Source organism: Mobula hypostoma, chromosome 9 (assembly GCF_963921235.1).
Source record: "Mobula hypostoma chromosome 9, sMobHyp1.1, whole genome shotgun sequence".
Classification (NCBI taxonomy): Eukaryota; Metazoa; Chordata; class Chondrichthyes; order Myliobatiformes; family Myliobatidae; genus Mobula; species Mobula hypostoma.
In genome coordinates, this window is record NC_086105.1 from 145,125,814 (window position 1) to 145,269,992 (window position 144,179).

The following is a 144,179-nucleotide window of genomic DNA, read 5'->3' on the forward strand; positions in this document are numbered from 1 at the left end:
GAGAGAGGGAGTGCGGAGTTAGACATAGAGAGAGAGAGGGAGAGAGGGAGTGCGGAGTTAGACATGAGAAAACAGTGATAGAGAGAGAGAGAGTGAGGGAGTAAGTGTGTGAGAGAGAGTGTGTGAGATTGGAAAGAAGGAAGAAAGACAGGGAGTGAGAGAAGGAATGAGAGAGAGGGGGAGTGAGAGAAGGAATGAGAGAGAGAGGAAGTGAGAGAAGGAATGAGAGAGGGGGGAGTGAGAGAAGGAATGAGAGAGGGAGTGAGAGAAGGAATGAGAGGGGGAGTGAGAGAAGGAATGAGAGAGAGAGGAAGTGAGAGAAGGAATGAGAGCGAGGGAGTGAGAGAAGGAATGAGAGAGAGGAAGTGAGAGAAGGAATGAGAGGGGGAGTGAGAGAAGGAATAAGAGAGAGAGGGAGTGAGAGAAGGAATGAGGGGGGGAGTGAGAGAAGGAATGAGAGAGAGGAAGTGAGAGAAGGAATGAGAGGGGGGAGTGAGAGAAGGAATGAGAGAGAAAGGGAGTGAGAGAAGGAATGAGAGAGAGGGAGGGTGAGAGAAGGAATAAGAGAGAGGGGGAGTGAGAGAAGGAATGAGAGGGGGGGAGTGAGAGAAGGAATGAGAGAGAAAAGGAGTGAGAGAAGGAATGAGAGAGAGGGAGGGTGAGAGAAGGAATAAGAGAGAGGGGGAGTGAGAGAAGGAATGAGAGGGAGGGGGAGTGAGAGAAGGAATGAGAGAGAGAGGGAGTGAGAGAAGGAATAAGAGAGAGGGGGAGTGAGAGAAGGAATGAGAGAGAGAGAGAGGGAGTGAGAGAAGGAATGAGAGAGAGGGGGAGTGAGAGAAGGAATGAGAGAGAGAGTGAGGGAGTGAGAGAAGGAATGGGGGGGAGTGAGAGAAGGAATGAGAGAGAGGAAGTGAGAGAAGGAATGAGGGGGGAGTGAGAGAAGGAATGAGAGAGAGGGGGAGTGAGAGAAGGAATGAGAGGGGGGAGTGAGAGAAGGAATGAGAGAGAAAGGGAGTGAGAGAAGGAATGAGAGAGAGGGAGGGTGAGAGAAGGAATAAGAGAGAGGGGGAGTGAGAGAAGGAATGAGAGGGGGGAGTGAGAGAAGGAATGAGAGAGAAAGGGAGTGAGAGAAGGAATGAGAGAGAGAGAGGGTGAGAGAAGGAATAAGAGAGAGGGGGAGTGAGAGAAGGAATGAGAGGGAGGGGGAGTGAGAGAAGGAATGAGAGAGAGAGGGAGTGAGAGAAGGAATAAGAGAGAGGGGGAGTGAGAGAAGGAATGAGAGAGAGAGAGAGGGAGTGAGAGAAGGAATGAGAGAGAGAGATGGAGTGAGAGAAGGAATGAGAGAGAGAGGGAGTGAGAGAAGGAATGAGAGAGAGAGGGAGTGAGAGAAGGAATAAGAGAGAGGGGGAGTGAGAGAAGGAATGAGAGAGAGAGAGAGGGAGTGAGAGAAGGAATGAGAGAGAGAGTGAGGGAGTGAGAGAAGGAATGAGAGGGAGGGGGAGTGAGAGAAGGAATGAGAGAGAGGGAGGGTGAGAGAGAGTAGCAAGGCAGTGGGAGGCTGGTGTTGGAGTTACTTAGTGAAGGGGTGTGGGAGAAATGGTGGAAGGGAGGGAGAGAAAAGGGGAGAAGAGAGCATGTGGAGGAGAGAGAGAGGCAGAGAGAGCGAGAGAGAGAGAGAGGGGGGTAATGGGTAATGGAGGGAGAGAGATGAAGGGGAATGACAGACAGGAAGATGCACTGAGAGAAAGCGAGAGAGGAAAAGGAGTGAGAGAGAGCCTGCTCGGAGATGAGTCAGGGTGATGAGGCGATGATTGGAGGGAACGGAGGAAGATCGAGTACGATGGGGAGAGAGTGAGGGGTAGAAAAAAAGCAAGCAAACATTTTAGAATGTCAGAGGAATCTAACCACATGCTGTGATTTCTATTTCCACTCTGTTTGATCTTAACAAAGCAGGTTTCCTTTCTTCCCCCCTTAGCAGACAAATACTGTGTGACCTTTGAACACAGACCATTCTAATTTTGACTAATTCAAAGTCCATTAGGAGTGGACAGCTTCCTCCAGCTCTGAAGGTGTTGTTGCACCAGGAGGGAGACAGGGTTCTGGAACACACTTGCTTAATGAGGCACAAAATGAAATATCAGATGATTTGTTTTCGGCACAGCAGAAGACTCTTAAACAAGAACCATGGCTGGTGAAAGTGCACCATAAATCCTGCTGCCTAGACAACACATCTATTGACTTTGCTAATCACAATTGATTACAATATGAGAAAAAAAGATTCTGGCTTCCTATTTTTTGCAGAATCCCAAAGTTAATTGCCATTTGCTTCTTATTTCCCGGTCATTTTCAACGTGAAAATGATTACTAATCTCTAATGATGTGATCCAATTTAATTAGGAAAAGCTATCTGTCTTTTTGTTCAAAAGAGACACTTGCATTTTTACATCCTTTAGCAGGCTCCTACTCCAGGAAACAGAAGACTCGGGATTTTATTTATTTGTTTGGACATATAGTGCAAAACAGGGCCTTCCAGCCCAATGAGCTCCAGTAGCCTGATCATGGAGTTATAGAAAAGTACAGCACACAAACAGGCCCTTCAGCCCATCTAGTCAGTTCTGAGCCGTTTAATCTGCCTACTCCCATCGACCTGCTAGTCAGTGTCAAACTCAATGTAAGACTGCCTTAGCAACTCCAGCTCTGGATTTTTCCCTCGGGGTTTACTCCCGAAGTCTTCCCCGTGACTGGGTATAGCTGTAAGGCAGTGGAAGATTGAGGTCAGAGGTTTCCTTCTCTTAGCTGAACCGCCAACCACAGCTGACAAGCGCCATCTGCCCGAAGCGATTGGTTTTAAGACGCCAGTGGCCCACCGTTGCCTCTTCTCCTGTCAGGTTCTGCTGGGCTGAGTGGCTAAGCCACGTGTGAAGGCCAGGAGCTGGACCTGGTTGTCAAAGACAAAATAATTTTGTATACTTCTATTAAATCTTCCTTCAATCTTCGATGTTGAAGTCCTAATCTATTCAATTTTTCCTTATAACTCTGGTCCCCCAGACCTGGTAACGTCCTTGTAAATTTTCTCTGTTCTCTTTCCTGCAGGTAGCCTACCAACACTGCACACAACAACCATGGGGCAATTTACAATGACCTATTAACCCCTTGTTCACATCTCTTAATGGGTTTGCCTGGGGGAACAAAGTCCTTGGATGTTCATTACTCCAATCAGAAAGTCTGGAATTCTCAACCCGAGAAGCGAGACCACTGGGGATAATTGGCATTGGTTAATTATTGTCACATGTACCAAGACACAGCACTGTGCAAAAGTCTTAGGCACACTGGATGCTCTCAGATGGTATGGTCTCCACAGAGCCCTGATCTCAACATCATCGAGGCTGTCTGGGATTTCCTGGAGAGACAGAAGCAAGTGAGACAGCTGAGGTCTGCAGAAGAACTGTAGCAAGTTCTCCAAGGTTGGGGCAACCTACCAGCAGATTTTCTAATACTGCACGACAATGTACTCAAGAGAATTGATGCAGTTTTAAAGGCAAAGGGCGGTCACACCAAATATTGATTTGACTTAGTTTTTACTATGTACTGCTCCTTATAGTCAATTCTTTGATATTTAAAACTTTTCACTTCATTATTTTGAAAACATCTTCACTTTACAGAGAACACACATCAAAGTTGCTGGTGAACGCAGCAGGTCAGTATATCACCCCAGCCGACTCACAGGTGAAGTCGGCTGGGGTGATATACTGCGTCCGGTGCTCCCGATGTTGCCTTCTATATATTGGCGAGACCCGACGCAGACTGGGAGATCGTTTTGCTGAACACCTACGCTCTGTCTGCCAGAGAAAGCAGGATCTCCCAGTGACCACACATTTTAATTCCACATCCCATTCCCATTCTGACATGTCTATCCACGGCCTCCTTTACTGTAAAGATGAAGCCACACTCAGGCTGGAGGAACAACACCTTATATTCCCTCTGGGTAGCCTCCAACCTGATGGCATGAACATTGACTTCCCTAACTTCCCCTAATGCCCCACCTCCCCCTCATACCCCATCTGTTATTTATTTTTATACACACATTCTTTCTCTCACTCTTCTTTTTCTCCCTCTGTCCCTCTCACTATACCCCTTGCCCACCCTCTGGGTTTTCCCCCCCTCCCCCTTTCCCTTCTCCCTGGGCCTCCTGTCCCATGATCCTCTCATATCCCTTTTGCCAATCACCTGTCCAGCTCTTGGCTCCATCCCTCCCCCTCCTGTCTTCTCCTATCATTTTGGATCTCCCCCTCCCCCTCCCACTTTCAAATCTCTTACTAGCTCTTCTTTTAGTTAGTCCTGACGAAGGGTCTTGGCTCGAAACGTCAACTGTACCTCTTCCTAGAGATGCTGCCTGGCCTGCTGCGTTCACCAGCAACTTTGATGTGTGTTGCTTGAATTTCCAGCATCTGCAGAATTCCTCGTGTTCACTTTACAGATTTTTTTTTACAGGCACCTAAGACTTCTGTGCAGTGAAGAGCCTTTATTAGTCTGTCAAGCAGACAGAGCACTTTGTTATGCCATGAGATCAGGGTACCGAAGAGCAAAATAGAGTAAACACAAGAGATTCTGCAGGTCGGGCAGCATCTATGGAGAGGAGTGGACAGTAAGAGAATAATGCAGTAGTGAGGTAGTGTTCATGGGTTTAATGTCCATTTAGGAATCAGACGGCAGAAGGGAAGAAGGGGTTCTGGAATCGCTGAGTGAGTGCCTTCAGGTTTCTGTACCTCCTTCCTGATGGTGGCAATGAGAAGATGATGTGTCCTGGGTGGTGGCCGTTCTTAGTGATGGATGCTGCCTCCTTGAGGTATCACTCCTTGATGGTGCCCTGGGTGCCGGAGAGGCTAATGCCTGTGATGGGGCTGGCAGAGTTTGCAACTTCCTGCAGCTGTTTTCAATCCTGTGTGGTGCCCACCCTCCTCCATACCAGACAGAGAGGCACCCAGTTAGAACGCCCTCGAGGGTACATCTGTAGAAATTTGCAAGTGTCTTTGGTAACATACCACATCTTGTTACAGTTACAGAGAAAGTGCAGTGTCGGCTGACAGATAAAGCGCCAGGGCACACCACAGAGTAAACCGCGATTTAGTTGATCTTTTAACGTATGGAGGGTGTCCGATATGCAGATGATAACAGCGGGATAGAAGATGTTTGGTGGTTTACTCTTTCCGGCTTTTGCAACTTCTGCCTCGTGGTGAATCTGTGGAATATGTTGCCACGGAAGGCTGTGGAGCCCAAGTCATTGTGTGTACTTAGGGAGAAGATTGACAGGTTGTTGATTGATGAAGGGGGGTTAAGGGTTATGGAGAGAAGGCAAGAGAATAGGATTTGTAAAAAAAAAATCAGGTATGATTGAATGGCAGAACAGATTTGATGGGCCCAATTGGCCTAATTCTACTCTATACCTGACGGCCCACTGGGCCTGTGCCATCAAGCAACCATTTTTACACATTAGTCCAATCGCATTAAAGTCATAGAGTACCACAGAACAGAAACACACCCTTCAGCCCATCGAGTCCATGCTGAGCTGGTCTCCTGCCTAATCTCATCTACCTGCATCCAGACCACATCTCTCCATACACGTCCCATCCATTTACCTAGTCAAACTTCTCTTAAATTTTGCAGTCAAACCTGCATCCACCACTTCCATTGGTAGCTCGTTCCACACTTCAATTCAATTCAATTCAAGTTTAACTACCATTCAAACATACATGAATACCCATGAATGCACCCAACCAGAGCAACGCAACTCCAGGCCCAAGGTGAAAAAGGCAACACCAACAGTAATACACAGCACAAATCACACATAGCGCTCGTACATCCCTCTGAGTGAAAGTTCCCCCTCAAGTTCCCCATTAAATATTTCACCCAAAATATTCTCCCGTACATCCACCAACGCAGAAGGGGAAATTAACCTACCAACCCAATATCTTTGGGAGGAAGTCGGAACACCGGGGAAAACAAAATCACGTCATTAACGGGAGGGAAGTGCAAACTCCACACAGACAGTACCAGAGATCAGGATGGAAATCCGGCCAATTTGGCATGAGATCAAATAATGCCCCCTTCCCCTGAAAGAATTCATAAAATCATCAGACTTTTGAACTCCTGCAGGCAACATCCAGGTAGTAGAAAGGACAATTTTAAGAAGATTATTGTTGAGTCTGGTGATCCTGTCATGAACACTGCAATTTTTCTCCATTCTTCTGCACAAAACTGCCCAAGCTCTGTCAGATTGCAAGGGGATTGTGAGTGAACAGCCCTTTTCAAGTCCACCCACAAATTCTCAGTTGGATTGAGGTCTGCTCTCTGACTTGGGCACTCCAGGACATTAACTTTGTTGTTCTTAAGCCATTCCTCTGTAGCTTTGGCTTTATGCTTGGAGTCATTGTCTTGCTGGAAAACAAATCTCCTCCCAAGTCGCAGTCCTCTTGCAGTCTGCATCAGGTTTTCCTCCAGGATTTCCCTGTATTTTGCTGCATTTGTTTTACTCTCTACTTAAAGAAGCCTTCCAGGGCCTGGTGCAGTGAAGCATCCCCACAGCATGATGCAGCCACCACCATGCTTCATGGTAGGGATGGTGCGTTTTTGATGATGTGCGGGATTTGACTTACACCAAACATAGCGTTTAGTCTGATGGCCAAGATGCTTAATTTTGGTTTCATCAGACCACAGAACCTTCTTCCAGCTGACTTCAGGGTCTCCCACATGCCTTCTGGCAAACTCTAGTGGAGATTTCATGTGAGTTTTTTTCAACAGTGACTTTCTCTTTGCCAGTTTCCCATAAAGCTGCGACTGGTGAAACACCCGGGCAACAGTGGTTATATGCACAGTCTCTCCCATCTCAGCCACTGAAGCTTGTAACTCCTCCAGAGTTGTCATAGGTCTCTTGGTGGCCTCCCTCACTAGTCCCCTTCTTGCACGGTCACTCAGTTTTTGAGGACGGCCCATTCTAGGCAGATTTACAGCTATGATATATTCTTTCCATTTCTTGATGATTGACTTAACTGTACTCCGAAGGATATTCAGTGACTTGGAAATTTTCTTGTATCCATCTCCTGACTTGTGCTTTTCAATAACCTTTTTGCAGAGTTGCTTAGAGTGTTCTTTTGTCTTCCTGGTGTAGTTTTTGCCAGGATACTGACTCACCAGCAGCTGGACCTTCCAGATACAGGTGTCTTATTACTACAATCATTTGAAACACCTTGACTGCACACAGGTCTCGAAAAACAGATCCCCATTTAACTAATTTTGTGACTTCTAAAGCCGAATCCCTGCACCAGTGATGATTTGGTGTGTCATAATAGGAGACGTGAGTACTTACGCAATCAATTATTTTATATTTGTAATTAACTTAGATCAGTTTGCAGAGATCTGTTTTCACCTTGACAGAAAAGAGTCTTTTTCTGTTGATTAGTGTTTAAAAAAAGCCAAATTAAATCCACCATGATTCAATGTTGTAAAACAGTATAACATGAAAACTTCCAAGTGGGGGTGGGGCTGAATACTTTTTATAGGCAATGTATATATAGGCCTAAGACCTTTGCACAGAACTGTATGTATGTCAGGTAGGCTGCTGCCAGTGATGCAATGCGCAGTTTTGATACGCACTAAATACTAAATAAGTAAATGACTTTAATAAATACTAAATACATACTTTGACTAAATATTTATTTGCTTAATCAGTCACTACGTTGGAGGAGGAGGTTTGCACAACCCCTCCAAGCACTACAGAACACAGCAACACTCATTGCCCAACACACACAAAATGCTCAGCAGGCCAGGCAGCGACCATGGAGATTCTGAGCCAGGACCCTTCATCAGGGCTGGTAAGGAAAGGGGGAAAAAGACAGAATCAGAAGGAGGTGGGAGAGGAAATTGTACAAACTGGTAGGTGAGACGAGGTGAGGTGAGGTGAGGTGAGGGGGAGGTGGGGTTGGGTATCGGGTTGAAGTAAGAAGCTGGGAGATGAGGTGGGGGGGTGAAATAAGAACACAAGATACTCTGCAGATGCTGGGGTCAAAGCAACACGCACAACACGCTGGAGGAACTCAGCAGGTCGGGCAGCATCCGTGGAAATGAACAGTCAACGTTTCAGGCCGAGATCCTTCGTCAGGACGAAGGGCCTCGGCCCGAAACGTTGGGTGAAATAAGAAGCTGAGAGATGATAGGTGAGATGAGGTAGGGGTGGTGGGTGGGGGGAGAGGACTGGTAAGAAGCTGGGAGATGATAGGTGAGATGAGATGGGTGGTGGGTGGGGAATGAAATAAGAAGTTGGGAGATGATAGGTGAGATGAGGTGGGTGGTGGGTAGGGGGGAATGTGCAATGAAATGTGCTAGATATGCCCTAGGTATTCATTAATTGACTGGGTCAAGGACACAGAAAATATACAAGACTTTCTTACAGACAAAACTGTTGATAGATTGCATAGAAGGTTGGGATTATGGTGGACTTTGGCTCTAAATCAGAATAAGAATCAGGTTTATATTGTTGACATACAGTATGCTATGAAATTTGTTAGTTGTGACAGCAGCACAGTGAAAGACATAAAATGTTATTAAAAGACAATAAACAAACAAGCAAGTAAATAAACAACTAGATGAATGAAAAGATGGATAGATAGATAGATATGGATGAATAAGTTGGTTCATTCGTGATGTGTCATATAAAAATTTTTCTACAGAAGTGGTTTGCCATTGCCTTCTTCTGGGCAGTGTCTTTACAAGACGGGTGATCCCAGCCATTATCAATACTCCTCAGAGATTGTCTGCCTGGTGTCAGTGTCACATAACCAGGACTTGCGATATGCACCAGCCGCTCATACGACCATCCACCGCCTGCTCCCATGGTTTCATGTGTTTCTGATCGGGAAGAGGAGGTGCTAAGCAGGTGCTACAGCTTGCCCAAGGGTGACCTGCAGGCTAGTGGACAGGAGGAGCACTGTACAGCTACTTTGGTAAAGACATATCTCCAACCCACCACCCAGAGGTAGATGGTAGATACAGTAAACAGATAGATAGACAGACAGAAAGATAAATAATAGATAGATAGAGTAAAAATAGTGAGGTATTGTCCATGGATTCATGAACCATTCAGAAATCTGATGACAGTGCAACAGCTGCTGCTAAATCTTGACTGTGTCTTCAGGCTCCTGTACCTCCTCGCTGACGATAGTAATGGCAAGAGGGTATGTCCCCAGGTCAGTTGGTACATTGCATATTTCACTTCCATGCTTTCTTTCCTGCAATGATATATTTATTTTGCTTACACACTTCCTTAACATACTTTGAAGTGTCATGTCTGTTGTCACCTAAGAAATACTGCAGTGTATGCGTACGCAGCAAGACATTGACTGAGAAAATCTCCTTCCTTTGAAATACTGGCCAGAGCATTTGCTTTAATTGTGAAGGTTGTGCAGATAAATGTTGGCCAGAACCCCGGGGAGAAGTTCCTCGCTCAGAGTCAGAATCAGAGTCAGCTTTACTGTCACTGACTTAGGTCATGAAACGTGCTGTTTTGTAGCAGCGGTACAGTGCAATACATAAAAAGTTACTATAAATTACAACGATAAATAAACAGACTGACGGACAGATGGATAGATGCCATTGGAAGGAGAAGTGCTTTGTGCAGATGAATGGCTCTGAGGAGGAGAGCCAGTACTCCTGAGAGAAAGAGCCAATTTGCATGAGATGGTCCTCAAGGGCAGTTTGAAAATGTGCTTGGTGTTTTCACTCAGTCCAGCACGTGAGTAACAGATACACCCCTGAGTACTCCGGTATGAGCTCCAATGGTTATGTGCATATTGGACTGATTTAACTGTAATAGTCCCTTTTCTTTTCTTTTTTCTAATAACTGTTTGATAAAGTTGAAATTGGTGAATATACTTTCATAATAATTTTGCCGACCGATAATTAAGCATGGGCAGTATTTACACAGCATTTGCTCAAATCGGGATTTCTTTAATTGGAACATCATGATGTTCCTGTTTGGTTGAACCCCAAATCACACCGATCCCGGACATATATTGCTTGTGAAAGATGGCCTTTTCACCGCTGAGTCGCGTGGCAGTCAGAGGAACTGGCTAACGAGCTCAGTTTGTGTACGAGCCCTGGTGAGAGGGTTACATTGTCTTTTGCACATTTGTTGTTTGTCCATCCTGTTGGGTGCAGTCTTTCATTGACTCTGTTGTGTTTCTTGGATTTATTGAGCATGCCAGCAAGAAAACAAACCTCAGGGCTGTATATGGTGACAAATATGTACTTCAGTAATAAATTTATTTTGAATGTTGAAAATTTTAACTGTCAATGTTTTGAGGTGAGACCATTACGGAAAATTGTTTATTTCCCTCTATAGATGCTGCCTGACTTGCTTAGTTCTTCCAAAATGTTGTGTGTATTGAATACTGTGTATGGTAGGCAAACAGTGCAGCTGAAGAGAAGTAGGGCACCTTTAGAACGCAATGACAAATGAGGATGGCAAGTGGCCTTTAAACAACAAACACCTGGAAATGTCAGCCTGCTGTTTTGTAGCAAGAGCTTCACCATCACTTCAGGCGGTCTGGGTGGTCAGCAGGGATGGAGGTGCACTTCATATTTAACAGGTCTGACCCTCCACTAACCAAAAATGTCTCTTGCACATTGTTTGTCCATCCTTTTGGAGAGGTCTTTCATTGATTCTATTGTGTTTCTTCGATTTACTGTATAAGTCCGCAAGCAAATGAATCTGAGGGTTGTATATGCAACAAATATATACTTTGATAATAAATTTACTTTGAACTTTGAACTTTGATTTTCAAAAGGCAATGCCTCCTAAAGGCTGCATTCATCATTAAGGACCCCCCCCCCCACCGCTGTCTTCCAGGATATGCCCTCTTCTTACATAGGAAGGGAGCAGGAAGCACCAGAGAGACATTCTAAAATCATCAATAAAGCAATTGTTTGGATTCAAATGGTCTTGCCTGGTGTCTCAGGGCTGGGTGTGTCTGCACCCACATCACCCCCGCCCCGGCACTCTTACCTGTCTCACACCCACCCTCATCATACCCAACATCCTTTGCTCCTGCCAAATTTACTCTCTCTCCACTCCACGTTGACAAATACAGTACAGCTCAGAAGTCTTAGCCACCCTAGCTATATCTGTGTGCCTAAGACTTTTGCACAGTACTGTATACATATAAATATTGTAATTTATAGTTTTTTATTATTATGTATTGCAGTGTACTGCTGCCACAAAACAAGAAATTTCATGGCATATGTCAGTGATAGTTAACCTGATTCTGATTCTGATTCAGAGATTGATAGGTAAATAGTTCAAAAAGGGAATAGTGAGCTGGGGTTTGTGAGCCTTTCAGAAGTATGACGTCAGAGGTCCAGTCCTGTGATGGACAAGTCCTGCGGACAATAGTCAAGGGTCAACGAAGTCCAAAGGTCAAAGATGGAGGTTGAAGTACAGGAATCGGCGAGTCCGGAGGTTGAAGGCCCCGGCTCGCTGTGTCCAGAGTCCGAGGTCCAATGTCCGGAAATTTGCAGCCTGCCCTGGGGTTGGTGGCCAGCCAGCCCGAGTGTGTGAGTGGGTGGGGATGGAGCTTGCTGTCCTATTGTGGTTGTTACTGTGTTGTTCTGCTGAACACGGTGGGCGTGTTATGCCGATGCCGGAATGTGTGGCAACACCTGTGGGCTGCCTCGGGACACCCTTAGGTTGTGTTGCTTGATTACACAAGTGATGCATTTCACTCTACGTTTTCAGGTACACGTGATAAATAAATGAATCTGAATCTGTATCTAAAATGTCTCTGAAATACTACGATTGTATCTGGTTCCAGCACCTCCTCTGGCAGCCCCTCCAGATATCAACCAACTCTCTGTGTAAAAATCTTACCCCTCAGATCCTCTTTCAATCTCCTTCCCTCTTACTTTAAAGATAAGCTTTATTTGTCCAGTTTCAGCCCAGCTATAAATATGTGCCTAAGACGTCTGCACAGTACCGTGCGTCAAAACATCAAAACCTACAGTAAAATCCGTCATTTGTGTCAATGACCAACACAGTCCAAGGGTGTTCTGGCGTCAGACCTTAAGTTGCGGGTATACTATGTTGGCCTCCGACACCAACGTAGCATGCCCACAGCTCACTAACCTTTACTAACTCGTACATCTTCGAAATGAGGGAGGAAACCAGAGCACCTGTAGGAATCCCACGCAGTCACAGGGAAACATACAAACTGCTTGCAGACACTGGCAGCAACTGAACCCGGATCACTGGTGTTATAAAGTGTTGCATCAATCGCTAAGCTAATATACCCCAACCATGAGGAAAATATTTTGACTAAACCTTTTAGACTTCTCAAAATCTGATATACTGCTGTACATGTGCTCAAAAAAAAGAGCTTAAAATTGTGAGAGTAACAGACAAAATGCTGGAGGAACTCAGCAGGACAGGCTGTGTCTATGGAGGGAAATACATAGTTAATGTTTCTGGCTGAGACTTTTCACCAAACGGCAACTGTTTATTCCTCCCCATAGATGCTGCCTGACCTGCTGAGTTCCTCCAGCATTTTGTGTGTGTTGCTCTGGATTTCCAGCATCTGCAGAATCTGTTTGTGTTTAAATAAATCGTTGATTGTTTGAAAGCTTTTGGTCCTGGTGAGGTCAGGTCACATCCTCCAAAATCCCTCAGCCTGCTTCACCACGGAATCCTGTGGTGAAGAGTTTGTGTAAGCGTGTTTTTGTACCCATCAGCTGATCTATTTTTGTACAGGTACATATATAAAAAATATTTATAGAATCTTACAATTTGCAGAGTCTCTGCTTTTATGCTGGGGGGGACTTTGCTGTCATTGATGTGTGGTGCCTTCAGTATAAACACAAGACCTTTCCACTGTTGACAAGACACACTGGGAATAGTGTGATGTACACTCCACACTATTCTCAATGATGAGTGCAACTCCAACAAGATTAGGAAGGTCGACACCAGCCAGTAAAAAGCAGCCCCCCCTTCGAAACACACCCCTCCCAATCCACCACCCTAAACAACTCCTCCCTCCATAACTAGCTGGCCGTAACTGTAGTGTGCACCACCTATAAAATACTCCTTCCTCAGGAGGCTACTGTAGTTCAGCATGTCTCCTTTGACCCTCACCAAATTTTATAGGTCCATCACAGAATGCATCAGGATTGGTACGGCAATTGCCCTGCCTGACACCGCAAGAAACTGCGGAGAGTTGTGGACACAGCTCAACACATCACGGGAACCTACCACCCCACCATGGACTCTGTCTACACTTCTCACTACCTCAGCAAAGCAGACTGCATAATTAAAGACCCCACCCACCCCATTGATTCTTTCCTCCCTTCTCCCATTCGGGCAGAAGATACAAAAGCCTGAAGGAATATATCACAATGCTCAAGGGGAGCTTCTATCCTGTTTGGATTTAGAACAGAGATGATGAGGCCAGAGAGTTATGAATTTGTAGAATTCCTTACCACAGGCAGCAGTGGAGGCCTAGTCACTGGGTATGTTTAAGACAGAGGTTGGTAAGCTTTTGATTGGTCAGGGCATGAAGGGTTGTGGGGAGGAGACAGGAGATTGGGGCTGAGAGGGAAAATGATCAGCCATGATGAAATGGTGGAGCAGACTTGATGGGCCAAATGGCCTAATTCTGCTCCTATATTTTATGGTCTTATGGTCTGTTATAAGATCCTTGTACAGTAAAATGGACCCTCAATCTCATAATCTACACCATCATTACCCTGCACTGTACTGTCTACCATGCTTCTTCTGTAACTGTGACTCTTTATTCTGTATTCTGTTACTGTTCTCCCTTGTTCTACCTCAATGTATTGATGTGATGAAATGATCTGTATGGATTGCATGCAAAACAAAGATTCTCACTGTACTTCAAAGTTCAAGGTGAATTTATCATAAAAGTACACAAATGTCATCATATACAACAGTGGGATTCATTTTCTTGTGGACAAGATCAATAAATATAGAATATTAACCAGAACAGAATCAGTGACAGACTGCACCAGCTCGGACATTCAACCCGTGTGCAAAAGACAACACACTGTGCAAATACAAAAGAAGAAATAATAATAATAATAAATTTGTAATAAATATCGAGAACATGAGATGAAGAGTCCTTGAAAGTGAGTTGTGGGAATATTTCAATGATGGGGCGTGAAGTTATCCTCTTTGGATTAAGAGCCAGATGATTGAGGGGATATAACTGTTCCTGAACCTGGTGGTGTGAGTCCTGAGGCTCCTGTACCTTCTTCCTGATGGCAGCAGTGAGAAGAGAGCACATAATATAGTATTAAATATAGTATGAATAAGTATTAAAGGATGTATGAAGGGTGGTTGATAAGTGCGTGGCCTGAGGTAGAAGGAGTCAATTTTAGAAAACCTAGCACATTTATTTTTCAACATAGTCCCCTCCTGCATTTACCCACTTAGTCCAGCGGTCGTGGAGCATACGGATCCCTTCTTTGTTGAAGTCGGCATCTTGGACCTCCAGGTGGTCCACAGCAGGGGAGGTTGATACCCAGATCTGGGCTGTACCCTCCAAATATCCGGACCTGCCTCTCGGTTTTTTTGCACTACCTTACTTCCCATTTTTCTATTTTCTATTTATGATTTATAATTTAAATCTGTAATATTTACTAATTTTAACTATTTTTAATATCTTTAATATTTAATATTTGTAATCCAGGGAGTGTGAAGCGCAGAATCAAATATCGCTGTGATGATTGTATGTTCTAGTACCAATTGTTTGGCAACAATAAAGTACAAAAGTATAAAAGTATAAAGTATTCGTGGCCTAAGGTAGAAGGAGATGAGTTAGACAGCTCTCGTTACATGCACATGCAGTTCAACTCTTTGAGCGATTATGCAGAAAGTTTGAAGTTAATAAGAGAGGGATTTGTACCTCACTTCCTTTCCAGTCCTGATAAAGGGTCTCGGCCCAAAATGTCAACTGTTAATTCCTTCTCCATAGATGCTGCCTGAGCTGCTGAGCTCCTCCAGCGTTTTGTGTGTGTTTAGAATGATTAAGATCCAGCATAAATACTAATTCTAAATAGTGGTGCTTCAGGAACTGGAAGGCTCCTTGATGTACAGATCGTTGATACCACTAATTGGGGTTAGTTGGCCTCATTTACATCAAGAGTTTAAGTCAAGTTTAATTAGGTTTGAACTCCTTTAACAAAGAGTTGCTTTTGAAGATCATTTTGACGTTGGGTGACAGTTCTTTTGTGCCTCACTTCTCCCCTGAAATGAACCAAATTGAATTATCCTGGCTTCAAAGATCAGCAGCTGACACTTGTTTCCGATGAGTCTGCAGTATCTTAATCCCTGCTAAACCATGCATTTCACTTGGTCTCCTTTCTAGCAACACCCACCACCTCGCAACTCGAGCCTGTGTTGTGCGTGCCAAGTTCATCAAAAGGCATTATTGCAAAGCTCATGCCAGAGGGCTACGCAGGATCAGAGAGCACAGCCTCAGGACAGAAGGACGTCCCTTTAGAACAGAGATGAGGAGGAATTTCTTCAGCTGAGTAGTGGTGAATCTGTGGAATTCATTGCCTCAGATGGCAACGCAGGCCAAGTTATTGAGCATATCTAAAGCGGAAGTTGACAAATTCTTCATTAGTAAGGGTGTCAAAGATTACAGGGAGAAGGCAGGAGAATGAGGCTGAGTCGGATAATATATCAGCCATGTTGGAATGAAGGAGAAGGTTCAATGGGCCAAATGGCCTAATTTTGCTCCTATGTCTTATGGTCTTATGGAATTATTTTGGCTTTTGGAAAAAGTAGAGGTGGTAGTGAGCTTTTTTGGCAGCTGCATCAATGTGACTGGACCAGGAGAAATTGTTGGTGATGTTTACACAAAGAAGTTGAAGATCTGAACCAGCTGTCACATGGCTGCCAATGGCTTCTTGGGCACTGGCTGAGAGCTGAACTACAAAGGTTAGGAAATCACATTGTAGCTGGATAAAACAAGGATGTCTGAGTGTCAGAAAAGTCTTCTTTTCTTCAGTGTCCATTCTGAAAGTTAGGACCATAAGATATAGGAGCAGAATTTGGTTGATTTATAAATCACTACTGGTTTCCTCCAGGTGCTCTGGTTTCCTCACACAGTCCAAAGGTATACCAATTAGTAGGTTTATTTGTCACCTGTGGGATGCCCCCAGCAGGTCCTTGGATGTGTTGATTATCAATGCAAATGACACATTTCACTTTATGATGATGTACATTTGCACATATAATAACAAATCTGAAATATGAAGTAACATTTAACACTTTATATCTTATTCTAAAGCTTGTCAATGTATATTCTACTGAGTTCCCAAACTATCTATACTACTCAGGATGGAGTGCCCAGTTCAGAATTCCTTAATTGAAACCTATTGAATAGTGAAAGACCTTGATACGGTGGATGTGGAGAGAATGTTTCCTATAGTGGAAGTGTCTAAACCAGAGGGCACAGCCTCAAAATAGTGGGGCATCCTTTTAGAACGAAGATGAGGTGGAACTTCTTTAGCCAAAGAGTGGTGAATCTGTGGAATTTGTTACCATAGGCAACTGTGGAGGCCAAGTTGTTAAGTATATTTAAGCCAGACCTTGATAGATTCTTGATTGGTCAGGGCATGAAGCGATACAAGGAGAAGGCAACATATTGGGCTGTGAGGAAAAATGGATCAGCCATGATGAAATGGTGGAGCAGACTCAATGGATCAAATACCCTAATTCTGCTCCTACGTCTTATGGTCTTATAGTCATGTGAGGAGTGTTTGATGGCTCTGGGCCTCTACTCACTGGAATTTAGAAGAAGGGTGACCTCTGTCATTGTGTGAATGAAGTCACTGGAGAAAAGTACTGGTAGCTCTGAACCAACCTCTGTTTGGTGAAACAAATACAGCAGGTATCATATTGAGACGCTTTCTGGAAAAGGCCTGGCTGGCCCAACGCTACCTGACACTTTATGTGCTAACCAGCAAAAGGCAATTCCATATTTACAATGCATCCACAAAGCTTTCTTTGAAACTACACACAAACTTCACACCTTCCGATTTGCACACTCATCACAGACATCTAAATTAATTTTAATCAGCATTGTCTGGTCTGTGATTCAAGGCTTTAGGGAACCTTTTGTTCAAAGCTGCATATTAAATGTAATCTACAATCTATATTCAGATTTGAAGATTGATGGCTGAAGTTATTTACTCTATGTGCTAACCCAAAAACCACTCTAACAGTCCCCCATCTAGCCCGCTTGGACAAAATTAAATTTGTACCGGGAAAGGCCAACTTTAAGGAGGATCTACTCAAATAAGGCAACAGAAATGCCCTGCCTCGGAATTAGCCCCCAGTTATTTTATGCGCATCTACATCTACCCCATCATCCCTAATCGTTACCCACAAAATGCTAAGCAGAAAAATTCTTCCATTAAGTTTGAACAAAAGTCTTTAGAAATGCGGCTTTGCTTGTATTCCTGTTGGATCTTTCCCTTCTGGCTGATTACAACTTAATCACATTCCTTGTCTTCACCCCTTCATTCTCTAGTAGCTAAAACTCTTTTTCCAGCAAGCTAATACATCAGGCACACAGGCCCTCTCACCGACGTATATTTCAATCACTGGCCCCGACTACTGAAAGGACCCAGCTCACTTGTATTCAGTCTCCATTCAGGCTGGGGGTGACTCCTTTCAGATGCCGTGTGCAATCTTTCTCAGTCTGAAATGCCAATGAAGTTGTGGAACCTGCTGTCTCTGTTTTAACTTAAACTCCTCCCAATTTATTTTCCCCAATAGCTTTTCTATCCTATACTATTCAACTTCAGCAAACAGCCTTCATTACAGAGGACCATTACCATTACACTTTAGCATGCTATTCACGGATTTCTGCCCCACTGTCAGTGTTTTCTGCCTTCACGTTTGCTGTGGGTGTGTTTCCATCAACCGTGGTCAGGTCTGGTGTGGCCGGTTGGTAGTCACCTCTTAGGTTCTCTGTAATTACACAGCTAGAACATAGAACATAGAAATCTACAGCACGTTACAGGCCCTTTGGCCCGCAATGTTGTGCCACCCATGTTACCCACTCTAGAAACTGCCTGGAATTTCTCTACTACATAGCCCTCTATTTTTCTAAGCTCCATGCACCTATCTAAGGGGCTCTTAAAGACCCTATTGTACGCTCTCCAATCCAGGAAACATCCTTATAACTCTCCTCTGCACTCTTTCTACAGTATCTACATCTTCCCTGTAGTGAGGTGATCAGAACAGAACACAGTATTCCAAGTGGGGTCTAACTAAGGTCTTGTATAGCTGGAACATTACCTCAAGGCTCTTGAACTCAATTCCGCGGCTGATGAAGGCCAACACACCATACACCTTCTTAACAACACTGTCAACCTGCACAGCAGCTTTGAGTGTCCTATGTTCACAGACCCCAAGATCTCGCTGATCCTCCACACTGCCAAGAGTCTTACTATTAATATTATATTCTGTCTTCAAATTTGACCTACTGAATTGACACTTCACACTTATCTGGGCTGAACTCCATCTGCCACTCCTCAGCCCAGTTCTGCATCCTATCAATGTCCCGCTGTAACCTCTGACAGCCCCCCAGACTATCCACAGCACCCCAACCTTTGTGATATCAGCAAATTTACTAATCCACCCTTCTACTTCTTCATCCAGGTTATCTATAAAATTCACAAAGAGGAGGGGTCCCAGAACAGATCCTTGTGGAACACCACTGGTTGCTGACCTCCCTGCAGAATATCTACAACGACACTTTGCCTTCTGTGGGCAAGCCAGTTCTGGATCCACGAAGTAAGGTCTCCTTGGATCCTAAACCTCATTACTTTCTGGATGAGCCTGGCATGAGGAACCTTATCCTTGGGGAAGGGTTAGATTGATCTCAGAGTAGATTAAAAGATTGGTACATCAACTTGGGCTGAAGGGCCTGTACTGTCCCATGTTCTATTTTCTATGTTAATTTTTTTTTTAAATAGCTTAACGGAATCATGACACACACAAAGTGCTAGAGGAACTTAGCAGGTCAGGCAGCATCTCTGGAAAGGAATAAAGAGTCGACGTTTTGGGCTGAGACCCTTCATCAGATCGCTCCCTTGCAGCGATCCCCTCTCCACCTGCACGCATGCAGACTGGTAATGTGTCAGGTTCAAAGCTGTTTCAGCAGACCTGCAACAAGAGGCACTGGGAAATTGCTGCAGCTTGGTGCTTCAATGCCCCTGTTGCGGAGCACGGACACAGATTCCCCGGTACATTATGGTGGGATTGTGTAGGTGAAAGAATGGTGCACCAATGCAGCACACCTCCACTACGTCCTGCTGCATTGGTGCACAATTGCCAACTTGGTGGGACGTGCCTCTGTAGGTTTCTCCACTGCAGTGCAGTAGAACGGGAGGACCTCTCATAGAGATATACAAAGCTATCAGGTGTACAGACAGGGTGAATGCAAGCAGGTTATTCCTCCTCAGGTTGGCTGAGACTAGAACTAGAGGCCAGAGGGTGAAAGGTGAAAAATTTAAGGGGAACCTGAACTTCTAAAAGAGTGGAGTGACATTTGCAATTTTCCAATCCATTCCAGAACCGCATGATTCTTGAAAGATCATTACTAATACCTCCACAATCTCTTCTGAACCCTCTGGTGTAGTCCATCTGGTCCAGGTGACTTATCTACCTTCAGGCTTTTCAACCTCCCAAGCGCCTTCTCCTTAATAATGGCAACAACACTCACTTCTGCCCCTGATGTTCTCGTATTTCTGACCTTTTTTCAAGATTCAAAAAACTTTATTGTCATTCTAACCGTACATCAGCTCTGCAGGGCAGAATGAGACAGCGTTTCTCAGGAGCAGTGCAATCATAACATAACAAACGCAACACTAAATAATAAACATAACAATAAATAGTAAAACACAACAGCCACACGTCAGTTAAAATCAGGTTATAAGTGTCCAAAGCAGAGTCAGGTAGAGCAGCTATTTAGCAGTCTGACTGCCTGTGGGAGGAAGCTGTTTAGTAGCCTTGTGGTTTTAGTTTTGATGCTCCTGTAACGTTTGCCTGATGGCAGAAGAACAAACAGTTCATGGAGAGGGTGTGAGGGGTCTTTAATGATGTACCGCATCTTCTGGAGGCATCGACTCTGAAAGAGGTCTTGGACAGAAGGTAGGGAGACCCCAATAACCTTCTCTGCTCCCCTAACCACCCTCTGCAAGGCTTTTGCTTGCTAGTGTCTTCTACAGTGGAGCCTGACACAAAATACCGATTAAGTTTGTCTGCATTTCTTTGCCCCCCATTACTACCTCTCCAGTGTAATTTTCCAGCAATCCGGTATTCACTCTTGTCTCTCTTTTACTCTTTATATATCTGAAAGCAAGTTCACGAGAATGATCCCAGGAATTAAATGGGATAATTTATGAAAAGCGTTTGACGGCTTTCGGCCTGTACTCGCTGGAGTTTAGAAGAATGACTGGGGCGGTGGGGGGCAGAGAATATCACTTAAACCTATTGAATATTGAAAGGCTTAGATAGAATGGATGTGGCGAGGATAGTTCCTATAGGGGGGAAGTCTAGACCAGAGAGTAGTGAATCTGTGGAATGCACTGCCACAGGCTGCAGTGGAGACCAAGTCCATGGGTGTATTTAAGGTGGAAGTTTATAGTTTCCTGATTGGTCAGAACACAAAAGATATGGAGAGAAGGCAGGTGTATGGGGTTGAGAGGAATCCGGGATCAGCCATGATGGAATTTGGAGCAGACTCAATGGGCTGAATGGCCTAATTCTGCTCCTATATCTTATGGTCCTATGGTCTTATGGGCCCAAAGAGCTATGTTGGCTGGAGTCAGGGCTTTTTGCTTTGGCTCTTGGTAGGGTCACCCATGCCAAACAGGTCAAAGGGTAGAGGCCAGACTAAGAGTGGTCCATTGGTCTTCCAGGTTTGGGGGTTCAGCTCAGGGCTAACAACCCTGACTGGTCAGACAAAACTGCTACGGAAACAGAAATGAAGAATCCTTCTACATCTGAGTGTGATGGTATTCCTGAGTCTCCACCTGGGATGTGCACGTCAGACAGTAGTGAAAACGGAGAGGAAGCTACTGACACGATGAAGGAAGCCCTGAACACCACCAGAGATGGAGGACCTTCATTGCTGCCCTAAATGCCAGTGGTGCAATGGGCAAAAGAGAAGAGAGATTTAAACCAAGTAACAAAGGGCAGTGATGGTTAGCGCAATGCTTTATAGTGCCAGCTGTAAGATCAGGGATAAAATCCCGCTACTGTCCATGAAGAGTTCTCCCCGTAACCCCCTGGATTTCCTCTGGGTGCTCCAGTTTCGTCCCACATTCCAACAATGTTTCCATTAGGATTGGTAAATTTTGGGCATGCTACATTGGCCCCAGAAGCATGACGATACTTATGGGCCGGCCCCAGCACATACTCAGACTGGGTTGGTTGTTGATACAAATGATGCGTTTCACTGCATGTTTTTACTGTTCGGTGTACAAGTGACAAATAAAGATAATCTTTAATCTTTCTTTAATGCTTAATATTTATGAAGGAACTAATGCAATGCAAAGCAGCATTTCTGACAGTATGTGGTCTACCAAATTACTGTCCGTCGGCAGACACTTCCTGGAATCTTCTACCTCAAACATCATAGCAATGCTTACAATGAGGCAATAGATCAAACACTTTAGTTCTCAAAGTTCGTAATATCAGCAAGATGTTACACCTCCACCCGCTGTTGGTCCATTTTTCAGAAATCATCCCGCAAACTCGTTGGGAATGGAGCGTTGGCAGGGAAATGGTTGCAACACCCCATTTTGCACAATTCACTGTGGGCATTACTGTTATTTACTGCCCCTCCCTATATGAGTTTGAGAAGATGTGTGCTGAATCACATCCTAAGGATTGTTTTAAAGATTAGCTTTATTCGTCACATGTGCATCAAAACATTGAAGAGTGCAATGAAATGCAGCACCTCTGTCGATGACCCACGTAGTCAGACCAGTCCGAGGATGTGCTGGGGGCAGCCCACAAGGGTTCCCACACTTCTGGCACCAACATGGCATGCCCCTAACTTTCAATCCAAAATCTGTACATCTTTGGAATGTGAGAGGAAGCTGGAGCACCCAGGAAATTATAGACCAGTGGTGAGAAAGTTGTTGGGGAAGATCCTGAAAGGCAAGATTAATGAGCATTTGGAGAGACATAATCTAATCAGGGACAGTCAGCATGGCTTTGTCAAGGGCAGTTCCTGCTTTATGAGCCTGACTGAATTCCTCGAGGAGGTAATAAAATCCACTGATGAGGGTAGAGCAGTAGATACAGTGTATATTGATTTCAGTAAGGCATTTGATAAGGTTCCCAAGACTCTCTTAAATGTCTCTAATGTATCTGCCTGTACTGCCAACCTCATGTAAAAACTTAGCTCTGACAACCCCCTATACTTTCCTCCAGTCGCCTTAAAAGTACTTCCTCCCATATTATCCATTGTCACCATGGGTAAAAGGCACTGTCTGTCCACTCTACCTATGCCTCTTATTATCTTGTACACCTCCATCAAGTCTCCTCTCATCCTCCTCTCCAAAGAAAAAAGCTCCAGCTTGCTCAACCTAACCTCCGAAGAAGGGCTTTTTAATCCGGACAGCATCCTGCTAAATCTCCTCAGAGCTGAGTGTGATCTAACCAGAGTTTTAACACTCCATAAACACAAGAGATTCTGCAGATACTGGAAATCCAGAGGACACACACAGAATGCAAGGCTTATTGAGAAAGTAAGGAGGCATGGGATCCAAGGGGACATTGCTTTGTGGAACCAGAATTGGCTTGCTCACAGAAGGCAAAGAGTGGTTCTAGACGGGTCATGTTTTGCATGAAGTTCGGTCACCAGTGGTGTGCCTCAAGGATCTGTTCTGGGACCCCTTCTCTTCGTGATTTTTATAAATGACCTGGATGAGGAAGTGTAGGGATGGGTTAGCAAATTTGCTGATCACACAGAGGTTGGGGGTGTTGTGGATAGTGTGGAGGGCTGTCAGAGGTTACAGCGGGACATCGATAGGATGCAAAACTGGGCTGAGAAGTGGCAGCTGGAGTTTAACCCAGATAAGTGTGAGGTAGTTCATTTTGGTAGGTCAAATATGATGGCAGAATATAGTATTAATGGTAAGACTCTAGGCAGTGTGGAGGATCAGAGGGATCTTGGAGTCTGAGTTCATAGGACACTTAAAGCTGCTGTGCAGGTTGACTCTGTGGTTAAGAAGGCATACGGTGCATTGTCCTTCAACAACCATGGGATTGAGTTTAGAAACTGAGAGGTAATGTTACAGCTATATAGGACCCTGGTCAGACCCCACTTGGAGTACTGTGCTCAGTTCTGGTCACCTCACTACAGGAAGGATGTGGAAACTATAGAAAGGGTGGAGAGGAGATTTACAAGGATGTTGCCTGGATTAGGGAGCATGCCTTATGAGAATATTGAGTGAACTTGGCCTTTTCTTCTTGGAGTGACAGAGGATGAGAGGTGACCTGATAGAGGTGTATAAGATGATGAGAGGCATTGATTGTGTGGATAGTCAGAGGCTTTTTCCCAGGGCTGAAATGCCTAGCACGAGAGGGCATAGTTTTAAGGCGCTTGGAAGTAGGTACAGAGGAGATGTCAGGGGTAAGTTTTTTACGCAGAGAGTGGTGAGTGGGTGGAATGGGCTGCCGGCGATGGTGGTGGAGGCGGATACAATAGGGTCTTTTAAGAGACTCCTGGATAGATAGAAACATAGAAACATAGAAAATAGGTGCAGGAGTAGGCCATTTGGCCCCTCGAGCCTGCACCGCCATTCAGTATGATCATGGCTGATCATCCAACTCAGAACCCTGTACCAGCCTTCCCTCCATACCCTCTGATCCCTTTAGCCACAAGGGCCATATCTAACTCCCTCTTAAATATAGCCAATGAACTGGCCTCAACTGTTTCCTGTGGCAGAGAATTCCACAGATTCACCACTCTCTGTGTGAAGAAGTTTTTCCTAATCTTGGTCCTAAAAGGCTTCCCCTTTATCTTCAAACTGTGACCCCTCGTTCTGGACTTCCCCAACATCGGGAACAATCTTCCTGCATCTAGCCTGTCCAATCCCTTTAGGATCTTATACGTTTCAATCAGATCCTCCCTCAATCTTCTAAATTCCAATGAGTATAAGCCTAGTTCATCCAGTCTTTCATCATATGTAAGACCTGCCATCCCAGGAATCAATCTGGTGAACCTTCTTTGTACTCCCTCTATGGCAAGGATGTCTTTCCTCAGATTAGGGGACCAAAACTGCACACAATACTCCAGGTGTGGTCTCACCAAGGCCTTGTACAACTGCAGTAGTACCTCCCTGCTCCTGTACTCGAATCCTCTCTCTATAAATGCCAGCATACCATTCGCCTTTTTCACCGCCTGCTGTACCTGCATGCCCACTTTCAATGACTGGTGTATAATGACACCCAGGTCTCGTTGCACCTCCCCTTTTCCTAATCGGCCACTATTCAGATAATAATCTCTTTTCCTGTTTTTGCCACCAAAGTGGATAACTTCACATTTATCCACATTAAATTGCATCTGCCATGAATTTGCCCACTCACCTAACCTATCCAAGTCACCCTGCATCCTCTTAGCATCCTCCTCACAGCTAACACTGCCGCCCAGCTTCATGTCATCCGCAAACTTGGAGATGATGCATTTAATTCCCTTACCCAAGTCATTAATATATATTGTAAACAACTGGGGTCCCAGCACTGAGCCTTGCGGTACCCCACTAGTCACTGCCTGCCATTCTGAAAAGGTCCCGTTTATTCCCACTCTTTGCTTCCTGTCTGCTAACCAATTCTCTATCCACATCAATACCTTACCCCCAATACCGTGTGCTTTAAGTTTGCACACTAATCTCCTGTGTGGGACCTTGTCAAAAGCCTTTTGAAAATCCAAATATACCACATCCACTGGTTCTCCCCTATCCACTCTACTAGTTACATCCTCAAAAAATTCTATGAGATTCGTCAGACATGATCTTCCTTTCACAAATCCATGCTGACTTTGTCCGAAGATTTCACTGCTTTCCAAATGTGCTGTTATCACATCTTTGATAACTGACTCTAGCAGTTTCCCCACCACCGATGTCAGGCTAACTGGTCTATCATTCCCTAGTTTCTCTCTCCCTCCTGTTTTAAAAAGTGAGGTTACATTAGCCACCCTCCAATCCTCAGGCCAGAATTCAGATACATGGAGCTTCGAAAAATAGAGGGCTATGGGGCAATCCTAGGTAATTTCTAAAGTAAGTACATGTTTGGCACAGCATTGTGAGCTGAAGGCCCTGTATTGTGCTGTAGGTTTTCTATGTTTCTATGTTTCTAATGCTGGAGGAACTCAGCAGGTCAGGCAGCATCTATGGAGGGAAATAAACAGTCAGCGTTTTGGGCCGAGACCTTTCATCAAGTCTTTACAATCTAACTGAGCTCAGAGAATTTATTATTCTACTCAATAACATCTTTAAAAAGTGGATTGAAAGTGTGTTTAAAAAAAAAATCCAATATTCCAGAAAATCTGCTGGACCAGTACCACCAAAGCCTGACTGTGCTGGATTATTGGAAATTTTCAAATACCTTTGTGACTTGCTTCTAATGGAAGTGACAACTCTAAGGGGAATCCCAGAGTTTTCTGTTTTCTGCTGTTCCGGAGTGCCACGGGCACCTTGCATTTTCATTTTGGGGTGACAAGGTAGCGTAACGGTTAGCACAGTGCCATTACAACACCAGTGACCCAGGTTCAATTCCTGCCACTGTCTGTAAGTGGTCATGTGGGTTTCCTCTGGGTGCCCCTGTTTTCTCCCACATTCAAAAGACGTACTGGTTAGTAGATTAATTGGTAACATGGGTGTATCTGGGCAGTGGGGTCTCCTTCTGAGACAGAAGGACCTTTTACAATGCTGTACCTCGGAATAAGTTTCAGAGACATTCCAGAGGCATCCTTGTGGGGCAGACTTGATGGGCCAAATGGCCTAGTTCTACTCCTATGTCTTATGATCTTATTTTCCTCTGAATCACTGAATTCCTATTCGTCTTTCTGATTCCCGAACGCCCAGCAGGTGCCTCAGTAATGACCAAGCTGTGGGTTCTGAGGCTGCATTTGCTGAGTAGATGAATCACCAGCAGTGTTTATGTGGGAGTGCATGGCTTCGGGTTTATTACATTTAAAGTTTCCCTGTGCTATTAAAACCTTCATGAAGGTGACTGCAAATAAAGAGAGTAAATTTAATCCACCTCCACTATAAAGTTTTGTGTGATCCAAGTAACATTAACACAGAGGGCCACTCTGTGAGCTTTGGAAACTTGCCAATGTCCAACTCATTGGTAACTGGAAGCTTCCTGTCTCCCACAAGGTTAGGCATCCTGCTTAATTTATGAGGACAGAGAACACAAAGGATCAGTGTAAGAGGCCTGCAGTAAAAGTTGAACAATATTCTTGGACTTGATGAGTGATGGGTACTGTTCACACAAAACAAGAGACTGTCCAGATGCAGGCCATCTGCAAGAAAAGTCTCAACCTGAAATGTCAACTGTCTGTTTCCTCCACAGATGCTGCCTGGCCCACTGAGTTCCTCCAGCAATTTGTGTGTGATTCTTCACACGTGCACGCACACACATACACCCCCTAGACTTTTTTTTAAGCAACACACATCAAAGTTGCTGGTAAGCAGCATCTATAGGAAGAGGCGCAGTCGACGTTTCAGGCCGAGACCCTTCGTCAGGACTGACCCTGACGAAGGGTCTCGGCCTGAAACGTCGACTGCGCCTCTTCCTATAGATGCTGCTTGGCCTGCTGCGTTCACCAGCAACTTTGATGTGTGTTGCTTGAATTTCCAGCATCTGCAGAATTCCTGTTGTTAGACTTTTTTTTAATATGGTTTTGGATGGTATGGCATCTCCAGAACCTTGATCTCAACATCATCGAGGCTGTCTGGGATTAGCTGGAGAGACAGAAGCAAGCAAGACAGCCAAATGTCTGCAGAAGAACTGTGGCAAATTCTCCAAGATGCTTGGAACAACCTACCAGTTGATTTTCTTATAAAACTGCATGACAGTGTACCTAAGAGAAATGACAAACAAGCAAAAATCTGCAGACGTATGTTGCTAAGAGAATTGATGCAGATTTAAAGGCAAAGAGTGGTCACACCAAATATTCATAAAAGTTGCTGGTGAACGCAGCAGGCCAGGCAGCATCTGTAGGAAGAGGTGCAGTCGACGTTTCAGGCCGAGATCCTTCGTCAGGACCCTGCTGCGTTCACCAGCAACTTTGATGTGTGTTGCTTGAATTTCCAGCATCTGCAGAATTCCTGTTCACACCAAATATTGATTTGATTTTGTTTATTTTACTGTTTACTGCACCTTTTTTTTGATATTTAGAAAATTTTCATTTCATTATCTTTGAAAGCATCTTTGCTCTATGGAATCTTTTTACATGTGCCTAAGACTTTTGTGCAGTACTGTACACACACACACACACACACACACACACACACACACAGCAATGTACCAACAGCCATTTAACCTACCCACCAACATGTCTGTGCAGTCCTGGTGTTCTTACTGATGGGTCAGAGGTGGGGAGAGTAAGCAGCTTCAAACCCCTGTGTGTTAACATCTTGGATGAATTATCCCGGGCTGGAACATCAACACTATCATGCAGAAGACGCATCAATGCCTCTACTTTTTGAGAAGCTGAAGAGAATTGTCACGTCACCAAATACTCTTTAAGTTTGGCAGAATCAGATTCAGAATCAGGTTTAATATCACTGGCATATGTTGTTTTGAGGCAGCAGAACATTGCAATACATAATAAAAAAGCAATAAATTACTATAAGAAATATATAAACCCACTGGAATAAAGGAGGATGGGGACTTGGAGGTTTCAAGAAGAAATGCGAAACATCCATGAGTATGTCAGGAAGATGGCCCCTAAGGACAACCTGATAGGAGAATACCTCAGGCAGCAGGCATCGGATATGGAAATGGAAGTGGATGTAGCAAAGCTAGAGGACCAGAGGCCATGGCAGGACAAGCTACTGCACGAGATGTACCATCACCAGATATCAGAGGTGGCTGATGTAAGAAAGTCCTACCAATGGCTGGAAATGGCATGGGTGAGGGACAGCACAGAGGTACTGCTCATGGCTACACAAGAACAGGCGCTGAGCACAAGAATAGTAGAAGCAGGGAACTATCACATCAGACAAGACCCAAGAAGCTGACTGTGCAAGGAATCCACTGAAACCATCCAGCACATGGTAGCAGGGTGCAAAATGCAGGCAGGGACAGCATGCACTGAACAGCACAAACAAATTGCAGGAATTGTGTACAGGGACATCTACGCTGTGTATGGATTGGACACTCAGAAAGGAAGTGGGGAATGACAGAGCTAAGGTCCTGTGGGACTTGCAGATACAGACTGATAAGCAGGTACTAGCCAACCAACCAGACAAAGTAATACTGGACAAGGAACAGGAGAAAGCAATAGTAAGAGATCTGGCAATCCTGAATGGCAGTGACATCAGGAACAAAGTATATGAGGAGCTGGAGAAATACCAGGGCTTGAAAGAGCAGATCGAAAGGATGTGGAAGGTTAAAGCCAGAGTAATCGTGGTGGTGATAGGAGCACTTGGAGCCGTGACACCTGGACTGGGAGAGTGGCTCCAACAAATCCTGGGAACAACATCTGAGATCTCGGTCCAGAAGGGTGCACTGCAAGGAAAAGCAAGGATAATGCATTAAACCCTCAAGCTCCCAGGCCTCTGGTAAAGGACCTGAGATTGAGGGAAAATACATAAACACACCATCCATAAGGAGTGAGAAAAAAAGTAATGAAACAAGTAGTGCCAAAAATAAAGCAAAACAAAAATACTGAGGTTGTGTACATAGGTTTTACCACGTGCTCCAGTTTCCTCCCACACTCCAAAGGTGTACGGGTTAATTGGTTCATTGGTCACATGAATCTAATACCTCATATCTATATATACCTACACTGATACAGTCACTGTCCTCCTGTGTTTCCATAAGCCCTGCTGCTACCTAGAAGAGTGCCTCTTGCCAAGAGTCACTTTGTTACTTTATCGTTTTCCATCAGAGTCACATTATGTACAGATCCTCCTGCATTTAGTGTTACTTTATGCACATACAATCAGTCTATGTGTATAAGATAATCTTATGTGTATATATTTAGCACTCACTTTATTAGCTACACTGGTACACCTGCTCATTAATGCAAGTATCAAATCAGCCAATCATGTTGCAGCAACTCAATGCATAAAAGCATGCAGACATGGTCAAGAGGCTCAGTTGCTGTTCAAACCAAACATCAGAATGGGGAGGAAATTTGATCTAAGTGACTTTGACCGTGGAATAATTGTTGGTGCCAGATGGGGTGGTTTGAGTATCTCAGAAACTGCTGATCTGAGATTTTTACACTCAGCATTCTCTAGAGTTTTAGATTAGATTAGATTATGAGGACACACAGTCCTCTTTTATTGTCATTTAGTAATGCATGCATTAAGAAATGATACGATGTTCCTCCGGTGTGATATCACAGAAACACAAGACAGACCAAGACTGAAAAACTGACAAAAAACACATAATTATAACATATAGTTACAACAGTGCAAGCAATACCGTAACTTGATGAAGAACAGGCCATGGGCACGGTAAAAAAAGTTCAAAGTTTCTCGAAAGTCCCATCATCTCACGCAGACGGTAGAAGGAAGAAAACTCTCCCTGCCATGAGCTTCCAGCGCCGCAAACTTGCCGATGCAGCATCCTGGAAGCACCCGACCACAGTCTGACTCTGAGTCTGTCTGAAAATTTTGAGCCTCCGGCCAGCCCTCCGACATCGAGCACTGAGCACCATCTCTGCCGAGCACTTTGACTCCAGCCCCGGCCGCCAGCAGCAGGCAAAGCCGAGGATTTTGGGCCTTCCCTCTGGAGATTCTCGATCGCACAATAGCAGCGGCAGCAAACCGAGCATTTCAGAAGTTTCTCCAAATGTTCCTCCGTGCTTCTCACGTCTGTCTCCATCAAATCAGAATTGTGCACGGCCTCAATTTAGCAAATACGATATCATTTCATCGGAGAGGCCGCACGCGCTGCGTCACGTCGCCATCTTCTCCTCCCGCCCAATTTACAGAGAATGTGGCAAAAAAACAAAACAAAAACAAAATTCTTTAAGCGACAGTTCTGTGGGTGAGCATGCCTTGTTAATGAAAGAGGCCAATCTGGTTCAGGCTGACAAGAAGGCACAATAGTCAAGTAACCACACGTTAAAACAGTGGTGTGCAGAAGAGCATCTCAGAACATGCAACATGTTAAATCTTGAAGTTGATGGGCTACAGCAGCAGAATCATACACTCAGTGCCCTCTTTGTTAGATACAAGAAGAACCTAATTAAGGGGCCACTAAGTATAGGTTACCATATACTACCTTGAGATTAATTTGCTTATAGGTATTTACATTATTAAAGAAATGCAGTATAATTTACAAAAGACTATACATAAACAAAGACTGACAGATAATCATTCTGCAAAAGAAGGCAAATTTTGCAAATAAAATAAAAATAAATGCTGAAGACTTGAGTTGTAGAGTCCTTGAAAGTGAGTCTCTGGTTGTGGAATCAGTTCCGAGTTGAGGTGAGTGAGGTGATCCACACTGGTTCAGGAACCTGATGGGTGTCGGGGCACCACAACAGCATCTCGGTTAGTGCGATGGTGTTACAGCTCGGAGCATCAGAGTTGCTTATTATTAGTATTTATTTCTTTTTGTATTTGCACAGTTTGTGTCTTTTTCACACTGGTTGCACGCCCAAATTGCGTTGGTCTTTTATTGATTGTATTTATTGAGTATACCCACAAGAAAATGAATCTCAGATCTGTAGTTCAATAATAAATTCACTTCTGAACTTTATTTGTCACATCTACATTGAAACATCAAAACATTCAGTGAACTGGGCTGTTTACATCAGTGACTGAGACAGTCTGAGGATGTGCTAGATGCAGCCACGAGTGTCGTCTGGCACCGACATTATACGACCACAACTTACTAACTCTTACCCACAGGTCTTTTGAATGTGGGGGGAAACCAGAGCACTCAGAGGAAACCCACGTGGTCTCAGATAGAGCGGACAAACTCCTTACGGACAGTGGCTGGAATTGAACCCCGATCTTACAGCTGGTGCTATTAAGCGTTACGCTGACCGCTATGCCACTCTGCCATCTCTGCCTATTCACATGTTCATTGGTGCCAGAGTAGTGTAGCGGTTTGTGTGGCACTATTGCAGCTCGGGGAGTTTCAGAGCTCAGAGTTCAATACCAGTGCCATTCTGAAAGGAGTTTCCGTATGCCCTCCCTGTGGTTTCCCCCACGTGCCCCAGTTTCCTCCCACAAAGACGTACCGGGTAGATTTATTGGCCATTGTAAATTGTCCCATGATTAGCTTAGGGTAAATCTGGTTCGTTGGGTTTTGCTAGGGCCACGTAGCTCGAAGGGCTGGAAGGGCCTACTCCCCACTGCAGTAATAAATAGAAAATAAATAATAAAAGTTGGTATCATATCTGCTTCCATCATCTCCTCTTGCAGCATTTTCCACAAACTTACTACTGTGTAAAACAAAATTTGCCTCAGAAGTCTCTTTTAAACTTTCACCCTCTCACCTTACTCAAGTACTTGATATTTCCATCCTGAGAAAAAATTCAAAGTTCAAAGTAAGCTTATTATCAATTACATATATGTCACCATATACAACCCTGAGATTCATTTTCTTGTGGGCATACACAGTAAATACAAGAAACACAATCAAATCAATGAAGGACCGCACCCACAGGACTGACAAACGACCAATGAGCAAAAGACAACAAAATGTGAAAATGCAAAAGAAAAGAAAGAAAATAAAGAAATAATCAATAAATATCAAGAAGATGTAATGAACTGTCCTTAAAAGTGAGTCCATAAATTGTGGGAATAGTTCACTATTCGGATTAAATTAATCTTGGACTAGGTTAAAAGGTCAGCACAACATCATGGGCCAAAGTTCAAAGTTCAGAGTTCTCCATATACAACCCTGAGAATCGTTTTCTTGTAGGCATACACAGTAAGTCCAAGAAACACAATAGAATCAATGAAAGACTGCACCCAACAAGACGGACAACAACCAATGTGCAAGGCAACACACTGTGCAAATACAAAACAAAAAAAAAAGCAATAAATATGAGGAACATGAGATGAAGGGTCCTTGAACTTGAGTCCATTGGTTGTGGGAAGAGTTCAGTGGGAAGTTGATTGGTGAAAGAGATAAAGGGCTGGAGAAGGGGGAATCTGATAGGAGAGGGCAGAAGGCCATGGAAAAAAGGGAAGGGGGAGGAACACCAGAGGGAGGTGATGGATAGGTAGGAAGATAGGTGAGACAGGGGAATTGGAATGGAGGAATGGTGAAGAAGTGTGGGCAATTACCTGAAGTTCGAGAAATCAATATTCATGCCATCGGGCTTGAGGCTACCCAGACAGAATACAAGGTGTTGCTCCTCCAACCTGAGTGTGGTCTCATCATGGCAATAGAGGAAGCCATGGATTGACATGTCGGAATGGGAATGGAAAGTAGAATTGAAACGTGGGGCCACCAGGAGATCCTGGTTCTTTTTTGGCAGATGGAGCATGGGTGCTCAGCAAAGCGGTCTCCCAATCTATGTTGGGTCTCTCCGATATACAGGTGGCCACACCGGGAGCACCAAGTACAGTATATGACCCCACCAGACTCATAGGTGAAGTGTTACCTCACATGGAAGTACTGTTTGGGGCCCTGAATGGTCGTGAGGGAGAAGATATAGGGGCAGGTGTGGCACTTGTTCCACTTGCAAGGATAAGTGCCTGGAGGGAGATCAGTGGGGAGGGATGAATAGACAAGGGAGTCATGTAGGAAGCCGTCCCTGCAGAAAGCAGAAAGTGGGGAGGAGGGACAGGTGTGCATGGTGGTGGGATCCCATTGGAAATGGTGGAAGTTCCGGAGAATGATGTGCTGGACGCGAAGGCATGGTTGGTGAGGACAAGAGAAACCCTATCCCTGGTGGGGTGGCGGGAGGACGAAGTGAGTGCAGATGTGTGTGAAATTGAAGAGATGCAGGTGAGGGCAGCATTGTTGGCGGAGGAAGGGAAGCCCCCTTTCTTTGAAGAAGGAAGACATTTCATTTGTTCTGAAATGAAAAACCTCATCCTGAGAGCAGATGCAGCGGAGAGAGAGGAATTGAGAGAGTGGGATGACGTTTTTACCAGTAACAGGGTGTGAAGAGGTATAGTCCAGGTAGCTGTGGGAATCAGTGGGTTTATAGTAGGCATTAGGTAAACTGTCTCCAGAGAGAGAGAGAGAGAGGGGGCGAGTTTGAGAGAGGGGAGGGAGGTGTCAGAAATAGATCAGGTAAATTTGAGGGCAGGGTGAAAGTTGGAGGCAAAGTGGATGAATTTGATGAGTTCAACACAGGTGCAAGTGCAGTCGTCGATGTAGCGTAGAAAAACTCGGGGAGTGATACTGGTGTTAGCTCAGAGCATAGACTTTTCCACATAGCCGACAAAAAGGCAGGCATAGCTGGGACCCATGGGAGTGCCCATGGCTACACATTTTGTTTTAAGGAAGTGGGAGGAGTCAAAGGAGAAATTATTGAGAGTGAGGATGTTGGTAGAGGGGAACATGTTGGGTCTGTTGTCTAGAGAGAAGCTGAGGGCTTTAAGGCCCTCTTGTTGGGGAAGGAGGTGTATAGGGACAGGACATCCATAGTGAAAATGAGACGATGGGGGTCAGGGAATATGAAGTCATTGAAAGGACCCAGAGTGTGTCAAGTGTCACGGAAGTAGGTAGGAAGGAATTGAACAAGGGGGATAAAACAGAGTCGAGTGGGGCAATAACAAGCAGAAGCAATGTGTCACCCCCTCCTGGTTTCACCTATCACCTATCACCTTGTACTTCTTCCTCTCCTCACCTCACCTTTCTGCTCTGACTTCTCATCCTTATTCCAGTTCCGATAAAGGGTCTTGGCCCAAAATGTCGACTGTTCACTCATTTCCAGGGTTGTATGTGGTGACATATATGTACTTTGATGATAAAGTTAGTTTGAACTTTGAACTTTGGCCCACGATGTTGTGCTGACCTTTAAACTACTCCAAGATCAATCTAACCCTTCCCTTCCTCCATTTTCCTACCATCCCTGTGCTGATCTAGGAGTCTCTTAAAAGTCCCTAATGTATCTGCCTCGACCACCACCCACTGCAGCCAGTTCCACGTACTCACCAATCCGATCTACCTCTGACATGCCCCTCAGAGCCTTCATTAGGACTGGAAAGAAAGGGGGCAGATGATGAAACAATTTTGAATTATTATTTTGAATTTTATTTTATTTTTATTTTAGATATTTCAGGGTAACAAAGCCTTCAGGCCCAACGAGCCACGCCATCCAATCACAATTGACCTACAAACCCGTACCTCTCTGGGATGTGGCAGAAAAACAACATGGCCACAGGGTGAGCGTACAAACTTGTTACAGAGTTGCTGGCGCTGTAAAGGGTTACGCTAACCGCTACATTACTATGCCATCCCTGGGCCCTTCTGTCACTTGTCAGAGCAGGCAGGAACAGGGTACTGACTGTGGATGATCAGCCATGATCACAGTGAATGGCGGTGCTGGCTCGAAGGGCCGAATGGCCTACTCCTGCACCTACTGTCTATTGTTATCAGTTGTAACAGATGTTGACCATTTGGCTCCTCCTGCCCGACCTGTCCTTTGTACACTGACGTTTGACTTCAACCTAAGAGTCCTGCCTGATTTGAATTCCTCCATCTTGCAAATGTCATGTTATTCTGTCTTGCTCTTGACGATACTGAATGAGTATTCACACCTCATTTTAGTCTCAAACGGGTGGCCTCCCTATCCCTGCGGCTGCTGTGGAAGGAACCCTACAGGCCCATTGCATCATACACCACTTTTTTAAAGATGCATCGATCACCAACTCGGGTCAACAACGTGCTGAGCACATTCCTTAAGTGTTGCCATGCTTCCAGCACCAACATAGCATGTCCACAATTTACTAACCCTAAGCTGTACTTCTTTGGAATATGGGAGGAAACCAGAGCACCCGGAGGAAACCCACACAATCACTGGTAGAACATACAGACTCCTCATAGACAGCAATAGGAATTTAACCTGCATGGCTGGTCATGGTCATACTTTATTGATCCCGGGGGAAATTGATTTTCATTACAGTTGCACCATAAATAATTAAATAGTAATAAAACCATAAATAATTAAATAGTAATATGTAAATTATGCCAGGAAATAAGTCCAGGACCAGCCTATTGGCTCAGGGTGTCTGACCCTCCAAGGGAGGAGTTGTAAAGTTTGATGGCCACAGGCAGGAATGACTTCCTATGAGTCTCTGGCTGAATGTACTCCTGTACCCAACCAGTACATTATGTAGTGGATGGGAGACATTGTCCAAGATGGTGTTGTAATAACATTACATAATCACTATATTATCATGCTGTCCAGAATTATTATTATTCTGAATTAATAGCTTATTCTAATGAATTATTCTCGCCTGTAGCGGTGACTGTTTATTTATTTCCATAGATGCTGCCTGAGCTCCTCCAGCATTTTGTGTGTGTTACTCCTGAGTAGTTCCATTATTCTGACTCGTGGAATATAGAACACTGCATCACAGTATGTTGTCCTGACATTTTAACCTACTCTAAGATCAATCAATCTAACTCTTCCCTCTAACATAACACTCCATTTTTTCTGTCATCCATGTGCCTATCCGATAGACCCCAGTCTATCACCACTCCTGGCAGAGTGTTCCACACATCCTCCACCCTCTGTGCAAAGAACCTGCCTCTGACATTCCCAACGTGCGCCATTGAGAGTCTTGGCACTACTTCAGTGACCAGCTGGCAAAGAAGAAAGCAGATGGGCTGAAGGGCCTGTTTCCTTGACTTTTCGGCAGGCTTTCTATCTGACCACCTCCACCCACAGGCTGAGCCTGTCTGTACTTATTTATTGAGATACCGAGCAAAACAGGCCCCTCGAGCAATTCCAGCCTTGCAGCCCCTGACTTAACCCTAGCCTAATCATGAGACAATTTGCAGTGATCAATTAACCGGCTAACCGGTACATCTTCGGACTGTGGGAGGAAACCAGAGCACCCGGAGGAAACCCACGCATTCCATGGGGAAGACGTACAGACTCCTTACAGATAATGTTGGAATTGGACTCCTAACTCTGACGCCCCAAGCAGCAATAGCATTGTGCTGACCAATAGACTACCACGGCACATTTAGCTTCCTAGTAACCAGTGAACTTTGCTCTGTGCATCAGACGAGCGCCGTGGACGCGTATGTAATGTGAGGAGTTACTGTTATCAGTACAGACTCTTTGGCTTATCACTTATCAGCCTATATGGTTTAAGTCTTTGTGATTTTGTTCTGTTTCTTGCAATTTCATATTAAAAAACATTCCTGCCGTGTGAGAGGCTCCCTGCAGGGGATGCCAGCGTTAACCCGTATATGCCTTTAGACGGTAACAAACACACAGAGTTCACAGAGACATGGGAAACAGCCGATGCTCAAATAAGGCCATAGGTCAAGAAGACACAGGAGCAGAATTAGGCCATTCAGCCCGAGTCTTCTCTGTTATTCCATCATGTCTGATTTATTGTCCTACCCAACCCCATTCTCCTGCCTTCTCCCCATAACCTTTGACACCCTGATTAATCAAGAACCTATCAACCTCTCTTTAAATATACCCAATGATATAGCATCCATAGCCGTCCATGGCAATGAATTCTGCGGATTCAACACCCTCAGGCTAAAGAAACTCCTCCTCATCTTATAGAGGAGTATCTTTTAGAAGATGATCTTATGGAGGCTAAGTAAATTATGAGCTGCATAGACAGGGTGAACATATATGTTCTTTTCCTCGGAAAGGGCAACCTAAAACAGAAATACTTGGATAAGTATATGAGGGCTTAAAGGGTTATGGGCCGTGGCATGGATGGATTCGGCTGAAGAAGCTGCTGAATGAATCTACACTCAGTGGCCACTTAATTAGGCAGACCTGTATATCTGCTTGTTTTTTTTTTCCTTTTCAAATCTTTTTATTGTTATCTGCTTGTTAATACAGCTGTCTAATCAGACAGTCACGTGGCTGCAAATCAATGCATAAAAGCATGCAGGCACGGTCAGGAGGTTCAGTTGTTGGTGCCAGATGGGGTGGTTGGTGTACCTCAGACACTGCTGATCTTTTGGGACTATGATGCATAACACTCTCTAGAGATTACAAAGAATGATGTGAAAAACAAAAAGAAACATCCAGCGAGCAGCAGTTCTGCGGGTGAAAGTGCCTCGTTAATGAGAGAGGTCAGAGGGGAATGGCCAGTCTGCTTCCAGCTGACAGGAAGGCGATAGTAACAACTGTGGCGTGCAGAAGAGCGTCTCTGAACATACAGCACATCGAGCTTTGCAGTGGACGGGCTACAGCAGCAGAAGACCACAGACGTACGCTCAGTGGCCACTTTGCTACATACGGGAGGTACTGAATAAAGGGGCCGGTGAGGGTATGAGTCCAACTCACTCCGCGGATCAGGCTCTCTATCTCATCTTCCAGCATGTAGATCACCAGGGGCTACCGACCACACACGTTCTTCCACTTCAATCCCACTGGTCACCAGGGGCACGGCTATAATGGATCATCACTCTGCGTGAGCCATGATGCTACAGTTGCTGGGCACGGGCAGCTCACAGGACTTTGGACCAGTCTACAAGTCCACCACAAGGCACACCTCTCACATCTGTTGTTGTGTCTCACTGATTCGGTTAAATATTGCACGTCCCATCCACACTCCCTGCCAAATCTTAGCCCTGAAGCTGATGCAATTAGTTACCATTACTGAAACATTTCACATTGCGATTTAGGCGGGGCGTAATCATCTCATTACGAACTTGATTTAAGTCACGGAGAAATATAAACTGGATTTGCATTCTGCTACTTTTTCTGTAGCTGGGAAGTAAATGAATGCCTCTCAGGTACCAGAACATAGATCAGTACTGCACAGCACAGCCCCTTTGATCAGAATGCTATGCCATCCCTGTAATCTACTCCAAGATCAATCTAACTCTTCTCTCCCACATCTCTCCCCATTTTTTCTCTCATCCCTGTGCCTATCTAAGAGTATCTTAAATATCCCTAATGTTTCTGCCACCACCCTCTGTGTTAAAAAACTATCTCGGACATCTGACATTCTTTTCTCCAGTCACTTTGAAATCATGCCTTCTCGTATTCGCCAGTTCCATCCTGGGAAAATGTCTTTGGCCGTCAAAATCAAAATCAAAATAAATTTATTACCAAAGTATGTATATGTCACCATATACTACCAGGAGACTTATTTTCTTGCAATAATATACTCTATGAATGCCTTTTATCATCTTAAATATACTCTATCTAATCATCTTTTACACCTCTGGCAAGTCACCTCTCATCCTTCTTCACTCCAAAGAGAAAAGGCCTAGCTCACTCAACCTATCCTCATAAGATATTCTCTTTAATCCAGACAGCGTCCTGGTAAATCTTCTCTGCATCCTCTCTAAAGCTTCCAGATTCTTCCTACTATAAAGCGACCAGAACTAAACACTTCTATCAAGTCACCTCTCATCCTCCTTCACTTCAAAGAGAAAAGCCCTCACTCACTTAATCTGTCATCATAAAGATTTTCCCTCCAATCCAGGCAGCATCCTGGTAAATCTCTTCTGCGTCCTCTCTAAAGCTTCCACATCCTTGTGCAGCATCACCACAGACACGTAACATCATATAAGTAGCATTTACGGTTCAAAGGTTCATTTATTATCAAAGTATACAACTCTGAAATTTTTCTTCTCCAGATAGCCACAAAACCAAGAAATAAAAAAAATGACAGACGATCATCATCCCCCAAATCCCTCCTCTCCGCACAAGAAAAAGAATGGGCAGGCACATCAATGTCCAAATCCCCTCCCCTGTACACACAAAAAAACATGATTGGATGAACAACACAGAATATAAAAAACTATAAGTCTGAAAAAAAATCTAAAGTTCAAGTCCGTATCCAAAACGCAGAAAACCTGGGTAACATCCCCTGGGCACAGCAGCAGGTCTTTCCCTCTCTGTAGCAGAGTGATCGCACCAGCAATCAAAAGACAATCTCCTCTCTTCGGCGGCAGAGCGATCTCACTGGCGATCAAAAGGCAGGCTCCCTTCTCCGGCAGAAGAGCAATCCCACCAGCGATCAAAAGGCCGTCTCACCTCTCCGTAGCTGAGTGATGCCACCAGTGATGGAAAGGCAGTCTCCTCTCTCCAGCAGCAGAGCAATCTCACCAGCAATCGAAAGGCAGGCAGCTAGCACTCACCTTCCACATTTGCCTTGATGTTTCAATCTCCCTCGTCGCTTTAACAGGTGAACAATGGAAGATTTAAGCAGCGAAATGAAGTGGAACTTTGACTTGCAGCCTTCTCAACAGGAGGTTTGTGCACACTGCCTCTGCCTCCCGGAATCCCCTCGGAGACTGCACAGTGCTGGAACACCCGAATGATCTCCAAACTGCAAATCACATGCCCCAGTGGTTCCAGAATTACAATCAAGATGAAAAACAAACGGAGAAGACAAAAAAGAAGTGGAATGTCTGCTTTCATGATCTTTCCAGGAGATGTCGACCAACACAGGCGCCATCTCAATCTGTTTACAAGTACAACATTAATTATTGTGCATAAGTTATATATAATTTATAAGAAACAGCACAATTAGAACCCTAGGAAACAAAAGTCCAGTTTAAAGCAAAGTAGTCAAAGTGGTCACAAAGTTTCATTATTAAGGTAATGATTAGGGTTGTTCCAGCCGGTTCAAGAACAGAATCCATCATCAGGGACCACCACCACTCAGGTCATACTCCCTTCTCACTACCGCCATCAGGAAGAAGCTACAAGAGCCACAGGACTCACGCCACATGCTTCAGGAACACGTATTACCTCTCACCCATCAGGCTTTTGAACCAGAGGAGATAACTTCACTCAACCTAACTTGTCCAAGCACTGTCTCACACCTATAGACTCAGTTTCCAGGACTCTTCATCTCATAGAAACATAGAAACATAGAAAATAGGTGCAGGAGTAGGCCATTCGGCCCTTCGAGCCTGCACTGCCATTTATTATGATCATGGCTGATCATCCAACTCAGAACCCAGCCTTCCCTCCATACCCCCTGACCCCTGTAGCCACAAGGGCCATATCTAACTTCCTTTTAAACATAGCTAATGAACTGGCCTCAACAGTTTGCTGTGGCAGAGAATTCCACAGATTCACCACTCTCTGTGTGAAGAAGTTTTTCCTAACCTCGGTCCTAAAAGGCTTCCCCTCTATCCTCAAACTGTGACCCCTCGTTCTAGACCTCCCCAACATCGGGAACAATCTTCCTGCATCTAGCCTGTCCAATCCCTTTAGGATCTTATACGTTTCAATCAGATCCCCCCTCAATCTTCTAAATTCCAACGAGTACAAGCCCAGTTCATCCAGTCTTTCTTCATATGAAAGACCTGCCATCCCAGGAATCAATCTGGTGAACCTTCTTTGTACTCCCTCTATGGCAAAGATGTCTTTCCTCAGATTAGGGGACCAAAACTGCACACAATACTCCAGGTGTGGTCTCACCAAGGCCTTGTACAACTGCAGTAGTACCTCCCTGCTCCTGTACTCGAATCCTCTCGCTATAAATGCCAGCATACCGTTCGCCTTTTTCACCGCCTGCTGTACCTGCATGCCCACTTTCAATGACTGGTGTATAATGACACCCAGGTCTCGTTGCACCTCCCCTTTTCCTAATCGGCCACCATTCAGATAATAATCTGTTTTCCTATTTTTGCCACCAAAGTGGATAACTTCACATTTATCCACATTAAATTGCATCTGCCATGAGTTTGCCCACTCACCTAACCTATCCAAGTCACCCTGCATCCTCTTAGCATCCTCCTCACTGCTATTGTTATCTCATGTTATTGCTTGCTTGCTTTTTATTTATTTATTTGTTTGTTTGTTTGTTTGTTTGTTTATTTATTCTTTCTTTCTTTTTTAGTATTTGCACAGTCTGTTGTCTTCTGCACTCTGTTTTAACACCCAAGTTGGTGCGGTCTTTCATTGATTCTGTTGTGGTTATTATTCTATGGATTTATTGAGTATGCCCACAAGAAAATGAATCTCAGGGTTGTATATGGTGACATATACAGTACTGTGCAAAAGTCTTAGGCATATATATACAGCTATAGTGGCTAAGACTTTTGCACGATACTGTAGTAATTTTATGTATTGCACTGTACTGCTGCCACAAAAAAACTAATGACATATGTGAGTGATGATAAACCTGATTCTGATAGGGGTCTCCATTGTGGAGTGAGAGTGGGAAGGGGGCAGGAAGAGGGGAATCATGGTTGGGAAAAGGGGAAGGGAGAGAGGAGGGAGCAGGGTGGACCAGACACACGTTCTGTAATGATCAATAAACCAATTGTTTGGAATCAAATGACCTTGCCTGGTGTCTCAGACCAGCGTACATCTTCATTTGTGCCACCCCCCAACCCCTAGCACTCCTTCTCTGCCACCTATCCCCCACCCCTCTCATGGCACTCCACCCTCACCATTCCCAACATCCTTTGCTCTCACCAGATTTATAAACTCGCTCTCCACTTCACGGTGACAGATACAGTTTTAGCTATCTCTATGTGCATAAGACTTTTGCACTGTACTCTAATTACTTTGATAATAAATTGACTTTGATATTTGAACTTTGAACTTTGAATGGTTGAAGGGAAGTAGCGGTTTCTGGACCCAGCTGTGTAAGACTTCAGGATTCTGTATCTCCTGCCCGATAATATCTGCTTGTGCTCCTTCCCCTCTCCCCCACCTTCTTATTCTGGCTTCTTCCCCCTTCCTTTCCAGTCCTGATGAAGGGTCTCAGCCCGAAATATTAACAGGTCATTCCTCTCCATGGATGCTGTCTCGTCTGCTGAGTACTTCCAGCATTTTATGTGTGTTTCACTACATCTGAATGAGCATTTCATGTTTTTAATTGTGTTCATTCACAATTCATGATAATCACTGACATAGTTACAGATATCCCAGGCTACGGAAGGGATTCCTTTTTTACTGATATTGCCAATGACTCAGAAAGTACACAAAAATCTCTCACCATGGTAAATCAACCATTGCAATATTGTAACGGGTTGGATTAAAGGCTGATAAGACTGATGAGAAGGAACAATTACAAGTGGAGAGAGGGAGAGAGAAAACTACCTTTGTCATTTGTAGGAACGAACATGTGGCCACTTTATTAGGTGCATCTGTACACCTGGTCATTAATGCAAATATCTAATCAACCAATCACATGGCAGCAACTCAATGAGTAAGAGCATGCAGACATGGTCAGGAGGTTCAGTTGTTGTCCAGACCAAACATTCGAATGAGGAAGGAATGTGATCTAAGTGACTTTGACCATGGAATGAATGTTGCTGTCAGATGAGATGGTTTGAGTATCTCAGGAACTGCTGATCTCCTGGGATTTTCATGCACAACAGTCTCTAGATTCCACAGAGAATGGTGTAAAAAAAAAACAAAAAGCATCCAGTGAGCAGCAGTTCTGTGGGTGAAAACACCTTGTCAATGAGAGAGGTCGGGGAGAGAATGGCCAGACTGGTTCAAGCTGACAGGAAGGTGACAGTAACTCAAATAACCACGCGTTACAACACTGGTGTGCAGAAGAGCATCTCTGAATGCACAACATTGAAGTGGATGGGCTGCAGCAACAGAAGACCAGGAGTTACCTGATAAAGTTGCTGCTGTGTGCACGTGTGTACATCTGTCTTCTGAATTTAATAATATTATGGGCGCTTCTTCACATATAGGAGTGTCCATTTGTCACCCACAAACTTTCTGTATCATTCTGCAGAGATGTTGACGGGGTCATTACAGTCCATAGATGTTGCCTGACCTGCTAAGTTCCTCCAGCATTTTGTGTGTGTTATTCAATAGTTCCAGCATCTGTAGAATTTCTTCTGTTTTACAGATGGTGATGGGTTGTCTTTGTAAACCACCAGACAGGGTAAAAATTAAATATTTAACACAGCATCCAGAGCAGTGCACGTTAATCCAGTAAAGCAACTTCATATCCCAGGTGTTCATCAGATTCAGGAACAGTTATTACCCAACAACCATCAGGCTCCTGAACCAGCATAGATAACTTCACTCACCCCAACACTACAATGATTTTGCACCTCCTCCCTTCCCTGACCGTTTACATCTTCTCACCTGCCTATTACTTCACCCGGGTCTCCTCCTCTTTCCCCTTCTCCTATTGTCCACCCTCCTCTCCTATCAGATTCTTTCTTCTCCAGCCCTTGACCTTTCCCACCCACCTGACTTCATCTATCACCGTCCAGATAGGCTCTTTTCCCTCCCTCAAACTTTTAATTCTGATGTCTTCCTCCTTCTTTCTCAGTCCTGAAGAAGGGTCTCAGCTCGAAATGTCAACCCTCTATTCACTTTCATAGTTCCTGTCTGACCTGCCGAGTTCCTCCAGCATTTCGTGTGTGTTGCTTTGGATTTCTAGCACCTACAGGCTTTCTCAAGTTTTCAATAACTCGTGTTCATATTATTTATTTATTATTTCAAAATTTAGGTGATTTGTCTTTATTTACATATTGGTTGTTCGTCAGTCTTTGTTTATGATAGATGGTATAAATTCCTTATATATTTCTTTATTTTCCTGTAAATACTTGCAAGGTATGCATTAATGAATCCCAAGGTAGTATACGGTGACATATACATACTTTGATAATAAATCTACTTTGACTTTGAGGTATTGACCTTAATTTCAAATATCAAATAATAGGGAATTTAAATAAGGTGGCATCTATATAGAGAAGCTGCAGTTTTGTTGTTTAAAATCCCATTAGTTCACTGGCATACTTCAGATCAATGAACCCAGAGTAGATGCAATGTGACCCAATGTACCAAAATGTCCTGTGACACACGTAAGGAATGTGTCACCAGTGGGCAGTGTGACAGTGTCCACCTCTTGAGGGAAATGAAAGTCGATTACGTTGGTATGGGAGGTGATTTACGTTTCAGATCGATGGCCTGAGGATGACTGGCCTTCCTCCCCCGAGTGTCTGTGAATCATACAGGTAGTTTTATCTTTGCAATCATCTCTTTATGTTTCATTTACTGATAGCAAACAGCTGCCAAAAAGCATACCCTCCCAATGAGCACATCTTTCTGTAGCCATCCCACCCCCCTCAGACTTCCATAGAGATTCTTCTCTACATGACTCCCTTCTCCACCCATCCCTCTCCAGTGATCGCCCGCCCAGCACTTCAAAGTCCAAAGTAAATTTATTATCAAAGTAGAGTACTGAGCAAAAGTATCGGGCACATATAAATAGCTAGAGTCCCTAGGACTTGTGCACAGTACTGTATTTGTCAACGGGGAGCAAAGAGCGAGTTTGTAAATCTGGTGGGAGCAAAGGACATTGGGAATAGTGAGGGTGGAGTGCCATGGGAGGGATGTGGGACAGGTGGCAGAGAAGGAGTGCCAAGCACTGGGGTGGCACAGGTGCAGACAAACCCAGCCCTCAGATACCAGACAAGGTCACTTGATTCCAAACAATTGGTTTATTGATCATTACAGAATGTCTCTCTGGTGCTTCCCATTCCCTCCCCTCCTCCTGCCCCCTTTCCACTTACAGTCCACAATAGTGTCTTCACTGTGGAAGACACTGGCAGTATGCTGGAAGTTTGAGAGTGTCAGGAGTCAGAAGTGTCTGACCTAAGTAGTTGCGGAGATGTTGGAGGATGTGGTTTTGGGGTACTTGGAGGCACAAGGTAAAATAGGCCATAGTCAGCAAGGTTTCCTCAAGGGAAAAACTTGCCTGACAAATCTGTTGGAATTTATTGAAGAAATAACAAGCAAGATTAACAAAGGAGAATTGGTGGATGCTGCACACTGATTTTCAGAAGGCCTTTGACAAGGTGCCATTCATGAGGCTAGTTAACAAGTTAAGAGCCCATGGTATAACAGGGAAGATACCAGCATGGATTGGCAGGAGGCAAAGAGTGGGAATGAAGGGAGCCTTCTCTGGTTGGCTGCTGGTGACTACCGCTGTTCCACATGGGTCTATGTTTGGACGACTTCTTTTTATGTTATATGTCAATGATTTAGATGATGGATTTGATGGCTTTGTTGCAAAGCTTGCAGGTGATATGAAGATAGGTGGAGGGGCAGGTAGTTTTCAGGAAGTAGAGAGGCTATAAATGATTTAGACAGATTAAGAGAATGTGCAAAGAAAGGGCAGATGGAATACAATGTCAGGAAGTGTATGGCCATGCACTTCGGTAGAAGAAATGAAAGGGTTAACTATTTTCTAAACGGAGAGAAAATACAAAGAGACCTGGGAGTCCTTGTGTAGGATTCCCTAAAGTTTAATTTGCAAGTTGAGCAGGTGGTGAGGAAGGTAAATGCAATGTTAGCATTCATTTTCAAGAGGACTGAAATATAAAAGCAAGGATGTAATGCTGAGGCTTTATAAAGCACTAGTGAGACCTCAGTTGGAGTAATGTGAGCAGTGTTGGGCTCCTTATCATAGAAAGGATGTGCTGACGCTGGAGAGGGTTCAAAGGAGGTTGACGAAAACGATTCCAGGATTGAACAGCTTGTCACTTGAAGAGTGTTTGATTGCTCTGGACCTACGTAAATTCACTAGAATTCAGCAGAAAGTGGGTTGACCTCATTGAAACCTATGACGAAAAGCTTTGATAGAGTGATGTGGAGAGGATCTTCCCTGTACTGGGGGAGTCTAAGACCAGAGGACACAGCCTCAGAATAGAGGGATGTCCTTTTATAATGTAGATGAGAAGCAATTTCTTTATCCAGAGAGTGATGAATCTGTTTTGCCACATGCTGTTATGGAAGCCAAGTCTTTATGTATATTTAAGGCAGAGGTTAATAGATTCTTGATTGGTCAGGGCATGAAAGGATATGGGGAAGAAGACAAGAGATTGGGACTGAGAGGGGATTGAATGAGCCATGATGAAATGGTGGAGCAGACTCAATGGGCCAAATAGCCTAATTCTGCTCCTATATGTTGTGGTCTTAGGGCCTATGAGATACCAGAACAGAACTAGATACCAGAACTATAACAGAATCAGGTTTATCATCGTGCTCATATGTTATCTAGGTCTAGTCCAGTGTAGTTTTTGTGTTGTTTTACGTAGACTAGTGTCGCCTTGTGTTGTCTCACTTAGCCTAGTGTAGTTTTGTGTTGTTTCATGTAGCACCATGGTCCTGGAGGAACATTGTTTCATTTTTACTGTGTACTGTACCAGCAGTTATGGTTGAAATGACAATAAAGAGTTGACTTGACTTGACTTATGAAATTTGTGTTTTTTTGCGGCAGCAGCACAGTGCAATACATAGAATTACTACAGTACTGTGCAAAAGTCTGAAGCATCTCAGCTCTATATATGCACCAAAGGCTTTTGAACAGTACTGTGTATGTACGTCACCGTATACTACATTGAAATTTATGGCATTCGCAGTAAATACAAAGAAGCACAATAGAATCAATGAAAAATTGCTTCCAAAGATGGGCAAAAAAAAAACAATGTGCAAAATACAACAAATTATGCAAATACAAAAAAGAAAAAAAATCATAATAAATAAATAACAAGTATTGAGAATACGAGTTGTAGAGCCCTTGAAAGTGAGCCCATAGGTTCTGGAATCAGTTCAGAGCACGGGTAGTTATCCCTTCTGGCTCAGGAGCCTGATGGTTGAGGGGTAATAACTTAGATTAGATTATATGGACATGTAGTCCTCTTTTATTGTCATTTAGTAATGCATGCATTAAGAAATGATACAATATACATTTAGTAATGCATGCATTAAGAAATGATACAATAACTGTTCCTGAACCTGATGGTGCAGGTCCTGGGTCTCCTGTACCACCTTTCCGATGGTAACAGTGAGAAGAGAACATGGCCTGGGTGGTTGGGGTTCTTGATGGATGTTGTTTTCCTGTGACAGTGCTCATGGTAGATGGGCTCAATGGTGGGAAGGGCTTTACCTATGATGGAATGGGCTGCGTCCGCTACTTATTGTTGGCTTTTCCATTCAACGGCTTTGGTGCTTCCATGCCAGGCCATGATGCAAACAATGTACTCTCCACCGCCTATCTACAGAAGTTCATCAAAGTTTTAGATGACATTTTAGATCTTCACAAACCTGGCAAGGGAGACACGTGCTACTTTTGCCCCAACACCTCCTCCCTCACTACCATTCAGGGCCCCAAACAGTCCTTCCAGGTGAGGCGACGCTTCACCTGCAAGTCTATCAGGGTCACCTACTGTATCTGATGCACCCCAGTGTAGTCTCCTCTACATCGGTGAGAACTGATAGAAATTGGGAGACTGCTTCATCAAGCAGCTTTGTTCTGTCTGTGACAAAAGGCAGGATATCCTGCTGGCCACCAGTTTCAATCTGACTTCCCATATAACCATATAGCACAGAAACAGGCCATCTCGGCCCTTCTAGTCCGTGCCGAACTCTTACTCTCATCTAGTCCCACCGACCTGCACTCAGCCCATAACCCTCCATTCCTTTCCTGTCCATATATCTATCCAATTTAACTTTAAACGACAACATCGAACCTGCCTCAACCACTTCTGCTGGAAACTCGTTCCGCACAGCTACCACTCTCTGAGTAAAGAAGTTCCCCCTCATGTTACCCCTAAACTTTTGCCCTTTAACTCTCAACTCATGTCCTCTTGTTTGAATCTACCCCACTCTCAATGGAAAAAGCCTATCCATGTCAACTCTATCTATCCCTCTCATAATTTTAAATACTTCTATCAAGCCCCCATCAACCTTCTACGTTCCAAAGAATAAAGACCCAACTTGTTCAACCTTTCCCTGTAACTTAGGTGATGAAACCCAGGTAATATTCTAGTAAACCTTCTCTATACTCTCTCTATTTTGTTGACATGTTTCCTATAATTTGACCAAAACTGTACACAATAATTTTTGTTTTTGCAAAAATGGTCAAAAAAAACTTAGCATGTGCAAGACCTTGCATGTCATACTTAGCCATTTCCCATTCCCATTCTGACATGTCTGCACATGGCCTCCTCTACTGGCACAATGAGGCCAATTTAGGTTGGAGGAGCAACACCTTATATTCCATTTGGGTAGTCTCCAACCTCATGCAGTGAACTTTGGTTTCTCTAACCTCCGTTCCCCATTCTGGTTCCCCTTTCACCTCTTCTCTTCACCTACACATCACCTCTTTCAGGTTCCCCTCCTCATTCCCTTTCTTCTCCTATCAGATTCCTTCTTCTTCAGACCTTCACTTCTTCCACCTATCACCTCCCAGCTTCTTACTTCATCCTCCCTCCCCCCACCTCCTCCCACCTTCCCCCCTCACCTGACTTTACATATCACCTGCCAGCTTTCTAAAGCCTCAGCATTACATCCTTGCTTGTATTGCTAACTCACCAACTGCAGTCTCTCTCTAAACTATAGCCCGTCAAGTCCTTCCTGGTACCACCATTCATTGAGTTGCTTGTTGACGCAATCAACATCATTATTTCATTATTTTTTGAAGTTAGTACATTAAACACACAATTTGAATACAAGGTCTCAATGCCCCTACAAACACATGGGTTTCAGACACACCTTAAAAGAAGTTAGTTTGCTTGTAATTGCTTTGACTTAATTGATGACTGGCTGATGAAATGGTTGGCAGCAGTAAGGTTTAAATTTGGGTTACACTGTATTTATCTACAGACCATAAATGCTGATCTGTGACTATCTTGACAAATGAAATATGTTCCCTCCTGGGACACAGATCTTACTGGGATCAATCCAACAGTGAACTCTCTCCATTGACCTCAAATGTTTATTCTGTTTTCCCTCTCTTTCTTTCTTTCTATCTCTTCTTTTCCCTCTTTGTCTCTCCCTCTCTCTGCCTCTCACTCTCTATCTGTCTCTCTCACCCATCCTCTCTGTCTCTCTCTTTCTCTCCCTCCCTCTTTCACTATTTCTCTCTCTCTGTCCCCTTCATCCTTTCTCTTCCTCTCTTTCCTTCTCTCCTTCCTTTTCCTTTCTCCCTCTTTTTCTTTTCCTCCTGTTTCATTCTCTCTTTCCCTCCCAGAGACTCAGAATACAAGGAAGTCCCTTTAGAATGAAAATGAGAAGAATTTCTTTTTAACCAGAGGATGGTCAATCTGTGGAATTTGTTGCCACAGACAGCTGTGGGGGCCAAATCATTGGGTATATTTAAAGCAGAGGTTGATACGTTCTTGATTAGTAAGGGCATCACAGTTTTTGGAGAGAAGGCAGGAGAATCGGGTTGAAAGGAATAATAAATCAGCCATGATTCAACAGTGGAACAGACTCAATGGGCTGAACAGCCTAATTCTGCTCTTATGTCTTGTGATCCTCCCCTCTCTTTCTTTCTCTTCCCCTCTCTTTCTGCCTCCAGCTTTCTATCACCCCTCCCTATTGCCCTCTCTCCATCCCTCTCAATGTCTCTCCCTCTCTCTCTCTTGCTTTCAATAGGATGAGTGGGTGGGCGTTAAATGGAGTTTAATTTTGGGAAGCGTGAGGTTACTCACTTCAGCAAGTGACATCAAGAGTCAGATTATTATCTACAGGCAGTGAAACCGTAGGTGAGTACAGCACAAGAAAGAACGAGATGTTCCAGTGTCTCAGTCTTTGGAGCTGTGTGGGTGTTTCTGTAGCACTGTTTTTCCATGGAATAGGTTTGTTAGCCCCATGCCCAACCCACCTCCTTTCACAGCCGGGATTGGGACCATCCATGATGGAGTTACAGTAACACTGGAGACAGTGAAAATGCAAGAAAACGTATCTCAGAGTTGTATATATTGACATTTATGTACTTTGTTAACAAATTTACTTTGAACTTGGAACTTCATATTTAAAGCAAAGATTGATAGGTTGTTGATTAGTTGGGGCGTCAAAGATTACAGGGAGGAGACAGGAGAAAGAGGTTGAGAGGGATAATAAATCTACTAATAACGGAATTGGTGCTGTTCCATGTTAGAATGGTGGAGCAGACTTGATGGGCCAAATTATATTAAATAGAAGGACAGGTTTGAGAGGCATGGTGATGGCCTTCTTCTGCTCCTGTCTTGTGTTCTTTTGATAATTGACAGCACTAAAAATCAGAAATGGAGGACAGAGGAGATTCACCAGGCCAGGACAATAGATTTAGGAGCAGAATTAGGCCATTTGGCCCATTGAGTCTGCTAATCCCGGGGATGAGAGGGTTGTCCTAACAAGAGTGATGAAATAGTTTGGGTGTGTCCTTGGAGTTTAGAACTACGAGGGTGACTTCATTCAAACATAGACGTTCCTAACTGGGCTTTACTGAGAAGCTGTTGATATGTTCTCACTTGTGGGAAAGTTTTGAGGGGACATAACTACAAGGTTTATTTTTATTTTTTATTTTATTTAGAAATACAGCATGGAGCAGACTCTTTTGGCCCAACAAGTCACATCATCCAGCAACCCACCTTAATCACAGGGCAATTTACAATGACCAATTAACCTACTAGTCCATAAGTCTTTGGACTGTGGGAGGAAACCCACGAATTCACAAGAAGGATGTACAAATTCCTTTCAGACAGAGCTGGTATTGAACTCCGAACTCTGGAACACCCCAACCTGCAATGCCATCATGATAACCTCTATCAGGCCATCATGCCCTTACAAGGTAAGAGAATGGTCATTTAAAACTGAGGTAATTCCTTCTCACAGAGGGAGGTAAGTCTTTGTAATTCTCTGCCACATTGGGTGGCAGAAGCTAGATTTAAAGTGGAGTCGGATAAATGTTTGATCATTATTATCATTTGTGCAGTGACATATGACGTAGGCAATCATAGTCTTCTGACCATGATTGTTCTTGACACAGGAGTAGTTCACCATTGCCTTCTTCTGGGCAGTGTCTTTACAAGATGAGTAACCTCAGCCATTATCAATACTCTTCAGAGATTGTCTGCCCAGCGTACTGGTCACATAACCAGGACTTGTGATATGCACCAGCTGCTCCCATGGCTTCACGTGACCCTTATTTGGTGGGGCGGGGGGGGGGGGGTAGGCTAAGCAGGTGCTACACCTTGCCCAAGGGTGACCTGCAGGTTCCTGGAGGGAAGGAGCACCTTACACCTCCTTTGATAGAAATCACCCAAAAATAGTTGATAGATCACGGAATAGAGGATTATGGAGAACTGGCACTCAGGAGCACAATGGCCGTAGAACAGCTGTGATCATATCAAAAGGCGGGACAGGCTAGAGGAATTGAGTGGCCTCCTCCTGCTCAGTTTGCTAATGTTTTTGCATCATAGAGTCATACAGCACAGAACCAGGCCCTCCAGCCCATGATCTCCATGCTGGCCATTGTCCTCATCTTTCTTACCCATATTTGAATTGTAGCTATCCATATCTTAGCAACTTAGGTGCTTCCTTAATCATCATCTGAGTGTTTGTCTCCCCCACCTCCTCCTGTCCCAGATTGTAACCAGCCTCTGCACAAAAATATTCCCCTTCATTAAACAAAAGATAAAAAAGAAAGAGGAAGAAAGATTAGCTTCACACACAAGATACTGGAGAAACTCAGGAGGTCAGGTAGTGTCTATGGAAATGAATAAACAGTCGACGTTTCGGGCAGAGACCCTTCATCAGGACTGCAAGTGCAGGGGGGGGGAGATGCCTGAATTAAGAGGTTGGTAGAGGGGAAGAGGCTAGCTGGAAGGTGATAGGTGAAGCCAGGTGGATGGGAAAGGTCGAGGGCTGGAGAAGAAAGAATCAGATGGGAGAGGAGAGTGGACAATAGGAGAAAGGGAAGCGGGTGAGGACCCAGGGGAAGTAATAGGCAGGTGAGAAGAATTAAAAGGTCTGGGGGGGGGGAATCGCGAAGGAGGGGGGTGGAATTTTGTTCAACAGAAAGAGAAATCGATATTCGTGCCATCAGCTTGAAGGGTACCCAGACGAAATATAAGGTGTTGCTTGTTGGTTGGTTTTATTTGTCACATGTACATTGAAACATACAGTGTAATGCATTGTTTTGTGTCAAATCAAATCTGTGACTACTGTGCTATCACCTTCTACCTCTCTTCTTAAACCTGAGCTTATTTGTCTTAGACATCCCCACCATGGGGAAAATAAAAATCGCCTTACCTGACTTTCATATGATTTTATTGATGTCCATCAGCTCAGCCTCTGCATCCTCCACTCCAAGGAAAACAAGCTCAATCCTCCTCAATCTTCCCTTACATCTGAGACATTCCAAATCTGCTTCCATTACACTGTTGCCAGACACTGAAACGGACCCCTTTTACCATAAAGTGCACTCTTGACCTCATCCTCGTACCTCTCCAAATTTCTAGAAACACAGTAAACCTGCAACACAATACAGGCCCTTTGGCCCACAGAGCTGTGCCGAACATGACCTTACATTAGAGGTTACCTAGGCACGTGGCCAAGTGGTTAAGGCATTCGACTAATGATCTGAAAGTCGTGAGTTCGAGCCCCAGCTGAGGCAGCGTGTTGTGTCCTTGAGCAAGACACTTAATCACACATTGCTCTGCGACGGCACTGGTGCCAAGCTGTATCGGCTCTTGCCCTTCCCTTGGACAACATTGGTGTCGTGGAGAGACTTGCAGCATGGGCAACTGCTGGTCTTCCATACAACCCTGCCCAGGCCTGCGCCCTGGAGAGTGAAGACGTTCCAGGCGCAGATCCATAGTCTCGCAAGACTAACGGATGCCTTCACCTGGGCTTAACTATAGCCCTCTATTTTGCTAAGCTCCATGTACCCATCCAGGAGTCTCTTAAAAGACCCTATGGTTTCCGCCTCCACCAGCGCCGCCGCCCATTCCACGCACTCACCACTCTCTGCGTAAAAGAAACTTACCCCAGACATCTCCTCTGTACCTACTTCCAAGCACCTTGAAACTGTGCCCTCTCATGCTAGCCATTTCAGCCCTGGGAAAAAGCCTCTGACTATCCACACGATCAATGCCTCTCATCATCTTGCACACCTCTATCAGGTCACCTCTCATCTTCTGTCGCTCCAAGGAGAAAAGGCCAAGTTCACTCAAGCTATTCTCATAAGGCATGCTCCCCAATCCAGGCAACATCCTTGTAAATCTCCTCTGCACCCTTTCTATGGTTTCCACAGTCTTCCTGTAGTGAAGTGACCAGAATTGAGCACAGTACTCCAAGTGGGGTCTGACTAGGGTCCTATATAGCTGCAACATTACCTCTCAGCTATTAAACTCAATCCCACGATTGATGAAGGCCAATGCACCATATGCCTTCTTAATCACACAGTCAAACTTGCATAGCAGCTTTGAGTGTCCTGTGGACTCTGACCCCAAGATCCCTCTGATCCTCCACATTGCCAAGAGTCTTACCATTAATACTATATCCTGCCATCATATTTGACCTACCAAAATGAACCACCTCACACTTATCTGGGTTGAACTGCATCTGCAACTTCTCAGCCCAGTCTTGCATCCTATCAATGTCTCACTGTAACCTCTGACAGCCCCCCACACTTCTCTTAGATGTTGAAATGGAACCCACATCCATCACTTCCACCGGCAGCTCATTCCACACACACAACACCCCTCTGAGTGAAGAAGATACCCCTGAGGTTACTCTTAAATACTTCACCTTTCACCCTTAACCTATGACCTCTAGCTCTTGCCTCATCCAACCTCAGTGGGTGGAGGGGGGAGCCTGCTTGCATTTACCCTATCTACAACCCTCATAATTTTGTATTGTTTGTTCATTAATTATGTGCCATGTCGTATGACACAGGTGATCATGGTCTCATGATCATGATTGTTCTTGGAAAATTTTTCTGCTGAGATGGTTTGCCATTGCCTTCTTCTGGGCAGTGACTTTACAAGACCGGTGACCCCTGTCATTATCAATACTCTTCAGAGATTGTCTACCTGGCATCAGTGGTCGCATAACTAAGACTTGTGATATGTACCAGCTGCTCATACGACCGTCCTCCACCTCCTCCCGTGGCTTCGTGTGACCCTGATGGGGGGGCTCAGCAGGTGCTACACCTTGCCCAAGGGTGACCTGCAGGCTAGCGGAGGGAAGGAGTGCCTTACACCTCCTTCGGTAGAGACATTTTTCACTGTATCTCGGTACGTGACAATAATAAACGAGTTCCAAACCGACACTACGCAAAATCCAGAATCACCTCTGCAGTCTCTCCAACAACATCACATCCTTGAAATGTCAATATGTACCTAAACTAATAATCTCCCTTTAAGAACTCTTTATCTCATGTTCTTGTTATTTATTGCTATTTATTTATATTTGCACAGTCTGTTATTTTCTGCTGTCTGGTTGATTTTTCATTGATCTTGTTACAGCTACCATAGTATAGATGCTTCATATGCCCACGGGAAAGTGAATGTCTGGGTTGGTATTGGTGACATATATAGGTACCTGGATAATAATGCTTACTTTTCAGCTTATTTGTTTTCACTCTCACATTTCTCTAGGTTACAGGGGGCAAGCTTGTTTTCACAGAGAGTGGTAAGGGCATGAAATGGCCTGCCAGGACTGGTGATGGTTGTGGTTAAGATACAATACTGTGCAAAAGTCTTAGGCACGTATATAGAGTATAGCTAGGGTGTCTAAGACTTTTGCACAGTACTGCAGAAATTTTATGTATTGCATTGTACAGCTGCCACAAAAAAAAACAAATTTCATGACATATGTGAGTGATGGTAAGCCTGATTCTGATACGGGTCTCTATTGTGGACTGAGAGTGGGAAGGGGGCAGAGAGAGGGGAACCTTTGTGGGAACAAGGAGGGAGAAGGGAAGGTGCAGGAGGCACCAGAGAGACACTCTATGACGATCAATAGTCAATTTGGAGCCACGTGACCTTGCCTACTGTCTCAGGGCTGGGTGTATCTACACCCATGCACCCCCACCTGCCATTGGCACTCCTCTGCCACCCGCCTCACACCCATTCCGCGGCACACCACCCTCTCCATTCCCAACATCCTTTTCTCCCGCTAGGTTTACAAACTCGCTGTCTGCTCCATGTTGACAAATACAGTACCGTGCAAAAGCCTTAGACATCCTAGCTGTATATATGTGTGTGGGAGACTTTTGCACAGTACTGCAGGCACATGTATACGTAGGGACCGGAGAGATATGGATCACACCCAGGATGAAGCGTGATTTGGTTTAATTCGGTATCACGTTTGTCACAGACACAGGAGGTTGAAGGGACAATCCCTGCACTCTGTTGTTCTTTGTTTTATGTTTTATTTTAACGCCATTCATTTTCAGAACAACACACGCAACATGCTGGAGGAACTCAGCAAGTCAGTGATGCACTATCAATTACTCCAAGAGACTGGAAGTGGAGTAAATACTGAAAGGCTTTTATTAGCAGTAAAATGTGACCTCGACCATGCTGAGTATCTGCCCCTGGACTGAGAGGAGGAGCAGAGGCACAATCGCCTTTATTCAGGGGTCTGTGGAAGGAGCCACAGGAGCAGTCAGCAGAGGGGCGTGTCCAGACAGGTAACCCAGTTACAACATTTATATATGGTTTACCACAGTCAGGCAGCATCTATGGAGGGGAATAAACAGTTGATGTTTCAGGCCAAGACCCTACACCAGGACTGGAAAGGAAGGGGGCAGAAGGCAGAATAAGAAGGTGGAAGGGAGGGGACAGAGAACATCCTGGCAGGTGTTGGGTGAGACAGGTGAGGGGGGAAGGTGGGGGGAGTGGGAGGAGGGAGTTGGGGGGCAAAGTAAGAAGCCAGTAGGGGTTAGTTGGAAGAGATGAACGGCTAAGGGGAGATGTGATAGAGACTTACAAGATAACGAGAGGCGTAGATAGAGAGGACAGAAAGTATCTGTTTCCCAGGGTTGAAATGTCCATTACCAGAGGGCATGAATTGTAGGTGAGAGGGGGTAGGATCAAGGGGGATGTGAGGGTAAGTTTTTTACTTAGAGTCACGGAGGCCTGGAATGTGCTGCCTGGTATGGTGGTAGAAAGCATTAGATAAGTGGCTTTTAAAGTACATTTAGAAAGGCACATTAATGTGAGGAAGATGGAGGGATATGGACATTATATAGGTAGGAGGGATTACTTTTTGGGGTTTTTCAACTGTGTCCAGCACAGCATGGTGGGCCGAAGGGCCTGTTACTGTGTTGCACTGTTCTATGTCTTTTGTTCTATGGAAGGAGTAGGGAAACCAGAGCAGACTGTATCTGACGAATAATGTCAAGCCTTATTAAATGTCAAGAACTCTAGTGGAAAGCAAGCAGTTTTTGAAAGGACTAAATAAAACTCCAGCGATCAGGGTTAAATAGAATCCGGATATTCATAATTCTGCAAATGTTTAACTTGGATATTACGCAGAAGACCAACGTAAGATGTTTCGATCATTGGTTTAGTCAGCAGTGGGCAAACACGGTGAACCAAGAAAACAATTTCCCCAACCCACTGGGTCTGTTGGAGGGGGAGTGGATTGATGGGGTTTGTATGCAGAGGAAGTTAGGTAATGTCGCAGAGCACTGATCTCTGTCAAACGATCTTTAATTAAGTCCAGTAGGCGGGAGTGAAAACCACCAGATGTTGATTTAGTGCTGGACCATGTCAAGTTAGGTGGCAGCTGCTGTTTACTCAAAATCTAAAATACGGCATCTGACATGTTTTCAAAAGTAAGACTCTGTCCTGACAGTGACCTGCAGCTAAGCGGCAAGAGATACCGGCTTAACGAGTCTCGCTTAGGGAGCACACACCAGATCTGACCTCATTCTCTTGTGCTGACATTTTAACCTACTCTCAGACCAAGTTAAGCCTTCTCTCCCACAAAACCTTCCATTTGTCTATCATCCATGTACCTATTTAAGAGTTTCTTAACATCGAACATAGATCATAGAAATGTATACCACATTACAGGCCCTTCAGCCCACAATGTTGTACTGACCATGTAACCTACTCTAGAAACTGCCTAGAATTTCCCTACTGCATAGCCCTCTATTTTTCTAAGCTCCATGTACCTATCAAAGAGGCTCTTAAAGGACCCTATCGTATCCACTTCCACGACCACTGCTGGCAGTGCATTCCACACACCCACCACTCTCTGTGTGGAAAAACTTAACCCTGACATCCCCTCAGTACCTATTTCCAAGCACCTTAAAACTATACCCCCTCGTGTTAACCATTTCAGCCCTGGGAAAAAGCCTCTGGCTATCTACACGATCACTGTCCCTCATTATCTTATACACCTCTATCAGGTCACCTCTCATCCTCCGTTGCTCCAAGGAGAACAGGCCAAATTCACTCAATCTATTCTCATAAGGTAGGCCCTCCAATCCAGGCAACATCTTTGTCAATCTCCTCTGCACTCTCTCTATAGTATCCACATCCTTCCTGTAGTGAGGTGACCAGAACTGAACACAGTACTCCAAGCGGGGTCTGACCAAGGTCTTATATAGCTGTAACATTACCTCTTGGCTCTTGATCTCTCAGATCCTCCACACTACCAAGAGTCCTACCATTAATTTATATTCTGTCTTCAAATCTGACCTACCAAAATGAACCATTTCCCACTTATCTGGGTTGAGGTCCACCTGCCACTTCTCCACTTCTCCGCCCAGTGTCCCTAGTGTGTCTGCCTCTCTCACCGCCCCCGGAAACACGTTCCACGCACCCACCACTCGCTATGTAAAGGAAAGCCTTCCCATGACATCCAATCACTTCTTGTATTGGCTACTTCCGCCCTGGGAAAATGGTGCTGGTTGTCCATTCGATCACTGCACGCAATACTCCAAGCATAGTCCAACCAACTCTTTGTACAATTACATCACAACGTCCCAATTCCTATACTCAGTGGCTCAACAGATGGCCTATCCAGTCCAGTCCATGCTTCCTGATTCGTAGATTCGTAGAAAAATATAGCACAGAAATAGATCTTCTGCCTAGTCCCATCTACATGCACCCAGACCAAATCCCTCTCAACCAAATTCATGTTGAATGTTACCATTAAACCTGAGAAAGAACTTACTTGCAGCTGCATCACAGACACATATTTCTGTATGTTCAGCCCATCCAACTCAAGATTCAAAGTGCTGTGCTCTTCTGTACACCAAGGTTGTAACGAGTGCTTATTTGAGTTACCGTCACCTTCCTGTCAGCTTGAACCAGTCTGGCCAATCTCCTCTGACTCTCTCATTAAGAAGGTATTTTCACCCACGGATCTGCCTCTCACTGGATGATATTTCTTTCTGTTTTTTTGCACCATTCTCTGTAAACTCTAGAGACTATTGTGCATGAAAATCCTAGGAGATCAGCGGTTTCTGAGATACCCAAACCATCCCGTCTGGTACCAACAATCATTCCACAGTCAAAGTCACTTAGATCACATCTCTTCCCCATTCTGATGTTTGGTCTGAACAAAAATGGAACCTCTTGACCATATCTGCATGCTTTTATGCACTGAGTTGCTGCCACATGATTGGCAGATTAGATATTTGCATTAATGAGCAGGTGCACAGGTGTACCTAATAAAGTGGCTACTGACAGAAAATAAATTATGTATAATTATACATAAAATTATAGCATATGGTGAAATAAAAAGTCTATGCAATTGCAAGACCTTGATGCAAAGAAAAATCAAAGGCACAACTGACGATAACTCCATGGTAGTGCGAGAGGTGGTCTGTAGCATTCTGCTATTGGGGAAGAGTTAGGGTTGTGCAGGTTGGATCAAGAACCTGATGGCCTTCAAGTTCCTTGGCTGATATCTGTCCCTCAATCAACATTCTGGCCATCATGTTGTAGGATCTCTTTCCTCTTAAGGCCACCACCCCTACTGGGGCATAGGCAGCTCACCAGAGTCCTCTGTACTCGTCCGAAGGTTGATCAGCCCGGTGGCTTCTGCTTTCACCACATGTCTTCGAGGCGAAGATCCTTCATCTCCCAGGGTTGAGGTCTTTGGAGCTTCTGTAGCTCTGGGTCTTTACGGGATGTGGTTGCTAGCCCCATGTCCGATGCTCCTCCTTTCGAAGCCATGCTTGGGGATGTCCATGGTGGAATTTCTCACTGATCCTTACGGGATCTCACTGGATGCAAATTGTCCACCACATTTCCTGCTTGCAAAATTAAACCAGTGACGGTAAAAGGATTTGGAGGCGTGAAAGGCCCTATACAAGTGCAATTTCTCTGGTCAGATGAAAACATTCTTCTCTGCCAAACAGAAGGTGAGGGGCTCAGATATGATGTCACTCCCTGCTGAACAAGTCCAGTGAAGATTCAGTAAATTATGATTTGGTACACTCTACTCACCAAATTGATCTGCACTATTAGTTGGCAAACATCGCGGGCAAATTACGGAGAAAGATGTTAATGACAGTCCCCCTGATGTTTGCTGTTTTCCTTTATGTTTTAGTTTAGGAGCTCAGCCGTGGGAGGTGTGATGTCAATTAATGCACACTAATTGAAGACAATATTTTTTTGGAATTTCTTAAAGTGAAAAGAAAACTGTTGTCAGTTTGCACACACTCGTTCTTTTAAATTGATGGCATCCAACAATCTTTCTGCATTCACAAAGATGTTGGGTTCTTCAGGGTGAAGGATTTACTGGAATGTGGAGTAATATCTTTCGGTATCCATGGTAACTAGTAAGGTATTATCTTTCTTCCTCAAGTATTCACACGAACATCTCTGATTTACTTCATTAAGAGTCTGAGGAGATTTGGTATGTCAGCGAAGACGTTTACAAATCTTTATAGATGTAGGTCGGGGACCGTCCTGACTGGTTGCATCACAGCCTGGTATGGAGGCTCTGGTGGGCAGGATCACAAGAAGCTACAGAGGGTTGTAGACTCAACCTACTTCATCATAGGCACAAGCCTCCCTACCAACCCAGGACATCTCCAGAATGTGGGGCCTCCAGTGGCATCCATTGTTAAGGACTCTCACCATGTGTGATATGCCCCCTTCTCATTACTAACATCAGGGAGAAGGTACAGAAGACAAACACTCAACACCTCAGTGACAATTTCTTCCCGTTCACTATCGGATTTCCGAATGGTCCATGAACCCATGAACACTATCTAGTTATTCCTCGTCTGCACTGTTCATTTAATTACTTTTGTAACCTGTAATGACTTTTACACCTTGCACTGCACTGCTGCCGCAGAACAATAAATTTCATGGCATGCGTCCCCAGTAATAAACCTGATTCTGATTCGGATTTAGCTTCCTTGCAAATGATTCTGACATCAGGGAAAAGGGGAGATCAGTTTATTTTTGTCACAGGTACTAAGATACAGTGAAACACCTGCCTTGCAAGCTACTCACACACATCAAATCATAACGAGGTGCATTGAGGTAGAATAAGATGAAACAATAACAATGTGGAGTTAGGTGTAAAAGCTTCCAGAGCAGTGCAGTGCAGGCAAACGATGACGCGTAAGATCATAATGAGGTAGACTATGAAGACGTCCATCTCATTGTACAAGAGGTCTGTTCCAGGGTCTGATAACAGTGACACTGACGTTCTCCTCTTCCCCCTTTCTCCTTTTCTGTCTTTATTTCTGTCTCTCTTTCTCTCTTTCCTTCTGTCTCCATCTACATTCCTCTCTTTCTCTCTCTCATGCTTTGTCTCCCACTCTTTCTCTCTCTCTTTGCTTCTCTCTGCCTCACCTTTTCCCTCTTTCTTTCTCTCTCACGCTTTTGTCTTCATTCTTTATTGCTATGTTTCCCTCTCTCTCTATCTTTCTATCTATCTATCTTTTACTTCTACCTTTTTTTCGTTACTCTCTCTGTCTTTCTTTTGCTTATGGAGCGTCCCATAATGGTGCAGTCTCTCAGGAGGTCGGGAAGGACACAGCTCTTGAGGAATGACTTTGTGTAATCCTAGTAAATCTGAGGTTCAGGAAGCCTAAGGTCCCACAGCACCAGGTTCAGAAAAAGTTATTACCGTGCAACCATCAGGCTCCTTAACCAGCAAGGATAACTTCACTCACCTCAACTCGGAACTAATTCCACAATCTACAGTCAGTTTCAGGGACTCTACAACTCATGTTTAATTAGTCTTACAACTCTTCTCTTACCCTTTCCCTTTTCCCCACCCGCCCATCACCTCTCTCTGATGCCCCTCTTTCTTCACTTTCTCTTACGTTCCGCTCTCCTCTCCTGGCAGAATCCTTCTTCTTCATCCCTTTACCTCTTCCACCTATCACCTTCCAGCTTCTCACCTCTCTCCCACCCCCACCTTCCCTCTCCCCTGGTCTCACCTGTCACTTGACAGGTTGCACACCTTCCCACCCACCTTCCTTTCCAGTCTTGATGAAGGGTCTCGGCCTGAAATGTCAACGGTTTACTCATTTCCATGGAGCTGCCTGACCTCGTGTGTTCCTCCTGCGATTTGCGTGTGCTGCTCTGGATTTCCAGCATCTGTAATCATTTGAATTTACCCTTCTCATCTTAAATGCATGCTCTCTGATTTTAGACATTTCAACCCTAAAACCAGGTTTACATCACATTTATAATGAGATAGACCAGGTCAGAGAGTGAGAGATAATTCAGAGAAACTTCAGTAGTCAGAAGTGAGGGATTTACAAATTATTCCCCTTTGGGAAAGGCTCCTTGGGGATGGGGAGGAGAAGGGTGAGCAGTTCATGACCACCCCAGAGGCAGTAACATCTTGGAACTGAGCCAACAACTTGTACTTTCACAGTAATGGTAACCCAGGCAAACATCCCAAGGGGCTTTACTGTGACAATGGAAAATTAACAGCTTGCTGTCTAAACCTGTTAGCGATGCGAGGAGTCAACCAGACACGATGCCTTTTGCACACAGACACCACTTGTCCTGGCAAGCTACTTGTAACATTGTGTGCCGTGTACATCTTGAAAGGGAATTAAAATTAACTGAGTACCGTGACAGGCACAAACAAACACCATATGGTCCACTTGTTTATTGAACCCAAATGCCTCAAGTTACAGGATGTCCACATGAAATAATTCATATTATATCCACACCGTTCATCATATATAATGTTTGTCTTTACTTATGATTTTTAATTTTATCTCGTATTTTATGACTGTATTAATTTGCCTTTACAACCTATGTACAGCACTTGGAGCCTTCATTTTAATTTATGAAAGGAGCTATGTAAATAAACTTATTATTATTTATCCTAGATCTTGGATGAGGCTCAATTAAACAGAAGCCTCCCAACCATCGAGGACATTTTATTTATTAAGCGATACAGTATGGTAACAGGCCACTCCGGACCCATGAGACTGCCGAAATATTCCCACATGACCAATGAACCCGCTAATCCAAAGTTCAAAGTTCAAAGTAAATTTATGATCAAAGTACGTACTATGGACATGTGGTCGATGTTTAGGGATCTCTTGCAGGATATTAGCGATAAATTTGTCCCGGTGAGGAAGATAAAGAATGGTAGGGTGAAGGAACCATGGGTGACAAGTGAGGTGGAAAATCTAGTCAGGTGGAAGAAGGCAGCATACATGAGGTTTTGGAAACAAGGATCAGATGGGTCTATTGAGGAATATAGGGAAGCAAGAAAGGAGCTTAAGAAGGGGCTGAGGAGAACAAGAAGGGGGCATGAGAAGGCATTGGCGAATAGGGTAAAGGAAAACCCCAAGTCATTCTTCAATTATGTGAAGAACAAAAGGATGACAGGAGTGAAGATAGGACTGATTAGAGATAAAGGTGGGAAGATGTGCCTGGAGGCTGTGGAAGTGAGCGAGGTCCTCAATGAATACTTCCCTTCAGTATTCACCAATGAGAGGGAACTTGATGACGGTGAGGACAATATGAGTAAGTTTGATGTTTTAGAGCATGTTGATATTGAGGGAGACGAGGTGCTGGAGTTGTTAAAATACATTAGAACGGATAAGTCCCCGGGGCCTGATGGAATATTCCCCAGGCTGCTCCACAAGGTGAGGAAAGAGATTGCTGAGCCTCTGGCTAGGATCTTTATGTCCTTGTTGTCCACGGGAAAGGTACTGGAGGATTGGAGGAAGGTGAATGTTATCCCCTTATTCAAAAAAGGTAGTAGGGATAGTCCGGGTAATTACAGACCAGTAAGCCTTACGTCCGTGGTGGGAAAGCTGTGGAAAAGATCCTTAGAGATAGGATCTCTGGGCATTTAGAGAATCCTGGTCTGATCAGGGACAGTCAGCATGGCTTTGTGAAGGGCAGATCGTGTCCAACAAGGTTCTACACGGTAGGGTTATTCAGAAAGTTAGAAGGCATGGGATAAAGGGAAGTTTGGCCAGGTGGATTCAGAGTTGGCTTGCCTGCAGAAAGCAGAGGGTCATGATGCAGGGAGTATATTTGGATTGGAGGGTTGTGACTAGTGGGGTCCCACAAGGATCGGTTCTGGAACCTCTACTTTTCGTGATTTTTATTAACGACCTGGATGTGGAGGTAGAAGGGTGGGTTGGCAAGTTTGCAGACGACACAAATGTTGGTGGTGTTGTAGATAGTGTAGAGAATTGTCAAAGATTGCAGAGAGACATTGATAGGATGCAGAAGTGGGCTGAGAAGTGGCAGATGGAGTTCACCCAGAGAAGTGTGAGGTGGTACACTTTGGAAGGACAAACTCCAAGGCAGAGTACAAAGTAAATGGCAGGATACTTGGTAGTGTGGAGGAGCAGAGGGATCTGGGGGTACATGTCCATAGATCCCTGAAAGTTGCCTTACAGGTAGATAGGGTAGTTAAGAAAGCTTATGGGGTGTTAGCTTTCGTAAGTCGAGGGATAGAGTTTAAGAGTCGCGATGTAATGATGCAGCTGTATAAAACTCTGGTTAGGCCACACTTGGAGTACTGTGTCCAGTTCTGGTCGCCTCACTATAGGAAGGATGTGGAAGCATTGGAAAGGGTACAGAGGAGATTTACCAGGATTTGCCTGGTTTAAAAAGTATGCATTATGATCAGAGATTAAGGGAGCTAGGGCTTTACTCTTTGGAGAGAAGGAGGATGAGAGGAGACATGATATAGATATACAAGATATTGAGGAATAGATAGAGTGGACAGCCAACACCTCTTCCCCAGGGCACCAGTGCTCAATACAAGAGGACATGGCTTTAAGGTAAGGGGTGGGAAGTTCAAGGGGGATATTAGAGGAAGGTTTTTTACTCAGAGAGTGGTTGGTGCGTGGAATGCACTGCCTGAGTCAGTGGTGGAGGCAGATACACTAGTGAAGTTTAAGAGACTACTAGACAGGTATATGGAGAAATTTAAGTTGGGGGCTTATATGGGAGGCAGGGTTTGAGGGTCGGCACAACATTGTGGGTCGAAGGGCCTGTACTGTGCTGTACTATTCTATGTTCTATGTTTTAAACCACCACATCCAAGCATCACAAAGAAGTTTATCATGAACCACAGATGTCTCCTCTGAAGTCATGGGAGAATGTACAAACTCCTTGCAGACAGCAGCAGGAACTGAAGCCAGGTTACTGATGCTGTATTAGCGTTACATTAAATGCTACACATCGTGCCCTATCTTCAAAGCATGGTACCTCAAGAAGATCATGAAGGGCCCTCACCAACCAGGACATGCCTTCCTCTCATTACTACCATCAGGTAGGAGGTACAAGAGCCTGAAGACTCACAATGCACTGCAAGTTGTGTAAAAGACTATTATAAATTGTAATAAAATAAGTAAATAGATAAATGGTGCAAAAAAGAAATAGTGAGGTGGTGATCATGGGTTCATGGACCGTTCATAGATTGGATGGCAGAGGGGAAGAAGCTGATCCTAAACACTGAGTGTGGGTCTTCAGGCTCCTGTACCCCTGCTTGATGGTAGCAATGAGAAGAGGGCATGTCCTGGTTGGTGAGGGTCCTTAATGATGGATGCCACCTTCCTGAGGCATCATCTTTTGATGATGTCCTCCGTGATGGGGAGGCTAGTGCCCGTGATGGAACTGCCTGGGTCTACGATCACCTGGAGCTCTTTCTGATCTTATGCATCGGAGCCCCCATACCAGACGGTGATGTGACCAGTCAGAGTGCTCTCCACAGTACAGCTGTAGAAATTTGCTAGAGCCTTTGGTACATCGTTCCCTTTAAGCTTCATGGGTGTGCGGCTACACAGTGACCGTAATGCTCCCGTGCACATAGCCACGCAGCTGGAATTGGATGCAACTAGAAAAAGTTTACAACATGTAAAAGATTTTCTTTGTTGTACCATAGTTCATTATACACTCCAATTAATAAATCAAATCAAAAGTATGTGATTTTTCAATTTTCATTCTATGTATTTTACAAAAATACTTAAAGTGCCGCGCAGTTTTTGGGCATAGAGCAATGATTGGTCTGTGCAGATGTAAAACAAATTAAAGGGAATGTTGCTTTGGTGACATATCAAATCAACTCCAAATGAACTATAGCTGTTGGTGTGCCTTCTTCATGCCTGTATCAATGTGTTCGGCCCAGGATAGACGCTGTTGCCTCGGAACTTGAAGCTGCTCACCCTTTCCTCTTCTGACCCCTCACCTTTCACCTGTGCCCTTGAGTTCTGGACTTCGTTACCAAGAGGATCAAGAGATTCTATCTTTCCTATCCCTGTCCCTTGTTATATTATCAATCACTATAAGGTCGGCCCTCAGTCTCCTCTATACCAACGAGAGTAAATCCAACCTGTTCAATCTCTCATAAATAACTACAGGCTATCCTCCTGTTTTGTCAGTCAGCACCACATCCAACACATTCATATTTAAAATAAATATTGACTGATGAGAAATAGGGATCATATTTTTTAATTTCTTCCCATTTCAAAACAAAAAAAAGATATTCCATCTGGTGGAATCCAAGTCACTGGAGGCCAAGTCCTTGGGTACATTTAAAACAGAGATTGGTAGGTTTTTGATTAGAAAGGGCGTCAAAGGTTACAGGGAGAAAGCAGAACAATGGGGTTGAGAGGGATAGTAAATTGGCCACGCTGGAGCAGTGGAGCAGACTCGATGGGCCGAATGGCCTGATTCTGCTCCAATGTCTTATGGTCTCACAATCCATCAAAGAATGCTCCGTTAACGTAAGTTTAAAATGGGGGATGATTTAGCCAGTAATACTGAGCTTTTGATGTTGTCATCTCAAGAAGAAATACTTTGCAAAGATACAAATTGATGTTAAAGCTGAGCAAACGAGAGCATAGAACGATAGGGAGATTAAAAGGAAGAATATGTATCGTTAACAAGAATGGGAACTGTGTCGTCACCATCTGAGATTCTGGCAACAATGGTTGTATAAATTTGCTGATGGTACAACCATTGTTGGAAGAGTCTCAGATGGTGACAAGCGACGTACAGGAGCAAGATATACCAGCTAGTAGAGTGGTGTCGTAGCAACAACCTTGCATTCAATGTCAGTAAGACCACAGAGCTGATTGTGGACTTCAGAAAGGGTAAGATGAAGGAACATAGAAACATAGAAAATAGGTGCAGGAGTAGGCCATTCGGCCCTTCGAGCCTGCACCGCCATTCAGTATGATCATGGCTGATCATCCAACTCAGAAACCTGTACCTGCCTTCCCTCCATACCCGCTGATCCCCGTAGCCACAAGGGCCATATCTAACTCCCTCTTAAATATAGCCAATGAATTACTGTTTCCTGTGGCAGAGAATTCCACAGATTCACCACTCTCTGTGTGAAGAAGTTTTTCCTAATCTCGGTCCTAAAAGGCTTCCCCTTTATCCTCAAACTGTGACCCCTCATTCTGGACTTCCCCAACATCGGGAACAATCTTCCTGCATCTAGCCTGTCCAATCCCTTTAGGATTTTATACGTTTCAATCAGATCCCCCCTCAATCTTCTAAATTCCAACGAGTACAAGCCCAGTTCATCCAGTCTTTCTTCATATGAAAGTCCTGCCATCCCAGGAATCAATCTGGTGAACCTTCTTTGTACTCTCTCTATGGCAAGGATGTCTTTCCTCAGATTAGGGGACCAAAACTGCACACAATACTCCAGGTGTGGTCTCACCAAGGCCTTGTTCAACTGCAGTAGTACCTCCCTGCTCCTGTACTCGAATCCTCTCGCTATAAATGCCAGCATACCATTCGCCTTTTTCACCGCCTGCTGTACCTGCATGCCCACTTTCAATGACTGGTGTATAATGACACCCAGGTCTCGTTGCACCTCCCCTTTTCCTAATCGGCCACCATTCAGATAATAATCTGTTTTCCTATTTTTGCCACCAAAGTGGATAACTTCACGTTTATCCACATTAAATTGCATCTGCCATGAATTTGCCCACTCACCTAACCTATCCAAGTCACCCTGCATCCTCTTAGCATCCTCCTCACCGCTAACACTGCCACCCAGCTTCGTGTCATCTGCAAACTTGGAGATGCTGCATTTAATTCCCTCATCCAAGTCATTAATATATATTGTAAACAACTGGGGTCCCAGCACTGAGCCTTGCAGTACCCCACTAGTCACTGCCTGCCATTCTGAAAAGGTCCCATTTATTCCCACTCTTTGTTTCCTGTCTGCTAACCAATTCTCCATCCACCTCAATACCTTACCCCCAATACCGTGTCCTTTAAGTTTGCACACTAATCTCCTGTGTGGGACCTTGTCAAAAGCCTTTTGAAAATCCAAATATACCACATCCACTGGTTCTCCCCTATCCACTCTACTAGTTACATCCTCAAAAAATTCTATGAGATTCGTCAGACATGATTTTCCTTTCACAAATCCATGCTGACTTTGTCCGATGATTTCACCGTCTTCCAAATGTGCTGTTATCACATCTTTGATAGCTGACTCCAGCAGTTTCCCCACCACCGACATTAGGCTAACCGGTCTATAATTCCCTGGTTTCTCTCTCCCTCCTTTTTTAAAAAGTGGGGTTACATTAGCCACCCTCCAATCCTCAGGAACTAGTCCAGAATCTAACGAGTTTTGAAAAATTATCACTAATGCATCCACTATTTCTTGGGCTACTTCCTTAAGCACTCTAGGATGCAGACCATCTGGCCCTGGGGATTTATCTGCCTTCAATCCCTTCAATTTACCTAACACCACTTCCCTTCTAACATGTATTTCGCTCAGTTCCTCCATCTCACTGGACCCTCTGTCCCCTACTATTTCTGGAAGATTATTTATGTCCTCCTTAGTGAAGACAGAACCAAAGTAATTATTCAATTGGTCTGCCATGTCCTTGCTCCCCATAATCAATTCACCTGTTTCTGTCTGTAGGGGACCTACATTTGTCTTTACCAGTCTTTTCCTTTTACATATCTATAAAATTTTTTACAGTCCGTTTTTATGTTCCCTGCCAGTTTTCTCTCATAATCTTTTTTCCCCTTCCTAATTAAGCCCTTTGTCCTCCTCTGCTGAACTCTGAATTTCTCCCAGTCCTCAGGTGAGCCACTTTCTCTGGCTAATTTGTATGCTTCTTCTTTGGAATTGATACTATCCCTAATCTCTCTTGTCAGCCATGGGTGCACTACCTTCCTTGATTTATTCTTTTGCCAAACTGGGATGAACAATTGTTGTAGTTCATCCATGCAACCTTTAAATGCTTGCCATTGCATATCCACTGTCAATCCTTTAAGTCTCATTTGCCAGTCTATCTTAGCTAATTCACGTCTCATACCTTCAAAGTTACCCCTCTTTAAGTTCAGAACCTTTGTTTCTGAATTAACTATGTCACTCTCCATCTTAATGAAGAATTCCACCATATTATGGTCACTCTTACCCAAGGGGCCTCTCACGACAAGATTGCTAATTAACCCTTCCTCATTGCTCAAAACCCAGTCCAGAATAGCCTGCTCTCTAGTTGGTTCCTCGACATGTTGGTTCAAAAAACCATCCTGCATACATTCCAAGAAATCCTCTTCCTCAGCACCTTTACCAATTTGGTTCACCCAATCTACATGTAGATTGAAGTCACCCATTACAACTGCTGTTCCTTTATTGCACACATTTCTAATACACCAATCCTTATAGAGAGAGCAGAAATGGAGAGAATAAGCAATTTAAAGTTCCTAGGTTTTAATATCTCTGAGAACCTAACCTGATCCCAACATATTGATGCAATTATAAAGAAGGCAAGACAGCAGCTATATTTCATGAGCAGTTTGAGGAGATTTGGATTGCCAGCTAAAACACTTGAAATTTTTTACGGATGTACAATGGAGAGCTTTCTGACTGGCTGCATCACTGTCTGGTGGGGAGGGGGAGGTGGGGGCTACTGCACAGAATTGAAATAAGCTGCAGAGAGTGGTAAAATTAGTCAGCTCCATCATGGGTACTAGCCTCAGTGGTATCTAAGATATCTTCAAGTAGTGGTGCTTCCGAAAGGTGTCATCCATCATTAAGGGCCCCCATCACACAGGGCATGCCCTCTTCTCACTGTTACCATCGGGAAGGAGGTACAGAAGCCTAAAGACACACACTCAGTGATTCAGGAACAGCTTCTTCCTCTCTCCCATCCAATTTCTGAATGAACATTGAACCCATGAACACTACCTCACTAGTTTTTTAATTTATTGTTTTTGCACTTCTTATTTAGTTTAACTATATATATACATACATACACTTACAGTAATTCACAGATTTTCTCCTATATTATTATGTACTGTATTGTATTGCTGCCGCAAAGTTAACAGACTTTGCAACGGACGCAGGTGATATTAAACCTGGTTCTGACTTCAGGTTGTTATAGCCAGGGTAGTAGAGGGGATAAACTCCCACTGCCTAATAAATACGCGCAACGGTTTGCATCACAAGTAGCTACTGGCAACCATGGCTAGCTCCTGTCCTCCACATATGCCTTAGCTACTAAGCCCGGCAGAATCGTTTCTACCGATAGAAGGGGCAAAGGCAGGTTACTGACGCCTTAAAACCAGCCGCTTGGGGCAGAGGGGCTCATCAGCCATGGCTGGCAGCTCATCTAGGAGAAGGAAAACTACACCCACTCATGGAGAAGGATTCAGGTATAAATCCCCGAGGAGAAGTTTAGAGCTGGAGTCCCTAAGGCAGTTTTACATTGAGTACAACACTCACTGGCAACTCCTACGACATGACTGCTGCCAAACTGTATCCGTCTCCGCTGTGCTTTTGGGTTCACCAGCTGCATGGAGAGGGGGAGCCTACTGTACGGACAACAGCTCGCTCTCCATATTGTACTCTCCTGGTTTGCGTAGCACGTAGACAACTAGGACACAACATCCATGGTCAACCTCGACCGACGGAGGGCGTCAAGAACTGCTCAGCGAAAGGAAACAGTGAAGCAAGGCGCCTAGCTGTGTTGCTCCAGTTTTCCTGAATAATTTAAAGTCGATTGATCTCCAAGGATATATATATCCACATGCTTAAGCCAGGCAGAGGTAGTGGCTTCATATCCTTGTTCTCCTTGTAAAGCTGGTCAGTAAAGGGTAAGCATGTGGACTATAGACAACAAGAGAGACTGCCAACACTGGACATTCAAAATACTGGAGGAACTCAATGCATTCTTGTACCAAGCATGTACCACCAGGTTCAAGGACAGATTCTACCACTATCTATTTATTTGGAGATACAGCACAGTGACAGACCCTTCTGGTCCAATGAGCCCTCACTCCCCAATTACTGACCCATACATTTTTGGACTGTGGGAGGAAACTGGAGCGCCTGGAGGAAACCCACAGGATGAACGTACAAGCTCCTTACAGAGAGCGGTGTGAATTGAGCCCGGGCCGCTGGTGCTGTAATAACATTACTCTAACCGCTAAGCTACCGTGCTCCCTAATACTTACAGAATTGTTTCTCACTTTACACTCTAATGTGATCACAAAACAACAAATTTCACAATATACTGTATGTCCGTGATGATAAACCTGGCTCGGAGTCTGAGGAAATTCTGCGGATAGTTCATACTCTGCAAGATGGTTGTGGTTACAAGGAGAACAATAGGCAGCAGTGGGAATTGAACCCACGTCACTAGCACTGTAAAGCAATGTGCTACTGCCATGCTACCATGCCATCCCAAAATGTTAAAGACTATTAAACGATTCCCTAGCACAATGAGATGGATGGTTATCCTTACGATCTACCTCATTATGATCTTGCACCTTATTGTTTATCTGGACTGCACTTTCTCTGTGGTTGTTACACTTTATTCTGCATTGTTATTGTTTTACCTGATTCTAGTTCAATGCACTGTGTAGTGATCTGATCTGTATGAATTGCATTTAAATCAGGCTTTTCACTGTACCTTGGTACAATTGAAATCTCAACTGACTATTTCCCTCTATAGATGCTGTCAGACCTGCTAAGTTACCCCAGCATTTCTGTGTTTCACCATATGGACTGGCCTCGTTCAGCACCACCCCAATTCCTGATCATTTCGCAAATGACCACCAAACACTCTGACACAACACTCCCCACCATCAACAACATCTTCAACATTGTGGGATGGCACGGTAGCATAGGAGTTAGCACATTGCTTTACAACGCCAGCAACATGGGTTCAATTGCCACCGTTGTTTGTACGTTCTCCTCATAACCGCGTGGGTTTCCTCCGTCTTGCTAAGTACGAACTATCTGCAGAATTTCTTCAGAATCTGGATCAGGTTTATCTTTGACATACAATATGTCGTGAACCCTCTCTTACTATCTCTTCTTTCAGTTAGTCCTGACGAAGGGTCTCAGCCCGAAACGTCGACTGTACCTCTTCCTATAGATGCTGCCTGGGCTGCTGCGTTCACCAGCAACTTTTGTGTGTGTTGCTTGAATTTCCAGCATCTGCAGATTTCCTCATGTCGTGAAATTTGTTGTTTTGAGATCGCAGTACAGGGCAAAACAAGAAAGAATGATAGAAGTATTAAGGAGCATGGTCACATAGTGGTTAACGTAACGTTATTACAGGCCAGCGACCCAGAGTCAATTTCCACCAGTCTCTGTAAGGAGTCTATACATTTATCCTGTGACTACTTGCTCCGGTTTCCTCCCACATTTCAGAAACGTAAGATCAAGCTGGGTGACAGTGTGAAATGTGTGGAGGATGTTGAGATAATGCAGGGTGACTTGGACAGGTTGGGTGAGTGGGCAGATGCATGGCAGATGCAGTTTAATGTGGATAAATGTGAGGTTATCCACTTTGGTGGCAAGAACAGGAAGGCAGATTACTATCTGAATGGTGTCAAGTTAGGAAAAGGGGAAGTACAATGAGATCTAGGGATCTAGGTTCATCAGTCACTGAAAGTAAGCATGCAGGTACAGCAGGCAGTGAAGAAAGCTAATGGCATGCTGGCCTTCATAACAAGGGGAGTTGAGTATAGGAGCAAAGAGGTCCTTCTGCAGTTGTACAGGGCCCTGGTGAGACCCCACCTGGAGTATTGTATACAGTGTTGGTCTCCAAATTTGAGGAAGGACATTCTTGCTATTGAGGGAGTGCAGCGTAGGTTCACGAGGTTAATTCCCAGGATGGCGACATTGTCATATGTTGAAAGATTGGAGCAGCTGGGCTTGTATACTCTGGAATTTAGAAGGATGAGAGGGGATCTGATTGAAACATATAAGTTTATTAAGGGATTGAACATGCTAGGGACAGGAAACATGTTCCCGATGTTGGGGGAGTCCAGAACCAGAGACCACAATTTGAGAATAAGGGGTAGGCCATTTAGAACGGAGTTGAGGAAAAATTTTTTCACCCAGGGAGTTGTGGATCTGTGGAATGCTCTGCCTCAGAAGGCAGTGGAGGCCAATTCTCTGGATGCTTTCAAGAAAGAGTTAGATAGAGCTCTTAAGGATAGCGGAGTCAAGGGATATGGGGAGAAGGGGTACTGATTGTGGATGATCAGCCATGATCACAGTGAATGGCGGTGCTGGCTCGAAGGGCCAAATGGCCTACTCCTGCACCTATTGTCTATTATCAAGTGGGTTAACTGGTCACATGGGTGTATTTGGGGAGTGCGGACTCATTGGGCTGGAAGGGCCTGTAACCACGTTGTATCTCTGAATAAACAAAGGAAGATGATGTCACAGGAAGTGACATCCATCACCAAGGCCCCTCACCATCCAGGACATACCATCTTCTCATTACTGCCATTATGCAGGAGGTGCAGGAGCCTGAGGAAACACACTCATCAATTCAGAAACAGCTTCTTCCTCTCCACCATCAGAATTCTAAATGGCTCATGAACCCATGAGCACTATCTTGTTATAAACACGAGAAATTCTGCAGACGCAGGAAATCCAGAGCAACCCACACAAAATACTAGAGGGGTTCAGCAGGTCGGGCAACATTTATGGAAACGAATAAAGAGTCGTCGTTTCAAATCGAGACCCTCCTTCAGGACTGAAAAGGAAGGGGCAAGACGGCGGAATAAAAATGTTGGTGGGGGGAGGGAAAGGAGGATGGCTGGAAGGTGACAGGTGAAGCGAGGTGGGTGAAAGGTAAAGGGCTGGAGAAGAAGGAATCTGATAGGAGAGGAGAATGGACCATAGGAGAAAGGGAAGGAGGAGGGACACCAGGGGAGGTGATAGGAGATAAGGGGCCAGAGTGGGGAATAGAATAAGAGGGGAGGGCAATTTTAACACTATTCCATTATTTTTGTAACTTATAGTACTTTCATGTCTTTTTGTTGCACACTTGCAGCCAGACAACAAATGTCATGTCATATAGTCAAGTGGTTATTAATTGTGATTCTGATTGTGACGGCAGAACAGGGCTTACTGAGGAAAACTATTAGAATTGACAGCATAAATACATCTCTTGTAAATGGCACGGTAGAGCACAACAGACTCCTTTGATGTGGATCCATCATTAAGGACCGTCACCACCCAAGACATGCCCTCTCTCAGGGGGAACGTACAGAATCCCGAGGACATGCAGTCAATGTCTTAGGAACAGCTTCTTCCCCTCCACCATCAGATTTCTGAATGACCTATGCATCCTCCAACACTATCTCGCCATTCCTCGGTTTCACCATTATAACTTCATTTTATTTTATTTAGAATTACTGAACCATAACAGGCTCCTCCAGTCCAACAAGCCCACGCTGCCCAATTACATCCCTGTGACCAGTCAACCTACTAACCCATACAATTTTGGAATATGGGAGGAAACCAGAGCACCCGGAGGAAACCAACGTGGTCATGGAGTGAATGTACAAACTCGTAACAGGCAGTGGTGGGAATTGAACCTGAGTCATTGGTGTTGAACTAACATGCTAACCACTAAGTGACCGTGCTCCCTAATACTTACAGTGTTCTTTCTTGTTTTGCACTGTACAGGGATCAGAAATCAACAAATTTCATGATTACATGTCAGTGATAATAAACCTGATTCTGATCCTGAAGAAATTCTGCTGTCAGAGGTTTACCAGGATGCTGTCTGGATTAGAGAGCATGTGATATCGTGAGAGCTCTGACAAACTTGGGTTGTTTTCTCTGGAGCGTCACAGGCTGAGGGGAGACCTGATGAAAATTTATAAAACGATGAAAGGTCTAAATAAGGTGGAGAATAAGAATCTTTCTCCAAGGTTAAAAATGTCAGGTAGCAGATGACATGCACTTAAGATGAGAGAAGAAATATACACCAAGAATGGTGGATGCCTGGAATGTGGTACCAGGGTTGGTGGTGGGAAGAGATGTGATGGTGGTGTTTGAGAGGCTGTTGGAATAAATTAAGATTAAGATCAGCTTTATCTGTGCATCACAACATCAAAAATTAAGGTAAAATGCATCGTATGTATCAACAGCCAACACAGTTGTGCTGATGGCATCCCCCAAGTGTAGCCTTGCTTCTGGCATCACCACTTGCGAACCCTAACCTGTGGATCTTTTGGAATGGACACCCCGTGGAAACCCAGAGGTTCACAGGGAGAATGTACAAACTCCTTAAAGACAGTATTGGGAATTAAAGCTATCCGCTACACTATCATGCTACGCCAGATTAATTCATTACACATTCCACCTGGAGAAAACCCACACAATCACTCATTACAGACAGCAGAGAACATCAAACTTTGGCCTTACAGTTTGTGCTGTAAATATTTGTGCTAACAGCTGCACTATCACGCAGAGAATGTCAGCATGCAGACATTGAACAAGCAGAGAAGGTTTGGTTTAATTTGGGTTGGTGTTCAGCACAGACATTGTGTGCCGTGGGCCTGTTCCTGGGCTGTACTGTCCTGTGTGCAGTGGTCACTTTCAAATCTAAACTGCCAGGAGACTGAGTGAGGGATTCGACATTGTATAGCGTGGATCCTGAGGAGACTGAGGTCCTTTAACATCTGCCGGACGATGCTGAGGATGTTCTACGAGTCTGTGGTGGCCAGTGCTATCATGTTTGCTGTTGTGTGCTGGGGCAGCAGGCTGAGGGTAGCAGACACCAACAGAATCAACAAACTCATTCGTAAGGCCAGTGATGTTGTGGGGATGGAACTGGACTCTCTCACGGTGGTGTCTGAAAAGAGGATGCTGTCCAACTTGCATGCCATCTTGGACAATGTCTCCCATCCACTACATAATGTACTGATTGAGCACAGGAGTACATTCAGCCAGAGACTCATTCCACCGAGATGCAGCACAGAGAGTCATAGGAAGTCATTCCTGCCCGTGGCCATCAAACTTTACAACTCTTCCCTTGGAGGGTCAGACACCCTGAGCCAATAGGCTGGTCCTGGACTTACTTACTGCCATAATTTACTTATTACTATTTAATTATTTATGGTTTTATTACTATTCATTATTTATGGTGCAACTGTAATGAAAACCAATTTCCCCCGGGATCAATAAAGTATGACTATGACTATATGACTATCCATATAACTGAGTTCTGTCGAGAAAAGTATGTTTGATCATTTATTACAAAACCAGCAAAGATGAACGATCTTGTATAGCAATAAAAAGCTAACGTAACTAGAACAGCAGTAGTGAAATAAGCAAAATAAGTTAACATAACCAAATTAGCGATATAGCGATCAACAAAAATATCATATGAGGAGCATTTGTTGGCTCTGGGCCTCTACTCACTGGAATTCAGAAGAATGAGGGGTGACCTCATTGAAACCTATCAAATGTTGAAAGGCCCTGATAGAGCAGATGCAGAGAGGATGTTTCCTATGATGGGGGAGTCTAGGAGCAGAGGGCACAGTCTCAGAATAGAGGGGCGTCCATTTAGAATCAGAATCAGGTTTATTATCACCAGTATGTGACATGAGATTTGTTAACAGCCTCAGCAGTTCAATGTAATACATAATCTAGCAGAGAGAGAAAAAAATAATAATAAATAAATAAAATAAAACATAATAATAATAAATAAGCAAGTAAATCAACTACATATATTAAATAGATTCAAAAAACAGCAAAAACAGAAATACTGGATATTTTTTTAAAAAGTGAGGTAGGGTCCAAAGCTTCGATGTCCATTTAGGAATCTGATGGCAGAAGGGAAGAAACTGTTCCTGAATCGCTGAGTGTGTGCCTTCAGGCTTTTGTGTCTCCTACCTGATGGTAACAGTGAGAAAAGGGCATGCCCTGGGTGCTGGAGGTCCTTAATAATGGGCGCTGCCTTTTTGAGACACCGCTCCCTGAAGATGTCCTGGGTACTCTCTAGGCTAGTGTTCAAGATGGAGCTGACTAGATTTACAACCTTCTGCAGCTTCTTTCGGTCCTGTGCAGTAGCCCCTCCACATCAGACAGCGATGCAGCCTGTCAGAATGCTCTCCACAGTACAACTATAGAAGTTTTTGAGTGTATTTGTTGACATGCCAAATCTCTTCAAACTCCTAATAAAGTATAGCCACTGTCTTGCCTTCTTTTATAACTACATCGATATGTTAGAACCAGGTTAGATCCTCAGAGATCTTGACACCCAGGAACTTAAAGCTGCATGAGGAGGAATTTCTTTAGCCAGAGAGTGGTAAATCTGTGGAATTCTTTACCACAGATGGCTGTGGAGGCCAAGTCATTGGGTATATTTAAGGGAGAGGTTGACAGACCCTTAATTAATCAGGGCTTGAAGGAATACGGGGAGAAGGCCGGAGACTGGGGCTGAGAGGGGAAATGGATCAGCCATGATGAAATAGCAGAGCAGACTCGATGGGCTTAAATGGTCTAGTTCTGCTCCTGTACTTTATGGTCTTATGGTCTAACCCATAATAAACGCGCAACTCAAAATACAATACAGACACAGAAAGAAGATAAATGGCTCCTACACTATGTTCTATGTTCTATGTTCTGTGTTAACTCCCAAAGTCAACCTGGATCCCAAGGCATCACGTAATAGAGCCTAAGACCATGTAGTTACTCCACTTTGAGTTTGAGTCCAGATTTCTGCAATTTAGATCTGATAAGTGTATAACCTGGAAGATCAATGTTTGAGAAATAGAGAAGTTAAAAGAGAAGAGTTAATAAAAATGCCAAAGAATTCTCCCTTTGTGTCAGGAGCAGTCAGTGATGTGGAACAGTGTAATGAGGTAATGAGTGCCTGCTTCAGTCAATGCCAGTGAAACGACAAAATCTTATCACCCTCTTCTCAGTGATCTATCACTCATCTTCTCTGTTCCTCAGCCTTTTATTTACTCCTTGCCTGTTAGTCTTAAACAGCCTAATCTTCAACTGTAATAAAGCAGTGATTTGGAGGTATAAATGATGGCATGCGTGTAGGCATCACAGCAAAGTTTCTCTCCATGCTAGTCGTCTTGCCTCAGTGGGTTGCTGGATCAAGCCCTACTCTGGAGGTTCAAACTCAAAATCTCCATAGAACCTGGAACATTGAACATAGAATGTAGAAAGTGAGAATATGGAATATAGAACATGGAACAGAGAATGTGGAATATAGAACGTGGAATATAGAACGCGGAACAAAGAACGTGAAACAAACTATTGTGGCTCACATCTGGACTTTTTATTGCTGTATGGCTGTATCTTACTGATAGTTTTATATGCTTGCTGTCTTATACGTGCTATGTGTGCTTTGTGCTGTGTGACTTTGTGCTGTTGTTTGCATCTTGGCCCTGGAGTAACGCTGTCTTGTTTGGCTGTATTTATAGGTATTTATGTATGGTTGAATGACAATTAAACTTGAATTGAATTGAATTGAGAACGTGGAACACAGTCACTCTCCTCTCCAATCAGATTCCTTCTTCTTCAGCCCATTACCGCTTCCACTTATCACCTCCCAGCTTCTTACTTCCTTTCCCACCTACCATCTTCCCCTTCACCTGGTCTCACTTATCACCTACTAGCTTATTCCTAATACATGATTTTGATAGGAAAAGAGAGGAGTTTGCAATGGAACAGAAACCCCATCGTGGACTGTTTGAGCTGAAGGACCTGTTCCAAAATAATCCAATGCAGCAGATTCCTGTTCTTTCCCCAGTTATAGAGAATTTGTAACTTTAATTGTCACAGGGCAAATGTCTCTAAACTAAACGTTAACCTTTGACATCACAGGAAGTGACATTTTCATCAAAATCTGTGCACAAAGTAACTTACTGATTGGACCAATTAATTTTACAACCAAAGGTTCGCTCCCAGTGTACTTCATTCAGTAATGTTATTCTACAAACCCAGCTCAGACTTCAAATTCCCCTCCCTCGACTAAATTACATAATAGAGCCCATTTAATGGTGTTAACATCTGTAACAATAGCAGAGGACTTTCATTATGCTTTCCTACAATAATCTCAGCCACAGTCAGAGGCTGATTATAAACCACAAGGATGATGTCTTCTCTGCAGCCAATGATTATGGATCAACTTTATTAACCATATACACTCCGTGGTCACTTTATTAGGTTGAGCTCTACATCGACTCGTTAAAGCCAATCATGTGGTAGCAACTCAATGCATAAAAGCATGCAGACATGGTCAAAAGGTTCAGTTGTTGTTCAGACCAAACATCAGAATGTGGAAGAAATGTGATCTAAGTGACTTTGACCATGGAATGATTGTTGGTGCCAGACAGGGTGGTTTGAGTATCTCAGAAACTGCCGATCTCCTGGGATTTTCATGTACGACACTAGAGTTTACAGAGACTGGTGCAAAAAACAAAAACTATCCTTTAACACCAGTTCAGTGGGTGAAAACACCTTGTTAATGAGAGAGGTCAGAGGAGAATGGCCAGACTGGTTCAAGCTGACAGGAAGACGGCAGTAACTCAAATAACCACACGTTATATATTTATTTATTCAGATACGTCAGGGAACAGGCTCTTCCAGCCCTTCGAGCCACACCGCCCAACAATCCTCCAATGTAAATCCTAGCCTAATCATGAGACAATTTACAATGAGCAATTAACCTACCAACCAGTACATCTTTGGACTGTGGGAGGAAACCAGGTCACCCGGAGGAAACACACACGGTCAGGGGAGAATGTATAATCTCCTCTAGGCAGTGGTGGGAAATTAACCCAGGTCGCTTGTACTGTAAAGTGTTGTGCTAACCACCATGCTACAATGTCGCCCTACAGCGACGTTACAACAGTGGTGCGTAGAAGGGCATCTCTGAGCGCACTGCACATCGGACCCTGCAGCGGATGGGCTGCAGCAACAGAAGACCACTGGGTTCCAATCCTGTGGCCACTTTATTAGGTACATCCCTGCAGTGATGGGGGTAATAGACAGAGAGGAGTGGGGGTGGAGTTAACTAGAACGGTTGATCTGACAAACTCTCAGAAGACGAAACTTCTAAAATGGCATGAATATTTTGTTTCTCTAATCCTATAGTGCCATTCCAGTTCTGATGTGATGATTTTCCGGAGAACTGAATCAAAACATGTTTGTGCTTCCCAAAGTCGAAAAGTGGAGGGTTATGTGGGAGGGAAGGGTTAAACTGAAAGGTTGGCACAACATCATAGGCCAAAGGGCCTATACTGTGCTGTAATGTTCTATGTTCTATATTTAATTACTTGGTATGATTCCGCAAAAAAAAATAATGTAACTCAAAATCAGTCATCACATTTGTCCTGGCCAAAGTAAACATTCAGTTATGAATTGTGCCTGTGCTGTATTTAAGAAAAGGATCTAATCATTTAGAAGGAATGGCAGATTTTTACTAAATGAGCAGGCAGAAAATAACATACAGAGCCAGAAGGTTGTGGCTTTAGAGGCCATAAAGATGCAGAAGTTAGGAACAACAAGCTACAGCCCCTTACGGGATGGTAATCTAGCGGTTAGCGCGTTTGCTTTACAACACCGGCAATCACCAACCGGGGCTCGATTCCCGCCACTGTCTCTAAGGTGTTTGTGCATTTTCCCCCTTCCCCCTTGCCCCTTGACTGTATGAATTTCCTCTGAGTGCTCTAGTTTCCTCCCTCATTCCAAAGACGTGCCGGTTAGCGTTAGTGAGTTGTGGACACGCTGTGTTAGCGCCGGAAGCCTGGCGATACTTGCGGGCTGCCCCCAGCACATCCTCGGACTGTGTTGGTTGTTGAAGCAAATGACACATTTCACTGTATGGTCCATGTTTCAATGTACATGTGTCAAACAGGGCTACTCTAATATAATCTTGTTCCTGCTCATCTTTCTGTAAGAGCGCACACACTTCTTTATCGCACTTCCCTGCATTTACACCATCCCGCTCAATTCTCTCACCATCCGAAAACCTGTCTCAAATCCATGCAGCAACCAAGCTTCAACACCCCCAGGCCGGGGAAATTCCTTCTCACCTCATGGAACATGCACCCAGCGGCCAGTCCACCAGGCGCCTCCTGTACCTGATAATGTTTTCTTTCAATAGATTCCATGCTGTTTCTTCGCCTCGTGGCTGCCTGCAGGAAGATGAACCTCAAGATTGTGTACTGCAAAACAACTTTGAATCTTGAATCTAAAATGGCCACTGAGTGTACGTTCGTGATCTTCTCCAGCTGTAGCCTACCCACTTCAAAGTTCGACGTGTTGCGCATTGAGACATGCTCTTCTGCACATTACTGTTTAAGTTACTGTCGCCTTCCTGTCAGCTTGAACCAGTCTGGCCATTCTCCTCTGACTTAAGAAAACATTTTTGCTGCTTGCTGGATGCTTTTTTTTTGTTTTTGCACCATTCTGTGTAAACTCCAGAGACTGCTGTGTCTCTGATGAAAATCTCACGAGATCTTCATTTTCTGAGGTACTCAAACCACCCCATCTGGCACCAACTATCATTCCACGGTCAAAGTCACTTAGATCACATTTCTTCCACACGCTGATGTTTGGTCTGAACAACAGCTGAACCTCTGGATCATGTCTGTATGCTCTTATGCATTGAGTTGCTGCCAGGTGACTGGCTGATCAGATATTTGCATTAATGAGCATGTGTATAGGTGTACCTAATAAAATTGAGGCTGATTTTAGAACAGTACAGCACAGGAACAGGCCCTTCAAGCCAAATGTTCCAAAGGTGTACATGTGAATAAGTTGTTGGTTAGCACAATCGCTTTGAACAGTTTCTTCCCCCATACCATCAGACTCCTCAATACCCAGAGCCTGGACTGACACCAACCTACAGCCCTCTACTGTGCACGTTGTAATGCCTGCACTGTTTTGTGCAATTTATGCAGTCCTGGGTAGGTCTGTAGTCTAGTGTAGTTTTGTGTTGTTTTACCTAGTTCAGTGTAGTTTTTGTATTGTTCATGTAGCACCATGGTCCTGAAAAACGCTGTCTCATTTTTACTGTGTACTGTACCAGCAGTTATGGTCGAAATGACAATAAAAAGTGACTTAACTTTTAAATTAATTAAAGGCATCCATTAGTCTTGTTAGACCATGGATCTGTGCCTGGAAAGTCTTCACTCTCCAGGGCGCAGGCCTGGACAAGGTTGAATGGAAGACCAGCAATTGCCATGCTGCAAGTCTCCCCTCTCCACGACACCAATGTTGTCCAAGGGAAGGGCATTAGGACCCATACAGCTTGGCAGCAGTGTCGTCGCAGAGCAATGTGTGATTAAGTGCCTTGCTTAAGGACACAACACGTTCCCTTGGCTGGGGTGTGAACTCACGACCTTCAGGTCGCTGGTCCAATGCTTTAACCACTTGGCCACATGCCCACACAACTTGACTTTACAATGCCAGAAATCACCAAGGGGGGTTCGATTCCCGCCACTGTCTGTAAGGAGATTGTGCATTCTCCCCCTTGCCCCTTGCCCCTTGACCCTTGACTGTATGGATCTCAGTGCTCTGGTTTCCTCCCTCATTCCAAAGACGTACAGATTAGGGTTAGTGCATTGTGTTATGTTGGCGCCAGAAGCATGGCAAGACCTGCAGCTGCCCCCAGCTCATTGACACAAATGGTTTCAATGTACAAATAAAGATAATCTTATTTTACCTTAATTAAGCTATTCCCTTCTGCCTGCACATGGTCCATCGCCCAGCATTCTCTGCGTATACTCGTCTTTCTCAAAGTCTCCTCATCTTTTCTAGCATATCTGCCTCCACTACACCCCTGACAGCACATTCCACCAACCCACCACTCTGTGCCAAAAATAGAACATACCCCTCACCTCTCCTTTGAATCTTTGTCTCCCCTCAACTTAAATACAAGACCTCAGAGGTACAGGAGATGGATGTTGTTTTGAAATTGTATAAGACGTTGGTGAGGCCTAATTTGAAGTATTGTGTACAATTTTGGTCACCTACCTACAGGAAAGATGTAAGTAAGATTGGAAGAGTACAGAGAAAATTTATAAGCATGTTACTGAGTTATCAAGAAAGATTGAATAGGTTCAGACTGTATTCCTTAGAATGTAGAAGATTGAGAGGAGACTTGATAGAGGTATACAAAATTATGAGGGGTATAGATAGGGTAAATGCAAGCAGACTTTTTCCACAGAGGCTGGGTGGGTCTACAACTAGAAGTCACGGACTTAGAGTGAAAGGTGAAAAGTTTAAGGGGAACATGAGGGGAAACTTCTTCACTCAGACAGTCACGAGAGTGTGGAACGAGCTGCCAGCACAAGTTGAGCATGTGAGCTCAATTTCAACATTTAGGAGAAGTCTGGATAGGTACATGGATAGTAGGGGTATGCAGGACTATGGTCTTGGTGCAGATCGATATGGGAGTTGGCAGTTTTAATAGTTCAGCATGGACTAGATGGGCCAAAGGGTCTACTTCTGTGTTGTACTTTTCTATGACTCTAGTATTAGACATTTCAAGCATGGGATAAACATACTGGATATCTGTTCTACAGTACTGTGTAAAGGTCTTGGGCACACATACAGCTAGGGTACCTAAGACTACTGCACAGTACTGCATATGCGGAGCAGAGAGCAAGTTTGCTAATCTGCCAGGAGCAAAAGATTTTGGGAGTGGCGAGAGTAGGGCACTGTCGGTGGGGTGTGGGACAGGTTGCTGGGAAGAATTGCCAGGGGCGGTAGTGGGGCAGGCCTGGTGTGTGTGCAGACACTAATGTTTCCTCTAATGTGTGTGCACGCACACATCTTTTGCTATGAACGCACAAGGGAATCTAAACTGCACACAAAAGGTTGTTACCCTCTACCTCGTTGGCATGTTAAGTATATTTTATGATCATACCCAATCACATTTCTGGTTCTGGTTTCTGATGTGGATGGTGTTGACAACATGGACTTTACGATGATTTATCTGCAGGTTTTAGAACTGGCTTATTTATACCGTTTTTATTGAAGAAATTATTAGAACATAGGACGTAGAACATAGAAAACCTACAGCACAATACAGGCCCTTCGGCCCACAAAGCTGTGCTGAACAAGTTCTTACCTTAGAACTACCTAGCCTTACCCATAGTCTTCTGTTTTTCTAAGCTCCATGTAGCCATCCAGGAGTCTCTTAAAAGACCCTGTTGTTTCCGCCTCCACCACTGCTGCCGGCAGCCCATTCCATACACTCACCGCTCTGTGCGTAACAAGCCCTGACATCTCCCCTGCACCTAAAAAAATTATGTCGTATTCCAAAGAAGCAAAGGGTGTGAAGTGTAAAAGAACTGTTCGTTCTTGTAAAGCAGAATGGTCTATATACCTTAGAATAGCTTCAGGTTTACTTCCACTTAATCTTTTTTAATCTTGGTTTGTCTTGTGTTTCTGTGATATCATTCTGGAGGAACATTGTATAATTTCTTAATGCATGCATTACTTAGTGACAAAAAAAGAGGACTGCGTGTCCTCATAATCTAAAAAAAACTTAAAAACTCAGTGTGCACACATTGTTGTCACTGGGCAAAAAAATTGCACAGCACCAGATTTTTGCAGACACTGGTCATTACAAATTAGAGGGAACAGTGACAGTCACACCCAGTCCTGAGACACCAGGCATGGTCATTGGATTCCAAACCATTGGTTTATCGATCATTACAGAGGGGCTGAGGCGTGCAACAAGAACTGGCAGGAGCGGACTGCCAAGGTGAAACAGAAACTGGGACTGTGGGGAGGGCGCTCCCTGTCGATAACCGGCAAGAACCTGGTCATCAGGTGTGAGGTGCTCTCAGGGCTGCTGTACTTGGCGCAGGTCTGGCCCGTCCCCCGCTCCTGCAGCTCGGAAATCACCCGGGCTGTCTTCAGATTCGTCTGGGGATCCAAGATGGAGCGGGTGAGACGGACCGTCATGCACAAGTCCCTGGACAACGGGGGCAAGAACGTCCCCATTGTCGCCCTCACCCTGATGGCCAGCTTCGTATGTGGCTACATCAGGTTGTGTGTAGAACCCAGGTATGTGGGCACCAAGTACCACTATGTGCCCAGGTTCTACCTGTCGCCCTGGCTACGAAGGATGGGTCTGGCCCCACTCCTGCGCAACACCCCAGTCAGCTGGTCGTTGCCGGCATACCTGTCCTACGTAGCAAAATTCTTCTAGGAGAACGCCTTTGACCACAGGGCCATCAGGCAGTGGTCGGCACGTAGTGTCCTGCAGGCACTGCAGGAGAAGGACGTGATGGACACAGTGGGGTGGTTCCCTGAGCAGACTGTCCAGTTCATCTGGCAAAATGCCTCATCGCCAGATCTAACCAACAGGCACCAAGACCTCGCCTGGCTGGCAGTGAGAGGGGCCCTCCCAGTCAGAGCCCTCCTGTACGCCCGGAACGTCGTCTCCGCACCCCACTGCCCATGGGAGGACTGCAGTGAGGAGGAGTCTGTGACCCACCTCTTTGCACACTGCCAGTTCGCAAAGAGGGTGTGGAGGAGGATGGATGGGCTAGTGTCACGTTTTATCCCCAGCAGCTGCGTAACAGAGGCCTCTCTGATCTACGGGCTGTTCCCGGGGACGTACACGGAGACCAACACCCAGTGCTGCTGGCAGATCATCAACTCGGTGAAAGACGCACTTTGGTCGGCCCGAAACTTGATGATCTACCAGCACATGGAGATGTCCGTGGGAGAATGCTGCCGACTGGCACATTCTCGACTGCAGGAGTACGTGCTGAGGGACGCACTGAAACTCGGTGCAGCCACCGCAAGGGCCCGGTGGGGAAGGACCACAGTATAGGTTTCTCCACCCGGGGGAGTGGGAGGGGTCGGTGGGCGGGGAGTATACCCCTCAACAATGATATGCTAAGCTGAACTACTGGAGTGCCACGTGGGTGGCTATAAATACGGATATGTACTGACTATAATGGAAACATATGTAAAGGATGAAAAGTTATTGAAATGGTTTATTGTATATATTTATTTTTGAATAAAGTATATTTTGAGATTAAAAAAAAAAGAATGTGTCTCTGGTGTTTCCCACTCCCTCCCATCTCCCTTCCCCTTTTCCCAACCATGATTCCCCTCTCCCTGCCCCCTTCCCACTCTCAGTCCACAATAGAGACCCAGATCAGAATCAGGTTTATCATCACTTCAATATGTCCTGAAATTTGATTTTTTTTCTGCAGTAGCAGTACAGTGCAATACATAAAATGACTACAGTACTGTGCAATAGTCTTAGGAACCCTAGCTATATATATGTGCCTAAGACTTTTGCACAGTCCTGTATCTATTACTCTCCTAGGTCGACAAAGCTCTGTCAGGTCACCTCCTCGGCTTCACTGCTCCAGAGAAAACAACCCACAAGTGTCTGACCATTCCTTATAGCACATCCTCTCTGACCCAGGGAGCATCCTGGTGAACCCCTTCCGCACCCTCTCCAAATCTTCACATCCTTCATGTAATGGTGCGACGAGAAGTGAACTCCTGGTGGAGGCCAGATCGAGTCACCCGTGAAAAATCAGAGGCACAGAGGAGCAGCTGGGAGAGCCACCGCTCCCCCACAGCTTCTGAGACCTCGGTTCGATCCTGACCTCGGGCGCTGTCTGTGCGTGTTCTGCCGAGCACGGTGAGCACGTTACGTGGGCGACAAAGTATGCGGAAACGCTTGCGGGCTGCTCCCAGCACGTCCTCGGGTTTGGCGGTTGTTAACGCAAATGATGCGTTTTGCAGTATGTTTCGATGTACCTGATATGTGATCGTTACATGTGGTCGCCATGGTAACGTAGCGGTTCGCTCAACGCTATTCCAGCTTGGGTTGTTCCGGAGTTCGGTGTTCAATTCCGGCGCCATTCTGTAATAAGTCTCTGTACGTCCTCCCCGTGGAATGCATGGGATTTCCCCGGGTGCTCCGGTTTCCCCCCACAGTCCAAAGAAATACCAGGTAGGTTAATTGGTCATCATGATTAGGTTAGGGCTAATCGCGTTTGCAGGGTTGCTGGGGCAGCGCGACTCAAAGGGTTAGCAGGACCCACTCCATGCTGTATCACGAAATAAAATAAATAAATAAATAAATCTGAATCAGGTTAATTCCACTTTCCAGCTCTTGGTCTCTCGTTATAGCACATCAAACTCATCCACCATTTCAGACAGTGAGGTCCAGAGTCTCAACTCCCATCAGGAATAACTGCAAACAACAACTGCTTAAAAAATATTATCATGCTGCTCAAAGCAAGAGCCACCGAGATCGCATTGAAACACACGCCTTCTCGAAAGAAAGCTGCCATTTACCAGCAGGTAAACTGTCAGTACTTGCTCTGATGACATGATCAAATGGGCAGGTTAAACGGTGGAAAATCTCTTCAACCTTCTCTGCAAATGAAATGTAACTTGTTTTCTTTCTCTCCCTCTCTCTCCCTCTATCTGCTTCACGCATGGACACACACACTGACACATTCACTCTCACCCACACAGACCCATGCGCTTTGACATTTGCATGCGTACAAACACACACACACACACATCACTGGACCATGGAATTCAGAATAGATATACTATCAAAGATTTAAATCTCTACCCTGTTATTAAACAGTCCTTACAGATTTGGTTTCAGTTTCGCAGCTCTTTTAATTTTAAACAATTTAAATTGTCTAGCTCTCTATATCGAAATTTTCTATTTAAATCTTATGGAGAAATAACGGGATCTGTTCTTTTGCAGATTTATTTTGTGGTGGTCGATTGATGACTTTTGAAGAGTTAATTAGCAAATATTCCCTCTCCCAGACATACTTCCTGCAATATTTTCAGGTTAGACATTTTTTACAAAACTACTTATCTAAGTTTCCATATAAGCAAGAATCTGATTTTTTAGATACTATTTTAAATATGAATCCTTTGGTGAGAGGTTCCATTGGTAGAATTTATAATTTATTTTTACTACAAAAAGATAACCTCTCACTAAAGATTAAACAAGATTGGGAGAGAGGACTTAATATGACCTTTGTTAATGAAGATTGGTTGCGAGTTTTGAAAATGATCAATTCTTCTTCGATATGTGACAATCACTGTTTAATTCAATTTAAAATTGTTCACCGTTATTATTTAACAAAGGAGAGATTATCCAAAATATTTCCTAACATAGACAACTATTGTGATAGGTGTAAAAGTGAAGTAGCTACTTTGTCACATTTTTTTTCATTTTCATATATTATTCTTTTTTGATAAGTTTTTTTCTTCAGCTTTATTAACTATATATATCAATTTGCTGAAATCTTGTACCATTTTAAAGCTGTAGAAGATTATGTATCAATAAAAAGATTTTAAAAATGAAAAAAAAAGATATACTATCAAAGAGACCTAAAGTTACACAACATAGAAACAGGCCATTCAGCCCATTTCAACTATGCTGACTGTGTTGCCCAGCAAACTCATTCGTTCTGCTTATGTTTGACTCATGGCCCTCTAAGCCTCTCCCTGACTTATACTTCTGACCTATTACTGATTCATATGATGTGAAACTTGTTGCTTAGCAGCAGTACAGTGCAAAGACATAAAATTACCAAATTAAATAAAAAAGGAATAATCTCACTGTGTTTTTCTTTCCACAGACTTCTACTAATTCATAAACACAAGCGATTCTACAGAGGCTGGAAATTCAGAGTGGCACACACAAAATGCTGGAGGAATTCAGCAGGTCTGGAGGAGTGAAAAAGAGTCAATAGTTTTGGTTGAGACCCTTCATCAGGATCAAAGAGATTCTTGTTTTATTTCAGGTTTCCTTCATCTGCGGTTTGCTGAGTTTCGGGTTAAAAGGCTGTTGTGCATTATTAACATTGGAATGAGATCTCAGTCGAGAGTCTGACTTCCTGTGCGTTTACCAACCGCACCACCCTCCGTGCAAACTACTGACAAACCATCCTTGGAATGAGACATCGCACCAGGTGCCAAAATCACACAATTTCCTCTCTCCCTACAAATGCCTTGTCTGCAAATGAAAGAGGGTGATTGACAGCCATGCATCAGGCAAGCAATGCCCGATACGCTGGAAGTCAGCATGACGTTTAACACTTGCCGTATTTATGAGCAGTGCGTTTTAACCACAGTAGTGTAGAAGTTTGTGTGATGCTGTTACAGTCCGGGCATCAGAGTTGGGAGTTCAATCCCAGGGTCTTCTGTAGGGAACATACATAAAAGTTGCTGGTGAATGCAGCAGGCCAGGCAGCATCTATAGGAAGAGGTACAGTCGGCGTTTCGGGCCGAGACCTCTTCCTATAGATGCTGCCTGGCCTGCTGCGTTCACCAGCAACTTTTATGTGTGTTACTTGAAGTTCCAGCACCTGCAGATTTCCTCGTGTTTGCATCTTCTGTGGGGAGTCTCTGTACATCCTCCACGCGGAAAGCGTGTGTTTCCTCGGGGACCGCCGGTTTCCTCCCAGGCTCCAAAGACGGTTAAATAGTCATTGTAAATGGTCTTGTGATTTGATCAGGGTGGGGGTTGCTGGGGCCGGTGTGGCTCGAAGGGCCGGGAGGGCCTTCTCTACACTGTATCACTAAATAAATCAAAGGAACTCCTCACTGTGTATGTTTAAGTAGCTGGGAGCTAATCCCTACACCCACCGTTTACGTGCAAATTTCAGAATCTGCATCAGGTTTAATGTCACCAGAAATTTAAACACGAGGAATTCTGCAGATGCTGGAAATTCAAGCAACACACATCAAAGTTGCTGGTGAACGCAGCAGGCCAGGCAGCATCTTTAGGAAGAGGTACAGTCGACGTTTCAGGCCGAGACCCTTCATCAGGACTCAGCAGAAATTTGTTGTTTTGCGGCAGCAGTACAGTGCAATACATAATAGTAACAACTATAAATTACATTAAGTATATAAAAAAATTAAATTAAGTAGTGAAAAAAAGAAGAAAAAATTACTGAGGTAGTGCTCATGGTTTCAACGTCCATTCAGAAACCTGTGGCAGAGGGGAAGAAGCTGTTCCTGAATCACTGAGTGAGTCGTCAGGTACCTCCTTGTTGAGGTATCTCCTTTTGAAAGTGTCCTGGAAGCCGGGGAGGCTGGTGCCCATGATGGAGCTGACTGAGTTGACGTTTTTCTGCTGTGTTTTCCGATCCTGTGCAGTGACCCACCCCCCATACCAAACAGTGACACAACCAGTTAGAATGCTCTCCATGGTACACCTGTAGAAACCTACGAGTGCCTCTTGTGACATAGCCACGCTCCTCAAACTCCCAATGAACTATAGTCACTGTCACACCTCTTTTGTAACTGTATCGATACGTTGGGCCCAGTTGCATCTACCGTTGGAAGGCAAGGTACAGGATCGCAAGAAGCTGCAGAGGGTTGTAGATGCAGCCAGTTCTATCAAGAATATTCACCTGTCTACCTGACAGCCTCTTGAATACCAATGGCATATCTGCTTCCACCACCGCCCCCTCTGTCCGTTCCAGACACCAGCACTCTCTGTGTAAAAGGCTTTCCCCACACATCTCCTTTAAACTGTCCCCGTCTCACCTTAAACACATAAGACTGTATGACATAGGAGCAGAATTAGGCCATTCAGCACATCGAGCCTGCTCTACCATTCCATCATGGCTGATTTATTATCCCTCTCAAACCCATTCTCCTTTCTTCTCCCTGTAACCTTTGACACCCTCACTAATCAAGAACCGATCAACCTCCACTTTAAATATACCCAATGACTTGGCCTCCACTGTTGCCTGTGGCAATGAATTCCACAGATTCACCACCCTTTGGCTAAAGAAATTCCTCCTCATCTCTGTTCTGAATTGACATCCTTCTATCCTAAATCTGTGCCCTCTGGTCCTAGACTCTCCACATCCACTCTATCCAATCCTTTCAATATTCGATAGGTTTCAATGAGATCACCCTAGTCCTCTAGTAATTGACTTTTCTACTTCAGGGAAAAAAAAATCTGACTGTCTATCCTACCTAAACAGATTATTATCTGAATGGTGGCCGATTAGGAAAAGGGGAGGTGCAACGAGACCTGGGTGTCATTGTACACCAGTCATTGAAAGTGGTCATGCAGGTACAGCAGGCGGTGAAAAAGGCGAATGGTATGCTGGCATTTATAGCGAGAGGATTCGAGTACAGGAGCAGGGAGGTACTACTGCAGTTGTACAAGGCCTTGGTGAGACCACACCTGGAGTATCGTGTGCAGTTTTGGTCCCCTAATCTGAGGAAAGACATCCTTGCCATAGAGGGAGTACAAAGAAGGTTCACCAGATTGATTCCTGGGATGGCAGGACTTTCATATGAAGAAAGACTGGATGAACTGGGCTTGTACCTGTTGGAATTTAGAAGATTGAGGGGGGATCTGATTGAAACGTATAAGATCCTAAAGGGATTGGACAGGCTAGATGCAGGAAGATTGCTCCCGATGTTGGGGAAGTCCAGACTGAGGGGTCACAGTTTGAGGATAAAGGGGAAGCCTTTTAGGACAAAGATTAGGAAAAACTTCTTCACACAGAGAGTGGTGAATCTGTGGAATTCTCTGCCACAGGAAACAGTTGAGGCCAGTTCATTGGCTATATTTAAGAGGGAGTTAGATATGGCCCTTGTGGCTAAAGGGATCGGGGGTATGGAGGGAAGGCTGGTACAGGGTTCTGAGTTGGATGATCAGCCATGATCATACTGAATGGTGGTGCAGGCTCAAAGGGCCGAATGGCCTACTCCTGCACCTATTTTCTATGTTTCTATGTTCCTATCTACGCCTCTCAGAATTTTATAGATTTTCTAATAGGTCTCCTCTCAGATCTAATGCTCCACAGCAAGCATCCCAAGTTTGCCCAATCTCTCATTATAGCCAGTACTCTCTAATCAAGGTAGCCTCCTGGTAAACCTCTTCTGCACCCTTTCTGCAGTCTCCATATTCTTCCTGTAAAAGGGCAACTAGAATTAAAGACAGACGATGAAGATCAGCTTTGTTTGTCACATCTACCATCGGAACATTGAAACGTACGGTGAAATGCATCTGTTTGTGTCAAGGATTGCGCTGGGAGCCGCACAGGCTTCTGGCGCCAACATAACATGCCCAGCAGTTGCTAACCTTAACCCGTACGTCTTTGGAAAGCGAGTGGAAACTGGAGCACCTATTTAATTTATGGTGTTCTTGTGAATGTATCTGAGTCTGTGCAGCTACTACAACTTCATTGTACCTTGAGCCATAGAGTTATACAATCGTAGAACACTACAGCACAGAAACAGGCCCTTCAGCCCATCTAGTCTGTGCTGAGCTATTATTCTGCCTATTCCCATCGACCTGCAACTGGACCATAGCACTCCATATCCATTCCATCCATGTACCTATCCAAACTTCTCTTAAATGTTGAAATTGATCCCACATCCACCACTTACCCTGGCAGCTCATTCCACACTCTCAACACCCTCATGTCCCCTTAAACACTTCACCTTTCACCCTTAACCCATGACCTCTAGTTCTACTCTCACTCAACCTCAGTGGGAATAGCCTGTTTGCATTTACCCTATCTATATCCCTCATAATTTTGTATGCCTCTGTCAAATCTCCACTCATTCTCCTACACCCCAGAGAATAAAGTCCAACCTATTCAGCCTTTCTTTGTAACCTGTGAGTACAATAACTTGTAGCTATGACAGTCAACTCAACTTTGACTTTTTGCACTCAAACAGTGTAGAAACAGGACCTTCGGCCCATCAAGTGTATGCTGACCAGTAAGTAACCATTTCACACATATCCTACACTGACCCCACTTTATTCTGCCCCCATCTTGTTGGCTGCTTCAAGTCCTCCAAGGGGCAGGAAGTCTTAACCAGATCGCAGCTGAGGATTTGTACCCGGAAAGAGTGTGGGAGGGATTGGTGGTGGAGCAGAAAGTTTTGTCCAACCAACTTACAGTACAAAGAACCCAGTGTGCCTCCTATTTACATCGAGGCTTTGAAAGGCCACTATGGATCATATTTTGATTGGGTCACTGTCAAACTATACAAAAAATTGCACAGTGAAAAATTTGTTTTTCAGTTGCTGGGGCAGACCACATAATCATGGTTACGTTTCCATGACACATTTCTGCGCCGGAATTTGGGATGTTTGCCTATGGAAACCACATCTGGAGGAAGGCCAGCATCACATGATCAAGTGGGATGGCATGTGGTCAGCAAAGAGTCCAATAATCTCTCTGTGTGCAAGAATCCACCCCCACCATGCCTGCCCCCGGCTTGTTAGGGTACAGTGACTCATCCCAACCAGAAGGGACTTACAGGGACCTCTTCATTAACTCCCTCCCTCTCTCACTCCCTCTCTCTCTGTCTCTCTCTCTCTCTCTCTCCCCCTTCATTACTTCTCCCTCTCCCTCTTCATTACCTCTCCTTCTTCATTCCCTCTCCCTCTTCATTAGTTCTCTTTCTTCATTACCTCTCCTTCTTCATTCCTTCTCCCTCTTCATTCCCTCTCCCTCTTCATTACCTCTCCTTCTTCATTTCCTCTCCCTCTTCATTACCTCTCCCTCTTCATTCCCTCTCACTCTTCATTCCCTCTCCCTCTTCATTAGTTCTCCTTCTTCATTACCTCTCCTTCATTCCCTCTCCCTCGTCCTTTCTTTCTCTCTCTCTCTCTCTGTCCTTCTCTTACACATACACAAACATGCACCACATACACACACTTTCCTTCTCTTTCTCTAACTCTTTTTCTGTCTTGCATACAATCTCTTACACACACACACACTCTCATTCCCTCCCACATGTTTTTACCAGGTGTATTTCTCTCAAAGATACAAACACAATAAACTTGTGTGCTCTTTCTCTCTCTCACACACACACACAAACACATTCTCTCTCTCTTTCTCTGTCTAATGCTCACTTAACCAATCCCTCTCTCTCTCACACACACACAAACACATTCTCTCTCTCTCTTTCTTTCTCTCTCCAATGCTCACTTAACCAATCCCTCTCTCCCTCTCACACAGACAAAGGATCTCTCTCTCTGTCCCACACACACATAAACACACAGGGCTGGGCTCCTGCTAACATATAAGAATGTTGTAATTAATGAAATGCGGTGTTTCTATGCAAGATCCCAAGCATTATCCCTGGTATTTATACAGATGTCTTACTGTTTGGTTCAAAGCTGGCCCATGGCACACACAGTAAGAAGCCACTGGGCTCGGCTCGGTGGCTGGGAGCCGACAGAGAACGTTGTGTGAGTGTGAGTGTTGGTTGCTGCTATTAGACAGAAGCAGCTTAGCATCTGATGGTCAGGAAAGCGGTGGTTTAGGTATCCCGGCACACAGGTTGTTTACACCAGGAATGGCAGAGGCCTGGATAATCCTATAGAACAGAAGGACCCAGGGCAACACTTATGTCTTTCCCTGAATACCGAAGATCAAAGCCTGAACCATGATCAGAAGTCTGGAAGTCAAGGCTTGATGACCAAAAGGTCTGCAAGTCTGAGAGTTCACTGGGAATGTACAGGAGCCTAAATACACGCACTCAATGATTCAAGAATAGCTTCTTGCCCTCTGCCATCAGATTTCTGAATGGACATTGAACCCATGAATCCTACCTCACCACTTTTTTATTCTTGTTTTGCGGTACTTATTTAATTAAAATTTTTAGTATATACATAATTCTTACTGAAATTTACAGTTTTTATTGCTATGCATTCCAATGTACTGCCGTCACATAACAAATTTTCATGGTGATATTAAACTATTAGAGGCAAGGACAATAACAACAGATTCTGCAGATGCTGGAAATCCAGAAAAACAAACACAAAATGCTGGAGGAACTCAGCAGGTCAGGCAGGCTCTATCTTCTTCTTAAGCCCATCACTCCTACTGGGGCATACGCCCCCTGACAGGCAGCTCGCCAGAGTCCTCTGTCCTGGACTAGAAACATAGGAACATAGAAAATAGGTGCAGGAGTAGGCCATTCGGCCCTTCGAGCCTGCACCACCATTCAGTATGATCATGGCTGATCATCCAACTCAGAACCCTGTACCTGCCTTCTCTCCATACCTCCTGATCCCTTTAGCCACAAGGGCCATATCTAACTCCCTCTGAAATATAGCCAATGAACTGGCCTCAACTGTTTCCTGTGGCAGAGAATTCCACAGATTCACCACTCTCTGTGTGAAGAACTTTTTCCTCATCTTGGTCCTAAAAGGCTTCCCCTTTATCCTCAAACTGTGACCCCTCGTTCTGGACTTCCCCAACATCAGGAGCAATCTTCCTGCATCTAGCCTGTCCAATCTCTTTAGGATTTGATACGTTTCAATAAGATCCCCCCATCAATCTTCTAAATTCCAGCGAGTATAAGCCTAGTCGATCCAGTCTTTCACCATATGATCAGCCCTGTGTCTTCATCTTTCACCGCATGACTTCATATGTCTTCAAGGTGAAGATCCTTCCTCTCCCAGGGACAATGTCTTTGGAGCTTCTGTAGTTTTGTTATTTTTAAGGGATGGGACTCCTAGCCCTATGCCCAAGCCTCCTCCTTTCGAGGCAGTGCGTGGCAGAGTTAGGCAGCATCTACAGAGAGGAATAAACATGCAATGTTTCGGGCCAAGACCCTTCATCAGGACATTTAAAAGGTGTTTGGACAAGTACATGGATAGGATGGGTTTTGGGGGATTTGGGCCAAAATGCAGCAAATGGGACCAGCATAGAGAGGCAATTCAGTCAGTACGGATGAGTTGAGGCAAAGGGCCTGCCCGCTAGCCATGGGGCTCTATCACCCTATGGTTGTATGGGGACATCACAGTAGCATTATGCTATTACAGCACCAGAAATCTGGGTCCAGTTCCTGCTGCTGTCTGTAAGAAGTTTGTGCTTTCTCCCCGTCACCACCTGGCTTTCCTCGGAGTGCTCCAGTTTCCTGCCATATTCTGAAAGCATAATTGGTCACATGCATGTAATTGAGCAGGACAAGCTCGTTGCGACTTTTAGACATGGAGAGGGATAATAAATCGACCACGGTCAGACTTATTGGGCCAAATACGTCTTATGGTCTTATGGGTCTTCAACGACAACTCCTTCCCTGTTTGTGTCCATGTCAACAAAGGCTTTTCATTCCTATCAGCCTAACTGTGGGACATTTCTTCCTAAAAATACTCTCGGAAACACACACACAGGCTCTGACACACAGTGAGACATTCAGCGGGAGCCAGGAGTCCTGCGATAGTCCGAACTCTGGCCCTCCTGGAATGTAAATCAGGATTGTCTCAGGTGACAATGACACAACACCAGCTGTCCCCTCTCTCTCTCTCTGAGCACTGGAGCTGATTTTCGCTTTGGGACAAGGTGTACCTGGCTCAGTGCTGGCCCTGCTGAGCAAAGCTCTTTGAATACAAGGGCATTGGGAAATCCCGCTGTGACTGAAAACCTCCCACCAAGATCACGGCCAGGAAGGAAGGCTATGATGGAATCGTATGATCACAGTCACGAATGATGGCTATTTTCAGTTCGAATTACTATCTATTAGTGAGAAGGGAAGGTCACTGTGGAATTCATTGCCACAGACGGCTGTGGAGGCCAAGTCATTGGGTATACTTAAGGCAGAAGTTCTTGATTAGTCAAGGCAGGGCAGGTTACAGGGAGAAGGAAGGAACTTGGGGCTGAGAGGGAAACAGATCAGCCATGATGAAATGGCAGCGCAGACTCGATGGGTCAAATGGCCTAATTCTGCTCCAATATCTTATGGTGTTACAGTAACTGATTATTTTTCTCCCATTCCTTCAATCCCTTCCAATTCTAGTTGTATAGCCTTGATTTTCTTTGCCGACCACTGACAGACATACCTTCAAATGTATGCTCAAAGCTTCGGAATTCTTTCCCTATATCTCTTCACCTCACACCCCTCACTCAGGATATTCCTTAAAACCTCCATTTGACTGAGATGTTGGCAAGAAAACACAATTAGAACAAAAGAAAATACACCATCGTAGTGCAAGAAGGTCAAAGCAGAGAAAGTGGTCTTGGTCACAACAATCTATGACTTTACTTAATGGGACAAGAAAGAGGTGAAATAGTTTGGCATGGACTAGATGGGCTGAAGGGCCTGTTTCTGTGCTCCAAGTCTCTAAGCAACAAAACAACAACAAGCCCCTTTCCTCTCTCCCACCCACATGCACGGAAAGTCCGCCAACTCCAGGACAGGCCTTCGGGCCTCCAGTCTCCAGGCTTCAGATAAATGATATTTTAAACTGTAAATCAGCTTCTATTATCTTCTCAGTCTGACATTTTGCACTTATAAATAAGGTGAGTTAGTTGGATGAACTGCTAAGGAGCTGGAGTCTGGTTTGAAATGGACCCCTCTCTGAATACTTTGGGATTGTTGCTGGGGCAGCTGTGTTGTCCTCTGGATCATCGGCCTAAGATGTGACTCGGTTCACAGAGAAGCACTGGAGTGATTTGCAGGTCGACATCATGTGACTGAACAGAAGATCTCAATGTTTCTCAAGGAAAGAGCCAGGCAGGCAGAACGGAGATAGGCTGGACACCTGGAGGGAAAGAACGAACTTGTGTTCCGTTACCAGATGCTGTCTCTTTCCTTTAACAAAACACAAGAGTCCCATTTGCTTCAAATGGCTGTACAGACAACTCAGTAATGTTTGTTATGTGGTCACTGTTGTGTTGCCAGGAAACAAAGCATCAGATATCTACACTGCAAGATCCCACAGAAGGAAGAATTAGATTAGATTATGAAGACACGCAGTCCTCTTTTATTGTCATTTAGTAATGCATGCATTAAGAAATGATACAATGTTTCCTCCGGTGTGATATCACAAAACACAGGACAGACCAAGACTGAAAAAACTAACAAAACCACATAATTATAACATATAGTTACAACAGTGCAACAATACCATAACTTGGTGAAGAACAGGCCATGAGCACAGTAAAAAGTTCAAAGTTTCTCAAATGTTCCACATCTCACGCAGACGGGAGAAGGAAGAAAAACTCTCCCTGCCATGCCCGACCACAGTCCGACTCTGAGTCATCCGAAAACTTCGAGCTCTGATCAGCTCTCCGACCCCGAGTACTGAGCGCCATCTCTGTCCGAATGATTCGACCTCAATCTTGGTCGCCAACAGCAGGCAAAGCCGGGGATTTTGGGGCCTTCCCTCGGAAGATTTCTGGATCGCGCAGTAACAGCGGCAGCGAAACCGGCGTTTCAGAAATTTCTCCAGATGTTCCTCTGTGCTTTCACGTCTGTCTCCATCAAATCAGAATTGTCCACGGCCCCTATTTAATAGATACAATATCATTTTCACCGGAGGGCTGTGCACACACGGCGCGCTGCTCTCTCTCCTCCCGCCGATCTCAATCTTTGGATAAAAGCTTTCAATGATTGTGCTCTTCCTCTTAAAGGCCTAAATTCAGGCACTTCAGCCCATCGAGTCTATACCAAACCATTTACACTAGTCCTACGTTTTTTATTCACTCCATATTCCCATCAGCTCCTCCCAGATCCCACCACTCACCCACACACCAGGGCCAGTTAACCCACCGTCGGTGAGAAATGGAAGGAAACCAGAGCACCCAGAAGAGTCAGTAGGTGGTGAAAGACAGCGTCAGAGACTGGGATCGAACCGGGGTCCCTGGCACTGTGAGGCAGCGGCCCTGCCACCAGCGTCACTCACCTTCTCCGGTTCAGCACCTCGCCTGTTCACAGGAGTCACGTTACATTGACCAGGGAGGCATGACCTCTGAAGGTTAGAGGCTGACCCTTTGCCAAGAAAACTCAACCCCGTTGTTTGCTTTGTCACCTGCTGTTCACATTTGGAAATGGTGAGTGGCAACTAAACGGAGACCCAGGGAATAAGAACTGTCTCTGAAAAGCGCAGTCTCATCTCCACTCTACTCTGTTGACTGGGGAACACCACCACCTGCAGCTTCCCCTCCAAGCCACACACCATCCTGATCTAACTGGTAGTTATTAATTAGTTTATTTCTGTCACACATGGTCTCTTTGAGGGCTTTGTTATTGCTTGCATGGTGGGTGGTGGGGGGGGGGAGCTGATGCTTTCTGCTGGAACAAGTGGGGGGAGGGTTGATGCTTTACTGCTGCTTGTGTGTGGGGAGGGACTTTGGGCTTCTAATATTTTCCTGTCATTCATCCTCCAGGGCTTTTCTTCTGTTTCTTTGATGTCTGTGAAGAGCACGAATTTCAGGTTGTATGCTGTGTGCATTCTCTGCTAGTTAATGGAACCATTGAGCATACTGAGTTGAACACCATCATCCCTTCAGTACTAATCCACAAGCTTCAAAACCTGGGCCTCTGTACCCACCCTCCCTGCAAATGGATCCTTGACTTACTCATCGAGAGACCACAGGCAGATCAGCTGGTTGAATGGCGTCACAACAACCTTGCACTCAACATTATAAGGAGACTAAGGAGTTAAATGTGGACTTCACAAAGGGAAATGTGGGGGGGGGCGCAGTCAGCAGTGGAAAGGGTGATCAGCTTTCAGTTTCTGAGTGTCAACATCTATCATGGGGCAACATATTGATCCAATTATGAAGAAGGCACGGCAGCAGCTATATTTCCATGAGGAGTTTGAGGAGATTCAGTATATCACCAAGGAATCTAGCAAACTTCTACAGATGCTATGGGTTGTGGGAAGAAGTCAGGAGATTGGGGCTGAGAGGAAAATGGATCAGCCATAGTGAAATGGACTCAATGGGCCAAATGGCCTAATTCTGCTCCCGTATCTTACGGTCTTCTGTACCGTGGAGAGCATTCTAACTGGCTGATCACCACCTGGTACGGAGGGGCCATTGCACAAGATTGGAGAAAGCTGCAGAGGGCTATAAACTCAGCCATCTTAATCACTAGCCTACCCAGCATCAAGGACACCTTCAAAAATACGATGGCTCAGGAAGGCAGATTCCATCATTAAAGACCTTCAGCAGCCAGGACGTGCCCTCTTCTCATTGCCACCATCAGGGGCAAGGTACACAAACTCAACATTTTAGGAACAGTTTCTACCACTCCACTATCAGACTTCCGAACCCGTGAACACTACTTTTGGAATTGCTTATTTATTTATTTGTCACATTTCTGATTGTAACTTATGGTCACTATTTTGTCTTGCACTGTACTGCTGCCACAAAACAACAAATTTCATGACGTATGTCAGTGACAGTAAACCTGATTCCAATCCTGAGATACAACGAAAAGTTTTTGTCTGTGTGCCACCCAGATAGATCATTCTATGTATAAGAGCATCAAGGCAGAACAAAAGGAATCAATAATCAAATGTAAAATATAGTATTATGGTTACAGAGAAAGTGCAGAGCAGGTAGACAATAAGGAGCATGGGCCGTGACAAAGTAGACTGAGGGATCAAGAGTTCGTTTTTATTTTATTTATTTATTTATCTATCTATTCATTCATTCGTTTATTTTATTTACTGAGATACAGGGTGGAACAAGCACTTCCAGCCCTTCGAACCACGCCACCCAACAGTCCCCCGATTTAACCCTAGCCTCATCACAGGACAATTTACAATGACCAATTAACCTACCAGCCGGTAGGTCTTTGGAATTTGGGAGGAAACCGTAGCATCCGGAGGAAACCCACACGGTCACGGGGAGAATGAACAATCTCCTTGAAGACAGTGCTGGGAATAGAACCCACGTCACTGATACTGTAAAGCATTGCGCTAACTGCTAGGCTATATGGAGATTTATCACCATCATTGAGTCTATCCAGGAACTCCCTCTTCTACATCTCTGTAGGACACCCTCACCAGAAGTACCTCAGAGACACCTCAGCACCATCTTTTCAAGGGTGAAGTGTCTTTAGGGATGCGTAATAATGCTGGACTTATTCACAAATTATCCACAGATTTTCCACCTCCTTGACTCCATCTGCTTGTCCTTTATGGAGATCTTGGTATCCTCTTTAGCCACAGGCAGTTGCCTAGAGGATTGGAGAACGTCAAATGTTGTTCCTTTGTTTCAGAAGGGAACTAGAGCAGCCCAGGAAATTATAGGCGGGTGAGCCCGACATCAGTGATTGAAGATGGTTCAGTATCGTAGTGGTTAGTGTAATGCTTTAGAGCGTCAATGACGGGAGTTCAATTCCCACCACTATCTGTAAGGAGTTTGTGTACTTTCCTCCAAGTGCCCTGGTTTCCTCTCACATTCCACGAGTTAGGGCTAGTGAATTGTGGGCATGGTACGTTAGGGCTAGTGAATTGTGGGCATAGTACGTTAGGGCGAGTGAGTTGTGGGCATAGTACGTTAGGGCGAGTGAGTTGTGGGCATGGTACGTTAGGGCGAGTGAGTTGTGGGCATGATATGTTGGCACCGGAAGCTTGACAACACCAGCGGGCTGCCCACGGCACAATACTCGCTTATTTTGATTTGATGCATTTCACTGTATGTTTTGACATATGAGTAACAAATAAAGCTAATCTTGAAATTATTGGAGAAGATTCTTAGGGACAGGATCTCCTCGCATTTGGAAAATAATACATAGACTTTTAGAGATAGCCAGCATGGCTCTTCGAGAGGTGTCGAAGAGGTTTAGTAGGAGTTTATATCTTGCAAAACATTTTGAGGAGGTGACAAAGATGATTGATGAGGCTGGGGCAGTGGATATAGCACACATGGTCTTTAGTGAAGCATTCACCTTGATAGGAGCTGATTTTTTTTTTAATTGTTGCTTTCAGAGCAAGGCATTCAGATTCAGATTTGCTTATCACATGCGTGAAATGCTCTGGCTCCATCGGCTGGGTAAATCAAGGGAAGACAATCTCCAGACCCGCCAAACGTGTGAGATTGAGGTGCAGGCCCACGCCGAAACCCCCGGTTTGAGTGGATGCTGTGAGATTCGTTACTCCGGTACAAATAAGTACTGCAAAATAACAGAGAGCACACCGCATCCAATTAAACTGTTTAGCTTTATAATTCTTAATTTGACTAAAGGGTTAGTAAAGAAAAAGCGAGAAAAGGAAAAGGCCCATTTTGATGAAACAGTCTGATGTACACAAGTTGGAGCTCACGGTTTCCCCTTCGCCGATCCTCCTTTGATCTCCCCGGGCTTCGTCAAATCATGGCCGCGCTCCAGGTCAAGTCCTAGACCTCTTCTCTCCAGTGTCTTCTCCCTTCATCTCCCACTGAACAAAAGACCCAGCTCACACTGGTGTCAGGCACACAACATGAAAACACACTCCCATTAGTGGATGGCTCACATTCCAAAGTGCCCGTTATCTCTAACCATAACCCAAACACTGCTTCTACAGAAAGACAGTTACGTTAGCAGTGAATCCTTTCCCAGGGTGTTACACTCTCCCTCCACCAAAATTAGTTGTGTCCGCTTGACATTGAGATAATTTGCCACCCCTTCATACAAAGCACAAAGTCCAACCCAGGTATAAATGGCAGTGACATATCTCACCAAGGCAATACTCTTGTCCCCCAGTGCTACATAGGCCAACCTATCTGAGAGACTCCTGATTCTTTGAGACCTCCTTGCCCCGTCATCTAATTCTTCAGGTTCAGACACTCCTTGGGATACTGCTGGTCTACATTTCAAGGCCGCCCGTGGTCTATCACTCGTGCCCTCCTGCAACTCGCACCCCTCTGAAGCTTAGCTGAGTCCCGCTTCATCCCTTTCATGGTCCTGCTGAAACTCAGTCTATCCAGAGATATTCCCATCGATTTCACTTGACTCAGCATGAGAAGGGTTGGGAATCTCTTCCTCAATCAGTGGGGAATTAGCAAAAGGCAGCATATACTACAACCCCATTTGCTCATCCTCCGAGTCTGTATCCCGTTCAGGGGTGGGGGCTGGTCTAACCTCTCCTGCTGTGTCCTCTTACTAGTCCTCTCCGGGTCGAGCTCTGGTTCAACCCGCACCTCTTGTCCCAGAGGCAGAAGGTGGTTCCGATGGAGAATCTTGACAGGCTCATTCCCACCCTCTGGCTTCACCCGGAAAACCGGTAGGTTTGGCATCTGACTCTCCACTACGTAGGGCACAGCTGCCCAGTGGTCAACCAACTTGTGCTTCCCAGGTAAGCCCCAAATTCCTTATGAGGACTCGGTCTCCTGGCGTGAGTTGGGAGAACCTCACCTTTTGATCATACCTCCTGTTCCAGCCCACAGGTACCGGCGAGTCCCCGAAGTTGAATGACTCAGCGCTACCGATTCGCAGATAATTTCTCCCCGGCTTGTCTCACAGGGACACTGGACATAACCGTCACCAGGAAGAGAGGCGCCGGGGCATCCCCAGCTTGAAGATGACCTCCCTCTTCGTAGTGTTCCTGACGATCACTGCCACCCTGTTCACCTGTACAACCGAGGGCTTTTGCAGTTCAGGCCTCACCAGTACTCCAGCAGGCATACCCAATTCCTCTTCATAGGCTCCCGGAGCATCCACCAATAGGGCCTCGGCCTCAGGCAATCCAGGAAATTTGGGGTTCCCCCTCACTCTCGTTACTTCCCCAGGCCGTAGCACGATTGGCTTTGATTGGGTGAACCACATAGACCCTCATCTGAGCTCATTATCTGGCCCAGAGCAGTCCCGTACTTCCTCGAAAGCAGCTCGAAACACCGGGTGATCGGACAATGTCTTCAGAAAGCTCTCTCCTTGCAGGCTCCCATGAGCCTCCTCACAATAGGAGTGTTGGTCCCCACAAGAATTGAAACTGTGCTCCCCTCAACGGGGTCCGGACAAACCACCACTAATGTATCAAGGGCCTCAGACACTCCCATATCGGCCTCCGAAAACTCCAGCTTCACTGACAAATAACCATCATATGGATAATCACCTGCATTAAGACACCAGATCTCTAATGTACTGAGTGGCGTCAATGATAAATGTGTCAAATACTGGTTGTAAAACGAACGTTAGAGCAAAGTGACCTGCAACCCTGTATCAAGTATGGATCTAGTATAAATACCTTCTATCTGCAGCGATATATTGGAGCTTGGCCCCACTAAGCCTTCAGGAATAGGGTTTTTTGCTTTAGGGTGCTCCTTAATATATTGCTGAGAATGTGTTCCCCATGACACGCCAAGCCGTCCCCTCACTGGGTCTCTTTTAAGTTTTCCCAACGTCTCTTTCTGCTTAGGTACCCGGGGGCTCACTCTCCAAGAGGTTTCCTGTTGTTCACACTTCTGCCTGAAGTGTCCCTCTTCACCACAGTTATAACAGACAATACCAGCCGCTCCCCTTCTCGTGTGACAGGGGCTGCTAGCAGCCCACTACATAGCCCCTTAGAGGATCAGCCTCCCTATCAGCTCCATCATACGGGGGACCACACCTGCTGATAACAACCGGGACATCTCAGTTCTCAACTCTGACACGATGCCCTCTACCACTCCCCGGTGCAGTCTATCTGTGGTCACTTCACTGCAGGGGAGTACTACTGAGGACTGTACCCTGCTGACGGAGGCCTCCTGTGCCTCCGATGCATTCTCCTCTGATCAGCTCAACAAACAAGGGAAGGGAGCGCGTCTTACGAGACAGTCAGAGACCCCAAGTGATCAGGTTCTGGGACCGGGCGCCTTTCGCTATCTGGTCCATTCTTAACTGATCCACCTCAGCCGTCTGAATGGCCTCTCTACGCCACAAGCAATTTAGCTGCTTCTCCAGCCGAAAAATGTAGGCAGAGAGCTTCTCCCCCTCCTCCTGACTCATGTTCTGAAACCCTGGCATGAGCTCCATTGGGCTCCCTGTCGCACCAAACACCTTCTCTAGTGCTTGCATGTAGGCCGCAGAAGTGGCAAAGGGATCCTGTGCCTTTACAGCTCTCACTATCTCAGCAGCCCGCCCTCTCAAACTCTCAACCAATCGCTGTCCTCAGAGCACTGCCACTCACCAACAACTGAGAGGTCTGCTCCGCCCAACTCTCATACCCCTCTTCCCCCTTGGGGGGTGGGCTTCGTTCCTGAGAACAGGCGGAGCCTACAGTAGCCGGGACTTTGAACCTGGGCATTGTTCCACTTATTCGCCAGGGAGGTAAGGACCTCTACCAACTCAGAATTCTTACTCCTCGCTGGGGGTTTCATTAGACATCCCAAATCAGACCACTCCTTCCCTTCACTCCACAGAAAGGAGAGCACCCTCTCTTTGAAGTCTCTGCCCCAACCATGGGAGACTTGACTTGCGATTCGGCTCGCTCCCCTATACTCTCCTCCTCCTGGAAAGTATGGACGGCACACGGCCCCGCTCTCCCGGGACCCCAACGGTACCAGGCAGTTCCACTGCCGTTACGTCAGCGCTAGTCTGGATAAAAACAAAGTCTTTGCCCACCATTTTCTCAAACCTCCGCCCTACAATCATAACTTTTCCTACAGCTTTCACAGTACTTAAAATTCGAATCAGCAATTCATCAGGTATATGAACATCTACCCCACTCGACATGCGTGCATTTGTTACCAGTAACCCCGTGGGTTTGCACCACCGCTCAACCCCGGCAGCATTCGTAACCATGTACAGTAATCAGTTTACCGAACAATAGTTTATTTGTATTTGTAGGTTGTCTCTCGGGGTCCGAGGAAGACTACATTGTGCAGGGTGGAAGAGTGTTTTTTCTCACTAGGCCGAGTTGCGAGCTCGACATTAACCCGGCGCGGATGGAGAGTGCGCTCGGGGGCGGTCTGTCACTGGATCGAACTCGGGCACCTCCGCTCTCGAGCCCGGCGCTGATCTCACCGCACCACCAGCTGACCTATTGCACAATGTAACCAGTGCGTGAAAGATATTAAAGTGGAAAAGCCCTGCACAGAGACGATCCCACTCTCTGGGCCTCAGAAGTCAGGATCCAGTGGCACGAAGAATCGTTACGTCTGGCAACTTCCTTGGCTGCACTGGATGGTCGCGTCTTCTTAAGTGCTCTGCCGCGCCCTACGCACTCCACAATGCGCTGCTGCAATGCCTTCTCAGCCGTCGAACCCCTGGGGTTTCCTCCGCCTGATCCACCGAAGCAGTCTTCGCATGCTGGGATGAGCAAATCCCTATCTCACCAAGGGTTTCAGACCCGTCGGCTACCCTCACCTGGTTTAGCCGCCCTGTCGAAGCCGTTGCCCGGGGTGTGGCCGCTGTCACATGCAAACAGCTACGGGGAGTCACAGGTGAGAGTTGGGCGTTGGTGGGGACCAGCAGATAATGAGCCACTCCAAGCAGTGCGGCAAGCCCCCCATCTAGAGGTGCTACCCCTCCCATGCAGCCCATGCACCCCCGCTGGTTTAGCACTGACTTAAACACACAACCCACTGGATAAGTGCTCAGGGCAATCACACAATACCCAACGAAAATGATCCTGGACGAGCCCCCACAGTTGAAACATTCTGGTTCCGTCGGCTGCATAGGTCCAGGGAAGGTAATCCCTGGCCCCACCAAACGTGTGAGATTGAGGTGTAAGCCCACCCAAATCCCCCGTTTGTGTGGATGCTGCGTGATTCGTCACCCTATTACAAATCAGTACCACGAAATAACAGACAGAACACCACATACAATTAGACTATTTAGCTTTATAATTCTTAATTTGACTAAAGGGTTAGTAAAGAAAAAGCAAAAAAAAAGAAAAGGGCCTATTTTAATGAAACAATGCACAAGTTGGAGCTCACGGTTTCCCCTTCGCCGACCCTCCTTCAACCTCCCCAGGCTTCGTCGAATCATGGCCCCGCTCCGATTCGAGTCGGACGACCTCTTCTCTCCAGTGTCTTCTCCCTTCATCTCCCACCAAGCCAAAGACCCAGCTCACACCGGTGTCAGGCACACAACATGAAAACACACTCCCATTAGTGGATGGCTCCCATTCCAAAGCCCCCGTTATCTCTAACCATAACCCAAACGCAGCTTCTACAGAAAGACAGTTACGTTAGCAGTGAAACCTTTCCCAGGGTGTTACATGTACATCAAGATACACGGTGAACTGCGCTGTTTGCTGGTAAACTCTTACTGATGTGTAACTGATCTACTGCATGACAGTACGGTACACTAGCTACAACAAGATCAACAAAAAAACACTTCTGTGAGTGATCAGAATGACAGAGAACATCAATGGGACAGAACTACCAGACCTAGAAGCCATTTACAACTCATAATGTCTATGGCAGGCTCGCAAAATCGTGATGGACTTATCCCATCCCAACAACACCTATTCAATCCCCTACTAACTAGCAGGAGATACAGAAGAACTCTGCACAGACACCCAGACTGAAGAACAACTTTTTTCCCTGGGGCTGTCAGACTACTAAACAATGCCCCTTCCTACCCACCCATAGTCCAACGGCACTATGGACAATCTCTAAGTACAATACATGAGCATAATTCTTGATGCTATTTTATACTTAATCATTTTATTCTACGACATTGGCATGTGTAACACTCAAATGGGACAGGCACTGATTCTTTTAATTTTGGAATGGTTTGTCTTTAATTCTTTTTTAACTTAGATATCATTCTAAGTAACTCAGGCATTATTTTAAATTTAGTCATTGTGTTTTCAGTAGAACCATAGAACCATAGAACACTACAGCACAGAAACAGGCCTTTTGGCCCTTCTTGGCTGTGCCGAACCATTTTTCTGCCTCATCCCACTGACCTGCACCTGGACCATATCCCTCCATACACCTCTCATCCATGTATCTGTCCAAGCTTTTCTTAAATGTTAAAAGTGAGCCCGAATTTACCACTTCATCTGGCAGCTCATTCCACACTCCCACCACTCTCTGTGTGAAGAAGCCCCCCCGCCCCATTCCCTTTAAACTTTTCCCCCTTCACCCTTAACCCATGTCCTCTGGTTTTTTTTCTCCCCTCGCCTCAGTGGAAAAAGCCTGCTTGCATTCATTCTGTCTATACCCATCATAATTTTATATACCTCTATCAAATCTCCCCTCATTCTTCTACGCTCCAGGGAATAAAGTCCTAACCTATTCAACCTTTCTCTGTAACTGAGTTTCTCAAGTCCCAGCAACATCCTTGTAAACCTTCTCTGCACTCTTTCAACCTTATTTATATCCTTCGTGTAATTTGGTGACCAAAACTGCACACAATACTCTAAATTTGGCCTCACCTATGCCTTATACAACCTCACCATAACATTCCAACTCTTATACTCAGTACTTTGATTTATAAAGGCCAATGTACCAAAAGCTCTCTTTACGAACCTATCTACCTGTGACGCCACTTTTTGTGAATTTTGTATCTGTATTCCCAGATCCCTCTGTAACTGAACTGCCAGGACGCTGTTTTGCACTGAATGGTGAAGGACTGAGATCTTGTTGTCCACAGCAATGATGACAATAAAGCTCCAACTAAGCAACCAATACAACCTTGGGATTTGCTGAGGGCAGCCCACAAATGTCACTGCTCTCTCCGGTCTCCACCCATGAAGATCAAGAGGGGCACAAATTCAAGTGGGCATCAGTGGAAGGTGTGGCACAAGCAAACAGACGGCATGCAAGAGAATTTCTAGAAGCATAGTTTTCCGTGGACAATTCTATAAACAAGCACACAGACCTTGATGCTATTTATAAGCCAATGCAGGCAAAATTCCAGACCACAATGCACAGAGTTTGCTACGCAACCAGTCAGCAATGAGACCCCCACCCTCCCTACGTCATGATTGAGTTTCTAGAATGATAAGCGTATAAAAGTCTAGCATTTGGAGGACACACCACAAATGAACAGCTCACTGTTGTCTCCTGGTATGGTGACAAAAGATTTGCAAGTGGATTGCCGAGACTGGAGTACAGCTCAACCCAACCATCAACCACCCGGGCTGCACATTTTCTAAGTTGTCACCACACATTCCAGCACCATCGCAGCATGTTCACCATGCTTGTCAGAACATCACAGAGCACAACGAACAACTGAATAACAACAGCGAAACAAGCCCGTTCCTCCCTCCCACCCTACACAGCCGCGGACATGAAAACTACGGGAAGTTACAATAGATAAATGGAGCAAACGGAGAATAGCGGATCGGTGCTCATGTCAAGATGGAAAGGTCAAATACCAGAAGGCAGATGTTTAAGGTAAGGTGAAAGTTGGTGGGGGGACCTTCTGGGAAGATACTGCCCAGAAGACGGCATTAACAAACCACTTCTGTAGACAGCTTTGCCAAGAACAATCGTGGTCATGGATAGAGAAAAAAATAAGAACAGTGTGAAGGGAATCTTCCTCACAGGAGGAGCAGATTAAAGACAAATGGAGGGTCATGATTGCTTCTGTCATATGACACAGCACATAGTGATGATGGGTGGGAGGGTAGTTCAAAGGAGAGATATGAGGTAATTTTTTTTTGTTTTACAGAGAGAGTGAAAAAACACACTGCCATGGGAGGCGATGGAAGCAGATGATGTGATGGATATTCACTTTCTGGGGCCTCGAGAGGCTTAATACTAACATCAGCTTTCCAACACAGCAGCATGACCTTTCAAAAGGGTCAGAGTTGTTTGTGACAAAGTTAAACCGCCAACAAATATTCCTTCTTCAGCTTCCTGTTATAAGCAAGAACCAATTTTCGGTTCTTAATTTAAATTGCAAGCAGTAATGAGCCTGAAGTTAAAAGCAACATGCACACGATGCCAGAGGAACTCGGTAGGTCAGGCAGCGTCAATGGAAGTGAATAAACAGTCCATGTTTCAGGCTGAGACCCCTCTTCAGGTCTGGAAAGGAAGGGGGAAGATGCCAGAATAAAAAGGTGGGGGAAGGGAAGGAGGCTGGCTGGAAGATGATAAGTGAAGTCTGCTGAGTGGGAAAGGTAACGGACTGGAGAGGAAGGAATCTGAACGGAGATGAGAGTGGACAATAGGAGAAAGGGAAGGAGCAAGGGACCCAGGGGGAAGTGACAGGCAGGTGAGAAGAGGTAAACATCCAGAGCAGGAATAGACAATGGGGGGGGGTGGGTGTGGGGGAGAGAATTTTTTTTTAACTGGAAAGCAAAATCAATATTCATGCCATCAGGTTGGAGGCTACCCAAACAGAATATAACATGTTGCTCCTCCACCCCGAGGGTGGCCTCATCTCACCACCAGAAGGGGCTTTGGACCGACATGTCAGAACGGGCATGGGAATTGGAATTGAAATGTTAGGCCACTGTGAAGTCCCACTTTTGGTGAATGGAGTGGAGGTGCTCAACGAAGCAGTCGCCCAGTTCATAACAGGTCTCACCAATAGAGAAGGCCGCATCAGGAGAGCCAGACACATCAGACAACCACAGCAGAAGTTGCAAGTGCAGCTTTGCAAACAGCGTTACAGACTACAGGCTGCTTGCCCACAGTAACAGGTTGGCTGCTAAGAGGTGGTTTGCAAAGTGGCATGACCCATTGAAATCTTCATTACTGCATTAGCCAAATGCAAGACAATGGGGCTATGTTAACTGGCCTGCATTAAACCAGGCAACTACATCTAAGCTTTTTGCACCATTGTCCCAGAGGATTTAAGACCATCTATGAGAATTACTTCGTCCCAACAAAGGTTTCTAGTGAAAAAGAGGTTTGCCAGGATACCACCTGGATCAAAAAGCATTAGCTACAAGCAGTGGGTATTGGCAGCTACACTTCGCAACAGAAACTAGACAGGGAAGTAAGCTAGTTCTTGAAGTGTAGGTGGATATAGCATACCCTCTCTATAGTCAGGATACTTATATTGGATAGGGCTTAAAATCTTCTTTTGAGTTTGCGGATAGGAAACTTCCACAATAAGTCAGCAGCGTCAAAGAAGCATTTAGTGAGTCAGATGAGAAGGCAGGGAATGGAGAGATATAGATCATGTGCAGGCAGGTGGGTTTGTTTAAACTGTCTTCATGGTCAGCACAGACATAGTGGGGCTGAAGGGCCTTTCCCTGTGCTCTATCATTCTAAATTCTGTAGGGTGTTCAGTCTTCAGGTCCAGTTCTCCAAGGTGCCATGCTTATAACATGATCACTTTTGATTCGGGCATTTAAATCTCACTCCAGAGACTAGAGTACGGAAATCAAGGCTTGTTCCCAGCAGAGCAAGGAGCACTGGAGGTTTCATTGTCTGGATAATTGTGCAGGAGCCCACTGTTCAGTCTAGAGTACCATGGGAGGCACACAGGTGTTCTGACAAAAATTGTAAGTTATGACTAACGTAATTATATAAACAAATTATTTGTCATTATCGCACTTCTATTAGTGGAATCCTGTTGTGCATAAATTGCTTGGCCTGTTGGCTACATGACAGGAATGATTGAATGTCATTTATCTCTCTCTCGCTCTCTCTATCTCTATCTATATCTATCTCTATCTATCTCTCTATCTCTCTCTCTCTCTCTCTCTCTCTCTCTCTCATAGTCACGGTAGCGAAGCAGTTAGCACGAGACTATTACAGCTCAGGGCGTCAGTCTGCAGAGTTAAGTTCTGATGTCCTCTGTAAGGAGTTTGTATGTGCCTCTCACATGAAAGCATGGGTTTTCTCTGGGTGATCCTGTTTCATCCCACATTCCAAAGGTGCATTGGTTAGTTGGTTAATTTTTTTTCCTGCTAGGCCTCTGGCATTTAGGGCAGCAATGAAGGTCCTCCATCTCTGGTGGTGTTCAGGGCTTCCTTCATCGTGTCAGTAGCTTCCTCTTGGTTTACTGTCAGTCATGCAAGTCCTGAGTGGAGCTCAGGAATACCGTCACACTCAGATGCAGAAGGATTCTTCATTGCTGTTTCAGTAACAATTTAGTTTTACCAGTCAGGGTTGTTAGCCCTGAGCTGAACCCCTGAACCTGGAGGACCGGTGAGCCACTCTTGGTCTGACCTCTACCCTTTGACCTGTTTGGCATGGGTGACCCTACTAAGAGCCAAAGCAAAAAGCCCTAACTCCAGCTAACATACCTCTCTGGGTCATTGAGGGACACAAGCTCCAAACCCTATGACAAAGTTGTGGTTCTCTTGGAGGAGAAGATTAATTGACCATTGTAAATTGTGCTGTAATGAGGCTCATGTTGGGTTACTGAGTGGTGTGGCTCGTTGGGCTGGAAGGGCCTGTTTGTTGCACCCTGTATCCTTAAATAAATAAATTCAATAGATACTGCAAAATAGGCAGGAGATGAACAAATAAAGTGCATTTTTCAACAAGGGGACTCACAAAGAGAGGGAGACGGAATGCCTTTCCTAACAACATTGCCTATTCCTAGAGAGACAGCAGGGAATAGACAATGAGTAACCGGCTCACAATGGAGGCATCTTGCAGTAGAGGGTACGGTGTTAAGGTAAGGGTTTAAGAGGTTGAGAGATGACCTGAGAAAGGTATTTGTCACCATCTGTTCTGTCAAAACAATGCTCGTACTGTCCAGCACTTGGTTTAAACACAGCCCCATTATAAAGCAGCTCTGTGCATCTATTCCCTACTCCGATCACTCTCGACTCTTCTTTTCTCCTCACCTGCCCTTCACCTCCTTCTGTATTCCTTCCTCCTTCATTTTCTCCCATGGTCTACTCTCCTTTCCTATCGAATTCCTTCTTCTCCAGTCCTTTACCCCTTCCACCCATCACCTCCCAGCTTCTCACTTCACAGCCCTCCCCAACCCACCCACCTTCCTCCTCACCTGCTCTCACCTGTCACCCGCCAGCTTGTACTCCTTTTTCTGTCCCCCACCTCTTGCTCTGGCTTCTGCCCACTTCCTTTCCAGACTGGATGAAGGGTCCCAGCCCGAAGCGTCAACTGTTCATTCCCCTCCATAGATGCTGCCTGGCCTGCTGAGTTCCTCCAGCATTTTGTGTGTTTTGCTCTGGCTTTCCAGCATCGGCAGAATCTCCTCCTTAATGAGAAGAGGGTATGTCCTGGGTGGGGGGAGGGGGATCAGAGGAGAATGCGTGTGTGTGTGTGTGTGTGTGTGTGTGTGTGTGTGTGTGTGTGTGTGTGTCTTCCCTTTGCATCTGCCTGTTACTGATACTCCACATGTAGTATATTTGAGGATGATGTTAGCGTGATTCATACCTTTATTTTTAAATTAGGCCGGTTGCTATGGAGATCACCTGTTATGTCCCTGCAGTGGTTTTACGTTGCATTTTAATACCGAAGTTTTCTACAGGGCAAAAAAGGACACCTGGATTTCTGTAGCATCTTTCCCATCCCTTTTGGGATGTCCTGAAATTCACAGCCGGGTGAATGCTCTACAGGGAAACACTTCAGCAGATCCATGCACAGTAAGATCCCACAGCCAGCAATGTGATATTGATGGGATCATTTACTTCTGAAATCAGCTCAAACCCTCTGGTTCAGTATTGAGGGCATGCTGCATTGCTCTCAGATACGACCCTATGTGGCTCCCAGTCTATGCTCTCAGCCCGATGTGACGACACCAGGATAGCTTTCAAGTAATTCCTGTTTATACTTTAAAACACGGTTGATAAAGAATTGCTTCATGGTTCTCCTGAAGATGTCACCTCCAGTTCCATACTCCACAATGGCCGCACACTCAACGTTAGGAACATCTTCTTCCCCACCACCATCAGATTTCTGAATGGACAATGAAGCCATGTACACTACCCTTTTGCATATAAGCTTACTTAATTTAAGTATATAGGTATATAAATATTCTTATTGTAATTATTGTATTGTTATCTATAGCTTATTTATTATTACGTATTGCAATATACAGCTGCTGCACAACAACAAATTTCTCGACATGTGCCAATGATATTAAACCTGATTCTGATCCATTGGACAGGCTGTGAAAACAGGATCCTAGAATGGTATGACACAGATACAGGCCCTTCAGCCCAACAGATCCATGCCAGCCCCTTTCCCCCACCTACACTAATCCAATTTGCCCAGATTAGGACTGTATTTTTGGGTGCTTTATCTATCTCATGCCTAAATGCTTCTTAAATATCCAATTCCATGACTTCATCTGTCAGTAAATCTGCTCTCTGTGTAAAAATAAACTTACCTCTTAAATCCTGAAATTCTTTCATTTTACCTTAAGACATAGAGGAAGTTATTTGGCTCATCTAGTCTATCCCAGATCTCAGGAAATCATTTCAGTTTTGTCACCCTGTCTTACTTCCCAGTAATATATTCTCCCTTGCTCATCCATTAACTCTTCTCAGTTCTCCTTTGACTCACCTGGACGAACTCACAGAGGCCATTTGACCCAGCAACCAGCACGTCTTCAGGATATGGGAGGAACCAGAGAGCCTGCTATTGGAGCTAAGGAGTCAAACTACGGTTGCTGGAGTTGTGAGATAACAACTCTAATGGCTGTGTCACTGATCGGACAGGCTAGTATTGGAATCGGAATAGATTTTTTAAATTGTCACTTCTACCAAGATATTGGGTAGTGAGGTAGACATATGTCTCTACTAAGAAGGGTGTAAGACACTCCTTCCTTCCACTAGCCTGCAGATCACCTTTAGGCGAGGTGTAGCACCTGCTTAGCCCCCAGCTGGGGTCATATGAAGCCATGGGAGCAGGTGGTGGATGGTCGTATGAGCAGCTGGTGCATATCACAAGTCCTGACTATATGATCACTGACGGGAGGCAGACAATCTCTGAAGATATTGATAATGGCTGGAGTCACCCAGCTTGTAAAGACACTGCCCAGACGAAGGCAATGGCAAAGCACTGTAGAAAAATTTGCCAAGAGTAATCATGGTCATGGAAAGACCATGATTGTCCACGTCATACAACATGGCACATAATGATGATGTCATACAACATGGCACATAATGAGCAAAGGAACCAAGCTACAGTGAACTTGTCCTTGAGCCCTTGTGGTATGTGCTTTCAGGCCTTTGTATCTTCTGCCAGATGGGAGAGGGGAGAAGAGAGTTTATTCAGATCACATCACACGGTGCATTGAAGTAGTACAAGAGAAAACAATAGTACAATGCATAATAAAGTCACAGAGTCACCCAACATTTCAGCACAGAAACAGGCCCTTTGGCCCACCTAATCCATGCTGAAATGCAAATCTTCTTCATCCCATTGACCTGCACCTAGACTATAGCCCTCCATTCCCTTCCCATTGTGTACTATCCAAATTTCTTTCAAATGTTGAAATCAAACCTACATCCATCTTTTCCACCGGCAGCTCATTCCACACTCTCATCACACCCTGAGTGAAGATGTTGCCCCTCAGATTCTCCTTAAACAGTTCACCTTTCACCCTTAACCCATGACCATTAGTTATATAGTCTCACCTAACCTCAGCGGAAAAAGCCTGCTTGCATTTACCCCTATCTATACCTGTCCTCTGGGTTGGTCGCTGGCCGCTCGACCATGGTTTTCGGTCGGGCGGCGGACGCTCAGAGAGATTCGGCTAGGGGCCGTGGTCGAGTGGTTGGTGACTTGGGCCGGCTCCCCCACCGGACTTAGTCTGGTGAGGAGGGTGTGAGGACACCCAGCAGGACTGAAAAAAAAACAGGACCTGACTAAGGGCAGATGAGCTCCTTGTGAGCCAACGGCCATCTTCCATGGAAGAGATTAAAGCCTCACCGCGTATCCAGGAAGCGTATGCTATGCACCTAGTTAGAAGAGACACGATGAACTTGGGCGCTGCACCGTGTGCCTGAACCTGCCCAAGGCCTCCACCTAAGGAAGGGCCGAGCTCGAAGAAGTGGCCGCGGCTGGAGGTCGACACTGCCTCGGGCTCGAGTTCGGCGGGGGTGGCGGCAGGCGGTGCCAAGGTGGCCAGCGAGAACAAACTGGAGGAGAGGCTGTACTCGGTGCTGTCACAAGATCCAAGATGGAGGTGCATAGTCGCCAACCCTGGATTCGGGACGGCACCCACTGACTGACTGACTGATACCTGTCATAATTTTTATACCTCTATCAAAACTCTCCTCATTCTCCTATGCTCCCGGGAATAAAGTCCTCACCTATTCAACATTTCCCTTTAACTCAAGTCCTCAAGTCCTGGCAACATCTTCATAAATTTTCTCTGCACATTTTCAATCTTATTGATATCTTTTCTGTGGGTATCTGACTAGAACTGCACGGAATACACCAAATTATGGCGATGGACGTGAAAGCACATCTGGAGAAATTTCTGAAATGCCAGTTCGCTGCTGTTGTTACTGCGTGGTCGGGAATCTTCCGGAGGGAAGGCCTCAAAATCCCCGGCTTTGCCTGCTGTTGGCGACCGAGATTGAGGTCGAATCGTTCGGACAGAGATCGCGCTCAGTACTCGGTGTCGGAGAGCTGATCGGAGGCTCGAAGTTTTCGAATCTTCGATTAAGTTGGCAGCTTTACTGCGACAGTCGGAAGTGCAGGCAGAGGCTGGCACCTGTGAAGTTCTAAGCCGACACCGCAACCCTCTGCTGTTTTTTGTGGTCACGTGCAGAGCAGTTGCCAAGCCGAGCCGTTACGTATCCAGATAGGATACTTGCTACAGGTTGACTGGGACATGCCAAATTTCTTCAGCTTCCTGAGAAAATACAGGTGCTGGTGGGGTTTTCTTGGCCGTAACATCAACATAGTTGGATCTGTACAGTCTGGTGGTGACGTTCATGCCTCGAAGCATGAAGCGCTCAACCTCAACGCCACTGATCTGGACAAGAGCATGTGCACAGCCCTCCTTTCTGAAGTCAATAACCAGCTGAATGGGATGCCACACCACAGCCTTCTCAAAGGTCAAAAGTTAAAGTTCAAAGTAAATTTATTACCAAAGTATATGAATGTCCCCATACACAACCCTAAGGTTTGGTTTCTTGTGGGCATACTCAACAAATCCATATAGGAATGATAAAGATAATTGTTACGTAACCGGCAACAATGAATATCAATCAAATCAGGTTATATAAAAAAACAACCAAACATTTATTAAACACGGATAAACAATAAAAAAACAAACGAAAACCTTAACCGGAAGTTAACCGCTATGCGGCCATTCAACACATTGCCACTGGGTACTGGTTCTTAAAGCGATAAATGCGAAAACAGTTCTTAAAGCGGTAAAGTCAAATATAGTTCTTAAAATGGTAAATTCGAAAGTCCAACAGATTTGTACATTCAATTAGGACAGGCTTCTCTGGAGAAGGATTTCTTCATCGACGCGACTTTCCTGCTGGTTCTGTCCAAAGGATTCACGATGAAGGAAATAAATGGCTTAAAAACTAACCTTCATTTCTAGAGAGCAAACCTTGCATGAACTTCCTTGCTCTATTGGCAGGAGTTACCTTCGATGCAGGTCACTACTTCTTCGACGAAGACTCAATAAGGTTGATCCTTTGTTAAACTGCCGAACATTCCCGACTTCTCTTAATCCTTCATATCCTGTACTTCAATAAAGTCTTCACTCTCCAATACTACTGAAAAGGTGCATCAACAAACCTGGCAGAAATTGCCAGTCCAGCACTGTTCTGTCTTACAATAGAACGTAGAACTCCATTTTAAATCGAAACCACGTCATAAAAAAAACACGCAACGGAGCGGAGTCTCTGGCTAACGTTCTAACTGGAAAACTAACTGCGTCACCCAAGGGATCTCACTTTTATATACCTGTGGAGAACAGGTCATCATGTGACCTCTCATCGGCAGGAAAATTACATCAGGTGACTTCCATCAAAAAAAAACCATTACACCATGGTCATAAGACAGTCACAAGATATCCATGAGGTATGTAACATAATAGAATTAATGAGAGACTGCACCAACTTGGGCATTCAACCAATGTGCAAAAGACAACGAGCTGCGCAAGTACAAAAAGAAATAAGTAATTATAATAAATAAATAAAGCAATAATTATCAAGAACATGAGATGAAGAGTCCGTGAAAGTGAGTCCATAGGTTGTGGGAACAGTTCAATGATGGGGCGAGTGAAGTTGAGTGAACTTAAAGCTGCCAAGCTCGACACCACTGATATCAATAAGAGTATGTGCACTGCCCTCCTTCCTGAAGCCAATAACCAACTTTTCTGTTTAGTTGACTTTGGGAGAAAGGTTATTGTCATGACACTATGTCACCACGCTATCTATTGCCTTCCTGTACTCTGACTCGTCGTTATTTGAGATGCAGCCCTCTATGGTGCTGTCATCTGCAAACTTGTAGATGGAGTTAAGATGGAATCTGGCCACACAGATGTGAGCGTACAGGGACAGAGTAGGGGTCTGGGGACAACCTTGTGATGCAACCTTACAGATCAATGCAATATTCCAGAACTTAATCCATTATCGGAGCAAAGCTCCAATTTCTGGGAAGGTTGGCACTTCTCCCAACCTTCATTTCCCTGGGACAGTGCCAACTCCCTCAAAGAGCCAGAATCAAAATCAAGATTATTATCGATGACAGACAGTATCTTGTGAAATTGGTTCTTTTGTGGTAATAGTATCGTGTCAAGCATAAAAATCAATATAAATTATAATCAATTGATCAATCAGTAAATGATGCAAAAGAGGAATACTGAGGTAGTGTCCATGGGTTCATGAACCGTTTAGAGATCTGATGACGGAGGGAAGAAGCTGACGCTAAATGTTGAGTGTGGGTCTTCAGGCTCCTGTACCTCTTTCCCGATGGTAGCAACGAGAAGAGGACATGCCCAGATGGTAAGGATCCTTACTGTTGGATGCCTCCTTCTTGGGGCCTATCCCTCTTAAAGATGCCTTTGATGGTGGGGAGGGCTGAGCCTGTGGGGGAGCTGGCTGAGTCAGCAAACCTCTTATGATCCAAAGCAACACCCAGAATGCTGGAGGAACTCAGCAGGTCAGCCAGCACTTATGGAAATGAATAAACAGGCAACGTTTCAGGCCGAGACCCTTCTTCGGGACTGGAAAAGGAAGGGGGAAGATGCCGGAACAAAAAGCTGGGAGGCGGGGAAGGTCGACAGCTAGAAGGCGATATTGAAGCCAGGTGGATAGGGAAGGTAAAGGTAAAAGGCTGGAGAGGAAGGAATCTGACAGGAGATGAGGGTGGGCCATAGGAGAAAAGGAAGGAGGAGGGGACCCAGGAGGAGGTGATCGGCAGGTGAGAAGACGTCAGACTGGGGAGTAGAAGAAGAGGGAAGGGGGAGGGTAAATACGTTTACCAGAAGAAGAAATCAATGTTTATGCCATCAGATTGGAGGCTACCCAGACGGAATATAAGATGTATCAGAGGAACTCCTATAATCCTGCGCATGAAACCTCCATACCAAGCAGTGATGCAATGAGTCAGAATGCTCTCCACCACAGATTCTGTAGAATTTTGGAGGAGTCTTTTAGATTAGATTATTAGATTAGATTATGAGGACACTCAGTCCTCGTTTATTGTCATTTAGAAATGCATGCATGCATTAAGAAATGATACCATGTTCCTCCGGAGTGATAACACAAAAAAACAGGATAAACCAAAGACTAACACTGAGAAGACCACATAATTATAACATATAGTTACAGCAGTGCAAAGCAATACCATAATTTGATGAAGAGCAGACCATGGGCACGGTAAAAAAAAAGTCTCAAAGTTCCGATCGACTCCCGATAGTCCCCGATAGCAGGCGGCAGAAGGGAGAAACTCTCCCTGCCATAAACCTCCAGGCGCCGACAACTGCCGATGCATTGGAAGCACCCGACCACAGCCGACTCTGAGTCCGTCCGAAAGCTTCGCGCCTCCGACCAGCTCTTCGACACTGAGCACCGAGCACCATCCCTGTTGAGCGCTTCGACCCCATCCCAGTCGCCGAGCAACAAGCAAAGCCAAGGTCTCGGGGCCTTCCCCTCCAGAGATTCTGGATCACACAGTAGCAGCGGCAGCGAAACAGGCATTTCAGAAGTTTCTCCAGATGTTCCTTCGTTCTCTCACGTCTGTCTCCATCAAATCAGGATTGTGCACGGCATCCTACTTGACAGATTACTGATATCATTCACCGGAGTGCAAGCTGCATCGCGCCGCCATCTTCTCCTCCAAATCTCTTCAAACTCCTGAAAAAGTAGAGACACTGCTTTGCACTTGTCATGATTGTGTCAGTGTGTCGGGCCCAAGACAGATCCTCTGAGATGTTGTCACTCATCACCCCTTCCACTGTTGGCTTCTCCAGTGACGAACGGTGTGTGTTGGATTCTGACGCTTTTGTGATGCAAAGGTTCTTCAGAAGTCAACTGATCTGAACTAAACCGAACATTCCTAGACTATTTCAATCACTCTGTGGATTAATGTTTTATATTCTGTGTTGTTCACTCGTTTTTTTTTGCCATTTGCATGATTTGTTCTTGTTTTTGTGCATTAGGTGTTTGATGTTCTCTTCAAACGGGTTCCATTGTGTTTCTTTGTCTGCGGGAAGACAAATCTCAGAGTTGTACACTGCATACATACTTTGATAATAAATGTACTTTGAATCTTTGAAGCTTTGAAGGATGAGGCATTAAAAATATTGCTAGGCAATTTGACTACGTGTTACAAGAACAAAGAAAGAGGAGCCGAGAGAACAAAGAAAAAATCAAGAAGAAAGCAATAATGTGAGAATCAGAAAGATGTGGAGAAATCAATTATTCTTCTAACCTACATATGTCTCCTGCCTGACTTTTACATTCACTGGGCAAAATCCTAAATTGAGAGGGCAGGCCTATCAACAACAGTTTAAAAAGATAGATGTGTTCTTTGGAAGTTTGAAGGGTGATGGTTTTAAATATTCAGTGGGCACTTTATTAGGTAAATCTGGACAATTGTTCATTAATGCAAATATCTAATCACATAATCATGTGGCAGCAACTCAGTGCATAAAAGCATGCAGACATGGTCAAGAGGCTCGGTTGTTCTTCTGAAAAGAAATGTGACTTTGATTGTGGAATACGCTTTGGTGCCTGACAAGGAGGTTTGAGTATCTCAGAAACTGCGAATCTCCTAGGTTTTTCACATACACCAGTCTCTAGAGTTTACAGAGAATCTCTCTCTTTTGCCCAGCATGCTGTTGGCATTTTGGGCAGCATTTAAGGTTCTCCATTTCAGAAGGAGTTCAGGGCTTCCTTCGTCATGTCAGTAACTTCCCAAGTTTACAGAGAATGCGATAAACAAAAATTCATCCAGTGATTGCCAGTTCTGTGGGTGAAATGACTTAATTCTGCTTCAATGTCTTCTGGTCTTATGGTCTTATGGTCTAATGGTTTGATCTGTATAAATATTTGATCAAATCATGAGACCATAAGACAAGCTTTCCATTGTATCATAAGCCAATATCAATATTAAAGCCAATATCAAATAACATTTATATGAATCTGAATCAGATTTATTTTCACTGTCTTAGCTTGGGTGGTGGGGTGGAGATAAGGCTCGTCCATTGTCATCAGTGAAGACCTCGACACCATTAGAGGTTAGACTGGTTCAAGCTGACAAGGCAACAGTAATTCAAATAACTACACGTTACAACAGTGGCGTGCAGAAGAGCATTTCTGAACACACAACACGTCAAACCTCGAAGTGGATGGACTGCAGGAGCAGAAGACCACAAACTTGCACTCAGTGGCCTCGTTATTAGGTAAAGGAGATAACTAATAATGTGGCCATAGAGTACATTCTTCATCTTCTTCTTCTTACAGAAACATTTGCATGATGCTAAGCTAGGGCACATCAACAGCGATGTTACCTGACCCACAGACCACAGAGTGCATAAGATGTTTTGGGAACATGACAGGGTGGATATTGAGATCTCAAACGAGGGGACATGGTTGTGAGGGAGGGGAGGTGGACATTTACAACTGAGTTAATTGAGTCTCTGGAAATCTCTCTGCTTAAAGGCTTGAGGAGATGGGAGGTATTCAGAGTGAAGGTTGCTAAGTTTTTGTAAGATTTGGTAATCTGTAAATTTTCTCTGCACTCTTTCAATTGTATTGGTATTTGAATTTTGTGGTGCGGTGTCATGTTATTTCAGTGTAGACTATGCCAGACTCTTGCGTGCAAAAAATTGCCTTTTTAAACATGTGGAATCTGTTAGGCGTTGTGCTGCAGTACAAAGAGAAAATGGATCCAAGCAGAAATTGTCTGCAATGGAGCATAACATCTCCCCAGCAACCAGTCAAATTGGAAATAGCCACTGACCCAGCTGTGTCTAGCTTTCTGGTTCAGGAGAGTGGCATTTCTGAGCCCAGTCCAATTAGTCAGTCATTTCTTAATACCATTGCAGCTATCAATCACCTTTCACAGCTGGAGAACTTCCAAGTTCTGTGTCACTGGGTTTTCTGGGTACAGTTAGAGGACCATCAAAGGAGTTGGGACATTGTTGGTGCTGTATGGGGGTGGTGGGGGAAGCTGGCATGAAGAGGAGAGTGCAGAGGTTGAGCTGTAGGCTAGCGGAGGGAAGGGAGTGCCTTACACCTCCTTTGGTAGAGGTGTTTGTCCGCCTTTGGTCCCCACCTGGCACTCAGCTCTCACCTGTGGCTCCCCGTAGCTGTTTGCATGTGACAGCGGCCACACCCCAGGCAACGGCTTCGACAAGCCAGTTAAACCAGGTGAGGGTAGCCGGCAGGTCTCAAACCCTCGGTGAGATTACGAGTTGTCTATCCCAGCATGTGAAGACAGACTCCGGCGGATTGAGCGGACGAGACCAATGGAAGGTCCAACGGTCAAGAAGGCGGTCTCTGCAAGCGTCGTGGAATGTGTAGAGCACGACAAGACACAGAAGACGTCCTGGTCATCCACTGCACCTAGTCCCACCTCCAGCCGTCTCGACTCTTGTCTTGCCACTGGATCCAGATGGGAATTGGGAAGAGAGAGTGAGGCTGACGCTGCGCAACTCTCCCTCACTTAAATCCAAATCAAGCGCTAGTCTCGACACTATCATGCCGGCTGGTGGCGCAGTGACATCAGCGCCAGACTCCGGAGTGCATGTTCCCGAGTTCGAATCCAGTCAGGCCGCTCCCAGGCATGCTTTCCATCCGTGCCGGGTTGAGTGTCGAGGTAGCAACTCGGCCTCGTAAAAAATACTAATGGTGTCGAGGTCTTCATTGATGACGATGGACGAAACTTATCTCCACCCCACCACCCAAGATAAGACAGTGATAATAAATCTGATTCTGATTCATATAAATGTTATTTGATATTGCCTTTAATATTGATATTGGCTTATGATACAATGGAAAGCTTGTCTTATGGTCTTATGATTTGATCTAATATTTATACGTGGCCAAGTGGTTAAGGCATTGGACTAGCCACCTGAAGGTCGTGAGTTCAATCCCCAGCTGAGGCAACGTGTGTTGTGTCCTTGAGCAAGGCACTTAATCACACATTGCTCTGTGATGATGCCGGTGCCAAGCTGTATGGGTCCTAATGCCCTTCCCTTGGACAACATTGGTGTCGTGGAGAGGGGAGACTTGTAGCATGGGCAACTGCCGGTCTTCCATACAACCTTGCCCAGGCCTGCACCCTGGAGAATGAAGACTTTCCAGGCGCAGATCCATGGTCTCGCAAGACTAACGGATGCCTTTAATTTAATTTAATTTAGCTGATCAAACCATTAAACCATAAGACCAAAAGACATGGAAGCAGAATTAGGCCATTTGGCCCATCAAGTCTGCTTCATCATTCCATCTTACTTACTGCCTGTTACACTGTGGCGTTTAGGGCAACAATGAAGGACTTCCATCTCTGGCGGTGTTCAGTGTTCTGTGTCAGTAGCTTCCTCTCGATTTTCACTACAGTCGGTCATGCAGGTCCTGGGTGGATGCAGATGTAGAAGGATTCTTCATTGCTGTTTCCATAACAATTTCGTTTTACCATCAGGGTTGTTAGCTCAGAGATGAACCCCTAAAATTGCCACATTGATGGACCATTCTTAGTCTGTCCTCCGCCCTTTGACCTGTTTGGCATGGATGTCCCCAGCCAACTGAGCCCTGCAGGTTATTGAGGCACACAAGCCTGCAAACCACAATGAGGTTGTGGTAGACACAAAATAATCTGCAGATGCTGGGGTCAAAGCAACACTCACAACACACTGGAGGAACTCAGCAGGTCGGCCCGAAACGTTGACCGATCTTTTCCACTGATGCTGCCCGACCTGCTGAGTTCCTCCAGCGTGTTGTGAGTGAGTCTGTGTTCTTCTTAGAGGACCATTCCATCATGGCTGATCTATTATCCTTCTCAACCCCATTCTCCTGCCTTCTCCCCATAACCTTTGACACCCTGACTAATCAACCACTGCTTTCAATATGCCCAATGACTTTGTCTCCACATCCACCTGTGGCAAAGAATTTTACAGATTCACCATCCTCTGGCTAAAGGATTTCCTGCTCACCTTTGTTCTAAAGGGTCATCCTTCTATTCTGAGGCTTAAATCTCCCACTATAGGAAACACTCTCCACATCCACTCTCTCTTGGCTTTTCAATATCCGATAGGTTTCAATAAGATCCTCCCTCATTTTTCTAAACTCCAGTAAGTACAGGCCCAGAGCCATCAAATGCTCCTCAGACATTAACCCTTTCATTCCCAAAATCTCTCTCGTGACCTTCCTCTGCGCCCTCTCCAGTGTCAGCACATCCTTTCGTAGATAAGGGGCTCAAAAATGCTCACAATAATCAAAGTGCGGTCTGATCAATGCCTTATAGCGCTTTAGCTTTACACAGTGCATCGAACTAGAATAAGGTAAAACAATAACAATGCAGAATAAAATTTAAAAGCTACTGAAAAAAGTGCAGTGCAGGTAAATAGTCACAGTCATAGTCATACTTTATTGATCCCAGGGGAAATTGGTTTTCGTTACAGTTGCACCATAAATAATTAAATAGTAATAAAACCATAAATAGTTAAATAGTAATATGTAAATTATGCCAGGAAATAAGTCCAGGACCAGCCTATTGGCTCAGGATGTCTGACCCTCCAAGGGAGGAGTTGTAAAGTTTGATGGCCACAGGCAGGAATGACTTCCTATGACGCTCAGTGTTGCATCTCGGTGGAATGAGTCTCTGGTTGAATGTACTCCTGTGCCCAACCAGTATATTATGTAGTGGATGGGAGACATTGTCCAAGATGGCATGCAACTTGGACAGCATCCTCTTTTCAGACACCACCATGAGAGAGTCCAGTTCCATCCCCACAACATCACTGGCCTTACGAATGAGTTTGTTGATTCTGTTGGTGTCTGCTACCCCCAGCCTGCTGCCCCAGCTCACAACAGCAAACATGATAGCACTGGCCACCACAGACTCGTAGAACATCCTCAGCATTGTCCGGCAGATGTTAAAGGACCTCAGTCTCCTCAGGAAATAGAGACAGCACTGGCCCTTCTTGTAGACAGCCTCAGTGTTCTTTGACCAGTCCAGTTTATTGTCAAATGATGAGGTGCAGGATCACAACACAGTAGATTCTGAGGTTCAGAGTTCATCCTATTGTGGAAGCGGTCTGGTCAAAGGTCTGATAACAGTGGGGTAGATACTGTCGTTGAACCTGGCGGTGTGCACTTACAGGTTTTTGTATCTTCTGCCTGATGGGAGAGAGAAGAGGAGAGAATGTCCAGGATGGGTGGTTTATGACTTGTTACTTCAAAACATTAAACTAATTCAAAGGAAGACACAGGAGTTTGGGAATGTGGGTCTAACTTCGTGTTTACTTATTGCAAGGCGTGCACGTATCACAAGGTAGCAAGATGACGCATGCAATTCACGTATTTATGCATATAACCTGCAATGAATTATCTAAACAGCCAAGAATACTTAATCAACCTGTATACTGTATATATATATATACACACACACACAAAATTACTCAAATATTACTTACATATTAATACACAACAGGTGAGGTCTTTGATTTTGCTGGCTACTTTATTGATGTAGCGAGTATGTGGACAGAGTTCATGGACTGTAAACATGAGGAAATCTGCAGATGCTGGAAATTCAAGCAACATACATCAAAGTTGCTGGTGAACGCAGCAGGTCAGGCAGCATCTCTAGGAAGAGGTACAGTCGACATTTCGGGCCGAGACCCTTCGTCAGGACTAACTGAAGGAAGAGTTAGTAAGAGATTTGAAAGTGGGAGGGGGAGGGGGCGATCCAAAATGATAGGAGAAGACAGGAGGGGGAGGGATGGAGCCAAGAGCTGGACAGTTGATTGGCAAAAGGGATATGAGAGAGCGCTCCGTCCGCCAGAGAAAGCAGGATCTCCCAGTGGCCACACATTTTAATTCCACATCCCATTCTCATTCTGACATGTCTATCCACGGCCTCCTCTACTGTAAAGATGAAGCCACACTCAGGTTGGAGGAACAACACTTTATATTCCGTCTGGGTAGCCTCCAACCAGATGGCATGAACATTGACTTCTCTAACTTCCACTAATGCCCCACCTCCCCCTCGTACCCCATCCATTATTTATTTATATACATACATTCTTTCTCTCTCTCTCTCCTTTTTCTCCCTCTATCCCTCTCACTCACGTATTTATGCATATAACCTGCAATGAATTATCTAAACGGACAAGAATACTTAATCAACCTGTATACTGTGTGTGGAGTCAGTTATCAAGGATGTGATAACAGCACATTTGGAAAGCGGTAAAATGATCGGACAAAGTCAGCATGGATTTGTGAAAGGAAAATCATGTCTGACGAATCTCATAGAATTTTTTGAGGATGTAACTAGTAGAGTGGATAGGGGAGAACTGGTGGATGTGGTATATTTGGATTTTCAAAAGGCTTTTGACAAGGTCCCACACAGGAGATTAGTGTGCAAACTTAAAGCACACGGTATTGGGGGTAAGGTATTGGTGTGGGTGGAGAATTGGTTAGCAGACAGGAAGCAAAGAGTGGGAATAAACAGGACCTTTTCAGAATGGCAGGCGGTGACTAGTGGGGTACCGCAAGGCTCAGTGCTGGGACCCCAGTTGTTTACAATATATATTAATGACTTGGATGAGGGAATTAAATGCAGCATCTCCAAGTTTGCGGATGACACGAAGCTGGGTGGCAGTGTTAGCACTGAGGAGGATGCTAAGAGGATGCAGGGTGACTTGGATAAGTTGGGTGAGTGGGCAAATTCATGGCAGATGCAATTTAATGTGGATAAATGTGAAGTTATCCACTTTGGTGGCAAAAATAGGAAAACAGATTATTATCTGAATGGTGGCCGATTAGGAAAAGGGGAGGTGCAACGAGACCTGGGTGTCATTATACACCAGTCATTGAAAGTGGGCATGCAGGTACAGCAGGCTGTGAAAAAGGCGAATGGTATGCTGGCATTTATAGCGAGAGGATTCGAGTACAGGAGCAGGGAGGTACTACTGCAGTTGTACAAGGCCTTGGTGAGACCACACCTGGAGTATTCTGTGCAGTTTTGGTCCCCTAATCTGAGGAAAGACATCTTTGCCATAGAGGGAGTACAAAGAAGGTTCACCAGATTGATTCCTGGGATGGCAGGACTTTCATATGAAGAAAGACTGGATGAATTGGGCTTGTACTCGTTGGAATTTAGAAGATTGAGGGGGGATCTGATTAAAACGTATAAGATCCTAAAGGGATTGGACAGGCTAGATGCAGGAAGATTGTTCCCGATGTTGGGGAAGTCCAGAATGAGGGGTCACAGTTTGAGGATAGAGGGGAAGCCTTTTAGGACCGAGATTAGGAAAAACTTCTTCACACAGAGAGTGGTGAATCTGTGGAATTCTCTGCCACAGGAAACTGTTGAGGCCAGTTCATTGGCTATATTTAAGAGGGAGTTAGATATGGCCCTTGTGGCTTCGGGGTTTAGGGGGTATGGAGGGAAGGCTGGGGCGGGGTTCTGAGTTGGATGATCAGCCATGATCATAATAAATGGCGGTGCAGGCTCGAAGGGCCGAATGGCCTACTCCTGCACCTATTTTCTATGTTTCTATGTTTCTATATAACTCAAATATTACTTACAAATACACAACAGGAGAGGTCTTTGATTTTGCTGGCTGCTTTATTGATGTAGCGAGTATGTGGACACAGTCCATGGAGGGGAGGTTGGCTCCTTTGATGTTCTGAGCTGTGCTCCCCACTCTCTGGCATTTCTTGTGCTCATGGGCAGAGCAGTTACTACACTAAGCTATGATGCATGGAGACAGTACGTTTCTATGGTGCATTGATAATAACTGGTAATAGTGTGGTGAGGAAGGAGGGGGGTAGGATGGGGTCAGAGAGGGAAGGAGGGATGAGGTGAAGGAAGAGGCTGGAGGTGAAAGGGACAGGGGTGGAAAGAGTTGCTATGTTTTGTAACTCCAAAACATAGAAGTAATTGAAATAAAAACACGGATCTAGGAGATAACTCGAGTACATTCGAAATTTACTTTAATTGAGATGCGTATGTATGACATGGTGATGTGATGACATATGCCATTCACATACTTTTACAGATAACTCATAATGAATTATTTAAACAAACAAGAATGCTTAAACAAACAATGTATTTACAATATTACTCAAACATTCCTGAAGTATTAAATACACAACAGGGGTGAAGGGGAAGAATGGGGAGAGGACTTCATTCAGAGGTGTAGAAAGGCAGAGTTTGCTGGCTATTTCTTATTTTCCACAAGGAATGTTTAGATCTCAAAGGAGAACATCAGCATCCCCAGGAGCTCAGCCAGGAGCAAAGTGACAACCTGAAAAGTCTGAGTTTACTATCAATACTCTTCAGAGATTGTCTGCCTGGCATCAATGGTCACATAACCAGCACCTGTGATAATCATGACCATCTTTCACGTGACCCTGATCGGGGGCTAAGCAGGTGCTTCACCTTGTCCAAGGTTGGCCTGCAGACCAGCAGAAGGAAGGAACACCTTCCACCTCCTATGGCAGAGACGTATCAGACAACAGGACAGCAGTGAACCCAAGGGCCTGAGAACAATAATCTCCCTGTTCCTTTCTCTCTGGAGTTATCCCATATTAAGCACAAATTTACAATTTTCCCTGACACGATTCAGATGCAAGAGCTTTAAGTTGTCAATCCACAGGCTTGCCAGCCAGTGTGGCAGATTTATTACACAGGAAAATTCTTTCTATTGTATCTCAACAAAATGCCTCAAACATCCACTCTCTGTGCTGTACTGGTGTATATTTTCCCCACACAAGACGGATGTGCCCAGGTGGGGCTTGTTTTGCTGTTGTTGTTTTGTTGCTTGCTGTGTTCTGTGTTGTTCTGCAGAGCATCGTGGGCATCACCTTCCATCCAGTCCTCTTTCCCCTCCCCTGCACCTTTCTGTTCTGGCGTCTCCCTTCCTGCTTTCCAGTCCTGAAGAAAGGTCTCAGCCCAATGTTCCCTCAGGTTGTTACAGCTGCACAGACCAACCATTGCTCTGAGCTGGAAATTTTTACATGGCACTCAAAGCTGCTGTGCTGGTTGACTCTGTGGTTACGAAGGCATACGGTGCATTGGCCTTCATCAACCGTGGGATTGAGTTTAGGAGCCGAGAGGTAAAATCTGTGGAATTCTCTGCCACAGGAAACAGTTGAGGCCAGTTCATTGGCTATATTTAAGAGGGAGTTAGATATGGCCCTTGTGGCTATGGGGGTCAGGGAGTATGGAGGGAAGGCTGGGGTGGGGGTCTGAGTTGGATGATCAGCCATGATCATAATAAATGGCGGTGCAGGCTCGAAGGGCCGAATGGCCTACTCCTGCACCTATTTTCTATGTTTCTATGTTTCTATGTAATGTTGCAGCTATATAGGCCCCTGGTCAGACCCCACTTGGAGTACTGTGCTCAGTTCTGGTCACCTCACTACAGGAAGGACGTGGAAACCATAGTAATAGTGCAGAGGAGATTTACAAGGATGTTGCCTGGATGGGCAGCATGACTTATGAGAATAGATTGAGTGAACTCGGCCTTTTCTCCTTGGAGCAACAGAGGATGAGAGGTGACCTGATAGAGGTGTACAAGATGATGAGAGGCATTAATCATATGGATAGTCAGAGGCTTTTTCCCAGGGCTGAAATGGCTAGCACGAGAAAGCATAGTTTTAAGGTGCTTAGAAGTAGGTTCAGAGGAGTTGTCAGGGGTAAGTTTTTTACGCAGAGAATGGTGAGTGCGTGGAATGGGCTGCTGGCAGCAGTGATGGAGGTGGAAACGATAGGGTCTTTTAAGAAACTCCTGAATGGGTACGTGGAGCTTGGAAAAATAGAGGGCTATGGGTAAGCCTAGGTAGTTCTGAGGTAAGGACATGTTTGGCACAGCTTTGTGGGCCGAAGGGCCTGTATTGTGCTGTAGGTTTTCTGTGTTTCCATGGCCTGAAAACTGCGTGGCACTTTATATTAACATTACATAAATGAAAACTCCTGCTGCGCGGCAACGAAGGCTATGTGCACGGGGGCGTTTCAGTTACTGTGTGGCCATGCACCTACGCAGCTTAGAAGGAACAGTCGACTGTTTATTCATTTCCAAAGATGCTGACTGACCAGCTGAGTTCCTCCAGAGTTTTTACGTATTACTTTGAGTTTTCACCTCTTGAACTGAGATTACTAATTTACTGTCATTTAACATCAACTTGGTAGGAATCCTCTGTGGCACGTTAACCATTAACTGGTAGATTGAAGCTCCCCACTTATATTGCATCAGTCTTACAGTGGCAGCTTAAACCAAGAAGAAAATTGATACTGCTTTTTGTTAATTAATGCACTCTAGCATAAAATGATTTGATGATGAAGTAATCTGAAGGTTCCCCAGATATTAATTAGTGGAAAGACATGTTGTATTTCACTTAAAGCCAACCAATAAACTCCAGATTGTAACTGTTTCTCAGCCTTCAAGAACTGAAGGTGTAGCAAGGAACCCCTGGTCCCCTTCGTCTCAGAATTCTTTAAGGCAGGAGGTTCCCAACTTTCATTATGCCACGAACCAAGGGGTCAGTGGACCACAGGTTAGGAGCCACTGTTTTAAAGGGAGGAGGAGAAATTTTCCAACAATGGTGCAGAACGTAGAACAGTACAGTGCAAAAACAGGCCCTTCACCCCACGATGCTGTGTTTAACCATTGAAATTAATGACACTTATAGAAGCCAGAAGGCACACACCCAACGATTCAGGAACAGCTTCTTCCCCTCTGCCATCAGATTTCTGAATAGGCATTGAACTACCTCACCACTTTTTTCTCTTTTTGCACTTCTTATTTAATCTAACTTTAAAAAATATATATATGTACACTTCTTACTGTAATTTACAGTTCTGTTATTATGTATTGCAATGTACTTCTATTGTCCGTTACACCGTTGGCATTTAGGGCAGCAATGAAGGTCCTCCATCTCTGGTGGTGGTCAGGGCTTCCTTCATCATGTCAGTAGCTTCCTCTCCGTTTTCACTAGCGTCAGTCATGCAAGTCCCGGGTGGAGACTCAGGAATACTGTCACACACGGATATAGAAGGATTCTTCACTGCTGTTTCCAAAACAGTTTTGCTTTACCTGTTAGGGTTGTTAACCCTGAGCTGAACCCCAGAAGCCAGATGGCTCCTTGGCATGGGTGACCCTACCAGGAGCCAAAGCATAAAGCCCTGACTCCAGGCAGCACAGCTCTCCAGGTCACTGAGGTCCGCAGGCCTCCAAACCATATAACCATATGACCATATAACGATTACAGCACGGAAACAGGCCATCTCAGCCCTTCTAGTCCGTGCCGAACTCTTACTCTCACCTAGTCCCACTGACCTGCACTCAGCCCATAACCCTCCATTCCTTTTCCTGTCCATATATCTATCCAGTTTAACTTTAAGTAACACCATTGAACCTGCCTCAACCACTTCTGCTGGAAGCTCGTTCCACACAGCTACCACTCTCTGAGTAAAGAAGTTGCCCCTCATGTTACCCCTAAAATTTTGCCCTTTAACTCTCAACCCATGTCCTCTTGTTTGAATCTCCCCCACTGTCAATGGAAAAAGCCTATCCACGTCAACTCTACCTATCCCTCTCATAATTTTAAATACCTCTATCAAGCCCCCATCAACCTTCTACGTTCCAAAGAATAAAGACTTTCTCTGTAACTTAGGTGATGAAACCCAGGTAACATTCTAGTAAACCTCCTCTGTACTCTCTCTATTTTATTGACATCTTTCCTATAATTTGGTGACCAAAACTGTACACAACACTCCAAATTTGGCCTCACCAATGCCTTGTACAATTTCAACATTACATCCCAACTCCTATACTCAATGCTCTGATTTATAAAGGCCAGCATACCAAAAGCTTTCTTCACCACCCTATCCACATGAGATTCCACCTTCAGGGAACTATGCACCATTATTCCTAGATCCCTCCGTTCTACTGCATTCTTTAATGCCCTACCATTTACCATGTATGTCCTATTTTGATTAGTCCTACAAACCACAAGGTGGTAGTCCTCCTGGAGGACTGCGATGTACTGCTGCCACATAACAACAAGTTTCATGTCATATACCTGTGATATTAAACCTGGCTCTGATTTCGACCTCCTGCACATGGTTCATGTCCCTCCATTCTCTGCACCTGCGAATGAAAACATTAACATACAAGGAGCATTTGAGGATCCTGGGCTTGTACTCACTGGAGTTTAGAAGAGTGAGAGGAGATCAAAATCAAAATAAAATTTGTCATCAAGCTACATTTGTATTACCATATACTACTCTGAGATTCATTTTCTTGCAGGCATTCACAGCAAAATAAAGAAACACGATAGAATCTGTGAAAAATTATACATAAACAAAGACTGACAAACAACCAGTGTGTAAAAGAAGACAAATAGAGTAAATAAAAAAAAATAAATACAACTGAGAGCATGAGCTGTAGAATCCTTGAAAGTGAGTCTATCGATTTTGGAATCAGGTCAGATTTAAAGTGAATGAAGTTATCCACACCGGTTCATTGAAACCTAGCGAATATTGAAAGGCCTAGGTAGAGTGGACATGCAGAGGATGTTTCCGATAGTGGGAAGTCTTGGGCCAGAGGGCACAGTCTCAGAATACAATGATGTCCCCTTAGGAGAGATGAGGAGGAATTTCTTTAGCCAGAGAGTGGTGAATTTGTGGAATTCATTGCCACAGGTGGCTGTGGTGGCCAACTCTTTATGTATATTTAAGGCAGAGGTTGATGGGTTCTTGATTAGTCAGAGCATCAAAGGTTATGGGGAGAAGGCAGAAGAATGGGGTTGAGAGGGATAATAAATCAGTCATGATAGAATGGAGAGGAGACTCAATGGGCTGAATGGCCTAATTCTGCTCCTATGTCTGATGGCCTACGTATGTGCGTCTGGCCAAGAACCACTTAAGCTCCTCTGTTGCATCTGCCTCCAGTGTTCAGAGAAGTCCGAAGTAATCTTTAAAAGTATCGCAAACACGAGGAATTCTGCAGATGCTAGAAATTCAAGCAACACACATCAAAGTTGCTGGTGAACACAGTAGGCCAGGGAGCACTTTAAAAGTATTGCAATGGTTTGTTCATGCAGTGCTTTACATGGAATGTTGTGTGTGCAAAGCCACTGTACTGTCTAGAACAATCCAATATCTTTAGGGAAGGAGACACAAATGTGACTTCCAGCTATCACCCAGCCTCACCCTGACTGAAAATAAAACATTATCCAGCTTCGGCATCCAGTCCATAAAACTGGAAGACCATAAGATATAGGAGCAGAATTAGGCCATTTGGCCCATTCGAGTCTGCTCTAGCATTTCATCATGGCGGATCCATTTTCTCTCTCAGTCCCAGTCCCCTGCCTTCTCCCTGTATCCTTTCATACCCTGACTAATCAAGAATCTATCAACCTCTTAAGTATACCCAATAACTTGGCTTCGACAGCCGCCTGTGCAATGAATTCCACAGATTCACCACTCTCTAACTAAAGAACCTCTTCCTCATCTCTGTTCTAAAGGATGCCCTTCTATTCTGAGGCTGTGTCCTCTTGTCTTAGACTCTCCCACCATAGGAAACATCCTCTCCACATCGACTCTCTTGAAGCCTTTCAATATTCAATAGGTTTTGATGATGTCGCCCCTCATTCTTCTGAATTCCAAGGAGAAGAGGTCCAGAGCTATCGAGCACTCCTCATATGACTTCCCTTTCAATCCCAGAATTATTTTTATGAACTTCCTATGAACTCTTTCCAATGTCAGCATATTCTTTCTTAGATAAGGGGCCCAAAACTGCCTCAATGTTACATCTTTGCTTTCATATTCTAGTCCTCTTGAAATGATTGCTAACATCGCATCTGCCTTCCTCACCACAGACTCAATCTGCAAATTAACTTTTAGGGGATCCTACATGAGGACTCCTTGTCCTTTTTAACCTCAGTTTTTTTGAATATTCTCTCCATTTAGAAAATAGACTACCCTATTATTTCTTCTACTAAAGTGCATGACCATACATTTCCCAACACTGTATTCTATCTGCCACTTTTTTGCCCATTCTCCTAATATATCTAAGTCCTCTTGTAGCCTCTCTACCTCCTCAACACTACCTGCCCCTCCACCTATCTTGGTATTGTCCGCAAACTGGGTCACAAAGCCATCGATTCCATCAAGTCATTGACGTATAATGTAAAAAGAAGCGGTCCCAGCAAAAGACTCCTGTGGAACACTACTAGTCACTGGCAGCCAACCAGAAAAGTTTCCCTTTATTCCCACTCTTTGCCTCCTGCTAATCAGCTAATGCTAGTATTTTACCGATTATACCATGGGCTCTGAACTTGTTAAGCAGCTTCATGTGTGGCACCTTGTCAAAGGCCTTCTGAAAATCCAAGTACACAACATCAATCGATTCTCCTTTGTTTGTCCTGCTTGTTATTTCTTCAAAGAATTCTGGTCCTGTAACTAAGTTGCCCTCTTAACTTTCCTCTGAGTCGGTCTTCTACACATACGTCAGTAAGTCAAAATCGAGCTTATTGTCATCTGCACAAGAACCTGTATGCATAAGTGCAATGAAAAACTTACTTGTAGCTGCGTCGCAGGCACATAGCATCCGATAACTATACCTATGATTGTATAGCTAAGGACATATTTAAGTTTGCTGATGACACCACTGTTGTTGGCTGAATGAAAGGTGGTTATGAATCAGCATATAGGAGGGAGATTGAAAATCTGTCTGAGTGATGCTACAACAATCAATGTCAGCAAGACCAAGGAGCTGATTATCAATGACAGGAGGAAGAAGTTGGAGACCATGAGCCAGTCCTCATTAGGGGATTACAGGTGGAGAGGAAATTACCTTTTTAGATTATGAAGATGCACAGTCCTCTTTTATTGTCATTTAGTAATGCATGCATTAAGAAATGATATAATATTTCCTCCGGTGTGATATCACAAAATACAGGACAGACCAAGACTGAAAAAACTAACAAAACCACATAATTATAACATATAGTTACAACAGTGCAACACTACCATAACTTGATGAAGAACAGGCCATGAGCACAGTACAAAGTTCAAAGTCTCTCAAATGTCCCACATCTCACGCAGACGGGAGAAGGAAGAAAACTCTCCCTGCCATGCCCGACCATGGTCCGACTCTGAGTCGTCCGAAAAACTTCGAGCTCTGATCAGCCCTCCGACACCAAGTGCCAAGCACCATCTCTATCCGAATGATTCGACCTCAATCTCGGTCGCCAACAGCAGACAACGCCGGGGATTTTGGGGCCTTCCCTCGGAAGATTCTCGATCGCCCAGTAACAGCGGCAGCGAACCTGTGTTTCAGAAATTCCTCCAGATGTTCCTCTGTGCTTTCATGTCTGTCTCCATCAAATCAGAATTGTCCGCGGCCCCTATTTAACGGATACGATATCATTTTCACTGGAGGGCTGCATGCGCGCGGCGCGCTGCTATCTCCTCCTCCCGCCTAATTTCCTAAATAAATCTTGCTACTATCATATCAGAGAATCTGTCCTGGACAGCACTTAAGTGCCATCACAAGGAAGGTGTGACAGCGCCTCCACTTTCTCTGAAATTTGCATCGATTCAACATATCACCTAAAACTTTGACGAGCTTCTGCAGATGCACAGGGGAAAGTATCCTGCCTGGGTTGCATCATGGCCCGGTATGGAGACACCAAAGCCCAGGAGCATTGTGAGCATCACACACGAAATGCTGGAAGGACTCAGGAGGCCAGGCAGCATCCAAATTTTCAGTATCAGAAATGAACAAACGGTCAATGTTCCAGGCTCCATCATGCCTGAAACGTCCCAAAACATTGACTGCTTCCAGAGTAAAGCATTTCCAGAGATGCTGAGTTCCTCCAGCATTTTGTGTGTGCGTTGTTCTGGATTTCCAGCATCTGTAGGTTCTCTTGCGTTTACGTTGCGTGTGCTATGTTGGGACTGGAATATTTGGCAATGTTTGCCAGCTAACCCCACCACAATGATTGAGTATGCTGGTTGTTAACACAAGTGACACATTTCACTGTATGCTTCAGCCTGTAGATGATAAGTAAATCTGAATGTGAAATACATCACAAATCCACTCTCCAGACTATCAACTATGTTAACGTCATTCACCTAGACTTCAAACTCCTGTATTCCTAGGTGTAGATATCAACTGTGCCTTATTCATTAACAAACCTTATGTGCTGTGGGTTGACAAAATTAACCACCAATTATCATTCAGACAAGTGAGCTTATGTTTTACCTTAAAGAACAAGGGTGTTTTTTAAACCTTATATACAGTGGATATTTTGTTAGAATTTTGGTTGGTTGCAGCTAATAGAAGAAACAAATTAGTTGTTATTGCCTTTCTGTGCCTTGAATTCTCCCCTTCCCACTTGACAGACTCAAAGACAATTACTTTCCTCAAGCAGAAAGACTGATCAACACCTCCACCTACCAACTCCACCAATACTTTATTATTTCCTGTCAGTCGCCTAGCGTCCCTTTATGGACATACAATCAATCTATATACGTAACCTATCTTACCTATTTATATTTTTGTGTGTATTTTTATTATTTTTATTGTATTCTTTATCTTTTGTGGGATGTTTTTGTACTGCATCAGATCCGGAGTAACGATTATTTTGTTCTCCTTAGACTTGTGTATGGGAAATGATATTAAACAATCTTGATTTTTGACAGAAATGGGTCTCAGGGCAGGATAATTAGAGCTAATTTATTGCAAAGGGATGTGATTGTGTTGTCAGTCAGGAACAGAACGAAGCTCGATCGCTGCGAGTAATAGACCAGGAGTCTTGTTTTGCCGACAGTTTGCTATTCCGATAAGGTGAAGTCAAGTACTTGTATTAGTCATTAAATCTGCCAACATCTCCATTTTTTCTCGACTAGGCAATGGCTACATAAGCTGGCTGGCGGTGTGGTGGCATCCGCACTGGACTTTGAGGTAACTGATCCCAGGTTCAAATCTGGCCTTTTCCTTGCACACTTTACATCCTTGCTGGGTTAAGTGCCGAGCTAGCGACTTATCCTCATGAAAAAACAGACAAATGCTAAAGAAACAGCAAGATTGCCGCCCGATGTTCCACAAGGCGCAAATCCGAACAAGGACAATGGTTGTATGGGTGAGATCCTGAAAAAAAAAGAGTCTGCTGGTTAGACTGACCGGTATGGTCCCAGGAGCCCTTGTAGCGATGACTGGCGCAGTGGACGTAGTGGTCAGATTAGCACTTTACCACGCCAGCAATCCTGATTAGGCTTCAATTCACACCGCTGTCTGTAAGGAGTTTGTACGTTCTCCCCCTGACCGCGTGGGTTTCCTCTGGGCGTTTCAGTTTCCTCTGCATTCCAAAGATAAGTAAACGGTGGAGATACTATGTTCAAAGATTCCAAGGTTCAGTTTATTGTCAAAGTATGTGTGTACAATACAACTCTGATATTTGTCTACTCCATATAGAAATACAGATAGACCATAGGTGTTGATGAAAGAAAAGACATCAACTCCCCGGCCCCCTGGACCCTGGCACGATAAAGAAAAGTCACAAAGTTCACAGACCTCCAAATCTCCCCTCCCACACAGCAAAAAAACAACCACAACCGCAATCACCCACCCCTTACGTATAACAATCCCCGGCCCCCTCACTCGCAGAAAGGAACAGCGACAGTTACAACAAACCCCAACCCACCCCACACACAAAAATTAACAGATCACACACCCGCCAACCATCCACAAGGAAAAAAAACACTGAAAAACTAAAGGAACAAAAATGTAAAGTGCAATTGAATAATCACATGAATTTCAGAATATGGGAAATGTCTTTTTGTCTGCATAGGAGAAGAACAGCCACACAAACTTAGTCCTTCTGTAAAGAGTTCAAGCCGACCCACGTCCCAATGCCGCCGACCAGGGTCGGAATGCACGGACCCGTCTGTTGACCGTCTCCAAGGGGAGCTGCTGCTGACCCCATCCCCATTCACCCTGATGCTTCAATCTTCCTCGCTGCTTTGAGATGGAGTCGTTCGTGACCCCGCGTCCCGTCTCCGATCTTTTCCACGCGTCAGCCTGTGCCTGTTCTTCTCGGCCCCTGTCTGTGATCTCCGCGAGGCAGCTCTCTGGACATAGTACGGCACTGGATCCTTCGATCGAGTTCCAAACTGTACGCCACAGGCTCCAACAGTTTCCGTCACACAAACAAGGTAAAAAAAGTACGAGCAGGAGGTGTAGAAAAAGTGAAGTAATTGGATAGATTTGCTATCTGAAAGATGTTGCCTGAGCAATCACTGTTCACTGGCGCCATCTTGACTGGAAGACAGGAAGATTTGTTGGCACAGGAAACATGGTGACACTCCCAGGCTGCCCCTAGCACATCCCTCCCATGAACACACTCAACAAATGCCCCCAGTAGGATGTTGGACAGTCTACGTCCCACGATATCTGGGCCGATCTTTACGCCAGTTCAAAGTAATCCCACCTGCCTGCACATGATCTTCATTCACCCTCCATTCCCTGCCTGTTCATGGGTCCCTCTGCGTGCCTCTGAAACATCCTCATATCTGCTTCCGTCACTTCCCTGGCATCCACCACTCCGTGTAAATCTCCTTTGAACCCTCCCCCTCTCCGCTTAAACCTGTGCCAGCTGATATTTGACATTTCTACCTGGGTAAAATGACTGACAATCATGCCTCTCATAAATTTATCGACTTCTATCCTAGGGTAGGGAATTGATTTATTCACTTACAGATACAACACAGTATCAGGCCCTTTGGTCCATTGTGCTCGCGATGCCCGTTTCCACCCATGTGAGTAATTAGTCTACGTGGATCTGGAGGAAGCCCATGTGGTCACGGGGAGAACATAACAAACCCCTTACAGACAGCGGCGGAATTGAAACTGTAAGGCATTGCGCTAACTACTACATTGTCACACTTCCCCTTCATATGAACAGTACACGAGACAAGTTTTTCACCGTATCTTGGCACACTGACAATAATAAACCCCAATCCCAATTCCTGCTCAGAATCAGAATCCGGTTTGTTATCACTAACATAGGAAACTTCTGTTTTGCTGCATCAGTACAGTGCAATACATAAATTATAGTAAGAGTATATATAATAATATATATACATATAGTGTATATGTGTGTATATATTTGCTGTATATAGATATGTGTGTATCTACATGTATAGATATATATGTATAAAGCATAAAAGCATACAAATATATTTTCCCTCTCTCTCTCACTCTCTCTCTTTTTGTATTAGCTATATGCACTGCATAATGATCTGATCTGTATGAACAATATACAAGACAAGCTTTTTGTTGTCTCTTGGTACCAATAAATCAATATCAATGCCCTCTCTTTTAAATCCCATCTTATATCCAACATCTCTGACCAATCTTTCAGTCACTTGTCCTAAGTGTCTGTTTAAGTATATGTTACCAAGAGCTGTACTGTGTTAAAGGTGCTGTACACACTCAGTGTCTACTTTATTAGCTACACTTGCTCCTTAATGTAAATATCTAATCTGCCAATCATGTGGCAGCAACTCAATGCATAAAAACATGCAGATGTGCTCCAGAGGTTCAGTTGTTGTTCAGACTAAACACCAGAGTGGGGAAGAAATGTGATCTAAGTGATTTTGACCATGGATTGATTGTTGGTGCCAGATAGGGTGGTTTGAGTATCTCAGAACCTGCTGATCTTCTGGGATTTTTACGCACAACAGTCTCTAGAGTTTACAGAGAACGGTGGAAGAAACAAAAACATCCAGCGAGCAGCAGTTCTGTGGGTGAAAATGCCTTGTTAATGAGAGAGGTCAGAGGAGAGTGTCCGGACTGGTTCAAGCTGACAGGAAGATGACAGTAACTGAAATATATTCAGACCCCCAAACAGTAGCAAAGAAGTGCTCTACAAATTACAATGGGAGATAGAAAAGGGCAATGTTACAATAGTCATTGGGGACTTCAATATGCAGGTAGTTTGGAAAAATCAAGTTTGTGCTGGATTCCAGGAGAGGAAATTTCCAGAGTGCCTACAATATTGCTTTTTAGAGCAGCTTGGGGTTAAGCCCACTAGGGGATCAGCTATTCTGGATTGGGTGTTGTGCAATGAACCAGAAATGATTAGAGAGCTTAAGGTAAAAGAATCTTTAGTGAAGAGTGATTGAATTCACTCTGAATTTTGAGAAGGAGAAGGTGAAACGAAAGTCAGATGTATCAGCATACTAGATTCTGGAGTGGTTCCAGAAGACTGGAAAATTGCAAGTGTCACTCCACTCTTCAAGATGGAAAAAAGGCAGAAGAAAGGAAATTATAGGCCTGTTAGTCTGACTTCAGTGGTTGGGAAGATGTTGGAGTCAATTATTAAGAATGAGGTCTCAGGGTACTTGGAGGCACATGATAAAATAGGCCGTAGTCAGCATGGTTTCCTCAGGGGGAAATCTTGCCTGAGAAATCTGTTGGAATTCTTTGAAGAAATAACAAGAAGGATCAACAAAGGAGAATCAGTTGGTGTTGTGTATTTGGATTTTTTAGAAGGCCTTTAACAAAGTGCCACACATGAGGCTGCTTAACAAGCTACAACCACATGGTATTACAGGGAAGATTCCGGCGTGGATAAAGCAGTGGCTTACTGGCAGGGGGCAAAGAGAGGGAATAAAAGTTGGCTGCCAGTGACTAGTGATATTCCACAGGGGTCTGCGTTGGGACCGATTCTTTCTGTTATATGTTAATCATCCGGATGATGGAATTGACCGCTTTGTTGCGAAGTTTACAGACGACGCAAAGACAGGTGGAAAAGCAGATAGTTTCGAGGAAGTAAAGAGGCTACAAAAGGACTTAGACAGATTAGGAGAATGGGCAAAGAAATAGAGACATAATACAGTGTCAGGAAGTGTATGGTCATGCACTTTGGTAGAAGAATTGAAAGAGCTGGCTATTTTTCACTTCTCTAAGTGAAGAGAAAACACAAAATACTGAGGCGCAAAGGAACATGGGAGTGCTTCTGAGGGATTCCCTAAAGGTTTATTTTGCAGTTTGAGTCTGTGGTGAGGAAGGCAAATGCAATGTTAGCATTCATTTCAAGAGGACTAAAGTATAAAAACAAGGATGTAATTTTAAGACTTCATCAAGCTCTGATAAGGCCTCACTTGGAGTATTGTGAGCAGTTTTGGGCCCCTTATCTTAGAAAGCATGTGTTCAAAGGAGGGTTCAAAGGAGGTTCATGAAAATGATTCCAGGATTGAACGGCTTCCCGTATGAAGAGTGTTTGACGCCTCTGGGCCTGTACTCTCTGGAACTCAGAAGAATGAGGGGTGAACTCATTGAAACCAATCAAATGATGGAAGGCTTTGATGCAGTAGATGTCAAGAGGATGGGAGAGTCTAAGACCAGAGGACACTGCCTCAGAATAGAGGGGCGTCCTTTTAGAAAAGAGGTGAGGAGGAAGTTCATTAGCCACAGAGTGGTGAATCTATGGAATTCTTTGCCACAGGCAGCTGTGGAGACGAAGTCTGTATGTATATTTAAGGCAGAAGATTCTTGATTGCTCAGGGCATGAAGGGATACGGGGAGAAGACAGGAGATAGGGACAGAGGAAAATTGGATCAGGCATGGTGAAATGGTGAGCAGACTCGATGGTGCAAATAGCCTAATTCTGCTCCTATATCTCTGGTTTATAACCATGTGTTACAACAGCGGTGTGCAGAAGAGCATCTCAGCACACACCACCCATTAAACCTTAGTCTACAGCAGCAGAAGACCACATCTAATAAGATGGCTACAGAGTGCAAGTAGGTTCACAAGGTTAATTCCTGGGATGGCGGGATTGTCATATGTCGAAAGATTGGAGCGACTTTGCTTGTATACTCTGGAATTTAGAAGGCTGAGAGGGGATCTTATTGAAACATGTAAGATTATTAAGGGATTTGACACGCTGGAGGCAGGAAGCATGTTCCCGCTGATGGGTGAGTCCAGAACCAGAGGCCACAGTTTAAGAATTAGGGGTAAGCCATTTAGAATGGAGTTGAGGAAAAACTTTTTCACCCAGAGAGAGGTGGATATATGGAATGCTCTGCCCCAGAAGGCTGTGGAGGCCAAGTCTCTGGATGCTTTCAAAAAAGAGATGGATAGAGCTCTTAAAGGTAGCGGAATCAAAGGATTATGGGGATAGGGCAGGAACTAGATACTGATTGTGGATGATCAGCCATGATCACAGTGAATGGCGGTGGTGGCTCGAAGGGCCGAATGGCCTACTCCTGCACCTATTGTCTATTGTCTATTGGTCATTTTTACTGTAAAATGCTTTGTACTATCCTTGGAGGCAGTGGAAAAAAAAACAGCACTAGCTTTTCCCCTCCCCATCAGCAACCCTACCTGCAAAATTGGATTCAAACATTCCTTAAAGCATAATGCTCTGAAAGCAGTGATAAAAGTGTGTTTAATAAAGAACAGATAGCATACAAATTGAGTCTCTTCATTACCGGCTGATAAATGTAACTCTCTGGTAACTCTGAATTCTCTTTCTTGCTGTACGGTCTTCAAATAAGGTTTAAAAGTAATGAGGCTACTGAATAATTTAAATCCTAGGGGACACTCAAATTACCTCATTAATAAAAAGTATATCCGAGGACTTGTGGCATTTTTCAAAGATGAAGTAAGCATTTAATGACCTAAGTAATGGGAAACTACCCACGGTTTTTTCGATTTTAAGTAAACCAAAAGTTTATCATTGAAATTATGAGGGAGAAGATTGATCGACTGCCGTTAGATCTTAACTTGACCATCCAGGCCATGCTCTCTTCTTGCTGCTGTCTTCGGGAAGGTAATACAGGAGCCTTGGGTCCCACATTACCAGGTTCAGGAACAGCTGTTACCCTACAACAAGGGTTCCCAACCTGGGGTCTACGCACCCCTTGGTTAATGTAGGGGTCGATGGCATAAAAAAAGGTTGGAAACCTCTGCCCTACAATCATCAGGATTCTGAACGAGTCTGCATAACTTCAGTCATCTCAACTATGAAATGATTCCTCAAACTAGACTCATTTTCAAGGACTCCACAACTTATGTTCTTTGTATTATTAATTTTATTTATTTATTTGTTTGTTTGCTTGTTTGTAGTTGCACAGTTTGTCTTCTTTTGCACATTGATTTGTTGTATTCATGGGTATTCATATATGGTTGAATCAGTCTTCATTTGTATGTAGTTTTTAATTGATTCTTTTGGTATTTCATTGTTCTACTTGGAATACCTGCAAGAAAATTAATCTCTGTGTCATATATAGTGACACATACGTATTTTGATAATTAATTAACTTTGAACTTTGAACCATGTTCACAAATCAACACAAGCAACAACAACAAAACAAGTTCAACTTTAATTGTCATTCAACCATATATGAATACCCATGAATACAACAAAACAAAACAGCATTACTTCAGAGCCAAGGTACAAAACACAGTACCAACAGTCATACACAGCACAAACCACATATGGCACAAAAAATATAGCAAGCACATATAAGATATCAGTAAAATACAGTCACACAAAAAATATACTCCAAGACCCTGAGTCCATGAATGTTGCAGCGGTCTGCAGTTGAACACAATACAACTTGTCTTCTGCCGGGCAAACACTGGGGGCCAGTACTGACTCCAGCTTGAACACCACACCACACGTGGAGCACACAAACTCCAACCTCTCTCTCCTGAGTGGCTGTCCAGGACTCTGTTCCTCCCTCCCATCAATCACCCTCGCACACACACGGATAGAAAATTAATCTCAGATAATATGTAGAGACATATCCATAGTTAGATAATAAATTTAGTTTGAACTTTGAACCTAATCATTCCGGCATATTCAATTCTACTGAAGTAAAAGTTACCCCCTGTTAATAGCCCAAGATATATTTCTCTCCTTGTAAGGAGTACACACATTGCAACAACCTCTCAAAGGTGCGACTCCATCTCATATATCGCCCGAAGAAGGCTTACGGCGTGTTGGCCTTTATTAATCAGGGAATTGTCTTTAAGAGCCACAAAGTAATGCTATAGTTCTAAAAAATCTCCATTTAGAGCACTGTGTTCATTTCTGGTCACCACATTCTATGAAGGATGTGGAAGCTTTAGAGAGGAACAAAGGAGATT